At 45.4% G+C, this 144,179-nt stretch overlaps 1 protein-coding gene across 1 annotated transcript; it reads left to right on the top strand.

Moving 5' to 3' along the window:
• Positions 1-52,406: 52,406 nt before the first annotated feature.
• On the top strand, positions 52,407-52,874 carry LOC138259580 (mucin-20-like). The gene has a single exon (XM_069207414.1). The coding sequence runs from the start codon at positions 52,407-52,409 to the stop codon at positions 52,872-52,874; it is 468 nt and encodes a 155-aa protein (XP_069063515.1).
• Positions 52,875-144,179: the final 91,305 nt, after the last annotated feature.

The following is a 144,179-nucleotide window of genomic DNA, read 5'->3' as shown; positions in this document are numbered from 1 at the left end:
GTTTTTTTGGTCATTTGTCTTGTCAACATTTGTCTTTGTTGTGTTGGGAGTCTGTTGTGGGTAGTGGTAGTTTGGGTATAGTTGGGCTGTGTTCTTAGTTATTTTGCATTTTCCTGTCCTACTTTCCCTCTATTCTCCTTTGTACCCCTTTGACCCCTCTTTTTTTGGGTGCAATAATGTTGGGTAGGCCTCGTCTTGACAGGATGGGAGAGGAGGAGCTGGGTGGGTTTATTTGGCTGGTGTGCCACTTCCTACCATTAATGATAGAGGCAGGTGGTCGTGTGATCCAAGGCTATCATACAGAGGCAAGGAGGCTCCGGTGGGCAAAGGTGTTGTACCATCTGCAGAGAATATACAACACACCGCAAAATGACCACCAGCTGAAGCACCGCTGGGCTGACCTTGTTGCCAGGGAGCAAGACCTGCTGGACCACCTGCGGATTGTGATTGGTGGCCCTGTTGGTGAGTACAAATCAGTGTAATGTGCACGTTTAAATGTTCTGAAGTGATAGCAGCTAATTTGTTCATATGCTGCCGGCAATGTTTTTGAACATGTTGAATGCTAGTGAAACATACAGGGCCATATTTCTACTTTGTTAGCACCGCAATTGCGACCTGTTTTGAAGCAAGAGCGGCGCAAACTTACAAAATACATTTGTATTTTGTAAGTTTGCGTCAACTTTGTGCCAAACAGCAACACAAATGCGGTGCAAAATATATATAGATATGGGGAACAGTTGCCTGTGAGGTATACAATTTTCCCACACATTACTGTCATTTGTTGACGCAACAGCTAGACTAACTTTCAAAACACAACAGGAGCCTGTAAATTAGTGCTGGCTTCACGTCAATTGATGATGGCAATGTGGCTCAAACATATGTTTCATGTGTGGTCTGTGAATGTATCAGGAAACATATCTTGGAAATCCAGAAATTTTCAATAAATATTGTGTCCCTCAATTGTTTTCGGATACATGTCTGAACTAGATTCTGACACATACGTAACAAGTTATAGCTTACCTCAGGTAACAACTTAGACTGATATTTTGAGTTTGTAGTGCCACATTTCAATTAGGGATGGCTGGCAAAAGGTATGCACACGGTTCATATCTCTATGGTTGGTGCAACTCACCATAGCTGTGGCACATCAAATGAAGAAAATGACACAAATTGAGGGCTAAAAATGGTCCCTGGCCCTCTGTACATTGTATCTGTGTGTCTAAAATTGGTCTTAGTCACAATGTCTGGGTGACTGGTATTGCGGTCCTCACAGAAAGTGGCTTTGCATGTCTCTCATGGATACACATGATGAGAGGAATACACTCCATGAATTTGTCTGCTCACTAATGAAGGAGCAGGTTTGCCACCACATGATAGTTAGGGTCACTGCATGTGTGCAGATGTGTGTGTATCACTCATACACTCCATACATGTTGGGTCTGTACATGTTTGCAGTGGTATGTAGGATGCAGTATCATCATGTCTGAGAGGCTTTACTTTCTGAGTTAATATTACACATAGTATTTGTATTTTGAAGTGTTGTACAGTGCACAGACATTGAGCACATTTCTCCCTTCCATGCCTTACAGGTGGACCTGCACCCTACACTATCGGAGAGGTGGCTCGATTTGCGGACCCAGACATCTCCAGTAAGTGTTGATATTTCTGTTCTGTGTTGTGTTTGCTGATGATGTGAGATTGACTCCTGTGTGTTGGACACATAGCAAGGTGTGATGCGCTGGTCAATGATCAGTTTTGTTCCTTGAGTGGAGTATAATTTTTTTCCCCATCTTTGAGTTGGCCAATCCTTATCGTATTGTCATATTTTGGGATTCTAGGTCAGTCCTCTAGGCACAGCAATGTGAACAGGGATGAGTTATGTGGATAAAACTTGAAATCAGAAAATGTAGCAGTGGACAATACCAGTGATTTAGTCAGCCAGTCAGACCCTGATTCTCCCAGAATAGGGATGCCAAAGTCTTACCCACAGACTTCAGCTTCCCTATTCATTAATGAACATGTTTGACTGTATGTTTAACTTCCTAGCAGCATGTAGCTCCACTTGTTGTGCTACGAGTATGGGGCACTTGAGTACAAAGGCCTAGGTGTGCATGCAGCTCGTGGCCAGAGGTGTTCTTGCATCTATCTGTTTGTTGTAAGTAATGGGTTACTGGTAGGAAATGATGTTGACAATGGTCTACATTTCCAAAGATACATTTTGATGGGATTGTCCAAGGTTTGGGTGTATGCCATTTGGAGTTCCTCCTTACCTGTGGTGTGCTGGCCAAACCCATGTATAGCTTTCCAAAGCTTCCTGGGTGTCCTTGTTGTTAGAAATTATTAGTTGCTTGTCCACCACCCCACTCCTCCGGCACAGGCGTAGGGTTGTGAATAGTGTACCTAGGACTGATGATCCAAGTTCGGTACACAGACATGTAAAAATGTGAATCACTTTTCCAAACCTAGGATACCCACTCATGATTACCACCCGCTTTCTATACTGTTAATTCCATTTACAACTCGCAGATCTTGTGGCCCTAGATTGTGGCCCTAGATTGCCATCAAGAACATAGAAATGTGTTGGCCTGTCAGTGGTGGAGGATTTGCAGCATGACTTTTACCTGACAAGTGGCTGAACAAAGATGCAAAAGTCATTCCAGTTGTTACCCATCTTTTAGGGTTTGGATGTGCTGTTTGATGATAGGACGTGTGTAGGCTGGCTTGCCATGTACTTCGTCAGGAACAATCAGTGATCTGTATGATGACTGAAGGTGGGGTCTGGAGGGTTCCAAGGACATCTTGGAGGGTCTGCTGGCTGATGTTTGTCAGCTCATCATCCATGTCATCAGGGTAGTCCTGGACAGGCATATCCGCAGGAGAGCCATCGTCCTCTGCAATGAGATATGGTACAATTAGTGTGTCTGTGTTGTGGGCTTTGTAATGTGACATGCCTGCCTTCCGATTATTTTCACATTGTAATCTTGGTTCCTGTTCATTGTTCATGTCTATAATATTAGCATTCTCCCAGGCCTATGCCCCACTTGCATGTCACATGTATTGTGGTCAGTTTGTGGACCTGTCAGCATCACATCCTCTAGGTGTTGGTCAGGCCAAATTGTGAATTGCCACCTTCTTGTCCTACTGAACCCTCCGTCTACTTCCATTCTAATGTTGAGGCCTTTCACTGTCTGTGGGTGCTCTGATGGCACTAGCACCACACTTAACAATCTGGACCTGCCCCAGTCTCTGATCTTTCACATCCACCTATATGTAGTTGGCACAGTTTTGCATCAAAAAGTATAAATATGGGCCTTAATTTAAATCTTGCCCAAAGACCAAGAATAATCCACTCAGGAAGATTAAGGAGTCAGAATTCAAAATACAAACCATGAAGGATTACTCAAAAATTAAGGAGTTAATTTAGAAGGCAAAAGGTACTATCAGTCAATAATATCAAATGCTCCTAATGCTAAAAATAGAATATATCACTGGCAGATTAATCTAAGCCCTAAACTAATCAGTAGCCATTACAAATTATGATATAACGCAAAGCAAATGGAAATCAAAGAATATAAGTCATAAGGACTGCTCAGTTAGGCTGGAGAGAAGGAAAATGAAAATATTCTAAATTCAGATTATTAAACAGATCAATCTGTGGTCCACTCTCTGTGAATCAGGAAGAAAATCCTGTCTTGCTCCCATAATAGTGAGCTTTTATACATTTTCAGACTAAGAAACTGTATGACAAAGAAAGTTAGATATAACGATCAAATGGTAAATAGAAGACAAATTGCATGGTAGTATCAACCTTTGCCTCACATCCAATGAATCTGCTGTCCTTTGCCTTACACAAAAAGCAATACTGCATTGAAAATACAAACCGCATCTCATTTTCGGGCAAAAAAGTTGCCTTCATGCATACATAAATGAAAGTTCACTCTTCCCAGGAACATCAGGAACAGAAAATATTACATTTAATAAATGTTACAATACAAACGAGACAATAGATTTAACTGAATTCCCTACATTTAAACTAACAATAAAGTTCATGTATGAGTCCTGTGTTGCACAGGGAGGGAGGAAATGAGCTTGTGGGAAGCTCTGAAACCACAAGTGTTGATCAAGCATTTGCAGTGCAGTGAGTATTGCATTTTCTCGAGTTAAAGCTATTAGCGTTGTAAATTCCTAACTGGACTTTTCTTGCCACAGAAACTGAAAATCGGAAGTAAAACAGTTGACATAAGCGAGACGATTCAAAGTGCCATGGCTGCCATGAGCATGAGCGCGAAGGAGAAACACTAAAGGAAAAAGAAGGTGGTAACAAAACTGCCTCACGGAGGGACAAACCTAAAGCATTTACCAATGATAACAAAGGATTTTTGAAAGATAAGCCTATGAACGAGTGATAGTGATGAGTGTGCAGTGGGTGTGGTTAAAAGCAGATAGATTACAACAGGCCAGAGCGCTTGCGCGCTTGACGTAAAAAGTGCAATTCTGACAACACTAGTATGCCTAAAACTTCACTCAAGTCAAGCTAACAGGACTTCAATATTTTAAATCCAACATAAATATTACACTCGTTATTCTTTACTATCAGTTAAATCACAGAATTATTAACTCTGAAATCTTCGCCCACAGTTTATTCCAGCTCTGTGTGTCTGAAGCCAAAGTTGTGGACTTCTGGATTCAGGTCCGTGGGCAGGCAGAAAAGCTAATTGTGTTTGCTTTTCTTTAAAGCCATTTTCCAGCAGCCTGTTGATGCGTATAATTGCCTTGACTGAGGTGCTGCGCTATAATGGTAAGTTGTAGGAAGTCACTGATATTAGCATAGAGAGTCCTGCCTTTCTTGCCTTTCTTTAAATACATAAATATTGCCCTCTTGATGAGTTGTGTAGATCAGATTTACCACGTTTGTTGATTAAATCTGCTCCATCCCATAACAAGATAGCAGTAAAATGGAACCTAATTTTACCGAGTACCCGAGGTACAAGATGCTGATATAAAATGGTTAAAAGTAGCAGATATATATTAAGCTGAGGTAGGGAATTAGCACCAAAAATACTAGTAGCTCAGAGCAAGTAGTAAAAGTTAAAAATAAAACTAATACTGTAGCATTTAATCATTTTGAAAATACCACCAATGATAGTTTTAAACCTTATTTCGTAAAAGTTTCTATGTGATTATTTTTAATGTAACTGCAAAAGCATTCACCCTGCAGGCAAACAGACCGTGCTTAGTTTAATCAATACTCTGGAGAGAAATGTACTAATTTCATCCAGATTTAAGTGCAGCCCACACCTTCTCTATTTCACTCCGTAGAACTGGACCTTGGGTGGAGCACTGGATCTATGGCACTTCCACCCCAGAAGGTAAATGTCACGGTTCTACAGATGCAACTGGAGATACAAGAGCATCAACTAAACCAACAAGTAGGAACACAAGCACCCTGAAGGCAGAGAAGAACAAAAATGATCAGAAGGTGTCTCAATCCTTCCAAAGGCCCAGGAAATATATTCTTACAAAATATTGCCTTGACATGGACACCATCCTCAGCATATTGGACTCCATTCCAACAGTATTAGAAATGATTGTATTGCCGCATTCTTTGCTACAGGGGATTTCAAGCTCTTGCGGGAAGCCTTCCAGCCAGGGCACAGCCAGCATTTTCAAGAGCACTTAAACAGGCAGTGGGCGCTCTCCTCCAACTTGCACCATAGTACAACATTTTTCCATCTGCCATTCAAACGGTGAACGGTGCCAGGGCTAGGCTTTATGCCATAGGTAGATTTCCCAATGGATGCATACGACACTTATACCACCTTGAGCAGTTGAGCATATACACTGCAATAGGACGATGCAGCGTACCATTAATGTGCAAGTGGTGTATGATACACATCTCTTCATTACTCATTGCTGTGCCCATTTCCCTGCAACTACACATGATTTTATGATTTCAAGAAATAACTGAATTCCACAGACCATGATAAAATGTCACCTACAAAGGGCATGGTTGCTAGGTGAGTAGAAACACAACACTATTTTCTGACTTTTCAATTGAAAAACTGCTTCTACATGTAAGTAGGAGTAACGTACCTTACTAACTTTACTCCCATGTAGTTGACTTTGGTTGTCCATTGCATGATTGGTTGATGACACCCATTCATGATCCATTGACTCCAGCACAACTAAGATACAATAGGGCACACTCTAGGACAAGAAATGGGATGGCCCTGCATTTGAACTAATCAAGCCTTTTGATGTCTCCACTGTACAGGTGGGGCATTAGCATGTGCTCCAGATGAGGAGTGTGACATGACAGTCTTGTGTTGTATCTTGTACAATATGGCTAGAAGTCATTTTGTGCTCATGCTCGAAGAGACAAGCTAACCAGATGATGGCTCAATTGACAAAGATGATAATGCAGAGGGTGTAAAGGCCTCATGAGAGCAGGACCAAATTGCAGCAGCCATAAAATATCAACTCATCCAAAATTACTGTTGATGTTTAGAAAGTAAACTTTTACTTAAATGCAAATAGTTCATTAATATAACAAATTTCATGATCCTTCACAAGTGGTTATCTTTTCAGAATTGGAAAGGCACAAATTCCTCAAATATCATACATATAATTATTAAACGGAAATTGACAAAAACGTCTTAATACTTTTTTAGATGGTAAGTTTGCTGCAGGAGCAGATCTTGGCCTTCTTCCTACTGGAGAATCCTGCTGTGAGCTGTGGAAAGGGGAGCATGTGGCTGGTGGTGGTGAATGAGCAGTGGAACTGCTGTTCCTTGGAGTGACACCAATAAGTGCTGCAGGCATCCTGTACCATTCTGGCTGACCTAAGATTCCGTTCATTCCCAGGATTAGGGCAGGGTGCCCCGCACAAAGCCGATTAGCAAAGTTTTGCTTGGTGTTTGCAAATATTCTAAACACCATTGTGTTTGCTCTCTCTGTTCCAGGGACCATGCAATTGGCACGCTGAGCCGAATGCCACTTTTGTGCTGATGCATGCAATGCAACATAGAAAGTGCCTCCTACTGCTGCAATACCACCTGCTCCCTGAGTAAACCAGGTGTTACACATTTTAGTGAAGAAAGGCTCCCAGCCTCTGTCTAAAGCTTTGTGTGATTGTAATAAACTGTTGAAAAGGTGGTGCTTTGCTGACACATTGACTCAGACCTAAGTGGTCTGAGAGGTGCAGATGGTGTTTACAAAGGCTCTATTTCCCACCCTCTGTGCCTGTTCTTCATGCACTGAAGAACAATAAAATAGTGACCCATGCTCCACCTCAGATGCCGCTTGGGTTGGTGCCATGGAGGCCCCCAATTGCGATTGTGAGGCTGTATCTAAGGCTAATACTACTGCAGCAGAGGAAGGAACAGTTGTGAGAGATGCAGAGGTTTCTTTAACACTAATGCTTGTGGTGAGAGAGGTAGCAGAGGTGGTTGTAGCAATGATTGGCACACTGGTGGTGATGGTGACAACCTGTGATGCCTTCTTTTGCCTCGAAGGATGGTTGCCAAGAGCCGCACGGTAGAGGAACCAGTGGAAAGTTCATCCCTGTCCTCCTCCTCTTCCATCTCCTGTGAAATGTTAAAATACATGCATTTTGCTTACTACTTACACTAAAAACACACTTTATTTATTTATTTTTTATAAACTTTAGGTATTCATAGTAAACAATCAACTACCAGAAAGTATTTACTTTTGGATTATTGGATATAAAATCATCACAAAAGTGTACCCAGATAAACCCTTACCCATGTAGGCCCTTAATCTAAGGAACAGTGATTTTGACCTATATGAAACGCTAACCATGCCTAGGATTCCTGATAAAAATATTCACACAAATAATTAATTCCTGGATGTTATATGTCATTTTCAGCATAGTATATGGCACATCTCCAATTGAAATATAGTTTTCTATTTATAACTGTTAGACTTGGCATCCTTGGAGTGCTCTCCCCTTTTCCCCTATGCTTCCCAGGTTGTTTCTGTGTGCTGGCCTCTGTTTTTGGCTGTTTTGTTTGCTCTAAACACTTTACCACTGCTGACCAGTGCTAAAGTGTAAGTGTTCCATATATAAATTATATCTGTGAGTTGGCTTATCCATGATTGCATATTTGATTTATTAGTAAGTCCCTAGTAAAGTGCACTGGAGGTGCTGAGGACCTGTACATCAAATGCTACTAGGCCTGCCGCATTGGTTGTGACACCCACACTAGTAGCCTTGTAAACATGGCTCAGACCTGCCACTGCAGTGTGTGTAGTTTTTAAACTGTCAATTCAACTTGGCAAGTGTACCCACTTGCCAGGCCTAAACCTTCCCTTTTTATACATGTAAAGCACCCCTAAGGTAGGCCTTAGGTAGCCCCATGGACAGGGTCTGGTGCATGTTAAAGGTGGGACATGTACTGATGTGTTTTACATGTCCTAACAGTGAAATACTGCCAAATTCGTTTTTCACTGTTACAAGGCCTATCTCTCTCTCATAGGTTAATATGGGGGCTGCCTTTATTACTAAAGTGCAGATTCACCTAGGGAGCAGATGGAAATATAGAGTTCAGGGTCTCTGAACTCACAATGTAAAAATACATCTTTTGGTAAAGGTTGTTTTTAGATTGTGTGTTTCAAAATGCCCCTTTTAGAAAGTAGGCATTTTCTTGATTAAACCATTCTGTGACTCTGCCTGTTTGTGGATTCCCTATCTGAGCCAGTTTGACAATTGGGCTGTTTGCACCTCTCCTCTAGACAGTGACACAAAGGGAGATGGGGTGTAGCCTGCATATCCTGATTAGCCATCTGGGCTGGAGGGGTGGGGAGGAGTGATCACTTACACCTGAAAGAGCTGTGCCTGCCCTCACACAATGCAGTCTCCAAACCCCTGATATGTGTCTGGGGCCTGGCCTGGGCAAGGCAGGATCTTGTGAACATCAGAGAATTTCCTTTGAAGTAGGCCTACCTCAAAGGCAGAAAAGGGTATCAGTAGTGGACCCAAAACCACTGAAAATCATATTACTTCTGGAACCAAGCGGAACCTCTGCCTGGGAGAAGAGCTGGGAGCTGTAGGAGGAGTTTTGCCTGTGACTGTGCTTTGCTGGGTTGGTCTGCAATAGCTGCTTCTGCCTGAGAGAAGACAAAGACTGACTTTTGTGTGACTTCCCACTGATGAAGAATCTCCAAGGGCTTGAACTGAGCTTGCCTCCTATTGTTGAAGGCTCAGAGACATCAAAGACTTCTCTCCGCCAGCACCTGGACTCTCTGCTGAGAGTCTGCCCTGCCAAGTGGTAACCTGTATCTGGGCCCTTGAAAGGTGAAGCTGGTGGAGAAGGACAAAAATCCACGCAAAGACCGCCATGCGGGGAAACTTTTGACGCACCACTCGCAACATGGCTGATAAATGATGCGCAGCTGGGATATCGACGCATCGTGGCTGGGGAAGCGACATGCAACATCTGCAGCGGCTGCTGTTAATGACACAAGCCCCATGCAGCACAGTTTCTTGGCACTGTGCAACCGGATTTCAACGCAACATCGCTGGGCGTGAAAAATCAACACAAAGCCTGCCCAGACCCAAGGTGCCCGTCCGGGAATCAATGTATCGCTCTCTTGTGGGAGAGAAGAAATGATGCTCGCTGACCTAACCGGAGAAGGAACGATGCACGGTGTCACTTACCAGTGAGAAATCAATGCATCGTTGGCCTTTTTTGACGCACGCTCACCCGTGGAGCTTTATTTTTGATGCTATCCAGGTACTTTGTGTAACAACAGCTTTCGCACTGTTTTCTGAGGATTAAGGGCCAGATGTAGCAATATCTGAATCGCAAATGCGGATGCAGAACGGTGTCTCAGACACTGTCTGCGATTCGCTATGGGGTCGCTAAGACCCACCTCATTCCTATTAATGAGGTGGGTCGCATTTTGTGACCCCCATAGCGAGTCCCTGCACTCACAGGGATGGTGGCCTGCTGAAGACAGCAGACCTCCATGTCTGTGACTGCTTTTTAAATAAAGCAGTTTTAAAATTTATTTTGCAGCCCGTTTTCCTTAAAGGAAAACGAGTTGCAAAATAAAAAAAATAAGGAAACCATCTGGTTTCGGTTTTTCAGAGTAGACGTGGTCCATTGGACCACTGCCTGCTCTGAAACACCCTTTTTGGCAACATTCACAAAGGGGAAGGGGTCCCATGGGGACCCCTTCCCTTTTGCGACTGGGTTACCACCAGTGTGACACTGGTGGTAACTGCGAATTGCTTTGCGACCGCATTCGCGGTCACAAAGCAATTTAGCACAGCGATGCGAGTCTCAAATAGGAAGGGGACACCCCTTCCTATTTGCAAGTCGCATTCACAATTTGCGAGTCGGTATTTGCGGTAGCGACTCGCAAATTGTGAATGAGCATCGTGATCGGCATTTTGCATGGGGCAAACTGTGATTTTCGCAGTTTGCACCATGCAAAATGCTTCCTACATCTGGCCCTAAGACTCCTATTCTTTTTAAAACTCATATCTTGACTTGTGTATGTTGGATTTTTGTCATTTTGTCTTGTTTAATTCAGATAAATATGTTCTATTTTTTCTAAACTGGTGTGGTGTCCATTTTGTAGTTTCACTGTATTACTGTGTATGTTGATAAAAATATTTTAAAAGGGATTTTGGGAAACTCCAATATTAAATGATCAGTCAGCAACATGAACTTCCTGCACCCCAATGGGCCCAAGAGGTTGGACGTTGGCGGCAATGAGAAATTAATCAGGAACTCTAAATCAACAAATTATCAACATTTTAAATATTCACTTTTGATAGGAGTCAATGATGAGATCATGATATAGACTTTGTTAGAAACTGAGGCCCTGATTTAAGAGAGCCTAGTGCCACTTTTTTGTCACTAAGGTGGCCATTTCCCCATGACATATTTACAAAGTGGTGCAATGCAAATGGGGCATTCCCCAGTTAGGGGGGCCGTGAAAAAAGGTAGATTTCTTTGTATCATTTGTTTACGTACTTTTAACACCGCCTCAGAGCAGGCGTTAAAAGGGGCACCCATTGTTTACAATGGGCCCCTATGTTCTGTTAAGGGTTAACGCCAACATTTTGGAGCTAATCATGAACAGTACATCAATAGCGTTAGAAATTCTGATGCTATTGCCCCTGCTTTTAAATACAGAGCACACATGGTAGCGTGGGGGGGGAGGCAAGGGGCTGCATCTAATGTAGCGCCACTTTTCATAAATCTGGCCCTGAGTCTCTAGCTGGCAGATGGATGCATCCTGTCCAAGTAGGGACCAGAATCCCAGTCAGGGTAAGTTGGATATACATCCTCAGCTAACCTGTGCTCATCCTCTGGTAGCTTGGAACAGTGCAATCAGGCTTAATTTAAGAGGCAATTTATTTGTGCAACACTTAAATTACTGTAACACAGTGAAAACACACAAAAAGGACTCCACACCAATTTAGAAAAAACAAGACAAAAACATTAAGTGTAAAAATCAGTGCTTAGAAGTCACTAGTGGTGAAGGGTTACTGGAGGTCGTGAGGGACAGGTGCAAATCCAAAGCTCACGCTGACCACAATGGAGGCTAGGCTGGCTACATAACACATGCAGGGTCTGCTGAAGAAATACCTTAGATGGAGCTTTTGTCAACGTCGAGAGTCCACTGAGTCATTGTCGAACCATGCAAAGGGGGTCCTGTGTCGCTGTCGAGCTCCGTTGAAGTTAATGCAATGCGTCACTGTCGAGCCCTGCCGCGTGTTGCCGTTGAGCCATGCAGGCTGTGGATCCGATATCGTTGAGCAGACTCTGCATCAGCGTTGAAGGTTAATTGTTAGAAATGGGTTCTCTAGTTGGCAGAGGTATACACCCTTGTCCAAGTAGGAACCACAATCCTAGTCAGGGTATGTCACAACACAACACAAATTATCCTGTGCTCATCCTCTGGTAGCTTGGTACAGAGCAGGAAAGCTTAACTTAGAAGGCGATGTGTAAAGTATTTGTGCAATAACTCATATAGTAACAAAGTGAAAACACCACAAACATATACCACACAGGTTTAGAAAAATAGATAATATTTATCTGAATAACATAAGGTTAAATTACAAAATCCAATGTACACAAGCAAAGTTATGAATTTTTAAAGATGAAATCCCACTAAAGCACTTAGAAACACAATAGCTCCAACTGGGGCTATCATGGCATCGTTGACAGAGTCGTTCCCAATAGTCCAGCACCAGAGATACCAGTCACGGAGTCGCACAGACCCCCAGACACAGTACCATTGAAAACGAAGAAATAAAGATGTTGCATGGAGTCATGAAGGTGATGCATCACTGGAGCCAGTGCGGGGTCAGTCCCTTATGGCATTCGGAGAGGTAAGGCATCGGTTCCGCACTGCGAGGCAGGGGAGGCGAGGCATCGGTTCTGTCCGGTTGCAGGGGGAGCTGGAGCGGTGTCGGTGGCGAGGCGTTGGTTCCTTGTGACCCGGCGGGGTCGATGAATTTAGTGGGTTAAAACATGATGTGTTTATTTCAGTGTCACGATCACATTGCAGGACATCAGCGGCATCACAGTGATGTCAGACTTGCATTGCGGGCCTTGTTCGATGCATGCAGCGAGGACCACGGAGCCGGACCAGGCAGCGGTGTGGCGTTGGGCAGCGGTGCTAGAATTGCTGAAGTCGGTGCAGGAGTCACTGAAGTTGGTGAACTAGCCAGAAGCTAGTAGATGAAGTCTTTGTTGGCCCTGAAACTTCAGAACAGGAGGCAAGCTCAATCCAAGCCTTTGGAGAAGGCAGAGTTCTTCCAGCTAAGTCAGAGGCCAGCAGGCAGCAATGCTACAAGCAGGGCAGCATTCCTTCTCAGCAAAGCAGTCCAGACGAGTCGTTTGGGCAGCCAGGCAAGTTCCTCTGACAGAGTCCCGGTGTAGATCCAGAAGTGTTTAATTTGGTGGTGTCAGAGACCCATTTGAATTGGGGGGAATCTTCAAAGAGTAGTTCAGCCCAGCCCTTTCTGCCAGGTTCCCTGTGGGGGGTTATCAGTCCTTTGTTGAGGGCAGGCCACTGACCTTTGAAGTGTAAGCAAGAGCCCCTCCACCCCTCCTGCCCAGGGAGACCAATTCAGTATGCAGATGAATGCAGATGCGACTGAGTGTCCTGTGTTTATGGCTGTCTGGGTGGAATGCACACAGGGAGTTGTCAACTGGCACAGACCATACATGGATTGGAGACAGGATGTAAGGCACAGATGATAGTAAGTGCAGAGAAATACCCACTTCCTAAAAGTGACATTTCTAAGAAAGTAATATTAAATTAAACTTCACCAGTTAGCAGGATATTCTATTACGATTCTGGCCATACTAAACATGACAGAGCCACTCCTTCCAGGTCAGAATCTATTGCTTAAAAGTATATGAGGGCAGTTTTAAACTAGTCTATGTGAGGAGCAAGCCTTACAGTAGTGTAAAATGGATTTGTGAGTTTTTCACTACCAGGGCATGTAAAACACATAAATACATGTCCTGCCTTTTACTTAAATAGCACCCTGCCCTATGGGTTACCTAAGGCCTACCTTAGGGGTGACTTACATGGAGATAAAGGGGAGTTTAAGGCTTGGCAAGTAGTTTTCAATGTCAAATCGAAGTGGCAGTGAAACTTCACACACAGGCCTTGCAATTACAAGCCTGAGACATGGTTAAGGGGCTATTTATGTGGGTGGCACAATCAGTGCTGCAGGTCAACTAGTAGCATTTAATTTACAGGCCCTGGGACCTGTTAGTACCTTGTCACTTTACTAGGGACTAACAGGTAAATTAAATATGCCAATTGGGTAGGAACCAATGTTACCATGTTTGGGGGAGACAGCACCTGTACTTTAGCACTGCTCAACAGTGGTGAAGTGTGCACACTCCTAAAACCATCAAACATGAGGTCAGAAAAAGAGGAGGAGAAATGCAAAATTTTTGGGTGACCCTTCAGAATGGGCCAACAGTGATTCAGCGAGATTTCTCACACACTCAGGGCGATGTGTCAGTTGGTGGAGGAATCAGCTGTAGAACCCACTTCTGAGGCCCAGGACTAAAGGGGGACACCTCAGGCAAGGGTAGGACATACAAATGTCAGAGTCCTGCAGCATCAGGAGAGTTACAGTCAGTCTTTGATGTTCCTGAGACTGCAAAAGCAGGGGGCAAGCCAACAAGTCCTTGGCGAATCTTGAGTTCAAGGATGTAGAGAACAGGTCTAATTCTTCTCACTCCAGGCAAGATGCAGCAGGCCAACACAGCAGAGCAAGTAGCAAAGTGACAGTCCCTTCCATAGCACCGCACAAAGCAAGCAGTAGGCCAAAAGAGCAATGCAGTTGCAGAGTGGCAGTTCCTCCTGGCAGCACAGCAGTCCTTCTTCCTGGCAGAAATGTCCTTTGTTCCAGTAGAGTTCTGATTTAATGGGGTTTCAGGTCCAGTACTTATACCCAAATGCACCTTTGAAGTGGGGAAGACTTCAAAGAGACCTTTGAAGGTCACAAGGTCCCTGCCCTTCCTACCCTGGCTCCAGACACTCTGCGAGGGGGGATATGCAGTATGCAGCCCTATGTGTGAGGAGAGGCACAACCCTATTCAGGTGTAAGTGTCAGCTCTTCCCTCCTACGTAGCCCAGGAAGACCCATCAGTCTGTTAATGGGCTATCAGGATGCAAATGTCACACCCCAGCTCCCTTTGTGTGTGACTGTCTAGAGCAGTGATTTTCAAACTTTTAAATGCCGTGCCCCCCCTCCAGTGGAATGAAAATAATCATCAGGCCCCCCCTCAGAATTTTTCAAAATTATTCCATTAAGTTGGCAATGTTTAGATATGTCTAGACTTATTAAACATTGCAGTTACACTCTGTTACCTTTTTAAAAATGCAATAAATGTTTATCTACAAAATGCTTCTTTTGGCCAGAGCTTGGGATCACTTGAAGCCCCCCAGTTTGAAGACCCCTGGTCTAGAGGGAATGGACAAAGACCAACTTTCATCCACCCCAGAGATGTATTCAGAGACAGGCAGATGCACACAATGGTTAAAGGAAGAAAATGTCAACTTTCTAAAAGTGGCATTTTCAGACTTACAATTTAAAGTCTGACTTCACCATAAGTTGTGTTTTTAAATTGTGAGCCCAGAGACACCAAACTCCATAGTTCTATCTTTTCCCAATTGGAAATTACACTTAAAAGATGTTTTAAGGCAACCCCAATGTTACCCCATGAGAGAGATAGGCCTTGCAGTAGTGAAAACAAATTTAAGAGTTTTTCCCTACCTGGACATGTGAAACTTAATAGTACATGTCCAATTTCTTAAACACTTCACCTCACTCTTGGGGCTAACCAAGGCCTACTTTAGGGGTGATCTATATGTAATAAAGAGGAAGGTTTGGGCCTGCAGCGGGTGCACCTTCCAGGTCGAAGCAGCAGTTTTAAACTGCCCACACAGGCTCTGCAGTGGCAGGCTACTGTAGTGAGTGGCACAATCAGTGCTGCGGTTCACTAGTAGCATTTCATTTACAGGCCCTGGGCACCTATAGCGGGTGCCTATAGTGCACTTTACTAGGGACTTACAAGTAAATGAAATATGCCAATTATGGATAAGCCAATATTACCATCGACAACTGCAACAACATCAACATCAACACCGCTTCTCTGCTTGAGAACCTCTTCACAATAGGACTAAAGCAACTGATCACCTTGCCAACACACATCGCTGGACACACTCTCGACGCCATTTTTTCCACGAGCAACAATATCACCATCAACAACACCTCCACACTTCACTGGACTGACCACCACTGCATTCATTTCACCATCACCACACTGACCATCCACCTCTGCACGCTCTGAGCCCCAAGCAGAAAATGGAACCAGATCACAAAGGAACAGCTCACCGTCACCCTCAGAAAGTCTCCCCTGCCCCTCACCACAGACACTAACATGTTAGCACGGAACTTCCACCAATGGAGCTCGAATGCGCCAACACCCCACCATCGCTCTGAAAGACTTCAGCTAAACACCACCTCAAGAAGGTCAGCTGGTTCTCTTATGCACTCCAGGACTGCAGATGGCTAGAGAAAAGATGGAGGAACAGCAAGTCCCTGGAAGATTTCAAGTCCTTCAAAGCTGCCATCAAATACCACTACCATCTCATCACAGCCACCAGAAACACCGCCCGCAGGACCGTATCAGCGCCACCGCACACAACACCAAAGAGCTCTTTGACGTGATCAAAGAGTTCCCCAAACCCCAATCGGAAATGGCAAACATCCCTCCCTCTTAAGACCTATGCAACAGACTAGCCAACTTCTTCAACCGAAAAATGAAAGACATATATGACAGCTTCAGACCCCAAGACCCTCTGAGCCCTCCAACAACCCACCAGCCCAACCCTCCGAAACACCACATATCTTGCACTGCTGGACCACCCTCACCATGGATGACACCCGCTCCATCATGAGCAGTATCCACTTCGGAGCAGCTATGGACCCCTGCCTTCCCACATTTTCAACAAAGCCAACACATTCATTACACCCGAGCTCCGCCACACCCCCAACTGTTCCATAGATACAGCTACCTTCCCTGAGGACTGGAAGCATGTAGAGATCTGCCCACTGAAGAAACCCACGGCGACCCCCTGGACCTCAAGAACTACCACCCCATCTCTCTGCTGCCTTTCCCAGCTAAGGTCATTGAAAAGGCCAACAACACACAGCTCCATAAGGACATCAAGGACAACAACATCCTGGACATCTCCCAATAAGGTTTCAGGAGCAACCACAGCACAGAGACCATCCTCCTTGCTGCCACAGATGACATCTGCTCGCACCTCTAATGTGGCCATACAGCAGCCCTCATCCTACTGGACCTATCGGCCGCCTTCAACACGGTTTTGCACCACACCCTCTGCTCCAGACTCCACGCAGCTGGCATCCACTGAAAGGCCCTAAAATGCACACGCTTCTTCCTGTCTGGCAGAACACAGAGAATCAGACTCTTGCCTTGCCTGTCAGATCCTATGGAGATCACCTGCAGAGTTCTACAGGTCTTCTCCCTGAGCCCCACACTCTTCAACATCCACATGGCCCCACTCGCATCCATCATCAGGAACCATGGGCTGAATATCGTCTCCTATGCCGACGAAAACCCAGCTGATCATCTCACTGATCGAAAACCCCACAAATGCCAAGAAGAATTTCCACAACAAGATCGTGAACACATCACCAATCACCTAAGAGACCTCCACTGGCTTCCTGTCAAGAAAAGGATCAACTTCTAACTCCTCGTCCATGCATACAAAGCCCTCCATGACCTAGAACCCAAGTACCTCAACCATCAAATCACCTTCTACTCCCCCACCAGAGCTCTCCGTTCTGCTCAACAGGCACTAGCCACCGTACCCCGCATACAGAAGACCTCGGCTGGAGGAAGATCATTCATCTACCTCATGGCAAAGAGCTGGAACACCTTGCCCCTGCACCTCAGGCAGTCACCATTGTTACCTCAATTCAGCAAAGACCTTAAAACCTGGCTCTTCAACAGAAGCACAGAGGACAATCCCCCTCAGTGCCTTGAGACCTTTACGGGTGAGTAATTGCGCTCTATAAATCCTGATTTCATTTAATTTGACCAAGTTTAGAATACAGAGTACATGCACTTTAGCACTGGTTAGAGGTGGTAAAGGGCCCAGAAACCTACCAACAAAGAAAAGAGTCAGAAAAAGAAGAGGAGAAGGCAAAAAGTTTGGGGATGACCCTACAGAAAGGGCCAGGTCCAAGAGTTTTACAGCTTTACTAAAGTCTTTTAACAATCATTTTTTAAAAATTTTAAGTAATCAATCAATGAAAATATCAGCACAATACAGAACAAAGCATAACACGTGTTCTGTAAAGTTTAGCCCTATTCTAAGCTAAGGAGAGGAGAGAAAGGCATCAACAGAACCTGTAAAGAGTTCTAGATTTGGGATGTGAAAGCATATAGGGGCATATTTACAAGCCCCTAGCACCTCCTTGCGCCACATTAGCATACTTTTTTACGCTAATGTGACGTTAGGAAGGCATTTTTGTTGTACTTATGTACAAAGTGGTGCAATGCATGCATTGTGCCACTTTGCACCCCCTTGTGCCACATTATGCCTGCGCCAGGCATAATGTATGCAAATGAGACGTTCTGGCACAGGGAGGCCTGAAAAAATGGCACAGTGAAATCTACAGGATTTCACTACACCACTTTTTCCCTAATTTTTAATGTCTGCTAAGAACAGGAGTTAAAATGACTCACCCATTGGAATCAATAGGACTCCCTGCACTTTGCTGCACTAGCATCACAAATTTTGATGCTAGTGCACAATAGCATAAAAAATGTTGATGCTATTGTCCTAACGACTGCCATGGTGTCGTTAGGTGGGGCTGGGGTGGCGCAAGAAAAGTTGTGCATCAGTGCTGATGCGCCAGTTTCTTGTAAATCTGCCCCATAGTGTTTAACATATATCTCAACCTATAACAAAACTTGCCATGAAGAGAGGTTCAAGAAACTCAATAGAGTTTTAAAGCAGCATCAGCAAAAAGTATTTGTCTGAGAGCCTGCGATCTTGGGCCTGAGAGAGCTAGACTTAAAGAGCATGGTTCTAAGAGAGCCTGGGCCTGTCTAGACTGGGAGCATGCTATTTGTATATGAGTATATATCAGCAAAGTGCAACATTTTGTGTTGGGTTTCGGTGATAATCTGGCATCTGGACCAATATGAAGACAATGGACCTCATTACGAGACTTGGCGGACTTCAGACCGACAGCCCCACTGTGGCGGTCAGGACCGCTGCGGCTGTGGTGGTCCATCCTCCACATAAAGACCCTGGCAGTCAGTCTGCCAGGGTTCCACCAACACTGCCGGGATCAGTGATTCCGATGGCCTGGCAGTGGCGAAGTCATAATCCACCAAGGCAGCACTGCCCTGTGGATTACAACCTCGTTCTCCGCCAGCCTTTTCATGGCAGTTTCACTGCCATGAAAAGGATGGCAGGGAACAGATGCAGGAGGCCACAGGCGGCACTGCACTGCCCATGCTCTGCCTACGGGCAGTGAAGGGGTCCCCCTGCCCAGCACCCTCGTAATGTGCACCCTGCAGGCTACAGCATTGCCGCCAGCTCGATTATGAGTCGGAGGCAATGCTGTAGTCTGTTTCCCGCTGGGCCGGTGGGCGGAACCTGAGGTTTCCGCCCATCAGCCTAGCAGGAAACTCCTAATAGCTCCAGTGAGTTGGTCGGCACTACGGCAGCGGCCACCTTGTCGGGAGTTTGGCAGACGGACTTTCCTGTCTGCCAAAACTCATAATGAGCCCCTATGTCTTTAAGAGAACAGGAAGCTTCTGTCGATTTAACCAACTTAACAAAGATCATCCTAAGTATGTGATATATGATATAATATACTACAACTCGTAACACAACTATCAATTCCACATTTTCTCTCAGCGCTTTTTCTCTATAAGACAAAACAAGTCAAGTGAGTACAATACATAACTTAGTGATATCACTCCCTTTCCCATACACTTCTATTGACAAACTTATTCATAAGAAGATTAGACTAACATTTCATTACATTCTTATTTTCTTCTGAAAGTTGAATGTATGAGAAAGCTAAAACCTTACACATCTATTCATTCTGTTGTTTCAAAATACATTTGCATCATTAGATTCTATTCTTTAAACTGACACAGGTCAACACAAAAAAGAGGGGAAGAGGAAGAGAAAAAAATTCTTCTGGCCTTGTGCTTCCCTTCCTGCTTTTTCCGGTTTCTTAGCAACCACCCTTTTCTTCAGTTGGTGTATATCTCCTTCCTGATCTCCACTTTATCCTACTTTTTATTTCTCTTTGTTTGATGGTCCCAATTTTGAGATAAATGTAGTCTCTGCCATGTGCTATTATACAGCAGTTGAACCTTCGTGCCGCTGTTAGACTGCACACAATTCATGAGTACCTCACATCCAGATATGAAGCTTGAGAGACTGCCTCCCACAGCACCCACTCTGCTTTCTTTCTGCACAAGCAAGAATGGTACAGACAGTCTCGAGTCAGGGGTTGTCACAACAAAACAATTCTGTCTCTTTCTGGCTCTATGCTTTTTCAGAGACCGATGTGTTCTCTGCACTGCCTTGACTGCGGCAAGTGGCACAGACCTCGATACTCCTCTATGAACAGCTCCAAGGGTGTATTTGTGATTGGCACCAGATCTTGCAGATGGCGGTGGCTGCACTGCTGTCAATGGCAATAAGATTCGCTTTAGACTTGTTTTTGTTGCCAGCAAAATGTCAGAGTGGAAAGTATTGCATTGCAATCATGCTGGTGACTTATCTAGCACCCCCCCCTCCCCCCCGCTAACGTCTCCATCAACCAAATACAAGGGACAAGTCAGTATTACACAACTTAATGGTGCTGAATTTATCGACCTAGAAATAATTAAAGGTTGAGTCAACCCTGCTGAGATGTGCTCCTTTGACTTGCATAGTGGGCTATCTCTCTGAAAAAAACTGGCCAATGCTCTGAGTAGAATGGTGAGTATTATGTTATATTTTGTATGAGTGCTAAATGCCTTTAGCCAAGCAACCACCCACCCACCCCAGCCTGTAATGCTCACTGCTACCCAACATATCCCAAAGTCCCGTTATACCTGAAGAACAGCACTGTCTACTGTAGGGTATCATGGAGAAAAATATCCAAACTTTGCTTGCTGCTCTGATATCACAACCATAGTCAGAATCTTGCAATCTGTAAATGATGATACCAGTTGCAAAGCCTTACTCAGGCTCTCATTACCACTTTGTACAACATAATACGGCTCTGCGGTGTCCTGCTGGTGTGGTGGTGGCGGTGAGGGAAGACCACCAGAAACCATCCCCTCCAAGACGTCCTTCTCGACTCAGAAGGTAAGTGGGCGTCCGAAAGGAGAGGTGGTCTGTGTGTTTGGGTGCATGTGTGCATGACTGTGGAGGGGGTGTGGTGAATGCGTGCGTGTATGCGAATGAATGTGAATGAGTGTGTGCGTGTATGTGTGCATGTATGGGGGTGTCTGAGTGGATGCATGCGAGTGAGTGGGGGTGTCTGAGTGGATGTATGCATGTGCTTCATGTGTGTGCATGTGCATGCATGCATGCATGAAGGGGGTGTTAGTGAGTGTGTGGATGGGTGGAGGGATGTGTGCTTTTGTGGGGACATGTGTGTATGTGTGTGTGCTGGCGACTGGAATGGAGATTCCTGTCGCCGGGTACGTGACCGCCAGGGTTTTCGTGGTGGGGTGACTGCCACGGAAAGCTTGGCAGTTTGCAAACTCGTAGTCCAGGTGGCGGCGGCCTGAGGCCTGCTGCCAGATTGGAGGAAGTCACTGCCGGCGGGCCAAGCGGAGTTATGGAGGTTTGGCTTAGCGGTGTGGAGGTCAGCGCCACATTTTCCATCATTTTTCATGCCTGCCCAAGGCAGGTGTTAAAATGATGCACCCATAGTAATGTATGGGTCTCCCTGTGATTTGCTGCACTAGCATCAACATTTTTTACACTAGTGCAGCAAAGTGCCACAATAGTGTAAACAATTCTGAAGCTATTGTGCTAATGACCAACATGGTGCGCCATATTATAAATACAGCGCAACCATGGCGTCGTTAGGGGCGGTAGGTGGCCAGAAGAAAAGTGGCGCATTGGGGCCTATGCTCCACTTTCTTGTAAATGTGCCCATATGATTTGTGTGGTGGTGCATTATGCCGTTACTGGCAGTGCACTACGCAGTCGGTAATGGTGCGCTGTGCAGTGAATGGTGATGCCCTGCTTGGCACATCCCTCAGATGGTTGTCAAGAAGTTCATGTGTAGGGTTTTTGAAATTATTGTATGTGCTCCTTTTCCATCTCATTTCATGTTTTTAGGTTTTACATCTAGAGAGGGTGAAGTGAACCAAATGCTGTTGTTCCTCTTTTCTTAACCAGCGGAAGATGTCACTTACATCAATCTTTTCAAACCTTTTTGCCACGGTTTTTAAAAATGTTAGGCACATAATCAAAATGTTTGCTGTTGCTTTCTCACCAAGAAATATCCTGTAGATTTCGGTGGGGATGATGCCCTTGAGACAGTGCTCAAGGGCAATAATGTGCCTCATGAATGTAATATGACTAGGGCAATCACATAGAACGCACAGTGAATCAATAGTGCAATATAAAAAACAGTAAATTAATGCTCTGTGAAGCAGTGGGATGTGACTTTCTCCTCTGATGTGTCTGTAAATTTGATCATTTTCTCTGAATTACTGTCCTGAATTTTGACCCTTCTTCCCAAGTTTTTACAGTTACAACCAAGAAATTGCCAATATGCCAGGTGTTCACCCTAGAGAAAGCAGTGATGGAAAAGAACCAACAAGGCTAAGATAAAGAGGCAGGATGTTTCGGGTGTGAAAGAAAGAGGCATGAGAATTAAGACTAAGGGGATCATTATGAACATGGCGGTGAACACTGTTCCCCGCCGTGGCGACGCTGAACAGAATCACGCCATTGGCGGTGAACAGAAACCTGCCATATAATGATGCAAAAATTAGAATCCGTAAAAAATATCCCTGCCACCAGTCACCGCCAGGACCTCTGCGCCGAAAATGCGGGACATCCCACCCCGCCACAGCTGAGCACACAAACTCCCCGCCCTCCAAATAATGATGCACAAATCACTGCGGCGGTCAGTGGAAGTCGAACGACCATTAGCGGTACAGACCGCCCCACGGCCAGCAATGGGACCCAACAGTAAGAATTGCATTGGCAAGTTTGAAACCCACACACCTGACACACATCCACAACACTATGGTGGTCATTACAACATTGGCGGTAAAAGGGGCTTGCCGCCGTGCAGAAGACCGCCAATACACCACCGCGACCGCGGAATCCCGCCACAGCTATTATGACCCACATCTCGGAATCTGCCGAAATTCAGACACCCACACAAGACCGCCACACCAAAGGTCAGTGTTAAACTGGCGAAAACAAAACCTCCACCTCCACGCCAACAGAAACACGCCCATGCTATTACGACCCACGAATCCACGCGGTGGTCTTTCAGCCACGGTATTCCATTGGCGGTACACACCGCCGCGCTCAAAATACACACACATCTCCAAAACACCGCCACATTGGACAATTCCAAATACACACACCTGATACACATACAAACAACACTCCCACACACCCAACACAATGTAAAACACACATCCACATCACCCACAAACCCCTACGACCAAAAATTAGAGACGAAGGCCAAAGAGAGAGCACATAATAGACAACCCCACCACACAGAGGCACACAACACCATCACCCACACAACATCCACGCACAAAACACCACACACCACTACACATCACCACACTCATCAACACATACACCACCCCACACATCACCTACACCACCCCATGTCACGCCAAAGACACCCCCGGTTTTCCGAGGAGGAGCTCAGGGTCATGGTGGAGGAAATCCTATGGGTAGAGCCACAGCTATTTGGCTCACAGGTGCAGCACACATCCATAGCCAGGAAGATGGAGCTATGGCGCAGAATCGTGGACAGGGTCAACACTGTGGGACAGGATCCAAGAAATCGGGAGGACATCAGGAAGAGGTGGAACGACCTACGGGGGAAGGTGCGTTCTGCGGTATCCAGGCACAACATCGCGGTTCAGCGGACTGGAGGCGGACCCCCACCAACTCCCCCACAACTAACAACATGGGAGGAGCAAGTCTTGACCATCATGCATCCAGAGGGCCTCGGAGGAGTCGGTGGAGGAATGGACACTGGTAAGTCAAATCTTAACTATCATATCCCCCACCCTACCTGCATGCTATCACACACCCCCACCCTCACACCCTCCCCTCGCCTATCACTCCAACTCCTCACTAATGTACTAATAACACAAACCACACATCCCAACACCAAGCCCTGCATGACATAACAAAGCATGGACACCCATCACCAAAGCATGCTCTCTGCATATACCCAGAACACCCCCCAGGACAGAACACCACACAGGAATGCTTGCACTGGTGTACACGGTGAGCCACCCATTGCACACCATGACACACACACATGCAATAATCATGCACTTATGCCCCTGCAGGATCACGAAGGACCTTCACCACACCGGAGGGTCCAGACAACCCCACTCCACCCACAGAAGAGGCCCACAGTGACGATAGCAGCTCTGCTCTACTGGATCCTGATGACCAGCCCGGACCATCGTGGACCTCTGGACAGTCGGTTCCCCTTGCACAGGCACAGCCCAACACTGACCTTCCACCCTCTGGTAACACCAGCACAGCACCCACCCAGCGGGCCCATACCTCCCTACCCAGGACACGTCAATCAGCGGTGTGTCCACCACTACAGGGAACCCAGGATAACCCACCACCCCAACAACAACAGGGACCTGGGGGCAGTGGTAGTGGGCACACGGTCCAGGGGACGGAGGCACAGGAACACAGGGGAACTGGGAGGGCTGCTGTGCGACAGGGGGCGGACAGGCCAAGGGAACCCACTCTCCACGAGGCCCTATCCTCCATCATGGGAGCATACCACCACTCCCAGGAGACAATGGCGACGGTCCTGGCCAAGTTTCAGGACATCCAGCGCCTGCAGGAGGAACAGTATTTGGGGTCAGGGAGGAGCTCAGGACCATCAGCTCCGCCCTGGGCATCATTGTAGGGGTGCTGAAGGACATACAGCAGACCTTGAGGGACACCGTGGCACTCCAAGGGGCCCCTGACACTGGCATGGACGATGAACTGCCCACCACCTCCGCCGGCGCTAGTGGACAGGACGCCCCGCCACAGGACTACCACACCAGCACCCCACCCCCTGCAGATCGACAACCACCACGCAAGCGGTCCCTGAGATCCAGGAACAGGACAGAGCAAGATGGCAAGACCCCCGCCAGGAAATGAGACCACCCTGATTGTCCTCCCACTGTCCCACTTTGTTACCCTGTCCATACTTTAACTGCCCCAGCTCCACTTCCTTTGCCCAAATGGCCAGTGCACCTGTGTGACCAATGGACTGGACTCTGCCATGGACATTCCTCCACCGTCCCCCATCACCATAGTACAACCCCCTCCATTTTTGAGCACTTCAATAAACACCCTTGAACCACAAAAAAATCTGGAGTCAGTCTGTGAGTTGGTAAAATGTATTATCAATGACAGTGTCAAAATGCGTTTTTAGTTGTAAAGCCAACATACCTATGTCACACATCACAAGTCCTTGAAGGATGCAAGCAGATAACACACGTTGGTAACCACACCTGTGAAACCGTAATGGAAAGGTACAACTCAGTTACCAAATAATGCTATGAAATTACACACAGGATAGAGGAAGACGTGTGACAGTGAATGTAATGGTAAAAATGAAAATGTTCTCACCTGTGTGTCACTGGAAATATTGCTGTATGACTGACTCCCTGTTGTCATTGTCTTCTTCCTCAGCTTCCTCCTCATCACTGTCCACAGGCTCCACAGGCTCCACAGCTGCCACAACACCGTCATCTGGACCATCCTCCTGCAGAAAAGGCACCTGGCGTTGCAAAGCAAGATTGTGAAGCATTGAGCAGGCGATGATGATCTGGCACACCTTCTTCAGTGAGTAGAATAGGGAACCACCTGTCATATGGAGGCACCTGGACCTGGCCTTCAGGAGGCCGAAGGTGCGTTCGATCACCCTCCTAGTCCGCCCATGGGCCTCATTGTAGCGTTCCTCTGCCCTGGGATTCCTCACTGGGGTCAGTAGCCAGGACAGGTTGGGGTAACCAGAGTCCCCTAATAGCCACACACGGGCCTCTGGAGTTGACCCATCATATAAGGGATGCTGCTATGCCGCAGGATGTAGGCGTCATGCACTGAGCCAGGGAACATAGCATTTACCTGGGAGATGTACTGGTCTGCCAAACATACCCTCTGTACATTCATGGAATGATAACTCTTCCGTTTCCTGTACACCTGTTCACTCCTGTGGGGGGGGACCAGAGCTACATGGGTCCCATCAATTGCACCTAAGATGTTGGGGATATGTCCAAGGGCATAGAAGTCACCTTTCACTGTAGCCAAATCTTCCACCTCAGGGAAAATTATGTATCTCCTTACGTGTTTCAGCAGGGCAGCCAACACTCTGGACAACACGTTGGAAAACATAGGCTGGGACATCCCTGATGCAATGGCCACTGTTGTCTGAAAAGACCCACTTGCAAGGAAATGGAGCACTGACAGCACCTGAACGTCAGGGGGGATTCCAGTGGGATGGCGGATTGGTGACATCAGGTCTGGCTCCAACTGGGTACATAGGGCCAGATGCAGGAAACGATTAGCGAGTCGCAAACGGCAAAAATTGCCGTTTGCGACTCGCTAATCGCATTTTCCTATGCAGAAATGCATATTGCGAGTCGGGACCGACTCGCAATATGCATTTCAGAATCGCAAATAGGAAGGGGTGTTCCCTTCCTATTTGCGATTCGGAGTGGCATGCAATACCATTTGCGACCACATGTGCGGTCGCAAATGGTATCGCAGTTACCATCCACTTCAAGTGGATGGTAACCCAATCGCAAATTGGAAGGGGTCCCCATGGGACCCCTTCCCCTTTGCGAATTGACCCAAAACAATTTTTTCAGGGCAGGTAGTGGTCCAAGGGACCACTACTTGCCCTGAAAAAATACCGAAACTAAAGGTTTCTTTTTTTTTTTTAAGTGCAGCTCGTTTTCCTTTAAGGAAAACGGGCTACACTTAAAAAAAAAAAAATGCTTTATTGATAAAGCAGTCACGAACATGGAGGTCTGCTGACGACAGCAGGCCTCCATGTTTGCGAGTGCCTAGACTCGCTATGGGGCCGCAATTTGCGACCCACCTCATTAATATTCATGAGGTGGGTCATTGCGACTCACAGACGGTGTCTGAGACACTGTTCTGCATACCAATTTGCGAGTTGCAAATTGCGAGTCGCAGGGACTCGCAATTTGCAAGTTGCAAATTGGCATTTTCCTACATCTGGCCCATAGTTCCTGGATAGTGGCACGGTCAAACCTGTAGGTGATGATTAAATGTCGCTCCTCCATTGTCAACAGGTCCACCAGCGGTCGGTAGACCGGAGGATTCCGCCATCTTCTCAATTGTCCCAGCTGACGGTGCCTAGGAAGGACAACAGCGACCACAGAGTCAACAAATTTCCAGGTATGTACCCACAGATACACAGAACACGACACCAAACAGAAAACCATTCCTGTATGTGTGTTGAGTGTAGGCCTAGCTATGTGTGACGCAGAAGTAAATGAAGCCATGTGGGCCCCTGAAATGGCGGCTGCCTGACCTCTAACCTGGGACAATGGTATTGTGAGGTAACTGCGCTGGCATTGCACACCGTCGCGGTAGGCGGTGGTAGACCGCGGCGCAATGCAGCATTGGTTATCATTGGACCCTATGGGTCCCAGGAGCCAATGAACAAGTGCGCTGGCGTTGATGATACGCACCGTCGCGGACGTCACCGCCATTTTCTATCTATTCAATCACTCGATACCTGACCTTCGACAGGAGAGGACCTACACTGCAAGTGCTGCTGTGACCTCGGTCTGGAAGCGACGATGGCTGCTGCGTCTGGGGAAAGGGCCCCTGCCTTCACTACTCAGGAGTTGGAGAAACTAGTAGACGGGGTCCTCCCCCAGTACACGCTACTCTACGGTCCTCCAGACCAACAGGTAAGTACACAGGGAGCACGTTGTATGGGCTAGGGCTGGGTGGAGAGGGCTGGTTGTAAGAGGGAAGGGGGCAGAGTTCAGGGAACATGAATGAATGTGAATGCATGTGCCACATGGCAAGGGTAGGGAGGGGGGACACTTACATCGACAGTGCAGTTGGTAATGACTTCTCTTCTTCCCTTGTGCATGTCATGTAGGTCAGCGCCCACCAGAAAAAGGACATTTGGCGTGCCATCGCCAAGGAAGTCCGGACCCTGGGGGCCCACCAGAGACGGGGCACCCACTGCCAGAAAAGATGGGAGGACATTCGCCGCTGTAGCAAGAAGACGGCGGAGGCTCAGCTGGGGTTGGCCTCCCAACGTGGGAGGGGTGCCTGTCGCACCATGACCCCCCTGATGTTCCGGATCCTGGCCGTGGCCTACCTGGAGTTCGATGGGCGCTTGAGGGCATCACAGCAGACACAAGGGGGTGAGTACACTATCATTCTGGGGACTTTGCACGCAGTTGAGGGGTCTAGGTGTGGGAGGAGGGCTGTGAGTTTCCCTAGGCCATGGTGACTTCCATAGGCTAGGCCCCTCCGTAATGCAGGCCATATGGCACTCCACCCCACAGCAGTAGAGTGCCAAGTACAGGTATACATGCCCCTGTGGCATCCATGTGTGCAGATGTCCACCATAGCCATGTAGGCCACATCCCAGGAATTGCATCTGTAGAGGCCAGGAGCACGGCGTAGTGCAGGGGGCTGCTGTGTCTGTATTGTCCGCCAACGGTAGCGGTATGGCATGCACTCAACCTGTCTTTCTTCTGTCGTCCCCCCCCTTTTTGTGCTCTCCCTGTTCTTTTGTGCATCAGCATCATCAGGCGGAGGTACAGTGGCACCGGAGCACGAGGGAGCTGCATCCCACATGGCCATGGAGGGCCACACCACGGACTCAGAATGCACCAGTGGGATGGAGGGCGAGGGGAGCTTCACGTCGGCCACCGGATCACCAACCAGCGACACGGACTCGTCCGCCGATGGGAGCTCCCTTGTGGTAGTGGCACCATCTGTGCCCTCCACTTCTACAGGTACAGCCACCACCTCCCCTACCAGCACCGCCCTCCCAGCAGCCCCTCAGCGTTCGCCCCGTGCCCGCTCACCCAGGAGGGTGGGCATCACCTTCGCCCCAGGCACCTCACGCCCTGCCCCAGTCACCCCTGCTGCCCTCAGTGAGGAGGCGATTGACCTCCTCAGGTCACTCACCGTTGGGCAGTCTACCATTGTGAATGCCATCCAGGGTGTAGAAAGGGAGTTACAACACGGTAATGCATTCCTGGAGGGCATTCATTCTGGTCAGGCTGCCCTTCAGCGAACCCTGCAATCTCTGGCCTCAGCACTGATGGCAGCCATTGTCCCTGTGTCTAGCCTCCCCCCTCCAACTTCCTCCACCCAGACCCAATCCCCCGTACCCCAGCCCATCCCAAGCACACCATCAGACCAGCATGCACACACCTCAAGACACAAAAGTAGCTCAGGCAAACATAGGCACCACACATCCCACAGGCACTCACACAAGCATCACACACATACAGACACAGCAACATCCACTGCCTCCACTGTGTCCCCCTCCTCATCGTCTCCCTCCTCCCTCCCAGTGTCGTCTACACTCTCACCTGCATGCACTACATCTACAGGCACTAGGACTCGCTCCAGAACACCCAGCACCACACCCCGCTCACCTGCACTCACCACCCCCACTCCCATTTACACGTCCCCTGTGTCCTCTCCCAGTGTGTCTGTGACGCCCCCTCCCAAAGTACACAAACGCGGACACCCACACACCCAACATCCATCCACCTCACGACAGCCTCCAGTACCTGCACCTGCACCCAAAACACCTAAAGTGACACCTCCTACAACCACCTCCTCTTCCTCCACTCCAAGACCCCCTCCAGCTACCCATCCCATAGTTTGTTAGAAACTGTCCCTCTGCAAAGTTGACCTTTTTGCCCCCACCCCTCCAATTCATCAGTCCCGTTGTAGCGCCTCAGCCAAAAAGCCTCCAGTACCAGTGGTGCGTGTTCAAGGTGTGTGGAGTGCACCGGCCACCAGGGCAGGCACTGTGACACAGAGCCAAGGCACTGCCAGTCCACCTCCTGTAAAGGCTCTGAAGTTGGAAAGTGGCAGACGAGACCGGCTGAAGACTCCTGGAGGCAAAACAACTCACAGGGGTCCCAGGGGGATTGCAGAGTCAGCTGTGACTCCTCCAACGGTGGGGAAGGGCCAGAAGAAGTCTGCACAGCCTGATGTGAGCACCATGGCGGAGACGGGCGGCATCCTTCCCGGCGGCCTGGACGCCACTGCCAGCGCCGTCGTCACTCGTCAGGAGCCCACCGCCAGAGTCATTGCCCAGGAGGGCCCAAGTATCGTCACTGGTCAGGAGACCACCGCCAGAGTCATTGCCCAGGAGGGCCCAAGTATCGTCACTAGTCAGGAGACCACCGCCATAGGCATTGCCCAGGAGGGCCCAAGTATCGTCACTGGTCAGGAGACCACCGCCAGAGTCATTGCCCAGGAGGGCCCAAGTATCGTCACTGGTCAGGAGACCATCGCCATAGGCATTGCCCAGGAGGGCCCAAGTATCGTCACTGGTCAGGAGACCACCGCCAGAGTCATTGCCCAGGAGGCCCAAGTATTGTCACTGGTCAGGAGACCACCGCCAGAGTCATTGCCCAGGAGGGCCCAAGTATCGTCACTGGTCAGGAGACCACGCCATAGGCATTGCCCAGGAGGGCACAAGTATTGTCACTGGTCATGAGACCACCGCCAGAGTCATTGCCCAGGAGGGCCCCGGCAGCCACAGCCCCGCTGGGCAATGAGGAACCGTCATGCCACACACCAATGCCCAGTCCAGAGCCCGCCATGCAAAAGCACCGCTGAACAGGGCATGCACCGCTGAACAGTCCAGAGACCGCCATGGGGAATCACCGCTGAACAGGGCATGCACCGCTGAACAGGGCAAGCACCGCTGAACAGTCCAGAGACCGCCATGGCAAAGCACCGCTGAACAGTCCAGAGAGCGCCATGGCGAATCACCGCTGAAGAGGACATGCACTGCTGAACAGGGCAAGCACCGCTGAACAGTCCAGAGACCGCCATGGCAAAGCACCGCTGAACAGGGCATGCACAGCTGAACAGGGCATGCACCGCTGAACAGTCCAGAGACCGCCATGGCAAAGCACTGCTGAACAGTCCAGAGACCGCCATGGCGAATCACCGCTGAACAGGGCATGCACCGCTGAACAGGGCAAGCAGCGCTGAACAGTCCAGAGACCGCCATGGCAAAGCACCGCTTAACAGGGCATGCACCGCTGAACCAGGCATGCACAGCTGAACAGTCCAGAGACCGCCATGGCAAAGCACCGCTGAACAGTCTAGAGACCGCCATGGCGAATCACCGCTGAACAGGGCATGCACCGCTGAACAGGGCAAGCACCGCTGAACAGTCCAGAGACCGCCATGGCAAAGCACCGCTGAACAGGGCATGCACCGCTGAACAGGGCATGCACCGCAGAAGAAGGAAAAGACCACCACATCAAGCATCGTTATCCCATGTGCAGCTGGGACTGTGACGGGACAGGAACTGTCACGGGGAGACTAATCAAGTCTGGGCACCATTCCCCCTCCAGAACCAGTGGAGAGATCCATCCACTACCTCTGTCCTTCACAGGATGAAACACTCTGGGCACCAGTCCACCTCCAGAACCAGTGGAGAGATCCATCCACTCCGTCTGTCCTTCACAGGATGAAACACTCTGGGCACCAGTCCCCCTCCAGAACCAGTGGAGACATGCATCCACTACCTCAGTACTTCACAGGATGAAGCACTCTGGGCACCAGTCCCCCTCCAGAACCAGTGGGGAGATCCATCCACTCCGTCTGTCCTTCACAGGATGAAACACTCTGGGCACCAGTCCCCCTCCAGAACCAGTGGAGGCTGTTATGTACTTGTGAAACTGTGGCAAACCACCCACTGTAGAGACTTGTGAGACTGTGGCTTTGCACTCCCCAGGATGGAACAGTGGGCAAACCACCCACTGTAGAGACTTGTGAGACTGTGGCTTTGCACTCCCCACTCCCCAGGATACATCAATGGGCATGGACCCCCATCGTGGATGTGGCGTGGTGCTGTAATCCGGCTGAGGTGCCCCCCCCCCTTCCTTTTCCCCTGAGGTGCCTGTTGTATTTCTCTCTGATGCCCCGGCAGTGTTCTCTCCGTTTGTGGACAGGTATCTTGTGTGGGCCTCGCCCATGCATTTTTGGCCTAGTGGTGCACGGACATTGAGATGTGCATATCTGCACTACTTCTCGTACTGTATATACCTTTGTATGAGTTTATATATATCTGTATATAATTGACACATGTATTTTGATACATTACAATGTTTGAACTGATTTCATTTTGTCGTTGCATTCTTCCGGGGGGGTTGGGGGTTGTTACTGTGATGTTTGTAAATGCATTGGTGTGTATGTTGTAATATGCAAGGGTGGGGGTGGGGGTGGGGGTGTTCCGTGTGTGTCCCCCTGACTTTTGCCTCCCCCTCCCCTATGTCGTAGGTGCAGTACTCACCGTTGTCTTAGCCGCCACTGGCGCTGGTCTTCGTAGATGAGTAGGAAGAGAAGGGCAGGTAGGATTTGTAATGCCGGCTCCATGGTGTCCTCCTTCCTCGTGGGATGTGTTAAGGTGAGCGTTTTCCCATTTCAGAAACTGTTTCCGCCGTGTTTTTATTCACGGTGAATCTTCCCCGGAAAAGGTGGCGGATTGGCGGGTTGTGATACTATGGGCGGTACATTGTCTTCCGCCTGTCTGTTGGCAGTGACCGCTGCGCTGCTTGTCTGTCCTGCCGTGGTGGTCTGAGTGTTAAAGTGGCTGTCTTTGTTGGCGGTTTCCGCCACGGTCATAATTCCCTTTTTTTGTCCGCCGGCTTGTTGGCGGTATTACCGTACCTTTAACACCGTCCGCCAGGGTTGTAAGGACCCCCTATAAAACACTATAAAACACTCACAGACACATCCCACAATCCTTTGCATCGCCAGTAGGACAACTGAGAATGAGAACTCCACAAGCAGACACTGAACGCCTCAACACACGAATCACACACCCAACCACACAACAGCACCTTCACCTAAATCCACACAACACACCACTCACAACACATACCATGGCACCCACAAAGCACCCACGCTTCACAGAAAGAGAGCTAAGGACCCTGGTGGCCGAGATACTGAAGGTCGAGCCACAATTATTGGGGGCACAGGTCCAGCAAACACCCATCGCCGGAAGATGGAGTTATGGCAGACCATTATCAACAAGGTCAACGCAGTGGGACACCATCCACGCACAAGGGACAACATCCGCAAGAGATGGAACGACCTGCGCGGGAAGGTGAGGTCCATGGCATCCTGGCACAACACTGCGGTCCAGAAGACTGGGGGTGGACCTCCACCAACACTGCCCGACTACACTGACTGGGAGGAAAAGGTACTGGCCATCCTGCACCCTGAGGGCCTCACTGGATTCACTGGAGGAATGGACTCAGGTAAGTCATCTACAATTACCCCATATCCATCACAACTGTAATGCATGCACTACCCCACCCCTCCAACAGCCACCAGGACCACTACCCCACCCAGGCCACAATCACAACATCCAGTCACCCTGCATGCCCACAATTCCACCAACAGGCCCACATATCTCCCCCTGTGCACAGCCACCTACCCCTGCGAGTAATCATAAAGGCACTACACCACCCACAATGCACCTCCACATCCTAAGCAAAATGCAATGGCAACCTCACAAAGGCACCCTGCATGGCCCAAAAGTGAAAACCTGCACCAAACAGCCCAGCCGCTGCACCCCATCTGATTATGCAATTGTAACAGACATGTCCATTCCCCCCAACAGGCCACCCTGATGGACAGGACAAGGAGTAGCAGTGCCCCACATGGAGACAGAGGCACCACCCAGGACACTGGAGAGGTAACCCTGAACAGTGAGGAATTCCCTGGCCCCTCACACAGTCCTGGACTGTCATCATCCAGCAGCCCCACCCATAGCACCACTGACACCCCTACCACCCTCCCACCAACATCAGGCCAGGGCAACCTGCCCCACACCTGTGTATCCAGGCCACTGACTGGTAGAACACAAGGACAGAGGCCACAGTCACCACCTACCAACAGGCAGGAAGATGATGGCCCTAGTACAAGTGGTACCGCCAGACCTGTGCAGGGGACACAGGCACAGGGGGCTAGGCCCAGTGGGAGGGCATCAGTGGTCCAGGGGGGAGGCCACAGGATGGATGTTACAGCCCAGAACGTGATCTCTGAGGTCCTGGGAGCATACCACCATACCCAGGACAGGATGGGCCAGATTGTGGCCACCCTGGAGCAGAGTCAAAGGCTGCAGATAGCCCAACACCAAGAGACCATGGCACAGTGGAAACTGCACAATACCACCATGGCCACCATAGCAGGTGCACTGCTGCACCTTGTCCCAACCAGCCTGAGACCCCCACAGACCAGGAAGCCCCTAATACAGGCCCAGATACAGACCAGCCAACAACAGCAGCTGCAGCAACTGGACTTGTGCCACCATCTGATGACACACAGGATACCAGCACCTCAACCCGTACAGGCCAACACCAGGCTCCCAAACGGTCCCTCAGGCCCAGATATGGCACTGGAACACCTGCCAAGATCAAGGCCCCCCTCTAAGAAGTGCCTCTGTCAAGAACTGTCCCCCAAGTGTGCCAAGGAACCACCATCCACACCGTGCAAAAACAACCCCAAAACTTATTAATAACAGATGGACATATTACCACTGCCAAAATCGCTGAGACCATGTAGCCAATATGGACATCCACCAGTAGCCCACTCCCATCACTGTAAAGAGCACCATGGCATCCCTGACACCAAATAAAACACCTGTTCACCAATGTAAATGTCCCCTGTCATTAAGTTGAATCAAATGGAAGTGTGCATGCAATTGTCATTGAAATCATTTATTCATAACTTAATTGCAGGAATGGCACCCCACGCATAACACGTGGTGGTGCCAACAGAAATGTCTAACAAGTTGTCCATAATGTCACATGTCCCATGCAAACCTGGTCACAGGGACAATGTCTATGGACCCAACACCCCCATAGAGGATAAGGCATACCGACAGTATGCAGCACAGACAACCACAGCATTAAATAGTACCACTTAGTTACTGGAAGTACAGTTGGATCAGTTGTACATCTGCCCCCTCCTCATCATCACCATCACTCTCATCCCCCCTCTGAGGAAGCTGGTCTGGATATACAGCCCCCTCCTCCCCCAAGAGGGGAATAGATTTCCTCACAGCCACGTTGTGCAGCATGCAGCAGGCCACCACTATTCTACACACCTTCTCAGGCTCATAGCCCAGGGATCCCCCAGAGATATGGAGGCAATGAAATCTAGCCTTCAGGAGACCTATTCTGCGCTCTATCACCCTCCTAGTACGTCCATGGGCCTCATTGTAATTCCTCTTTCCATCTGTCCTAGGATTCCTCACTGGTGTCAGGAGCCAATGCATGTTGGGGCAGCCAGAATCACCTGCAAAAGGGGGCAAAACAGGATTGTCACTGACAACCCTCAGTTGCAGACAGTCTGGCTGTCTACTATGTGCCAAAAAGTGTCAGACACTTACCTATGATCCATCCTCTGTCCCCTTATAGTTGTTCTATCATGTGTGGCACACTGCTTTTCCTCAGCACAAATGAATAATGGACTGATCCAGGGAACATGGCATTCACATGTGAGATGCACTGATCTGCAGTACACACCAATTGAATGTTCATGGAGTGAAAGTTCTTCCTTATTCTGTGCACCTGTTCACTTACTCTTGGTAGGATGAGAGCTATGTGGGTTCCATTGATGGCACCTATCACATGGGGAATGTTGGCAAAGGCATAGAAGTCTGACTTGATGGCAGGGAGGTCAGCACTTTGGGGAAACCTCACATAGGACTGCAGGTGTTGTACAAATGCATTCAGGAATCTGGACAGTCTAATGCTAAACATTGGCTGTGAAAACCTGCACCCATGCCCACAGTCACCTGAAATGAGCCCGTGGCCAGGAAATGGAGTGCAGAGAACACTTGCACTTCAGTAAGGATGGCATGCTGATTCCGATTAGCCGGGCTCAGTGCTGGATCCAGTAATGCACACAGTTCATGAATAGTAGCACGGTTGACTCTGTAATTGTTAATGATGTGGCACTCCACCATGGTGCCCAAATCAACAAGTGGTCTGTACACCGATGGGACCCTCCCTAGCCACATGGGTCTGTACCTAGGAGGAGTTGAGAACACATGTGAGGAACACACATACATCTGCCCAACATGTTAAATATTCAGCACTGCTGGCATACAACTCGATGACACATATGCATAGTAGAATGTTAAACTGGAGTGACATGTCCTCAATGATACATCAGGACAGTTGGGGTGAGTAAATGTATATTTGTTCATGCCTATGGGGGTTGGGGCAAATGAGAAAATAATAACTGCATAGTAATGGACATAATGTCTGCCCCCTGTAATCTAGAAGGGCCAGATGTATCATGAAGGCCTTTTGCGAATCGGTATTAGCGATTGTTAAAAAATCGCTATTTCCGACTCGCAAAATGCCATGTATCACATTTGCGAATCGGTAATGGCGATTTCTTAATAATCGCAAATGCTATTACCAAATCGCAAATTGTGATACCGGCCCCATTCGCACCTATGGGCCTGTTGGCCCATATCTGCGAATTGTTTGCATTTCCAAAATTGTGATTTCCTAACTAGAAATCGCAATTTTGGAAATGCAAAACCCCAGGGTGCTGGGGGCCTAAGGCCCCCTCTACTGCATCCCCCAAAAAATGTTGGGGACATGTAAGGTGCACACATGCCAAAAGGGCATGTGTGCTTTACATGTACATTTTAAAAATGCATTTTAAATGCATTTTTTAATTTTGCACATGGTTACCACCAAGTTCCTAAAGAACAAAATGGGTATGTAATTGGCTTTCCATGATTGGCATATTTGATTTACTAGTAAATCCATAGTACCGTGCACTCGAGGTGCCCAGGGCCTGTAAATCAAATGTTACTAGTAGGCCTGCAGCACTGGTTGTGCCACCCACCTTAGTAGTCCTGTAAAAATGTCTCAGACTTGCTACTGCAGTGTCTGTGTGTGCAGATTTTAACTGCCAATCCGACTTGGCAAGTGTACCCACTTGCCAGGCCTAAACCTTCCCTTTTCTTACATGTAAGACACCCCTAAGGTAGGCCCTAGGTAGCCCCATGGACAAGATGCAGTGTATGTTTAAGGTAGGACATATACTGATGTGTTTTATATGTTCCTGACAGTGAAATACTACCAAATTCGGTTTTCAATGTTGCAGGGCCTATCTCTCTCATAGGTTAACATGGGGCTGCCATTAAAAATGGAGCTGGGGTGTAGCCTGCATATCCTGATGAGCCATCTGTGCTAGGAGGGAGGGGAGGAGTGGTCACTCACACCTGAAAGGACTGCGCCTCCCCTCACACAATGCAGTCTTCAACCCCGTGGTGTGTGTCTGGGGCCTGGCAGGGGCAAGGCACGATTTCACAAACAAGAGAGACTTTCCTTTCAAGTAAGCCTACTTCAAAGGCCAAAATGGGCATGAGAAGGGCACCTAAAACCACAGACTTTATATCACTTCTGGACATCTATAGGAACCTCTGCCTGGAGAAGAGCTGAAGAGCTCAGGAGAAGTGCTGCCCTGCCTGTGACTGTGCTTTGAGGAGCTATCCTGCAGTTGCTGCCTCTTCCTGTGCAAGAGAACAAAGACTGGTCTTTGTTGTGCATTCCTGCTTGTGAATAAATCTCCAAGGGCTTGTTCTGAGCTTGCCTCCTGTTGTTGAAGTCTCAGGGCCATCAAAGACTTCTCCTGTCAGCACCTGGTCCCTCTGCTGAGACTCCTGCCCTGCCAAGTGGTGCCCTATCTAGGTCCTGGGGCCTTGGAAGGTGAAGCTGGCAGACCAAGACTGAAAATCCACACACAGACCGCCTTGCGGGGAAAATATCGATGCACCTTCTGAGACACGGCTGAAAAACGATGCGCCGCCGGCTTCGCAGCAGAAATCGACGCTCCACCGGCATCACGGCTGGAAGATCGACGCACACAGCAGGAGAAACGACGCACAACACCTGCTGACGGAGGCTGATAATGTTGCAACCCACACAGTGTGGTTTTGCTGATACCGTGCGGCAGGATTTTCAAAGCAAACCTTGATGGGCGTGGAAAAACAATGCAACGCCTGCCCAGACATGAGTGCTTGCCTGGATCGACGCATTGCTCTCCTGTGGAGAGGAAAAACGACACATGCCAATCTGACCAGAGGAGAAGAAACTATGCACGGTCTCGCTTGCCGGTGAGAAATCAACACATCGCTAGCCTTTTCCGACGCACACTTGCCCGTGCGTGTTATTTAGACGCTACCCAGGTACTTTTCTACTCTAACAGTGTTTTTATTGTTCACAAAAGGATTTCAGACTCTTTTGAAATTAATAACTTGACTTGTGTATGCTGGATTTTTTTCATTTTGGTCTTGTTTTGTTTAGATAAATATTTCCTATTTTTCTAAACCTGTGTGGCGTCATTTTGTAGTGTTTTTCACTGAGTTACTGTGTGTGTTGGTACAAATACTTTACACATATACTCTGATGTTAAGCCTGCCTGCTTGTGCCAAGCTACCAATGGAGTGAGCGGGGGTTAACTGAGGGTGATTCTCCATTACCCTGACTAGACTGAGGGTCCTTGCTTGGATGGGGGTAACCTGACTGCCAACCAAAGACCCCATTTCTAACATTCGATATCTCAGGGAGTGTTGTGGTGAAACGGAGATAACCCCTTTCTCACATGAACAACACGTCTTAGTCAAATGCACAGGTAATAAAGGAGGTGCAGTAAAGTTTTTCAATACGTTTTATTAACAAGACTGTAATCTATGATAAATTGCATGGGCTGCAATGAGTAAGATAATGAACAGTGCAAGAAACAAAATTGTAAAGACGAGAGTCATTTATCCAAAGACCCCCACCATCTTGCAACCGCATGAAATGACACGAGATGGGAAAAGATGTCCTAATACCCTAACATGATGAGCCTACCCTCTAACCTAAAGAGAGCCAGGTGTGATAAACCTAATCTGCCAATGCCATGTCCCAACCCTTGTTACCTTGGAATCAGTTCTCTGGATCAGACTCTGTGGGGATACAAAGACTGGGTCAGTGTCGAGGCGACATGTAGCATTGATAGCGTTGATGGCATCTGGTCGGAATCCCTCTATCTGTCTATGTGAGATGTATTTATACAGATCCCATCGGACCTCTGACGTAGATATGTTCCCAAACAATAGATAAGAAGACAATCTTGGGGCGGCAATTACATAAAGAATTCCCTGGGAAGCACAAAGTGGAAAAGTACCTAATGTGAATACCTACATCTTATTTATCTTTGACACGGATAGTGATGCCTTTGCGGAGTGGCACTGATAACGTGAAACTATAACATCTTCCTAACTAGAAACAATGCAGCTATCTTGGGAAGATATAATTGAATAATTGAGCAAAAACAGAGCAAACTAAGTAGGGAAAAAGTCACTGGGTGACTGGGCACAAGTCTGCAAGCTGAAAGACTAAGCTAACTCCTGCTTCCCATTAAAACAAGACCGGATTCACTACACGCTCCCCATTGCTGGAACAAGCATGACGCCATAGGATGACGCCACAGAAGGCAAACTATTCCAAGCTAAAAAATGCTCTGGATTAAAAACAAGCTAAAATCATAAAAGATAGCTAATAAATATGTTAAAAATAGATGAAACATAGGAAGAGACACAGAGGGTCATTCTGACCCTGGCGGCCGGTGGCCGCCAGGGCCACCGACCACGGGAGCACCGCCAACAGGCTGGCGGTGCTCCAACGAGCATTCTGACCGCGGCGGTACAGCCGCGGTCAGAAGCGGAAAGTCAGCGGCCTCCCGCCGACTTTCCGCTGCTCGTGTGAATCCTCCATGGCTGCGGAGCGCGCTCCGCAGTCATGAGGATTCCGACCCCCCCTACCGCCATCCTGTTCATGGCGGGAAAGCCGCCATGAACAGGATGGCGGTAGGGGGGGTCGCGGGGCCCCTGGGGGCCCCTGCCGTGCCCATGCCAATGGCATGGGCACGGCAGGGGCCCCCGTAAGAGGGCCCCGCAAAGTATTTCAGTGTCTGCCTTGCAGACACTGAAATACGCGACGGGTGCCACTGCACCCGTCGCACCTTCCCACTCCGCCGGCTCGATTACGAGCCGGCATCCTCGTGGGAAGGTCGTTTTCCCCTGGGCTGGCGGGCGGTTTTTCAGCAACCGCCCGCCAGCCCAGGGGAAAACTTGTAATACCCGCCGCGGTCTTTTGACCGCGGCGCGGTATTTCGGAGGGGGGAATTCTGGCGGGCGGCCTCCGCCGCCCGCCAACATTGGAATGACCCCCACAATGTCGACCATGACAAGCACAGCAGGCAATGTATAAAATTTCAAATTTGGTGTAATAGGTCAATCATCAAATTTATTTAACAGTATTCCTGATCTTGAAGAGCATCTTCGAAGCCATTAAATGGAAAGGCCCTCAGGAAAGAGGCCACATCGTCAGATGTTAGATCGATGACAGGATAGGCAGACGGACCCACAGAGCAGTAGTGTGTGTCAGTCTCATGTGCAGGACCTCCTGCAGGGACAGCATTCTCCACAGCACTGAAAAGAGCACCAAAGGTGGCTCATGAGTGGCCTTGCGAATAAGCCTTAGCCTCAAGGGGCACAACCGTGAATGAGCCCTCATCAGGAACATCAGCTGTTGTTGGTCCACAGGAGGCACTGGCGGAACAGCAAGGCACACTGTAGGAAAACGTTCGAAGAGGCACCACATGCAGTGAAAGACTGGCTGCATGCACCATAGGACTGGTCTGAATGACAATGACCAGTCACGGTCCATCACTTCCAGCAACGGTGCCTTAACGAACTGAACCATTCATTCACGACACAGCCGGGCTGGTGGTAGTAGCTCCATCACTCCACTTTGCGGGAAAGGCACAACCACTGCAAATCAGAAGCAATAGCAGCAGTATTCCGCCTCTTAATGCCAAACTCAAAGGAAAGCCGCCAAACACACCAGAAAAGGGTGAATGGATGGCCGAAGGAATGAGTCCGAAGACATTCTGGAAGATAGACACAAATCCAGACCCAACAGCCTTAAAGAAATGGGCAATCCCCGTAGTGCTCAAGGCATTGAAACTTCTGGATACCAGCTCTCTTGGTATTTAATAGGGATTGCACCTCTGGTGATGATCTTGCTATCTGGAGAGCATACGGCTTTCTAGCCAATGTCAACGCAAATTGTTTCTGGAACAGTAGCGCCTTTAGTCTGCTCAGCTAGTCATAATTTACATTAGTAGTATCAATGTGAGGCCACATTTCTGCTACACGTTATCTCCTGTGTGGGGGGAATAAAATATGTCCGCAACATGTAACGACCTTAGGGACCAAAATCGCATATGCAATTCCAGGTTGCATACCGCAACAGCTTTGGTCGCTCAGCACCACATAACTTCCATTTAAAAGTACATGAAATGCTGATCGAATCAAAGGGACGGGAGTACCCTCCAGAAAACAGGCCAAGTTTGCGACCCCCACATTGCAAAGGCCAGGGAGGGACACCAGTTTACAGATCATTGAATGACTAACAGTAGTCTCACATTTTCTTCCGCTAAGAAAGACCTCTGTTTCCACGTTCAGACACTTGTAGTCAAAGGGCAACTCCCACTCTTTTTTAACGTAGCTATCACTTATCTGCTTGTATCTGCCCAGGGCAAGATGTTTCAAGCATTTTAAAAAATGAAAAGTGGAAATAGGCAGATTTATAATTCCATGTAAGAGCCATACTGTTGATGGACTCTCTGCAACTGTGGAAGGCAACTTTTCTAACTTTTCTATCCAAAGCATGACAATACTTGCATGCCCTTTTAGCCATTGTCTGTTGTTCCCTGGACAAATTAAAAGCAGCAAACAAGTCACTACCGTTAATGTACTTCCAACCCTCCCAGCTCATAAGCAGTACCTCACCAAAATCTGTAATGTCCAACCTAACTGCATGATGGAACGCCACTGACTTTGTCCTTCATATAAAAGGGACATGCCTGTTTGAATTATGCCAATCGCAGACAACACTATGGCCCTCATTCTGACCTTGGCGGGCGGCCTCAAGTCCCGCCGTCAGGTTACCGTTCCGCGGTCGAAAGACCGCAGCGGTAATTCTGACTTTCCCGCTGGGCTGGCGGGCGGTCGCCTTCAGACCGCCAGCCAGCCCAGCGGGAAAGAGGCTTCCACGATGAAGCCGGCTCGGAATCGAGCCGGCGGAGTGGAAGCTGTGCGACGGGTGCAGTTGCACCCGTCGCGTATTTCACTGTCTGCGCAGCAGACAGTGAAATACATGTAGGGGCCCTCTTACGGGGGCCCCTGCAATGCCCATGCCAGTGGCATGGGCACTGCAGGGGCCCCCAGGGGCCCCGCGACCCCCCCTACCGCCATCCGGATCCCGGCGGTCCGACCGCCGGGATCTGGATGGCGGTAGGGGGGGTCGGAATCCCCGCGGCGGTGCAGCAAGCTGCGCCGCCGCGGAGGATTCAATGGGGCGGCGGTACACTGGCGGGACCCCGCCAGTGGTGCCGGTCCGACCGCGGCTTTACCGCCGCGGTCGGAATCCCCATTGGAGCACCGCCGTCCTGTCGGCGGTGCTCCCGCGGTCCTCCGCCCTGGCGGTCAAAGACCGCCAGGGTCAGAATGACCGCCTATGTTGTTAAGGGAATAAATCCCGTTGGACAGAGTGTTCATGCCGTTCTCGACAACAGCTAAAGCCTTTTCCAAATTCTTCTTATCTATCTGCCTTAAACGCGCAGCAGCTTCTATTTGAGAAAGCTTCCAAATCTCATTATATATGGCATAGATTAATCTTTTAGAGCGTGGCTTTTTTGGACCTAACAAGAAGTCCTGCGAGTCTATATCTTCATGCAGATTATCTTTGACATCTGGAGTGTTAAGCAATGGCCAGCACTGAGGAAGAAGCAACCATGTGCTGTGCGAAAACCAGAAGAATGTGTGCACATCTTTTACCAAAAATGAGCTACCTTCTTCCATCATGATAATCATTATCTAACGTTTATGTAGCGCTACAAACCCATAGGCCAACGAGATGATAAAAATAATAGTGAATATGAATGAAGCACAAACACAGCAAACGAATAACATGTGCACTATTAACCACATCACTGGTACTCAATCTGTATTTCTGAAAGCAGGCAAGGATGAGTCAGCCCAAAGGAGATTTCAACACTAATCTCGTTTGAAATGGAGAAGTATGCACTGCACTAAGGGCCATATTTACAAACACTTTTTCCCATAGACACAGAATGGGTAAAAACCTTTGCTGCATCTGGCCCTAAGTGCATTAGCCCACTGCACTATCCGGATAAATCAAACTCAACTTTGGGAAACATTTTTGCTCACATTCTGTATTTGTGAGTGTCCAGGTTTGTGTTGGATTGTTGAAACAAGCCATTCTGCCTCACATTTATGAAACCGCCCCTGCAGGGTCGCACCAAATCTTCTCACTGCAGACACTGTCGCTCTTTCCAGGCATACAGTATTACAGCATCCCTGCCAACTAGAGATGCTTCATTTGTGCTTCATTGTGGGCTCAGTAACTTCTGTAGAGACTTCCGGACACACTGCCCCTGATGCAAACACTCCAGATACTTTATGGAAGTAGACCTACACACCTGATGCAGTTTATGGATCTCACACAGTACAGTCAGTGCTTAGAATCCCATACAAATGATGGCGGATTTTTAAACTCTAGGCTCCTGGCATGCCTGTTATGGGCCTCAAGCTGAAGCCATTACCTAAAGTGTTTAACAGAGGATGGTTCTAACACAATGTAGTAAATGCCTAGAATCTTAGAGATGATGTATCCCACAGATTGCAGTCAGTCCACTGAATTATATGCATTTTATAGGTCTGACACTCTACAACTGCTGCCTAGAATCTCAGAGAAAATGTTGGATCTTCCACACTGTATTCCTTGCTTTCAATCAACCACGGAATGCGGTCTTCCACACCGCAGTCAGTGCATACAATCACAATCTCACATGGATGATGAATTTCACACACTGAGGTCAGTGTTTAAAACCTTGCTCCGATGACAGATCTAGCACACAGCAGTCAGTGCCTACAAGTTTGTGCAGAGGGTGGGTCTCCCACACTGCAGATCGGTGGGAAGTATCTTGCATCACTTGGGTCTCAGTTCTGCCTGGGAGTAAATCCAGCAACACACATGGTTACTCACAGACACTGCAACATCTACACAAAATAATTGAGACAGGGACACCTGAAAGGTAATAATGTTTAATTAAGTAAATTATTTCGAATTTTAAATCACACATTCACAAACATACAGACACATACAAACACTTATAAAGTGTTAAAGGTTATATTTAATATAATTATTATTAAAATTGAAAACATTATTATTGTTTTGTTTAAAAATAATGAAATAAAATGTTTACACTTTTACTAACAAATAATCAATTAGACTTAATTTAAAATAAGTTTTAATAACATTTACTAAATAATAATTAAATAGAAGGTGATAAGGTGGGGTTTGAATCACATATATTGTATTTATTTAATTCTTTAGAGACATTTTTGTTGAGTTAATTTTCTGTATCATTTTCTGTTTTAGTTCTAGGGTACTAATATTTATTTTTGTTAATTCACATTTTTATTTTAACTAATATTTATAATTATTATTATTATGAAACTTTATTATTTTCCCACTAAACTTTACCACAGGGATATCTCCAGCCCTGGGGCAGAGACCTCTGCCTACATCTAAAAAGGTGGCACATTGATCCTTGCACTGATATTCTGTGTGTGTGTCGAGTGGTGTAACATTTTGTAAGTGTAGCACATATATTACAAGTGAAACTCTTCACAATGTGAGTGTGTTTGCGGGTACCATTGAGATTCATTATGGGTAGTCCTAGTTTTAGCATCACACAAGATGGAAAATTTGATATAGCTTCCCCCAGACAGAGGAAGTGTTTTGCTTCCAATCCTGTAACTAGAGTTGGTGATGCAGACACTGAAGCAAAAGAAAATGGAAACTAGAATACCCTTAGAAATTCTACGAGGGCCTCTTAGCAAGAGATTGCTGATAGGATTTTCCTGAGCAATGTCATTTGGTGGATGGTAAGGGAGCGAGAGTTAGTCATGAGATACTACTCTTCATAGTGTTCAGGAGTGCTGATGACCGCCAGCTGCAGAGTCTTCACACATCACTGTGCTAATAATGTGAATACTCCTGCTTGGAGACAGTATCATCACTGCTTTCTGTGAGAGCCATTGACCTTGAACAAAGGCTGTGTCTGCAAGGCTGCCAGAAAATTATGTTTGAAAGGGATCTACCAAATCAGTTCTTGGACCTTAGACAGTGGATCAACATCCCCTATCTAGAAAACCCCTCTTTGTTCCAGTTCCAACTTCATCTTGACTAACGAATGGCGTGCTCCACAGAGTACTTAAAAAGCTGATGTGAGATCAGGGTAGTCTGCCAGATGTGAGGGGACATCACCTGAAGCCCTGAAATCTGCTGGAGAAGCTGTGGGTCTGCTTATTACTTGGAAGTCTGACTTCCTGCTGAGAGAAGGAAGGTGGGAACCTGGCCCTACAGGATGAGAAACTGTTCAGGGGTAGAAGCACAGCCATGTTCCCCGTGTGTGGAACAGGCAGAGGAAGGTGACTGCCAAGTGGAAGTACAACCAGGACTGATCTGTGTCCTGAGAGGTTGTGCAGTCTCCCAGAGTGTGGCTCTTAAGGTAGACTACATAAACAAACTTTGAGCTACAAAACAACATGCTATTTGGCAACCTTTCAGTCTAAAGGACAATTGCTGTTGACACTACCTTGGGGAAGAGATTGCCACCAATGCAGATCCGCCACATAATAGAGGCTACAACTGCCAATGAAGTGCATCTTCCTGTCTGCTCAGGAGAGAGCTTCTGCCAAAGCCGACTACCCTCCAGACCGACATGGTGGCTGCCATTGCCACAGCCTGCTGCACTGATACCTTCAGCTGTCTTTGACAGAAAAGCAGGACAACTCCTGCTGAATACACAGATGGTATAAATTTGACACATGCACTCTCCACTGCTAGCCAATACATGTCTCCGCTAAGCAGGAAAGCATGAGACCCAGCTTCCAGGGCCTGAAAGACTCTAACTTGATAATATGTAATAGAAAGCTGTCCCTTTTGATGAGAGACTCTTGGCAAAAAACTGCTGTAACTGACCTACAAGATCACACTGTGCAACAGCTTAGTGAGACTTTCCCCTATGCCTAATATGGCTTTACTAAATCTACAGGAAGGTCACTGCAGATACTGGGGGACACCAAAGCGTAGGAAGCAGGGTAAAGCATAGGATGTAGCACTTCATTAGACCACCCTGGTTGAGATTGTTTAACCATCCAAGTGTGCACTATTTAGTACTGTTATTCTATTAATAGTACTTTATTTTACTAAAAAGACAACCACTGGGCTTGCTGATGATGTATTGCGTCTGTTGGTTGTCTGTTCAGCCTCTACCCCAACACCACTTCCCTGAGAATCCTGTGACTGTTCGCCCTTGCTACCCTGAGTCGTGAGGAAAGTGCGTAGTTGGCACTTTTTGCAAGGCCATCATATGATGGACCCAGGACACCAGTGGAAAATTACCTCAACCGCCGAAGTTTTGGCCAAGTGGCATCTGTCTGCCTTGAGGGTCCCCAAACAGGGTCTAATATCTAGTAAAGTATAGCCATTTTAGACAATCTCATTGATTTAAGACTATGGGCCACATGTACGAAGATCCAGTTTTGCGTCTCGCAAAACCGGATGTAAAACAGTGTCAATCACACTGTCTACGATTCGCAATGGGGTCGTAAATGACCTACCTCATGAATATTCATGAGGTAGGTCGCAATTTGCAAACCCATTGGGAATGGTGGCACTCACAAGGATGGTTGCCTGCTGGTGTCAGCAGACCACCATATCTGTGACTGCTTTTAAATAAAGCAGTATTTTTTTTTTAAATGCAGCCCGTTTTCCTTAAAGGAAAACGGAATCCATTTCGAAAACAAAAATGAAAATTTTTCTTTTCATGTTTTCAGAGCAGGCAGTGGTCCGTGGGGCCACTGCCTACTCTGAAAAAATGTTTTCACATGCATTCACAAAGGGGGAGGGGTCCCATTGGGACCCCTTCCCTTTTGCGAATGGGTTAGCACCAATTTTAAATTGGTGCTAACTGCAATTGTTTTGCGATCGCATTCGTGGTCACAAAACAATCATACATACCATTTAGATTTGGTAGTAGGAAGGGACGCCCTTGACACACCCCTTCCTAATACCGCATTGCAAAAGCCAAACTGCAATTCGGTAACAAGTTACCGAATCACAGTTTGGGCTTTGTTCATCCCAAAAAGCATTTTTCTAGTCACAAACGGGCCGAATCTGCCCTTTGAGAGCAAGAATGGGAGGTTGAGCCACACCCACTCTCCACAATACTGACCTGCAGTGACTAATGGTGTCATTCAAGAGGATTAATGCAAGTCTAATGTTCTGGAGGACTCTTCTGTCTTTGAGGATGTACAAAAGTTGAGTTGTGTCAGGAGTAGGAAATGGTGCTATGAAGGTCCATCGAAAGCATTGGGATTGGTTCTAGATGAACATCCAGAGAGTAATGGCTTTTTATTCAGAGGTAATAGACTGGTAGTGCCTTCCTACTTGCGCAGAAGAGTCTTTGAGTTGTCAATGTAGGGGTTGCGAAAACTAAGGAGAGAACTTGTGCTGACTTTTAGTGGGCTGTTCTTTATTTGGAGGTGGAAAGATCATTAGGGAGGGTCTGGAATATTGTGCAAGTGTCAAAGATTGTGCCCAATAAGTGTGCTCTCTACCTCCCTGAGACTAACAGTGTAGTGGAGACGTTCAACAGGCCAATAAAGGAGGATGCGAATTCCACTAGGGTGTCTGTTTTTCGACTGGAAGTAAGAACTGCAGAACAGAATATTGTTTTGTTGTCTATTGCCTCACAAAGCCACTGGCAAGACTCCATTTGAGTTTGAAAAAAGGTTGGTTTGATATTGGATATATCAGGTGGAGGCACAAGGAGCAAAAGACACAGGTTGCCAGAAAGAGTGAGTGGGATAAGAGTGTGAGGGATGTAGGCATGAAGGTGGAAGATTTAGTGAAGATCAAGACATTTTCAGGAAGCATGGAGTGGTCTAAATTCACTAGGCTACTAAAGGTTATGAAGTTATTTCGCGATGTGGACAACACTTCAGTCATAAGAATGTATAACTTCACCAGGGCAGGTGTATGGCAGAAGAATGTGACTGAGGAGAATGCTGTGCATGAAGAAGTTGTAAACAGAAGGAATCTGTCAGCTGAAGACCTTTGTGGCAAGAAAAATGTCTTCAGCCTCCCATCCAGGACACAGTTAGTTCGGGTGTCCAAAAAGCCTCAATGTTTTTAAATGACTATGGCCCTCATGTACAAAACAATTTTGCAGTTGCAAACTCTCCAATTCCCCAAATCACTAAGTTTGTGATTAGGGGAGGTGTACTATTTGAGAGGGACACGGGGATCACAGACCAAGGGTGGCACTCACTGGAGCCTAAGGAGTCTGGGACACAAACATTGTGTCATGGACCCTAGGACAGGTGTACTATATAAAGGAGGTAGATGGGCGAGGGACGAAGGGTACCAGTCACTGGTGCCTAGTGTGTCTAGGACACAAATATTGGGACATGGATACAAGGACACATTTGCTAGATGAGGGGGACCTGGCATCATCGACAAAGTGTGCCAGTCACTGGATAAGAGGGATTCTGGGATGAATACATTAGGCAGAGTCACCGTCAGGAGTACAATATGCTTGGGATATAGGGACCAGGCTTCAAGGGTTCCAGTCTTGGGACATATGGATTCTGACACACACACTGGGGTATGAACACAATGACAGGTGTACAATATGATGCCAGTGATACTGGTCACTGGGAATAGTTGTTCTGAGGCACAAACTGTGGAGCTTGGACACTAGAAAAGGAATACTATATAAGTAGAACACAGGGTATGCAGTGACGTTTTCAAAATAAATCTGGCATTTTACAAACCACTGCATGTTAAGTTGAATCTTTGGTTTTCCACGTGTTGAGGAGTTGATGTAACTTATTAGGTCAGTATCATTAAATGCAGTCCAGCCACCTCCTAAGTACACATGAGCCAATGTGTTTGAAAAGTTTGTGATACACAGGATCCAGATGTCTTTCAATTCCAGTATTTGTTATGCAGCTGTTCAAACGCTGTGGGCATATGGATAAAGGGACACCAGTATTGCCCAATGGAGATTTGAGAACTTGACACTATGACCTGGACACACTGACAAAAGAGTCAGAGATGGTGAAATAACTTCTGGGACAGAGGGTAGACTCGGATACAGATGCAGGGGACATAGGGAGCACGGGAAAAACGAATGGCTTTTACCTCCTAACGATAACCAACACAGAGGATGAGGCACCTAAGGTTGTCACGTTGACATAAGGACACACGCTTTAGGACATTCGGCCACAGGCCCAGGGATAAAGTCACTGTAGGACAGAAACACGGGTATGATGCAGAGAGACACAGGGGCATTGACTGGGAGACTTGGAGCAGAGAACAAGCAACTCGAATGTAGGGTGACCTCTAAGCAGGCAAAATTCTCAAACATGAGACACATAGCCACGAACTCCATGGGTGAGGCAGGAGGACAGAGAATCAGGCACAGAAACATAGTGACACAGTTGTTAGGATACGGAGATATTGTGACCCGGAACGTTTAAGATAAGGTCAACATAAAATAGAGATTCTAGGACATGGACATTGAGATCCTGGGACACAGTGGCATGCAAATTTGGAGAGGAGTACAAAATGAGGACCAGAGATGAAGGGTCACTAGGGTCACTGGGACAAGAACACTAGTAGAGTGGTACAATATGAGGGGATACAGGGACTCAGGAGCCATGGTGTGTGTCGCTGAGGCCTAGGTATTCGAGGACACCAGCACTGTGGCATGGATACTAGGGCAGGTGTACTACAAAAGGGGGACTGGGACCGCAGACTAAGGGTGCCAATCACTGGAGCCTGGAGATTCTGGACACAAGCATAGGGCCATGGGAACTAGCCGAGTGTACAATATGAGTGGGCACAGGAACTAGGGACCAAGGATGCTGGTCACTGGGTAGGGGGATTCCGGGCTCTTTCCAACTGATAAGGCATTCCCTTGAGAGCATGGTAAATGGAATACCTTCTTGTAAATTTGTGTGATGAAATTACAAATATCAAATTATGTGCATGTGGTTTTGACACAAGCTCTTTTAATGCAAACCGTAATAACACCACTGACAATATGCAAGGCAAAACCACAGGTGCAAAACTGCAGGTGCTAAATCCATCGAGTTCGCAGAGTTTTCCACGCTATGCAGGGAGTTCCAAAAAACTGTGCGAAGTGACGTGGAGCAAAGTTTTTTATCTCGCTCGCGCTCGCCAACGTTAAGTTGGTGAGCGTAAGCATGAGAAATTGCTAAGTTGGTGCGAGCGAGATTTCTGAACATGAGCAATCGAGGTAGGCCATGACTGCTTGCGATGAGAAAGCTATCGCTCATGTTGAGGAAGTTGCAGCTCGAGTAGAAAATCTACTTGAGCAGAAAAAAGAAGTAAGAGCCCTCTGTCGCTCTGCATGATGCCGTTTGCACTGATTTTACAGTGTGGGAGAAACTCCTGTGCTGAAATTCAGTGCGAACAGCACGCCTTACCCAAACTCTGCTGCTCACGGAACTCCACATAGCGCGTTGAGTTTTTCCAGCACTTCGCGGAGTTCCATGTAGCAGAACTCCACAAACTCTGCCCAGGCCTAGACTGAACGTCAGAAATTAACCCTGAGATTCTCAGTCACCCAAAAGCAGATGGCAAATGCAAAATAAGTGCATAATATTCACAATAACAACATTGAAAGACATGAAATCTTCGTAATCAAGTAATACATAACTGAAAATAAATATGAACAATTGAATCTCAAAATCACAATTAAAAAAATAAAAAAATATGACGAACAAATTACATTGCTAATATGACATCAAACAAAATCACCTTAACACCATAGTGCACAGATCCTGCACACAGGTGGTAGCAATAATATCCCGGTGCCTATAGAAGCAGTACCCACAAACACGCACAACTTTCAACACATAGAAAGGTACACTACATCTCCATGTGTACAACATGCCTGCACAGCACCTAAGGGCAACACCAGTGCCTAGATGTAGGACATTGTTGAAAACTGGTTGGACAGAACATAATTAATTCATTCAGTTCACTGTACGTGTCAGAATCTCGGAGACTGACAGAGCACCATCTCTGTATGAAAACCACAAAGTGTATCTGCCACTGGTGGCATGCTGAGCCACACACTGTGGTCCAGACTGCCTTACATCCACTTCTGAATTACTTGCAGTACTGTATTTCTGTGAAGCAGGCTCATCCCAGACCACGGCCATGGATTAGTACATCTCTCTTTTAAAAAATACTGACCCAAGCCATGGATGCACAGCACATCATGTCTACAATGGAATTACAGGCAGTTAATATGGTGCAGGCAAAAGTGCATGCAATTACAGGTTTCCTGTATGTAATATGTGAATAGATCGCACACACTTCACTCTGGTCTCTTCAAAGGCCAGGGACAAAAAAAAAAACCCTAATTCAACACACCCTCAAAGCCCATATGGTGTGAAACGCTGACCTCTTCTCCAACAATTGTTAACAAGACCCTCCAGGTTCAAGTCATTAAGCCACGGTTCTGCAAGATGCAAAACAAATACTATGATGACAAGTAACTCACTCAGACCGCGTGTCCTTGATGTGAGTGACAACACGCCTCACTTCTGGTAGCACTAAGTGGAAATAGTTAATGCAACTGTTCGGTGTCATATCATGCAGTTAAATAACCTAAAGATGTCACGTGTCCCAGCTGCACACTTGTGAGCATTGAGTCAGTTACACTACTGCACCCATCAGCAGTGCACGCAAGAGGAATAACAGACTGAGGTAAGGGGTAGCCCGTTTCTCACCAGCATCTCTGCAGTCTGTCATCTGTTCACGGTAACGGTCCTGAGTGAAGTATTTTTGTGGTTGAAAACACAAGTCAGTCAATGTGCAGCCATGTACATGAGCAACTCATGCATGGCGACAGTTTTGTTCTCCACTTCGAATTAGTTGTGATTGAAATGACATGCTGTCTCGTCGGGGAAATAGTACTGCTGTGTTTCACGTGTTGAGCACCATCCTTGCAAAAACTAGCAAACAGATGAGCACGATAAAGTGCAGAGAAAGTGCTAGTAACTTATTATACTTATCTATGTATAAGACACCAGATTTATTCTGATACCATGGTTCATGCGCTCTCTGAGAACAGACGGCACTGCACAAACCACTGACAAAGTAAGACACACATTCAAACCAGGAGCACTGCAGACCAGTTTCAGCAGTGATGCTCCTACCACTGACACAGTCAAACCAGGAGCACTGCAGACCAGTGCCAGCAGTGATGCTCCCACCACTGACACAGTCAAACCAGGAGCACTGCAGACCAGTGCCAGCAGTGATGCTCCCAACACTGACACAGTCAAACCAGGAGCACTGCAGACCAGTGCCAGCAGTGATGCTCCAACCACTGACACAGTCAAACCAGGAGCACTGCAGACCAGTGCCAGCAGTGATGCTCCCACCACTGACACAGTCAAACCAGGAGCACTGCAGACCAGTGCCAGCAGTGATGCTCCCACCACTGACACAGTCAAACCAGGAGCACTGCAGACCAGTGCCAGCAGTGATGCTCCTAACACTGACACAGGTGCTTTGTGACAGAGCCACCTCAGACTGACCAACTGGTGTCATGGTTCAGGTTCCTGTGCTGGGTTTGGGTACCCTGATGCATACACCAGACAAGGAGTCATGTATGTGACCATTCACCTGAATTCCAGGTGTCTGCAAATAGAAAATTAGCGACCAATGCCCCCGGAGATGGGGAAAGAAAGACACAAGAGATATGCCTCCGATTCACGTCTTCTCTCTGTGTTCTTGCCTGAGTACCAATACGTCTTAGAATCTTCTCAGTTGCAGACTGAATGGAGTTATTGTGCTCTGTGCTGACCCTTAGAAAGAACAAGCATAAGTTAAATATCAGTAGTAAAAAGGTGCCTTTCCTGTCTAGGCCAATGTGTATAACTAGTACATTGCAGTTTTTACATTGGTAAGATTTCTTGTTTAGTTTGTCTGTTGACCCTCTTTAGTTGAAATTGACTTTGTTTCACAACATAAAAGACGCAGAAATCAGTGCACAATTTCTGTCAGAAAAGCAATATTTTTCTTTGTGATCAAAACTAGAAAGGGTGGCAGGTCTACCCTTCCCCAGTACTTGAATTCAAACTTCAATATTCCAGTTTTATTTTCAGCTGTGGCTGGAAGAATAAATTATGCCTCTGTTCCTTGAGGACGCTTTGAAGACTTTCTTTTTTTAAGGGAATCTAGTCCGTTGTGCTCAATATCAATATCAGTTCAACAAAACAACTTGCGTTTGCTTTTGAAACTTTTTCTCTGTTACTGCACTAAGCTTGTTCACAAAAATGTCTCCCTTCAACTGGTTCGCACTTCTTGCAGAACATATGCTGGAGTATTTTTTTACTAACCCGTCTTTCTTTCCTCTTTTCTTAATCCAAGTGCGGGTCGATGTGGGGCGGGCAACAGGATCGGAGACTTACTTGAAGGAAGGGAAGACAGCAGTGCTTAATTTGTACATAAAAACGTGCCGGTGCTCAAAGCCCTCCTCTTAAACATGCAGCTGCTGCAATTAAATGTGGGAACGTGGAATACTGAGGCAGGGTAATCCTTAAACCATCTCGTTCCTCTTCAATCCTTTTAAAGCCACTCCCTACCCCTTCAGCTCACTTTTGCAACTTTCTGCTTTCTCCTTTTGTGACGCTTTTTCGTTTTTCTCTTCCTCCGTCTTTCCAATATGTGTCTTTTGCTCGCAGCAAATGCTTGAGTCAGAAGAATAAGCTCCGGCCCTCAAAAATAACTGCCGGTTCTCAGCACCAGAAACAACAAGCACAAATTAAGCACTGGAAACCAGATGAAGAACTCGGGCATGTTCACAGGCTGGGGGTTTGCAGATAAGTTCCACATGACCCTCTCTCCTGAGTATCTACAAAGGTAAGCGAAGTTTGGCAGTCAGTTTCCAGATTTTAACCCCTTCGCTGCCAGGCCTTTTCCCCTCAGATGACAGGCCTTTCTTTGGCTATTTGGGGCAGTTGCGCTTAGGCCCTCATAACCTTTTGTCCTTATATGCAACCCACACCAAATTTGCGTCCTTTTTTTCCAACATCCTAGGGATTCTAGAGGTACCCAGACTTTGTGGGTTCCCCTGAAGGAGACCAAGAAATTATACAGTGAAAAATTCGTTTTTTTAGAAGAAAATGGGAAAAAAGGGCTTCAGAAGAAGGCTCGTGGCTTTCTCCCTCAAAATGGCATTAACAGAGGGTTTGCAGTGCTAAAATCACCGGCTTCCCAGCTTTCAGGAACAGGCAGACTTGAATCAGAAAACCCAATTTTTCATCACAATTTTGGCATTTTACTGGGACATACCCTATTTTTACATTTTTTGCGTGTTTTCATCCTCCTTCCAGTTAGGGACAGAAATGGGTGTGAAACCAATGCTGGATCCCAGAAAGCTAAACATTTCTCAAAAGTAGACAATATTCTGAATTCAGCAAGGGGTAATTTGTGTAGATCCTACGAGGTTTTCCTACAGAAATCAACAGCTGAAATAAAAAAATATTGAAATTGAGGTGAAAATAACAGCCATTGTTCTCAACGTTTTACTCTGTAACATTTTCCTGCAATGTCAGATTTTTGAAAGCAATATACCATCACGTCTGCTGGACTCTTCTGGTTGCTGGGATATATAGGGCTTGTAGGTTCATCAAGAACCCTAGGTACCCAGAGCCAATAGATGAGCTGCACCTTGCAATGGGTTTTCATTCTATACCGGGTATACAGCAATTCATTTGCTGAAATATAAAGAGTGAAGAATGGGTATCAAGAAAACCTTTGTATTTCCAAAATGGGCACAAGATAAGATGTCGAGAAGCAGTGGTTATTTGCACATCTCTGAATTTCGGGGTGCCCATACTAGCAAGTGAATTACAGGGCATTTTTCAAGTAGACTTCATTTTTACACAATGTCTTACATTTAGAAGGAAAAAATGTAGAGAAAGACAAGGGGCAATAACACTTGTTTTGCTATTCTGTGTTCCCCCAAGTCTCCCGATAAAAATGGTACCTCACTTGCGTGGGTAGGCCTAATGCTTGTGACGGGAAACTCTACATGGACACATCACATTTTTAAATTGAAATCTGGCGTGTTTTATTGCAAAGTGCCTAGCTGTAGATTTTGGCCTCTAGCTCACCCGGCACCTAGGGAAACCTACCAAACCTGTGCATTTTTGAAAACTAGATACCTAGGGGAATCCAAGATGGGGTGACTTGTGGGGCTCGCACCAGGTTCTGTTACCCAGAATCCTTTGTAAACCTCAAAATTTGGCCACAAATACACTTTTTCCTAACATTTTGGTGATAGAAAGTTCTGGAATCTGAGAGGAGCCACAAATTTCCTTCTACCCAGTGTTCCCCCAAGTCTCCCGATAAAAATTGTACCTCACTTGTGTGGGTAGGCATAGCACCAGCGACAGGAAATGCCCCAAAACACAACATAGACACATCACATTTTCCCAAAGAAAACAGAGCTGTTTTTTGGAAAGTGCGTAGCTGTGGATTTTGGCCTCTAGCTCAGTCGGCACCTAAGGAAACCTACCAAACCTGCGCATTTTTGAAAACTAGACACCTAGGGGAATCCAAGATGGGGTGACTTGTGAGGCTTTCACCAGGTTCTGTTAGCCAGAATCCTTTGCAAACCCCAAAATGTGGCTAAAAAAACACTTTTTCCTCATATTTTGGTGACATAAAGTTCTGGAATCTAAGAGAAGCCACTAATTTCCTTCCACCCAGTGTTCCCCCAAGTCTCCCAATAAAAATGGTACCTCACTTGTGTGGGTAGGCCTAGCGCCCGCGAAAGGAAATGCCCCATAACACAACGTGGACACATCACATTCTCCCAAAGAAAACAGACCTGCTTTTTGCAAAGTGCCTAGCTGTGGATTTTGGACTCTAGCTCAGGCGGCACCTAGGGAAACCTACCAAACCTGTACATATTTGAAAACTAGAGACCTAGGGGAATCCAAGATGGGGTGACTTGTGGGGCTCTCACCAGGTTCTGTTACCCAGAATCCTTTGTAAACCTCAAAATCTGGCCCAAAAAACTCTTTTTCCTCACATTTCGGTGACAGAAAGTTCTGGAATTTGAGAGGAGCCACAAATTTCCTTCCACCCAGTGTTCCCCCAAGTCTCCCTATAAAAATGGTACCTCCCTTGTGTGGGTAGACCTAGCGCCCACGACAGTAAATTCCCCAAAACACAACGTGGACACATCACATTCTCTAAAATAAAACAGACATGTTTTTTGCAAAGTGCCTAGCTGTGGATTTTGGCCTCTAGCTCAGCCGGCACCTAGGGAAACCTACCAAACCTGCACATTTTGGATAACTAGACACCTAAGGGAATCCACGATGGGGTGACTTTTGGGGCTCTGACCATGTTCTGTTACACAGAATCCGTTGCAAACCTCAAAATTTGGCTAAAAAAACACTTTTTCCCCACATTTCTGTGACACAAAGTTCTGGAATCTGAGAGGAGCCACAAATTTCCCTCCGCCCAGCGTTCCCCGAAGTCTTCTAATAAAAATGGTACCTCACTTGTGCGGGTAGGCCTAGTGCCCGCGAAAGGAAATGCCCCAAAACACTATCTGGACATATCAAAATTATCAAATACAAAACTACCAGTTTTTTTGCCAGTGGGGGTAGGGGCACCTGCGTTTTTGGTCCTTGGCTCAGCAGCCATCTAGGGAAACCTACCAAACCCAGACATTTCTGAAAACTAGACACCCAAGGGAGTCCAGGGAGGTGTGACTTGTGTGGATCCCCCAATGTTTTCTTACCCAGAATCCCCAGCAAACCTCAAATTTAGCTAAAAAAATCTCAATCACCACACCGGGACAAATTTCCTACCACCTAAGGTTCCCCTCAGTCTCCCGGTAAAAATGATACCTCACTTGTGTAGGTGGGCCAAGTGCCGTGACAGGGAAGAGCTAAAAACATGTCGAAATTGAGGAGGAACCAAAGCGGGTCCAAAAGGGCAGTTTGAAAAAAAACATTTTTAGGCTGACAAGTGCAGCAGACTTTTTATCGGTATAGATGAGACAATGCCGGGTGGTAGGAATTTTGTGGATTCCTGCAGATTCCTGAAGGTTCCATCACAGAAATGTAGGAAAAATGTGTGATTTCTAGCAAAGTTGGAGGTTTGCAGGGCATTGTGGGTAAGAAAATGGTGCGGGTGCATGCAAAGCACACCACCCTGGAACCACCCAGATGTTTAGTTTTCAGATGTGTCTAGGTCTTGTGGATTTTTCTACATGGCAGCGTCCCAAAGTCCAAAAGGTGCAATCCTCACCATTCCAAGTGGGACGATTTTGAGAGTTAGCCAAGCTCTCATGGCCCAAATGTAAAACCAAAACCCACAGTAATCAAATATCCTCTTGCTTGCCATGGGATATGATCTTTTAGTGTGCAAGGGAGAGCTGAAAGACTGTTACCCCCTTCAGGAGGGATGAGGGCATAACCAGGCCCATACTGGTTGGTAGCCACCACCTGACTATTTTATATATATTTTTAAATTCCCTGGCATCTAGTATGCCTTCTGCCCCCCCTGTGGAGTGGATCTGGGGTAATTGCCCTATCTGCCCACCAGTGGGCAGAACGACTTTGGCCCCATTTATTTGGGGTGGGGGTATGGCCATAACCCCACCCTCTTATTTTGGAAAACAAATATTCCCTGGTCTCTGGTGGGCATTCTGTCCCCCTGGGGGACAGATGGGCCTTCCAAAAATAGGCCGATCTGCCCCCAGAGGGGGCAGATATAGCCAACAGTAATTTGTTCCCCATGGGGAGTGACCCTTGCCCAAGGGGCTGCCCCCCAAACAAAACACACATACACACACCAATCTGTGGTGCCTAAGTGGTTCCCTGGCCTCTGGTGGGGTTTCTGTCCCCCTGGGGGACAGATGGGCCTTCCAAAAATAGGCCGATCTGCCCTCAAGGGAGGCAGTAATGGCCTAAAGACAATTTGCTCCCCACATATAAAAAAATAAAATAAAGAACAACAAAAAATCCCTGGTGTCCAGGGTTTTCCAGAACTGGCCTAAATACAATTTGCCCCCAGGGGAGCGACCATTGTCTAAGGGGTCGCTCCCCATATATTAAAAAAAAAGTAAACATAAAAAAAATATATCCCTGGTGTCCAGGGGTTTCTGCTGCCCCTGGCGGCAGATCGGCCTAATTATAATAGGCCGATCTGCCCCTGGGGGGTGGGGGCAGAAAAGGCCTAAAAATATTTTGCCCCTCTAGGGAGTGAACCTTGCCCAAGGGGCTGCTTCCCTTATGTATAAACATAAATAAAAAACAAAACTCTGTTGTCTAGTGGTTTCTGCCCCCCTTAGGGGGATAGAAATGGCCTAAAAGTAAAGTTGCCCCCAAGGGAGCGACCCCTGCCCAAGGGGTTGCTCCCCACATACATAAAAACAAAAAAAATGATCCCTGTTGTCTAGCGGTTTATCAGCCTAATTTTAATAGGCTGATCTGCCCCGGGGGGGCAGAAATGGCCTAAAAATAAATTGCCCCCCTGGGGAGCGGCCCTTGTCCATGGGGCCGCTCACCTTATGACATAAACAAAAACAAAAACAAAAACATTCCCTGGTGTTTAGTGACATTTCTGCTGCCTGGTCGCATTGGGATCGAGCAGCAGAAATGCTGTGAGAGACATGAAAGGAGAGGATAGGCCTTTCCCCTCCTTTCATGCCTCTCTCGCCCCCTTCATGTGATCAGAGGAGAAATGCTTTTGCATTTCTCCTCCAATCCGTGGGGGCAGCCTCTGACGTCATCAGACGCCACGCTAGCACTTCCCCCGTGGGCTCCTAGCTGGATGTAAGGGTGCTGCCCAGGACGTAACTGTCTTCTAAAGCCCAAAGATGTTGAATGACCAGCCCAAAGTAAGCCCAAAATGACCCAGTCCCAGCCCAAAAAGTAGCCCAAAATAATTTTAACACTGAAATAATGCAATGGTAGGCAGAAGTGAACATTTTAAAGCATAAATCAAATTTCTATTGTAAACAAATATGTGAAACTCACAGTGCCTAGATTTTTAATTGCATTGCATTACACTCAATAAATGGAAGCAACATTGAAAAATGGTCACTCACTTCTTATGGTGAGTAGCAAATTGGAACAAGTAGTAAATCTGGACTTGGTGAGGCACGTAAATCTTTGATTTTGTGCACAGCACTCCTTCTTTGACACACCTTTTCACATTGAAGCCTGTAGCAGCTACTTTATTTTCTTTTGTATGGAGACAGAAAAATATACGTCGCTTTGATAAAGTTCACAGCACTCCTTTTAACACTCATTTTGGCATTGGAGCCCTTTGTAGCAGGCAGATTATTTTCCTTTGTTTGCAGACAGAAAGCAAGGGCAGTAACCACTTCCTAGGCCGCAATACGCTTGTTTCAGCAGGCGAGGCATGCACCAGTAAGTAAATAAGGCTGGTAAATTGAAACTGCAAATGGTTCATTTAGTCACATGGTTTGATCTTTTCTAGGATTCACAACTTTTGGCTGAACATCACTTTGATCAAGTTCACAGCAGTCCTTTGACACCAGTTTGGCATTGAAGCCCTTTGTAGCAGGCAGATTATTTTCCTTTCTTTGCAGACAGAAAGCAAAGGCAGTAGCCACTTCCGAGGCCGCAAAATGCTCGTTTCAGAGGGCGAGGCATGCACAGGTAAGTAAACATGGCTGGTAAAGTGAAACTGCAAATGGTTCATTCAGTCACATACAGTTTGATCCTTTCTAGGATTCACAGCTTTTGGCTGAACATCACTTTGATCAAGTTCACAGCAGTCCTTTGATACCAGTTTAGGCATTGAAGCCCTTTGTAGCAGGCATATTATTTTCCTTTGTTTGCAGACAGAAAGCAAGGGCAATAGCCACTTCCTAGGCTGCATTAGGCTTGTTTCAGAGTGCGAGGCATGCACCGGTAAGTAAAAATGGCTGGTAAAGTGAAAATTGTTCATTAAATCACTTACTGTGTTTGCTGCAGGTTGCTTCAAATCATTGGAATGGGCATGCAATTTGTTATGGCAGTGCTTAAATGCAGCCTTGCTATTATCTCAATTTACAGGGCATTCAGTCCTTTTAATTCAGAAACCACTACTACTCTTTTTATTATATTGTAATATTGAGCCCACTTGCCCATGTTGCAGTAATTAAACAGCAACTCCTTGGCAGCTGAAATAACCTGCTCAATGAATAACTGTCTTGTTGAGACGACCGGGGACTACCTGAAACTGCAAGAGACAAAGTGACCATCTCTACATCTGTAATGCATAACTGTGGTAGTCCTAGAGCAAATTCATGGCAATGGCACTATTTTAATCGAAGTAAAGAAAGATAGGTTTTGCTGCTCCTGATCAGTTTCATAGAGCATTCTTGATGCATACCAGTGGTACACATAGGACAACGTACAAAAGTGTAACTTTTAGGACACCATATTGCTTGAAAAACATGCATGGCTGGTAGTAAAGGGAAATTACAGATGGTTCATTGAATCAGGTTCTGCTGCAGTTCTGATTTCTCTCCTTTTCTAACCATTTGATATTGTTCGAAGTGGCAGCAAAAAGGATCAAGACACTAGGTCTATAGAATGTGAATGCTGGCATGTTTGGCAATTGCAAATCTCAATCATGAATGTTGCAAGGAGATGTGATTGTAAAAGTGTCCATGCGAATAGTCATTCCCTTTCACCTTTAAACAGGAAGCAAGTCCAACATCCATATTAAGACATGTACTTTTTATGTAGACAAAGCTGGTAACAGGAAACTGTGAATGTCTCTTGGCGTCAGTCAAGAGTTGCAAGAACATTAAGTACCATATTTTCTCCATTTTCTGTACAGGGCGGCTTTAATCCCACATCTCTTACTGGCATAACTGTGGTGATCCTAGAGGTAATACATGACAGTGGCAGAGGATCCATTAAAGTAAGCTCATGGAAACAATGGGTGCCTGCAGCATCAATGTAGTTATACACTTCCATTCATAAAGTTACCAGCTCTGATGTCTTAGCAAATTAGCATAAATTGTTTGGGGACTTCAACCGTAGATCATCTCTACATCTGTACTGGCATAACTGTGGTAGTCCTAGAGCTAATACATGGCAATGGTACTGTCTTCATCGAAGTAAGGAAAAATAGGTTTGTCTGCTCATTATAAATTTTGTTGCGCATTCTTGATGCATACGAGTGCTACACATAGGACACTATACAAAAGTGCAATTTTAAGAAATCATAACACATTTCTGGAGCATCTTTCCTGCATAGGATATTGTGCTAAAGTGTAATTTTAAGGCATCATTGTTCTATTAAACGCTCTACACAATCTGCCATCACTAGTCCTGTGTTTCCAATGTGAGATTCAAATCCCTGTAGTCGGCCAGGGGTTTTGGTGAGTGGGAAAACCAGTTGTAAGTTTCTCTGATCATCAATTCTATATTACTTGGAATTCCCCTTATTGCTTTCTTAGCAATGATGTTAAAGAACTGGTAAATGCAGCACACAAGTTGCAAGGAAGGTTGCTTATCTTTCAACAAGGTGAACGGTGAGTGATGCTTTCCACACATGACACTTGCCCCATCTATGTCAATTAAGTTTGCAATCTCAAGGGTAGAAGTTTCAAACAAGTTCTTTACTTCAATGTTGGTAGCTTAAAGTAGCATGCAGTGCTCTGGGATTGACAGTGGCAAGAGCAGGTCTGAGAAAGTTTTCTTCTGGTCCTGTCGCTAGAGGGCTGGCAGGCATGGCTTCTTCTGCAGCTAACATTGTTCAAGGGCAGGTCCGAGCTGCATGCATTCCTTCGGGGAGGGCTGAATTTTGCAACTTTAATCATATATACTCCTGTTAAATTTTGCAAGCAATTGCGGGGGTACACAAATCAATAGGACTGAATTCCAATGCGTTTCTGTCCAAACTTTATGTAGAGAATATTTGATAGTAGTTTTAAGCCCATTCTATTTCGTCTATCATTTTTCAGCAGCGTCATTTGGGAAAATACCCTTTCAACATAAGCATGGAATATCGGGAGTGTCAACATTTTTATTGCACCCATTGCAAGGTCGTGAAAGCGAAAGTTGCCAGCAGCATCAGTGGATTCACTTCCATCCAGAAGAATTACATGTTAGATGTCTCATGAAATGAACATGAGGATATAATTCTCCACTGTCACTCCAGTACTTGCAATGGGTATGTGAAAAATGTATGTGGTAAGTCAGTTGCAGGAGGTTTGCAATCTGCAAGCACTTTTTGGGGACTTAAAACTTCTAACTTTTTAAGCCGGCTTAGTGACTCTGGAATGCGAAATTGATATTCACATGCCAATACTTTCAAGAACTCCAGGCACCTATTCACAATGCCATCCTTTGAAACGGAGGTAAGTTTACTTTCTTCCGGCTTCTTACGGGAAGCAAGTCCAAGATCCACATCCTCTTGAGAAAGATAAATGGCAAAACTTTGTAAATCGAGGCTCTGCAACTGTTCTTGATGATTACTGGTGAAAACACTTGGTTTAAGTATCCTGTTCAGTGTGGACATGTACAGAGTATATAGGTCGCGAAAGATGTGGAGTGCATCTCCAGATTCTAGCTGAAAGATTTTGTTAACAACCTTTATGTGTAGAAGAATAGGCTTTAAGGAAGTAAGGTAAAGTAGATTGGTCTCATCATGATACATTTCTTGGAGCATCCTTGCTGCATAGCAGTGTTCCACATAGGATGCTTTGCTAAAGTGTAGGCTTAAGGCATCACATTGTTCTAATAAACTCTCTACACAATCAGCCATCACTAGCCACCGTGTTTCGCAAGGTGAAATTAATTTGAGGGGCATGCCCCCATCTAATTTCAGATACAATTCTCTATAGTCGGCCTGGTGTTTTGGTGAGTGGGAAAACCAGTTGTATGTTTCTCTGATCATGAATTCTACATTGCTTGGAATGCTCCTTTGATGCTTTCTTTGAAATGATGTCCAGTGACTGACACATGCAGCACACAGGTTGCAAGGAAGGTTGCTTATCTCGCAACAAGGTGAATGCTGAGTGATGCTTTCCGCACATGCACTATTGCTCCATCTGTCCCTATGCCTATTAAATTTTCAATCTCAAGGTTACAACTTTCAAGCAAGCTTAGGACTGCATTTGCTATATCTTCGGCACAGGCCTGATCTAATTCTAGCATTCCAAGGAAGGTGCTTACTATTTTTTTATGCTTTAAGCTGAAATACTTCACACAAATGCAAAGAAGTTTTTTTACTTCAATGTCTGTTGATTCATCAATTAATAAGGAGTTAGGTGATGTTCCGATATCTTTCAGCATTTTGTATTTTAAGTACGGGCCCAAAACAGAAGTAATTAGTGCTGTACATTTGGTACGGTGCATTCTGAAGGCAGGGAATTCATCCTTCAAAATGTCACCATATCCATCTACATTACTTATGGATGTGCACCAAGCAGTTTGAATGGAAAACCTAATTCCTCTTCTTTTCTTGTCATTAGATATTGAAGGAATAGGTTGTACAAAGGATGCCATAGAAGGACTTGCTGAATTACAGTGTGAGCGGTGTTTTTTGGGTGCTGCATGTTGCTTCAAATCATTATAAGGGGCATGCGGGTCTATATGGCCGTACTTGCAGGCCGCTTTGGAATTATCCTATTTGACAGGGGCAATCCATCTTTTTAACTCAGGATCCAACTCCCACTCTTTTCTGTGTGTTTTTTATATTGTGCCCACTTGCCCATGGTGCAACAACTAAACTGCCAGGTCAGCTGGATGAACTATGTCAAGATGACAGCCCAGGATACTACCTGAAACTACAAAAGAAACTGCAATCATTGTCCCTAGTTCACTGATAATCATGTGTAAAGCAATAACAAAATACTATCTAGAATTGCCAATGGTTATTGTGGCATACCTCTACTTTAAGTGTCAAAGGATGTCATGTAATTATTTTGGGGTACAACATTAGTGAATTCAATGGAGATACAAAGTGGTGTTGACTCTACGCTGGGGCAAGTCATTTGTTTCAGGGCAGACAATTGAATCTTTGGATTTGTCATGTTTTGAAATGGAGAATGAGCCAAAGGATGGCAACTCCCTCGTATTCAAGGTTAAATAAGAGGTATGCTCTAGCTTTTAAACTGGTTTTATAATAAAGCAAGAACAGCTCACCGATAACAGGAAAAATGAATACATCTTAATGGACTACCCCTCATACTTACTCAACTTTTCATGCCGAAATCAAGTTTGTGGAAAGCAGACCCAATCCTGTTTTACCTTTGCATTTTACAGTTTAGGTTTAGTTAATCCCAATATAATGTCAGCCCCAACATGCAAAGATAACATTTGCAACATTAGCTGCATCATTAACCTATGATAATCAACAGCCCCACCAAATGGATTCAAAGCACAACCTGTGTTCTTTTCACTGTCTTTCAGACGCACACGGCAGATAAAGGTGAAATGCAAGTAGCCACTAGCATTCCCAGGGTGTATCTGTAGTCTGTTCTACTACTGTTCTACTTTCTGAACTTTTCTTTTCATTAAGTGGGCTGCATACCAGCATTTCATTCATTTCCTGCCTCCTTCAGAAGTACTCAGGCACTACCCATACACTTGTATTAGCGGACTACCTCTACCCTAGACTTTGGAGGTCAACAGGGCCAAGCAGAAAAATACATCCTTGTGTGAGGTGGAAAAGGCTGTTTGTGTGAAGGGGAAAAAGGCTGTTTGTGTGAGGCGAGAGACACCCTTCTGCAAATTCCTACCAGAGGCCAGAATACAGTGACCCAAACTCTATGAACGTAAACTTAAATTATTGGTAAAGGCTAGTGTTTTGTGTCAAATGCAAGTAATGGCTACGCTGAGCAGAGCATGACAACAAATTATGTAAATAATTTAGGCACTAAGATCATGAACAGAACCACACAGTGAGGCTGAGCACTGACCATATACCCTCATTTTGCTTAGCTCAGGCAATGAGACCACATTTGTGCTTGCACTGCCTGCAAATGGAGTGAAATAAATGAATAAATCAGCTGAGCACACAGCTCAAAGTGCATTAAAAAAAAGTATGGGAACAGTGATGCTGCATGCAATGAGGCAGGGTTAAAGGTGTGGCTGAGAAAACAAAAATATTCTATTTAAGGTAGTTACATTCATAATAACTCATGCCTTAAATGAAAAAATAGAAAAGTTAAGTTAATCACTGTATATTATGAAACCTATATTAGTTAATTCACTGAAAGGTCTGTGTGTAACAAAAAAGCCACAGACTGAAATCTTTGTTGGTGCAATGGAGAATTGTGTGTTGTGCTAATGTAAGTCATTAGGTTAGACTTGCACTACAGACAGTATAAGATAGACTGCTACCAAACATGCAAAAAGGTTTCAGATAAAATGGTTTAAGTAGTACCCAAACTGAATGATTTATTTTTATTCCACTGCCCTGCAAAGCACGCACTGCAAAACTCAGCTGGTAACCCTGTTGCATTACGAGTCAAAAACAATAACTCTTTGTCATCACCAACCTTCATTTGATTCCATCCAGTGCTTCATTTGTGCTTGTTGTTTCCGGTACGGAGCACCGGCACTTATTTTTGAGGACCAGCACTTTTTTTCTGCCTCAAGCATTTACTGTGAGCAAAAAAAAACATGTGAAAGACGGAGGAAGACAACAACGAAAAAGCGTGAGAAAGGGAGAGAGCAGAAAGCTGCAGGAGTGAGGTGAAATGGCAGGTAATGGCTTCAAATGGAATAAAGAGGCCCGAGATGGCTTCAGGATTACGCTGCCTTAGTATTCCGTGTTCACACATTTAATTTCAGCAGCTGCATGTTTAAGTGGAGAGCTTTGGACACCGGCTCGTTTTTATTTACAAATTAAGTACTGTCTATGCCACCCTAGATGCCACTCACTCTGGTGCCTACCTGAAGCTCAACGTGCCCGTGTGCATCAGGCTAGATGACACAAGATGTCCTGTTGTCTTCCACTCCAGCCTGGTTACCTCTGTAGCTGGGAGAAAGGCTGCCAGAGGCTTTTGCCAAAGAGAATTCTGTGAGTTGTAGTCTTTTTCTGTAGGCTGGCTGATTGCCTTCAGATGTGCCAAGTCTCTAGCTAGTAATGACAGGAAGCCTTCAGCCCAAGTATTTCAGTTTTTCGGATCTCCAAGGTGGCTGTAGCAAAGTATAGGAGTCCTGAGCCAGGAACACAATGCCCCCCTCAACACTCTCCTCACTCCACCACCCACATATGCTGCAAGGGACCGGTTCATCATGCTATTTTAGGTCAGTGCCCTCAGCATTCTGGTGCCCCCTCTCAACGCCACCATAGCCTACACACACCCCAGCACTGTAGCAGGGCCTTGGGACATTCGATTGAAACAGACATGTGGGATTCTGCAGTTGCACTGCCCTGCGCCTGCGGAACCGTATCCCTGCAAGTCTCCGGGACACCAGGTCTTGGGGGGGGGCCCTGACAGGCAGGCCCCCAGAACAGAATTCCACAAACTGCATCACAAGCTGCAAACGTTTCGAAGCCCACATAGCCTTTAATACTCCTATTTGATTATCAATGGCACTAGTCTAAGGTGCTTAGAAATGCAGTAATTGTCACTGATTTTCTAAAAATAACCCTTGTTTGCGAACACCCAAACCACCCAAATAGCCATTAAATCCTGTAAGGGTTTGGACGATAAATATAATAAAGTATTATAGGCATATGCTGCATCTTCAAGGGGTCCCTCTGCAGTGCAAGCTGCATTGTTTTATTCAAGCTGCATAATTGTTTTATTCAAACCTATCATGCTTTACATCCACTGCGCTCTCAATCTACAATTAGCCCCTGAATATTAAAAATAAGGAATGCTTCTGCTCATAAAAGGCACAAATTGCAGCACACCTACCTTGTCTTCCGCAGCTGTGCATCAACCTGGCCACATGTCAGTGTGTGGGGGGGATATAGCTTACACAACAGAAAGGGGCCGGGGGAGGGGTCTCACTTCTCTCCCGGGCCACAATCTCTCACTCTGGGGCTGGCAGGGGGCACAGGCAGGCACACACAAGTCGGCAACGACGTTGATTCAGGGAGTGCCACAGCCACGCACAACAGAAGAGACTGGACCAGGGGGGCCCACCACCACTCATGTGCTAACTCGCGAGTGACTGCTGGTTGCGGGGGACGCACACAGAAGAGAAGAGAGTGAGGAGGGCCCACACCAGACACCACTATGTACTCAGTGCCCACTTGCACCCATTGCAGCATTTTAAATTGCTCCGCGGGGGCAGGCCAATAATTTTTGCCAGGGGCGTCAATTGGTAGCGCCTTCACACGCTACTAGATTGATGGCCCTCTGCCCCAATCCAATCATTTTCCACCACAAATGACGTGACCTGGCTGGCTGTCACCACCTGGCTGAGGCTGAGTCTGATGGCTCAGCACACTGACAACACACACACCTCGTCTGCACGCTGCCATTGCCAAATCACATGCATCGCCATCGCACAGTCGCATGGTCACGGCGTCATTGTGGTGGTGTGCACGATCATTTGCTGTCACTTAGCAGGGGCAGACAGGCGCAACCCTTTGACTGTCCTGCTGCCCATGGCCACCAGCCGTGCAGCACGCTGCCTCCGCGCACTAGTCAATCAATCATCACATCAAAGGCAAGCCTCCCTCTCAGCCTCTCACCATGTGATGTGTGTACAAAGGCCTCAGCATAACTAAGGCTGCCATGATGAGACAGGCAGCTGAAGTAAAATAAACGTCAGAGGTGAGGCGCCACCCCAGGTTAAAATATTTACACAAAAGGCCCAAAAAATAGGTACTCGCCAATTGAGTTTGGGAAAAAAAAATCCCATTTGTGCCGGAAATAGTCTAATCTGGCAACACTGTTGGCAGTTTGGGCTTGGTATTTATAAGACCGCACACAAGATGGCCACCACTCTTGAAATCTCGCGAGATTGTGGATGAAGCTCTGTCATTTACCAAGAGCCCGGGGTCACTGAGTAAGGCCTTTTGCCCACGGGGTCATTAAAGATAAGGTTTTAAAGGGGCCTGGGTCATTCAAGGATCCCTACTACAAGTATGTGAGACACAATTTTATGAAGTGCAGTGTACAAACACTGCAGGCAGCCATCAGAGTGATAGTGCATAGTCCTGATATGTGGCATGTTTTATAACATTGCCTGCAGTGCTGGGTACTAACGCCAAAAGACGAAGACTCTGATCAAACAAGTGATGAGGATGGTGTTAACCAACCACCACTGGGACATTATGCACATCAGAAGGATGGCAATGCCGTTCTCATCAAGCACAATATTGTAAAATCAGTATTGAAATGAACTAAATAAGGCACAATTGGTGCCAGTAAAATAAGGTACAATTATTGTGAAATGCATTTTTTTAAATAATGTGTGTGATGTCCTCGCTCCCTATCCCAAAATATTCATTTTCCAGCAGTTGCGTGCTACTCCTAAAGGCACCTTGTTCCCTGGCTTCCGTATCCTACCACTGCTGTAAAACAATGATCATTGTGCCTCAGTTGCTCTGATTGAGCATCTAGCCAAACAACTTTTGAGTGCACACATGCCATCTACAAGTTTTTCTTAAGTGAGTCAACAATCTAAGGCAACCTTTGTCATAAGGTTCCCTTAGCTAGTATACTAGCATATTATTTTAGCCTTTTTGTAGCGAGTTGAACAGTGTGTGCGAATCACCTCCTTGGACAGTGAGTTGGCAGTAACTGAAAATATGGTAATGTTTTCCCTTACAAATAACCCTACAGTATGTGATTGCAGCATAGCCAGGGAGTAAAATCAGTAGCGGCTGCTGTGAAAAAAAAAGTGGTGGGGAAAAGCAGGGGGGAAAGAGGGTTAGCGTGGGGGGGGGACACTTACCTTCCGGACGCTGCCTCAGTGCTCTTCTGCACCTCTTCTCTCGACTCCCGGTACTCCATGCAAGGCTCCCAGTCCCCAATGCCAATCCAGATGCTGCCCTGATGCTGGTATTACTATTTACCCGCATGAAAGCAGCGCTGTGATTGGCCTGAGTGGTCTGGTTTGATGCTCAGTCAGGTCCTGGGAGACTGTGCTTGGGCTCCACCCAGCTGTGTACCAAAGCTCGGGTGGAGAGATCTAAGTGTGCATGTTGGTTTGGCCATCCTTAGACAGCAGTGCCCACCACTCTTCCCCCTGCTGCAGCAGCTGTCCATCAGGATGCCCCGACCCTTAAATTCGGCTCAGCAATATAACATTAAATGATAACCTGTGTAATTATCATTTGATTTTTCATATTTTCATTGCTGAGAGAGCAATGGGGTGACGCTCCTCTGCCTTAACGGAGGATCCGCCACTGAGTAAAATGCTAATCCTTGATTGTATGGGTCTTCTGCAGTCTGACATCTGCTATAAGTTTGGATGCAGTGAGCCGGTTGTTTGCACTACAGAATGTCCTTCTGCTGTGATGACATTCTTCTCAACATTTTGGGTAAGTTTTGTTTCCCCTGACGGTTTTTTGTATCTCTGGCTATATTTCTGAACAGACTGAACATGACACAGCGCTTCCATAAATTTTCAAGGAAAGCTTGCGGACCAGCAGTTAGAGTGGTCAACATCTGATTTATCTGTTGCATAGCGAAGCTTTTTGAGGTGGATTTGAGCCAATCAAAAGCACAGATGCATTGGAACTGGGGCTATTGTTTGGGGTTCTTCATCTTTTGTAGTTTGTTGGACATGTGTGTCATTCATAACCTCCGCACCATATCCTCAATTATTAATAATAAGATATCTCTGGATTGCCTCTTGGTCAGGGACATTAATTACTAGTGCCACTGTTGGGGTACACAGTGCCAATATTGGGTATGGCAGGGCCACTTGCTAGTGATGGCATTGAAGTTACTTGGGGCAGAAGAAGATCTCTCATTTTCATCTCTGTCTATCGATTCTGGTTTCTACTTGTCACCTCTATTTGAATTTTCTAATTGCAATTGTATTTATATAGTGCTTACTACCCTGACGAGGTGTCAAAGTGCTTTTCAGTGAGTGGCATGCTACTCCAGAACCCAAAAAGGATTAGTGGGGGATTGGTACAGGGAAATATGAATTAATGTGAGTGGTGGACTTGCAAGTATGTTAGTTAGATTGACTTGGATATTGTGCTTAATGTGCCTACGTCCTGCGGCCTCAGTAGTTCTTCCTTCCTTACCTCCTCTAGATACACAGATGAAATTACCCGAGGTATGCTCTTCTAAATTCATGTTTCACAATAACATCTTCCTGTGATGCTTTCTATCATTCCACCCTTTTTGGTGCCTTGATGACCCCAGGGTAGGTGGGGCATGGCTTTCACCATTGATGTTGTGTTCTGTTTGATTCTTGCTCTGAGTCTCATGGTAAGGCGACCACAGAGGTATGTCTCCTCATACAACTCCTCTGCCTGCACAGTCAGTTCTTGGTTAAGGAACATATACTTTCCATATCTGCTGCTGCCTTTCCCTACTGTGGGCCTCATTATGAGGCTGGCGGTCTGACCACCCCATTATGACTGCGGCGGAGTTGCCACGGTCAAACCGCTGCCACGCTGCAGCCAGCCTGCAGCCTGGTGGTCCCGGTGGTTGTGATCCACCAGGGCAGCTCTGCAAGCAATGCTGTCCTGGTGATTACAAGTCCCCATCTGCCAGCCTTTCCATGGCAGTAAACATCGCCATGGAAAGGCTGGCAGAATGGGGGTTTTGGAGGGCCCCTGGGGGACCCTGCACTGCCCATGCACTTGGCATGGGCAGTGCAGGGGCCCCCATGCACAGCCCCATCGCGCATTTCACTGCCTGAATTACGGGCAGTGAAATGCGCGACAGGTGCTGCTGCACCTGACACACCACAACATTTCCACCGGCTTGAGAGAGCCTACTGCGCATGTATGTTTGGCTAGCTCGAGACAGCCGGCCAAACATACATGCACAGTGAGGGGGTGTGCTGAGCACTCCCCTTCATTGCTTGTCACCCCTGTGGCCCACCCCTTTTCCACAAAAACCATAATAAACAAACCCTGGTCGAGGATTTGCTGCCAGCCTGTCATTTTTTATGGTGTGGCCAGCTGAGGCTCCTCCATCAGAAACATGGTGGAAACATGGTGGAAACACTGGGAGAGTGAACCATAGGTTTGGGGAGTTGGGAGAACTGCTAATTTAGAACAGTCCCACCTTCTGAAAAATCCACAATGGTGCTAAGAATTCGCAGGGCGATGCGCTCAGCTGCAGTCGGTGGGCTCGTAAGATAACTTTTGACCCAGTGCACTACTTTTTTTTTTACAAGGTAAGCATTGGGCACAGTGGAGATAAGAAACTTTTAAGTATCAAAATAGTTCTTGTTTTTATAAGTATGTCTGTCTTACAAGTCAGACGTGAAAATATGGTTGGAATTTTCCATCATTTAAACTTTTCTGACTGATCAACATGGAATATCTACAGGTTAGAGTAGTCTATTGATATGAGTGCAAAGCAATTTTAATTTCCTGCTCTTGTAATTTCTTTCCTACGTGGAGTATGAACAATGAGCTTTTTGAAATTTTCTTCCACACCTCATCAATTTCAGTGCCAATTTCAGTGCCCTTGCGGGATAGTCCCCTTATGTAGAGGTTATTTTCTGCAGAAATTAAAGATATAGGCCCTCATTCCAACCCTGGCGGTCATAGACCGCCAGGGTGGCTGTCCACGGAAGCACCGCCAACAGGCTGGCGGTGCTTCATGTGGTATTCCGACCGTGGCTGTAAAGCCGCGGTCGCCCAGCAGGGTCCGGCGGTTTCCCACCGGATTAGCCCCGGCTGGGAGATTCCTCCATGGCGGCGCTGCAAGCAGCGCCGCCATGGGGATTCCGACCCCATTCCCGCCAGCCTGTTTATGGCGGGAACGGGTGTCCTGGGGCCCCCTAACAGGGCCCCAGCATGATTTTCACTGTCTGCATAGCAGACAGTGAAAATCGCGACGGGTGCAACTCCACCCGTCGCACCCCTGCAACACCGCCGGCTCCATTCGGAGCTGGCTTCTGTGTTGCAGGGCCTTTCCCGCTGGGCCGGCGGGCGCTCTCTTGGCGGGCACCCGCCGGCCCAGCGGGAAAGTCTGAATGGCCCCGCGGTCTTCTGACCGCGGAGCTGTCATTTGGCGGCGTAAGTTTGGCGGGCGGCGACCGGCGCCCGCCAAACTTAGAATGACCCCCAAAGTAATATATTCACTCTCCCTGTTTTAACCTATTCATCATAAGTGCCTATTGTTGGTTTTATACTTCTTGTTTTTATCATGTCTGATGCACAAAATGAGTGTAGTCAAAGTGTGCTAAATAAATAAACTTTGTGATACATATATCTTGGTTTTCCAAGGCAGTACAAAGATTTTCAAGTAATATGTCTGCAAATTTTAGAGTATGGACTTTGTTAAAAGTCTAAAGGAATGTCAGGGCAGGTTGCCTGGAAAGAGTAATTACAGGGACCACTGGCCTCTGTAAATGAGAATAAGCTGAGGGTCATTAGCAAGCTGTACTTAAGGTACTCAGTCCACAACAAAAGGTAGGCTCATTTAAGAATGCTTGTCTTTCTCTGTGTAGAAGTGAGTGGAGTAAGTGAGCAACTGTCGGCTTAGAAGGGGGGGTGTGGAGGTAAGTGTAGGAACAATCTAAGCAGTAATCCAAGCCACAATAAAGCAGAAATATCCAAGCAAGGCTTGCAAGTGCTTTACACCTTTATTAATAATTCATTTCTGAAATCTATCTATCTATCTATCTATCTATCTATCTATCTATCTATCTATCTATCTATCTATCTATCTATTTATAAGGGATTAAATCAAATGAAGACTACAACAGACGGCTAGAATTTATTAGACCAAATTTCGAATAAAAAAATAATGACTATTTAGTGTTATGAATAATTTGCTTTTGAAACAAACTCGTTGCACTCAACAGAACTAAGCATTTCTTAAGTTGGCTCGATCAGGCCCTCACAACCCTTTTGCAATTATATATTTTACCATGTATTCATGCTTCCTGTCTCTCAGCACACAACTAAAGGTTCACTGAAGTATTATTGACTGCAATATGTATTGTGAATCTGTTCGAACTTCAGCGGAAACTTTCCTGTTCAATGATGTTATTCAAGGTTCTTTCTGTCTTCCTGCCTGACGTCCAGTGGGCCAGTTAATTTCATGAGTCTGTCATTGCTTTACGTGTAGATTTGGACTGTCACATTCGATGACATTATGGCAAACAGGGACTCATTATTATTCATTTAGGGGATGGTATTAAGTGTTGTTGTGTCTTATTCTTTATTATGATTTGCTGAGAGCTTAGCCCTCATTACGAGGCTGGCGGTCTTCAGACCGCCAGCCTCGGCATGGTGGTCAGGACCACTGCTGCCATGGTGGTCTGACCGCCACATTAAGATGGTTAGACCACCAGCGCCTCCGGGATCCATGATCCCGACGGACTGGTGGTGGTGGAGATCGCAATCAGCCAGGGTAGCTCTGCATGCAGCGCTGTTCTGATGATGACAACCTTGTTCTCCGCCAGCCTTTTAATGGTGGTTTTACTGACATGAAAAGGCTGGCGGAGAACAGGTGCATGGTGCCACAGGGGGGCCCCTGCACTGCCCATGCTCATCTCAGTGTTCACTGTCTGCTATGCAGGCATTGTACATTGTGAAGGTGCTGGTGCACCCTGAGACGGCAGCATTGCCGCCGGCTTGATTACAAGCCGGAGACAATGCTGCTTCCTGTTTCCCGCTAGGCTGGTGGGTAAAAACCTTGGTTTCCGCCTGTCAGCCCAGCGGGAAACTCTTAATGGGTCCCCCGGGGAGGTAGCCAGTGTGGCGGTAACCTACCCATCTGAAGTTCCGGGACGGACTCCTAATGAGTCCCTATGTGTCTGTTTGCTCACCTCATGCTGACTGTGTGATTTTTCTGTGTATTTTGCTATAAAAGGTGGCTCACTTTGGAGGTGAGACCAAGAGTTACTGGAGATTCTTAGAGAGCAGACCTGTGCCAGTCTTTTTTGACTGATTGGACATATTTATGTCTTCTGTAATGATTTGATCCTTTAAATAACCCTTTATGGTTTCAAACCTATTTCTGGCTCAATAAGACATATTTAATTGATTATTTTACTTGATTTATTGTCAGTCCTAATCTACTCCGGAGCACATTTTCTCATACATAAATTCTTAAGGACCCCCCCCATATACTGCATAGGCTGATTATCATAAAATATCAGATGAGAAAGTGTCAACAAATGCGTGCTCCACTGCCTGATTATTTAGTGGGAAAGCAGCCAAACATTAGCCAAACCCCTAAAAGTCTCATTTACAGTTCATTATTAACAAAAATCTTCAGGTTTTTAAAGAAACTCTATATATCGAATAGCATCCACTCACTGAATTTCCTCCATCAAATTTTCTACAATGTACTTAGGTTCTCCTTCAAAAAGTGGATGATTTTCAGTTACCACGAACCCCAGCCCCAGCCTTAAATTTCCTCCTGAGGTCTTACTATGACATACTGATCCAAAGTGACTGATCTGCATGTGTCTGCGGGATGATTGCATCAGTGGGTATGCCACGGTGAAGAATATTATCTTTTCCCTTACTATGCATAAAAACATCAAGCATGACCAACATGGTGGTTCTATCGAAACAGGGATCCTGCAGGTTAGATATGAGCTGATATGAGCTGAAGAAGCCCACAGAGGGGCTGAAAAAGCACTGAAAAAAAAATAGAATAGAAAAATTAAAAATAGAATAGAAAAAGCCCCAAACCTTATCAAGTTGAAAGCAGGCCAACCCCCAAATGCATGAGGTCAGTCTACATTTTGTGGTAAAAACAATTATAAAACCGAACTGTGAAACGTGTAAGGAGCTCACTCAAGCTCACCACAACGAAGTAAAAGGTGATATGCTGTGAGGGTTTTGCAGGACACATCAGTGAACACCTTTTGTGAACTTTTTCAATACAAACAAGGTAAGGACTGCACAACAAGAGTGTACCTTTATTGGATGAATAGTTCCAGTTATCTTTTTTCCTCTAGATCCCAGAAATAGGCAAGACGTGGGAGGCAAGTGAATGAGCCAGGCCTTTGTTTACCATTTCAGTGATATTGGGACAACCTCACTGATTGCATTTTATCCATATTGTCCAAGTCTTGGACCTTATCTGCATATTATTTTAGGGACAAACTCTATTGATTTCTGGTGGATTACTTGCCTGACGTCTGCCAGGGTGCATATAATTGTGATCCTCATTGAAGTCGTGTGCTCCAGTTTCATAATTCTTTGGAAGTATGATCATAAACTACTACTCTTGCTGGATTCCGTATTTCAACTTTTCAAAAATTTTAGTAGCATACACTACACCACAAAATATTTTACATAAGCACTTTTGATCTTAGTATTCAGAGAAGAGAGGTAAACAATGACATACATATTCATACTGATGTGACAAAAGTGTGCCAGTTGACATGGTGCTGCCCCTGATGTCCTTAGGAAGTGGTCACCACACCAGAAATTGTATTATTGACAGCACTTTACTGTAGTATTCTGTTGGTGCTCACAACCTGTAAATGAACCGATAATCACACAGTGAGATTTAATCTGTGCTTTTGAAACCCATCCAACCTCTTGAGACAACTACCACTTATAGTGATTATGACTGGCAAGGGTAAACTGCTCTCTGAACAGAACCCCAACACCATGATGCCTAAAGATACACTTGACTCATTGAGAAAAAAAGCTGACATCTATCAGGTCTGTCACTGGCACTACAGCAACATATACAGCTATCACAGCAGCTGAAGTAAAATTATTTAGGTCAAATGTTACTCTTCTTTCTTACTGTACTTAATTCTATTGAAAAACAGCTGAGCACTGAAGAACCAAACTTTACACTTGGTCAAGAACTCTAGAGGCTGCACAGAAAAACATGTTGATTTGCAGCCCAGGGACCAGACAGTTATCAGAAAAAATTGAAGAGGGTGATATAATAACTTTCCTATCCTCCCTCCTGCTTTTAGGACAGTAGCAGAATTCAGGACAAGGCTAGGTAACAGGGTAGGAAGAAGGGACTTAATCTATGCAAAACACACCCTATGGCTTGACAGAAGCTGGGAGCTGGAGCAGGTTAGAAGTGGATGTCATCAGGGAACTGGAAAGATGGCACAAATACACAAAAAGGTTAGATTCAGGAAACAATAGACAGGCTGCCTTAAAATATAGTTCAGATGGTCCTAGGAAGGTGGTCTCTTTCTGAGGTGAAAAGATATGACACAAAGGCAAGGAACAGATTATCATAGAGTTCAGGAGACACTCAATATGTCATATGGAGAAAGAAGTCTGGGTGGGTCTCTGTGCCCGAGACACAGTCCTCAGAACCTGTCACCCCTGGTAGTAATGATAATCTAGATTATAACACAAACAGAAGAAAGTACAACAGGGAGAAGAACAGGGACTCCAGAACGAGACTGGAGTCAGGGAAAAACAGGACTGGAATCAATATAATGAACAGGACTGGAATCAAGATCTAGAACAGACTAGAATACATAGAACTATAAAGACTGGAAATCTACACACTAACTATACCAGGACAGAAATATGCAGCCAGAACAGAAACACAGATCACAATGCAAGGAATCTGCATTTATAAGACAGGTCACGAGGTGTACAGTCAGAACTAGGAACAAGGCAATCACAGGAACAAAGAGGCTCCATAAACAAGAGGCAATAAATAGGTACAAATAACTAATCAGAACAGGAAGATGGAATCAAGTAACAATAAACATGGAAAACAAAGAGAAGGCTGCATATTCAGAGAAGCAGCATCACAAAAGAGCACAAGGAGAATCAGGAGCCCGGTCAGATGTAAGCTGCTGCACACTGAGCTCACAGGGCAGAAGCAGATTGACGTCAGGAGAGGAGCAAGGGTGCAGGGAGAGAGCCAGGTGCAAGGATTAAGCCAGGTACAAGGAATCAGGGAACCATCAATGAAAGAATGTCTATACTGAGACGTGGGAAGGAAAGGACCAGGAAACTAGAAGGCACAAAACAAAAAATGGGTAGCCCAGGTACAGAGTGTGGATCAGAGACAAGAGAGAGAAAAGCCAATAAGGCAGGAATAAAAGGGTCAGAATGTCTGTAGAATCCAGGAGCCAATAAGTAGAACACAGAACCACCACAAGAATGTGAACTAGGCAGAGTATGGTGACAGACAGAGCTACATGAAACATGAATGATGCATCAAGATAGTGGAGTGGAAACCTGGACTGGAGATTGATGTGGAGTTAGGAGGGCAAGGTTCACAAAAGTGTACAGTTATATACTGAAGTAAAAGCAGGACCCCTCTGGGCCCTCGTGAACTCCACTTAATTGGCAGATGCAGAATTCTAACACCTGGCAAAGAAGTTGAAAATGCATTTCCGGCCTCCAAAAGAATGTGAAAGGGCATACAATGTATGCTCACTGCAAAAAATGAAGGACATTCTGCAGCCATCATTGGCAAGAGTTTGTACGAACACTTGTACAGATTACCTCTTGTGAAGAGTGAACATGCGAAATGGGGGTGATGGCTTTGCATGAAAAGTTGATCTACAGAAGTAATGATTAAATGATGATTTTTAGGCCTTTCCCCTCAAAGCAGTGGGACAGAGAATATGAATAGGACTGGTTGTATTTTTGTTCCACTGATTATTGTTTTTAACTTACAATAGGTATAACTGCTACATGTTCCACATCTGCATAGTGCGAACTTCCAACTGACACACATCTGGACCCTTTGTAGCCCACTGCAAACAAATAGACACCCCAAAAACTGTCACCCAATAGGTACATGTTTGATTTATTGAATAAAAAAGTGGAACAGGTGGGTTTTAAGTATTAAAGTATTAAAAACTCCCCAAAAGTCATCAGTACATGAAAATGACAAGACGGGGTAGACAGCCATCCTTGTGGGGACCTATACCTTGATCTGATTGGAACTGGGATAGAACTGCAAAATAATACCTGATACATACAGTGTTGTACATATGACACGCACTGACATGGACAACTGGGTGATCCACACTCCTCTTCCTTCCCTTTTTATGTCTCCCACTCCCAAGTTCAGTGGAACCTTCCCTCAGCATGAGTACTCAGGCAAATTATTCTAATAGGATGGAATGGAAAAACATTATGAAATTATTGCTTTGCTCCAGAAAACGTTCATCATTGGGAAAAATCTGGAACATACAAATAACCAACATAAACCAGGTTTTGTTCCTTTTGTGCTCACTGTTTTTGCTATATATTATTTCATAACAAGAATGCTTTGGCATTCAAATGCATGTCATATCAGGGAACCTGTTAGGAGTGTGATCAATATTAGTAAATGTTGGAATCAATTACCTATGTAGGGAGAGTATTTGCTTGATCTTGGTTTCTTGAAGTTTCATGTAAATTGACACGGTTTCATGCACATTGACAAGGTTTCAGTTCCAAAAAAAGATGACTGCACACTTTCCTTTTTATTTTGTTATTTCCATACAACTTACCTTTGGGTACAATTTTCTTCAAGACATCTGATATGAATGTAGTAACAGAATCTTTACTTGCGCAAGATTTCCCTGCAGCTTGCGCGGCTTCTGGCAATACAGTGCAGCTTGCAAATGCCCCTCAAATGGATTTTCTACTCAAGAAACAGCTAAAGCTACTCAAAAAGAGGTTTTCAAATAGTATTTTCTTCTCTAAAAGACCATTCAAATTGCTTTTAGTGTGAGAAGTCATTTTTTTATTTACTTTTGTTTGCAGCAGGATGGAAGTGCCCCCAAGAGACTCCAGCTTCCTGTTCCCGTCCAACAGGCTTCTCCCAGTGCTTTGGACATCTCCTGGTCAATTTTTACTTGAATTTCGAGGTAGAAGGATCACTCTCTTTGTCTGCTGGATATATAGCTTTGGATTTCAGGACTTTGTTTTTGTGATATCACACAAGCAAGTTCAAGAACTATTGTATAAGGGTGTTGTTTGTTTGCTATCGCGTGCACTAGTATTTCTTTCTACTTTTATTAGATTTTTACATTTCATTGCGATGGGTGGGCTGGAGTTTACTTTGGGGCATAGTTATTTTTTTGAATTTCATCTTTTGTAAAGGAAAAATGTTGTACAGTTCAGTACCCTTTCTCCATGTTTTTTACATTTGCAATATTCATTTATTTTACTATGTGGCCTAGACTTCAAACGGGCCAACTAGCCAGTGGGCCCAGTGCAGGTAGTCATCATTGCATGAAAGAAATATTTCTGTGGTATACATTTTTAAAACTTCATGTAGGGCAGGGGTGGCATTGGATAAAATTAAAAATGTTGGCTATTGTTTGAATTTCATTTGTTTCTGCAAAAAGTGTAATTGTGGGGTAATACTAGATTCCATAGGATGATGTGTGTTGTTGTAAAGTTATTATTGGTCAGTTCATTTTCATTTTATATTTAGCACTGAATTAATGGTAGTATTTTCTTCAGTGTTACCACCATTCCTCCTTTTTCTGGCTAATGTGTGTGTGTTTGTCATCGACCACCATTTGTCTTTGTTCTCCATGCTATGTAGTCAGGGGCCATTTTGTATAGTCTGTGTCAGTCGTCCTGAATGTGTTCTTTGTTCCCCATGACTCCTTGATCGCTCTTGGTGTTTGACCATGTGGCTGGTGGCCATTTTGTGCATCCAGCCAGTGTGCTGTTGCCATAAGCTTGCATGTGTTCTAGTTCCCCATGCCTCCTTGCTCGCTTTTGTTGCTTGGACGCGTGGCTGGCAGCCATTTTGTGCATAGAGCCAGTGTGTGTTTGCCATAGGCTTGCACATGTTCTTTGTTCTCCATGCTCCTTGCACGCTGTTGTTGTTTGACTGTGTGACTGGCAGACGTTTTGTGCATCCAGTCAGTGTGCCTTTGACATAGGCTAGCATGTTTTCTTTGTTCCCCATGCCTCCTTACTTGCTGTTGTTGTTTGACCATGTGGCTAATGGCCAATTTGTGCATCCAGCTAGTGTGCCTTTGCCATAGGCTTGCATGTGATTTTTGTTCTGCATGCCTGCTTGCTCACTGATGTTTTTTGACCATGTGGCTCACAGCCTTTTTGTGCATCCAGCCAGTGTGCTTTTGCCATAGGCTTGCAGAGGTGTATTTGATATCAGTTTAATAATATGCTTGAGGATCATTTCAGTATATGTATATTAAGAATATGATTTGATGAACAGTGCTTATATTATTACATGGTTTTTTTTTTAAATTTATTTGGCACCTCCTTGCCTCACAATAGGCTTCGTTCTTCTTATCCTCCCATACAAACACCAACATTTTCTGATCTTTTTTTGATTTAAGTTTTTATTTTGATTGTTTCATTTAATTGTTTTTTTATTTTTTTTTATTTTAGTATATTTTTTTATTTCTTAAACTAATTTATGTAATTTGCTTTTTGCATTTTGCCTTCATCCATCCATCCATCCACCATGGGCGCAGAGCTGTGCTACAGCATTCAATTTCTTTAGGCATTACTCCATTTCCTCCTGGACACCCTGGCTGCGGTGCACTGCAGACACATCAGCATCATTCATTTTTGAATGATTATTACATTTCCCCCTTGACCACTGTGCCTGCCATAGGTTTTTAAGGATTATTCCATTTACCCATGTACTTCTCTGACTACCATAGTCCATTAGAATAGGTGGACATAAAGCAAAGAGCTATATCTGTATTTTGTGTTGCCTGATTTGAAAATAAGTTTTATGGCATGGTGACTTTACAATATTTGCATAGACTGTTATTTATATTAAGTTAGTTACCAATCACACTAATATTGCATTTGTCTGTATTATTTCAACCTGCAACAATGCCACATTTCACTAACTACATGTTTTTCTTGCGTGGTTGCTTTGAGGTGCATAAAAGAAGAAGATACATCACCCACAGTACTGCCAAACAGAAGCGGTTCGCTGCACCCCCTGCACTGGCATCACCTCATCCCCCACGTTTTGCCATGGTGCTGAGTGGAACATACAAAAAAGATGGAGGGGAGAAGAATAGAGAGGGAGAAATTAAGTTAGGGAAAGTTATGGGAAAACTAATCAAGGGATAAAAAAGTCACAGAAAAAAAAAAAAAGAGGCAAAAAGGTAAAATACACCAACACAAATACACACACTAAGAAAATAAATATAAAACAGAGGAGGATAAGTTGGATAAAGTAAGGATAGATAAAGCAGGGATTGAAAAGAAGGCCTAGCACCATGCACAGAATAGGAAAAACAAGATGGCTGCATGTGCGGGTGACCACATGGTGGCATTCACACTCGCGTTGCAATGCGGAGTGCGTGACTTGCTCCAATCAGCTCGAAGGGGTGGGTGAGCACAACTCCGCCTGCTCGCGTGAAGTTAGGCGGAGTTAGCTGAGTTTTTTCTTCACTCTGTGGAAGTCTGCGCAGCGGAACTACGTGAACTTTGCCCACTCCTATTCAAGACATGGAATTCTGTGTCTTCAACCTGCAGGATGCAGCCCATAAAAGAAAGCCAGGATTCCAATTCGGCAGATTTATCCATGTGGTAAGCCTCTCCAGCCATGACAGCAAGGTGAATTCTAGTGGAGACTTAAAAGGAAGTAAAGACAAATGCCCCGGTGTTTTCAACATGGTCCTGTGTTTTGGCAATTGTGCACCGACACCTGTATTGGTAGAGTAGCACAAATCTTTTCTCTGCTTGTTTCAAAACTTGTACAAATGTGAGTTGGTTGGGCAATGCATTTTGAAAGTGTCAAGACTGGGTCCTATTAAAATACTACTAACTCACACCACATCTGTCTCTAAGGTGTCCCATAGTGCCGCTTACCACAATGTACGGTTATCTAACAGCTATGAGAATTAATGTCAGGTCAGGAAACTCCATCTGCATACTTATTTCCTCTTCTAAGATGGCAGCTGTTGCCCACTGAATACAGGGTCTTTCTTTTTTGGCCATTTTTGTGGCCTCTGCAATTTCACCGTCTTTTTGCCACCTCACATCTGAACAACAAATATAAATCACCATGGCCTCCATGCTAGAGAGTCCAGCAAGTCTTTAGAGACAAAGAGAAAGGTAATATCAAGAGTCTCATGCTTTATTGCCAAATCGTACCAGATGATGAAAGGCTGGCTGTACCCTCCACCGTCACTCCCCCCTCTCTTGAGCAGTCTATTGTAAAAGAGGCCATGTGCTTCCTCGAGAAAAGCATATATAGTCAATAATTATATTTTCAATCCAAAGATATGTCATGCCCTTTTCTGCATCCAGAAACTGAATAAAGTATAAAAAAGTCTTGCCCCATAAAAGCCAATTGAGATATTTTATTTCTGATTCTAAAATGTTGGAGTCTCATTCCCAAATCCACATTGTTTCCAAAAATGAAGCTGCTGCAATTTCATAAGTTACAATTTAGATGGCAGATTTCTCTGGGTGTACCTTGTCAGTGTGTCAGTAACCCCCAGTGGCACAAGCAAGATGGAGACAATGATAGGCAACAGGGCAACGTTTTAAATATCCCCTACAACCTTACAGCACAAAACACATCTGAGCAGACAGTGGTGACCCTATTACATTTCATGTCAGTGTCATGATTATCAGCCAATCATGGCTCACGATGAGAGCAAGGAACCTGTCTCTAGCAGCACTGGAGTTTGGTGGAAGTCGATTTTAAGATTAGCACATGCAGACTGAAGCCTGTTCAGCAGGGATCAGCCCCTAACAGAGAACAAAACTCAGAGGTTCAACAAGGAAAACCAACTGGTGGTACCTTATGGGAAGGTGGGATTTATTACTCAGTGGCTCTCAAATCAATCAGAGAGACTTATTTGAAAGCAAGGAGAATTCAGTTTGAATAAGCAGGCAAGATAGCTCAGTGGATGAATGTCCATTAAAAGGTCATCTGAGCATGGTCACTGGAAGGTTGAGATCCTGGCATATGAACGTGGCCGTTCATCCTTGCAAAGTCGAATATCAAACAGCTGGGAGGTATTACTACCTTAGCACCTGAACCAAGGTTATGACCCTGTATGGTGCGTAATATCAGAGCATGGTGTTATAATAATTAGTTCTGTGTAACTGTAGTCAAAGAATGCAAGAAATTGAGCGGTGAAATATGCAGGAAAGTTTACAGAATATATTGTATGTATACTCTAAGATTTGAAAGTCGTGGGATAAAGCCAAAGAGGCAGTGTGGTGGGCAGGGGCGCTGGAAATCATCTCTTTGAACTAGAACCTTCTACCAACCTAGCAGAGAGACCCGAGGAGAATGCACATATTTCAGTAATATCAAATAGACAGAAACCCTACAAACCGAGGGCTCAACCCTGCATGATTTATTTGTTGTCTCTCTGACAATTGTATTGAACCCAGGAATGACCCCAGTGAAGCATCACATCCTACTAAATCCAAGGTACCCGGGAAAATGAGGGCCATACTGATAAGAGCCTAAACTTGCCTGTTGGTGCATAAAATAACCTGGTTTAACCATAGTCAGGTGCTCGCTAAAAAGACAAACCTTGCTAAGATCTGCAGCAGGTGCGCTGAGTTTCAAAAGAGAGCAGCGTCTAATGTTTCACACAGAGAATAATAGATCAAACTGCACCGCGGGACCGGGGCGAACTCTCTCCCACCTGTTTGATCAGGTAGTCTGCTTGTTATGCATCGACCGGTCCCCTCCCCTGATGCCCTAGTCACCTTCTGTGGGTCCGCAATGATTCACCTGATATCACAATTCATTTTTTAGCTATTAAAGGGGAATTGCAGGTCTCTTACAAGGCACCTTGGGATATGGTATTTTTGTTTAGAAACATTTTGTATTTGTTTTAGAACTACAAAAATGTATGGATGGCTTACCCCCAGGGATTAGTTTGAAAAAAAAGAAGAAAGGTGCCAGATTAAGGTGGGCAAATTAATTTTCTTCAATCCACCGTAAGCAGATGCCAACGTTATGCCAATCTAACCTGTTTGCCCTGGTCTCCCATCGGCCTGTCCTGGATTAATAAAACAATGCGGAATAACGCAGAATGTCCTGCCCTGCAGCATAAGACTGTTTAATTCTCTGCAGTGAAGAATGTAAGAGGTCGAGGAATACTTGCTTTTACCCAGCACTGGCACGTTCCAAGCAATATTATTACCATCCCCAGAGCAGATTCCTCAGTAGGGGAGCCTGTGCATGGTGCCTGTCTGCTGCAGTGCCCAGTGGGCACCACCGGTAGGTGATGCCCTCAGGATTCCTTGTTGGGCCACTAGCCTTCAAAAACCCTGCCTGGGGTGGAGGCAATATTCTTCACAAAGCTTCTAAAAGGAAATCTGTTAGATTTTGGGCTTTTTTCACCCGCAGAGTAATCCTATTTCCACTGCGCCTAAAGGGAGAATTTCGCCTGTTTTGGAATTTTAACTATTGTTTTGCACATCTGTAGTATCTGATTCTAACGTCTAAGAGACTTTGTTCCACTGCCACTGAACCCACTGCCCACTTCTGACATTGGTGGGACTCCTGTGAGCACCAGAGGCGTCTATTGGCTTGAGGTCCATGTCGCTTGAGCAAACGCTGCCTGCCCATTGTGCTGATGTGGGAGCAGGAAGGTGAAATAAATCTTTGGGGCATATTTAAGAGCCCCCAGTGCCATTCCAGCAACACATTAGCTCATTTTTTGTATGCTAATGTGGCGTTGGAAGCCCAAAAACGTTGCACCATATTTCCAACCTGCGCAATGCGTGCCAGGCATAATGTATGCAAAGGGAGCGTTCCCCCGTTAGGGGGGGGGGGGCAAACAAATGGTGCAAGGAAATCTAAGAGATTTCCTTGTGCAATTTTTTTCAGCACTTTTAACACCTGCTCAGAGCAGCTGTTGAAAGGAGGCTTCCATTGGTTACAATGGGCCTCTGGGTGCTCTGCAGGATTAGCGTCAGAATTTTTTATGCTAATCCTGCAAAGCACCAGACTAGCGTAAAAAATGTGGACGCTGGTCCCATAACTACCGCCATGGTGCACCGTACTTTTAATATGGTGCACACATGGTGGCGTTAGGAGGGCGCTAGGGGCTCAAGAAAAGTGGCGCCATTTTTCTTAAACATGCCCCTTTGTGCTTCAATACTTAGCGTGGACTCTCAAATGGTGTGCCTCTGGTTCACAACAGAATAACCTGTGGTGGCTGGTGATCTTTGAAAGCAATGGGGTGCAATGCCATCCCTGAGTTAAGCAAGAGTGTGAAGAGAGCAAATCTGTCTTCTTCCAGGGGACCTCTGAGAAGTTCGCCTAAAGAGAAAGGTGTGGGAAAATGGTTAAATAGAACCTTTTTACCACACATTTGCCACATAAATATGCTAAAAAGCCCTTAACCCAAAGGCACACATACAATACTTTCATTGTGTGCCCAGCAAGCCTGCCCCTGCTCAGGATTCTTGTAGGTTCACCCATTCTAAGATAATTTGGAGCATCTGATAGCAAATTGTGCAATTTTCCTTTAAAAATGTTTAAAAACTACATGTGATAGACACTGTTCGGAAAATGCAATTTCACAAAGCCTACAGTTTACCATAGCCTCAATCTACTCTACAACATAGCACTTCCTTTCAGATTTCTACCGTCTCCCTTCTGAGACAGATTTTCTGAGTGCACTTTTAATGATATGTAATGACTGACTGGGGATCTCATTGGATATTGGCAGGTTAAAAACAGCATAAATGTTGGCAGAGTAGAGCTACATACAAGTTCATTCAACAAGGCTGCCACTCGTGCCCATTTGTAGCCATTGCATGCCTTGATCTTCACATTCTGCTCTGAAAGACACTGTTAATACATTACTTGCATCATGCCAAGGGTTGGCATCATTATGGCATATATGTTCAGCATAAGCCAAAATCACCATTACCAAGGGCCAGCATGTAACATTGGCACACATCATCATCTCATGGAAGTCTACAATAGGCCAGGAATTAGCAACATCATGCCAAGGTCGGCATTAAGCCTCTCGAGGCAAAAGAATTACCACCATTGTGCCAAAGTCCACACTATACCACTTAGGGATCATCATGCCATAGATGTCCAGAATAGAACAACCATTATCACAAGCAACAATTGGTAAGATTATGCAAGGCCAGCAATGTATCACAGAGTGGCACTATCATGCTATGGATGCCCATAATATGCCAGAAAGTATCACCATTATTCCATAGCCAACATTTTATCTGATATGGTTGTCTGGAAGCTGTGGATGCCCATAGTATGACAAAAATGAGTGCCATAACATCTGGGTCAGGAAAATCATTATATCATGGCTGATTTCCATCATGCCATACATGCCCACGCTGTGCCAGGAATTACTATCATTATACAAGGGCCAAAAGTAACTCAGGGATGGGCATCACCCTTTCACAGATGCCCTCACTAATTTTGATCTTTACATTTCACCATGTTAAACTCAGTTGGTTTGGGAATTTAAAATTATTCTTTTTCTTGAATATGATGTTACTTTGGTTTTGCTATTCATACTTCACCTGCAATTTTCTCTGAGGAAGGTCCTTCTCTTTACTCCGAGCTACCAAATATAGGCTCTGGATTCCATACAGCATCTTATTTACTTCTAGGCAATAGACTGTTTTGCCATTGTGGGTGCTCAGCCACAGCTGATACCACGAATAAGGCCTCTCCCCACCACAATTTACCAGTTTATTTGAGCAAATAATGTTTAAGATAATTACCAGGCACCATACACAGGTCAAGACGGAAGTCACAAATACACAAGTGTATGGTTTGAAATCATCTACTGTGTGTGTTCGGAGAGTTCTACTATGTGAGGGGTTTCCAACAAGTAGCTTGTGAGCTACTATTAGCTCTCAAGCTACTCATAAGTAGCTCTCCTGTGTGCAGCCCAGCCTACAAAAACTGACGGGTTTATATTTTAAACAAACATGTAAACTTGTCTGATGTGGTCAGTATTAAAATGCCTGTAATATTCAAAGCTCTGGATAATTCTTATCAACATAAGTAGGTTTTACTACAAAAAAGGTTGGAGACCCCCAGGTAGACTCTAGCTGTTTTCTTCTCAGTTTGTTAGAGAGAAGCAAGGAGAGAGAAAATGGCTGGGGAATTAGAATCACATACGGTGTGGCAGGATAAACCATGCTTTAACATCAGTAGCGGCTCCTCTGCTATGACGGGGGAGCATCAACCCCCTACCCCCGCCAGCAGCAGAAGCGGCATAGTTTTCACACTGAAGGTATAATAAACCATATTTATTATTCCTTTGTTGTGAAAGGGGTAAGGCCATGGGGGGTCGAGCACAGAGGGGAGTGCACTCCCCTCAGAGCGCATATGCGCACCCAGCTAGGGCGCTTCCAGCTAATCCGGACGCTGTACTGAGCAGCGTCAGGATTGGCCGCAGGGCAGGCTGGGAGCTTGTGCCTCCAAAAAAGTTTATTAAAATAACCCTTCCCCCACCACCCCACGTGTGCCGCCCTCCCCCGTAACCCTGGCCAGCCACGACTGTTTGACATGTCATTTGATAATATGTTACTTTAAGTATATATTTGGGGAAGATTTGCAAGGTTTTGTACATGAAGTTTGCATTAAAATCAAGACTTCTATGCCCCCTTTAAGTTGTTTCCAGAAACACAGCTTACAGTTTGATAATCATATGAAAAATAGTTTTAAAGGTAATTCATCAGAAAATGGCACATCCTGCTCATCACCCTTTTTGTCTCTTTCCTTATAATATGTGGAACATCATATCCTCATATTGTAAGTACTGGGATGAGGAGGAGAGAATCAGAGTAATGTAAATTATCAGTAAGTAATTCAAGCATTTATTTTCAGCCCCAACTAACCCTGGTGATGAAATATTTATAGTTTTCACAAGATCTCAGCACAAGGGTGCAGACGCAGGAAAAGCAAACGCTGCAGATTCTAAGTGAAAGTTCACCCACTTGATAAAAACTTTGTACACTCCTAGGTGCAATGATGACAGAGGATCACACATCGCCACAGTACTTGTTTTTCACTTTGTAAAGGCTGGATACGCTGCTTTCTTCACCTTGGCTCTCTACACCATTAAAATACAGCTCCAAGCTAAAAATGAACATACTTTATCCTCAATAACCCCTGGACGTTCACATACCATATATTCAAAATTAGCCATAAAAGAGCTAATCAAAAGTGCCTTCATTTGTGGGAAATGCCAGTGCCTGCTGGGCTGACACCAACCCAGTTCTTGGGCTTGTTATGATTTTTCTGAAAGGAATTGATTGCTGAACTCGGAACTTCCTGTGCTTCCAGAGAATCTATTTTCGTTCAAGGCCAAAATGGAATTTATGTTTCATGTTGCAGCAGTAAAAACACAAGATCGAGCTTTGTACTAAACAATCAAAGCACAAAATATCCTTTAAAAATAAAATCAATTACTCTACAATGAAATCTCTTCAAAATATATCTGGTGAAAACACTTGATTTAAAAAAAGAGCAGTAGCCATAGATAGTGGGAGGACTGCAGACACTCTCTGAGCGACCCAACTTGCATTGGGGCAAAATGGATACCCTTGATGAAAGTACAGGTCTATGACATATGTGACATATGCATTAAATTCAGGTATTGTAACACAAAAATATGGAAGCTCACATATAGGCCCATATTTATCCATTTTTAGTGCTGCATTTGCGTCATTTTTTGACGCAAAAGCGTCGCAAACACACAAAATACAATTGTATTTTGTAGGTTTGTGCCATTTTTGCGTCAAAAAGTGGCACAAATGCAGCACTAAAAAAGTATAAATATGGGTCATAAAGTCTCAAATTAGCTTAAGAAGCAGAAGAGCTCTTTTGAGAAATATCTCACATGTTATCTGCTCTGTCTGCTTATGGTGGGCTTCTGAGTGTTGGCTCCAATTTGCAGCTGTATGTTCATGATTCCATGGGACTTGCTCATTAAAGTGCTGGCACATTCGATTCAGGAGGCCTGAGGAGCCACACGCATGTCTGGCAATGCTTTGTGTCCATTTAAATAAATTACAACCTTGGAGTGAGTTAGTCATCGCAATAATAAGTCCTTTCGGTGGTCGAAGTCTTCAATAGTAGTGAGAGTTCAGAACTTGGTAGAGGACAGGAGGGAAGTGATGGACCAGTGGTTATCAGGTGTGAGACTGTTTGAGAGGGTGTCCTTTTCAGGGACTTCTTTGATGTCTGACAGTTCATCAGGTGCTGAAAGCTTCCAGGGATCTACTCTGAGCATGATGAAAAAGGAGGAATTATGGGTAAGGGTGTGCATAGACTTCCATGCTGTGGTCATAGATTCCTTCAAGAAGTTATTCAGTAGTGTTATTGGTCAAATGAAAGATATTTCTAGCAAGACCCTCTTAAGGCACCCGAACTCTGGCCCCTTTGCAGAATCTCGAAGGCTTAGCCTCTCTCCTCCAGTCCACATCTTCCTTCATAGTCTTCTTCTTGTGAATGTCTTGCAGCCTCACATCATCATATTCAGGTAGAGATCCTTAGGTGAAGTGAGGAATATTTTTCTTAAACTTCTTACTGAAGAGACGTTTAACCACTGACTTGCTAGTTGTGCTGTGAAGAATGTTAAGATAATTTGTGAATGTCTGACACAGTACGTCTTATGTCAAGGCCACTAACTTGTGGTATCCGGGAATTGTAGGAGCGACATGGCACCAACCAGTCTCCCTACTCAGTGCTAGCACCAATTGAGAGAAACAAGTGGTTTCCAACACCAAGCGCGGCAAAGTGGGGGCTTGGGATGGTACTTGATCATGTTGTTTTTTGTTCCTGTGTTCTGCTTCAGAATTCTAAGTCACGACTGATGGGTATGGGATGTGTTTTCTCTCTCTCTCTATTCAGAACAATCCTCCAACACCTTTGAGAACCACAAAGGACTTACTACTAGTCTTTACCCAAGACCAGTTTGCAACACTACAACATTGAGTGCAACATTAATAGAAGCATTTAGTACATGCTAGACTGGTCTAGGCCAGGGATCTGAGGTTGAACTGAGAGTTCACGAAAAGGGGCCAAACAGTGTTTTTAGTGACAAGGCCCTTGTAACTTGGTAGAAGGAACATTCTGGGTACTTGCGAGGGTACACAAATGGGCGAGGTCAGATGGGAGGTTACGGATAAAGTTCAGAGGGATACTGGGACATGTTAAACAAGTTGCAACATCTTAGATAAGTTTTAATTGATTTTGTGATTTGCATGATCTTCTTAAGTTGGCCTTATAGCATCCCGTTGTTTCATTTGCCTGGAGCCGTAATAGTGTGATCTTGTGATGATGGAGACTTAAATGCCTTGCAAACACTTTCCATTGAATGGGGAACCATTATCTGACTTTAGGGTAGGTGGTTTGCTGAACTGGAGAACATTCTGTTAAAACAGGAATTACCACTTTGACTGAAGTGTTGGCAACAGTCATGACTTCATGGAACAGAGAGCACGTGAAAATCACTGCAAGGTAATGAATGACCTGTTGCATTGAACCATAAAAAATCTACAGAAAGTAACTTACATATATCCTGTGGCATTTTCAACATCTTTAACAGCTCAGAAGGGATGTCTTTTCTTAGGCTTTGGCAGACACAGCACCTGTTCACCATCTTCTCTATACTGCATTGCGGAAAATGGAAACAATGCCACTTTTTTTCTGAGCACATAAGGAATAGCAAGAAGTTTTAGGATTCTACAATCTGGCCCGTAGGTGAAACTGATGAATGCTACTTGGGGTCTTACTTCTGCAGATCCACCTTATACTCCTGTCCATTTTTCTGTACCACCTTCTTGATGCATCATGGGCCTAGTAGTCTTTCCCATCTCCAACCCCTCCCTGTATCACTCCCTGATGATGTGCTTTGATGTGTTTTGGCTCCTGGATCATACAGTTATTCTGACCCTTTTGTTTCTGTACTTCTCTCTCGCTTGTCTCTTGTCTATGATCAGCACTCCGTTCCAGGCTTTCCTGTTTCCCCACTTGTATCTCCTATTTTTCCTGTTTTGTCTTTTACAGGTCTCCGTACAGCCATCCCTTTATTGATGGTTCCCAGATTCCTTTCACCTGGTTTACTGCTTGCACTTGGCTTTCTCCCTACAATGTGTTCTTCTCCTGAACTGAACTTTTTCAACCCTGGTTGCTCCATGTTCAACGGCTTGCATCTGACTTTGCTGTTGTGTTTTCTTCTGCTCTGTTGAAATCCTGCTTCTACTTCCCAAGGCTTGCTCTTTGATGTCTGATTCCATTGTTACTTGATTCCATTTCCCTATTCTGACTAGTTATTAGTATCTATTTTCTGTCTCGTTTATCCTTCTGTTTGTTCCTGTGGATTGCCTTGTTGCTAGTACTGACTCCACACTGCCCAACCTGCCTTGTACATGCAGATTCCTTGCCTTTTATGCTGTGTTCCTTTTCTGGGTGCATGTTTCTGTCCTGGCATAGTTAGTCAACTTCTGGTTAGGTGCACATCTAAATGTCCAGTCACCACTGGTCCTGTTAGCTATGTTCCGAGCAGATACAATTCTATATTCCAGAGGATGTTCCACACTTTCCCAGCTTCAGTGAAGGAAATTTCAAACAACAAATAGACAGCTTGATTGTCTGGTCAGGTTCTACACCTAGTTGTATATCAGAGTATGGAAAAAAATGTTATCTGACAAATATTGTAAACTAAGTATAGTACATTTTCTATTTTCAACTCCAGTGAAGTAATATTTTTGTGAAAGATATTTAGGACTCAATAATAATGTCAGACAATATTTCGACTGCAATATTCTAGTGCAGTAACTTTGTTCTGTGAGAGAGTAAAACCCTTATCCCTCAGAGCAGTTTCTGGTTCCATGGATTTGGGAAAGCAGGAAAAACCTCCTCTCTTCAGCCCTTTATCAAGCAGATGTGAATTTTTTCAGCATACTACAGGCAGTCTTCAAAATTCTCCTGCTCCTGCATTTTCCTCTGGAAAGTGGTTGAGGAGTGTTTACTAAACAGGATTATCAGTTGCGATTGGTGAGGGCCTGTAAGCAAATCAGAATAAAGTTCCATGCCATAACTTTTTTGACCTTCTGCAGCTAGTCGTTTTACAGCAAAATGTATCACAGATTTCTGTGCAATACTGAAATTCAAAATGTATCCAAGATCTAAGAGTCAGTTAGATCCCTCACCTTTGCTGTCCAAACTCCTCCCAAATACTTCCCACTCTGACCCCCGAAGATAAAAGCAAAATTCCACCCCTCCTGAACAAATCTGCTCTATCCATATATATTCAAAGGCTCCTCTTTCTCTTTGGAACTCCTTCCTTCAAAGCAGGCAAGTTTCATGAGTCACCATTGGCAGGTGGGTGTGACTAAAAAGATTTTGTTCAGGCAAGGTTTTTATAAGTGTCATTCCGTGTCCAGGAGGAAGAGGTGTACTAGATATAACTACATGTGAAACCCAGAAAGAGGTTCCCAGAAATAGATCTAAGCATAGAACACCAGCACAGATAATCCAGTTTAAAGACAGACATTTTACAACTTTACACCAGCCATTTCAGTAGAATACATCATACAAATCCATTGTGACTTTGTAATATAATTGTTGTGATAATGCTAACCAGAGTTAATAAAAATAGCAAACTACATAATTTAAAATCTGACAAGCAGTAGCAGGGGCGGCTCCTCTGCTATGCCCCCCGAGCAATAGCAGCTGCAAACCCTTTACACAAAACGATAATAAACTATATTTATTATCGTTTTGTATTAAAAGGGGCGGGCCACGGACTGTGACGAGGATGAGGGGAGTGCACTGTGCACTCCCCTCAGAGCGCATGTGTGTTTGGCCAGCCGTTTCAGGCCAGCCAAACACACATGCGCACTGTCCTCTCTCCAGCCCAGCACTGTGCTGCTGGGTTGGAGAGCGCCAGCACAGGCTCTCTGTTTGCCTGGGAGCGCCCTGGTTGGACGCTCCCAGCCGTAGCGTCAGGGTTAGCGACAGAGCAGGCTGGGAGCCTGTGCCTGCACTTGAGGACGGAGGAGCGGAGCAGCACGGCATTAGTGTAAGTATTTTTTAAATATATTATTTTATTATTTTATTTCTCCACCTACCCCGCCCCATTTTTGTCCCACTATCTGCCACTGAGCAGTAGGAGCCACTGGTTTGCCCCCTTTAACCACTGCCTTCTTATGAGCCTCCTTGAGTCACTCTTTCAGCCTTTTTTCCAGGGGTGTAGCTTGGTCAGTAAGATTGTAGGTGGGAGGGGATTGAACTTCAGATTGCCCTACATTCAGGTAGGCATATAGGGGGTCATTACGACCCTGGCGGCCGGCGGTAAGCTGGCGGTAACACCGCCAACAGGCTGGCGGTGTTCCACCAGCTATTATGACCGTGGCGCAATAGCCACGGCCATACCGCCGGCCCCTCCAACATACCGCCAGGCTTCCGCCTGGCGGTCATAATCCCCAGGGCAGCGTTGCTAACACCGCCATGGAAAGGCTGGTGGTAAGGGGACTTGGGGTGCCCCTGGGGGCCCCTGCACTGCCCATGCACTTGGCATGGGCAGTGCAGGGGCCCCCAGGCATAGCCCCGTTGCGCATTTCACTGGCCGAATTTCGGGCAGTGAAATGCGCGACGGGTGCTACTGCACCCGCTGCACATCAGCATTGCCGCCGGCTCTGTTACGAGCCGGCAGCAATGTTGATGTGACTTTTCCGCTGGCCCAGCGGAAATGTCATAATAGGGAGCCAGGAATACCGCCGGCAATGGCGGTTTTCTGGCTCCCGCAGCCTCAGCGGTCTTTTTGTAAGACCGCCGAGGTTGTAACGAGGCCCATAATGTTAAAATACATTATACGACAAGCAGGGTGCATAAGAGGGGGCTAAGAAGCAGTGGAAAGGGACAGGAATGTGAATTAGTGGAGTATTAAGAGTGAAAACAGTATTCTGAAAAATAACCAACATTTTTGAGGACTTTCAAAACAGAGAAGGTGCGATGGGCGTGCATTTTTGTCTGTATGTAGGTAAAATATTGAATTGAATGAGGTTATTTTTCATTTTCTTGCCGCATGCCTGGTCAGCCCTGCCGCATAATTTGATTCTTTCATGCTGCATAATTCTGGTGGTCCTGTCTTTGATCCCTGTGCTTCAGCATCAGTGGGGGTTCTCTTTCCTATAGTTCACATTCTGTTTGTTTAAAACAGCCTATCTCTGCTTTATTGAAGGGAACACAGTCTGGGCAAAGCATACACCCCATTAATACCAGCTTAACATTAGCATACAGCAATAGGAATTTAAAGGTCACCAGTCGACTTTTGCGAAGGGCCTTCCAATGTGCACCATCACGAGTTACCATGTTTCTTAGTAATGTTGTGCTCTATTTTGAGCTAGAAACATATTTATTTGGTGGGAAAATCTGCAAATTGAGCAGCAAATGATGGGTTAAAAAATAGGTGCATAAGGGCTCTATTTACGTGAAATCACTTCACTTAATTTACACAGGGAGTAGAATGTTTTACTCATGGGTAGACATACTGTATACAGGGGTGGCCCCTCCGCTATGGTGGAGGAGCGTGGCCAGGGAGGAGGAGTGGTATGTGCACTTCTAACTGCACAGGTCAGTTTGGCCAGCCAACCGAGACAGGCCAAACTGACAAGAGAACTTGGAACTCTCCACCCGGCTGTGTTGCACAGCCGGGTGGAGACCAATGGCAGGCTCCCACTCCCTCCCTGAGTGGCATTTCTGCCCACTCAGGCCAATCCCGGCATGAGAGAAGCTTCGGGATTGGGTGGGAAAGGGAGGAAGAAGACAAGAAAAATCAAGGTGGCAGGAGCGGCAGAAAACCGAGGTGGCAGGTGAGTTTTAAAAAAATTATTATTATTGGTCTCCCCCAACCCCGCGTGCTGCCCCATTCCCTCCCACCCCCCTTCCTGGCAGCAGCCGCTACTGACTGTATATAAATGCTCTCGCCTGCCAGGGGCTCGGAAAGGAGCTTGAGGAGGTCTACCCCATTTACTGCAGGGTTCAGAGAACACTTTACGGTCTCCGGTAACTTAGAGTAGACCAAGAATGACCCCAAGGAGCGCAGAATCAGCGGTTTAGGGGTTTCCTTGGATTAAGGACTTCTCTAAAATAGCCAAAAAGGGAAATAATTTAAGAGCAAATCTGGGAAAAATGGAAACATGTTGGGGATAGAAGAGCTGCACAACCAGGCGTGGACTTTGGTCATCTAGTGGTACCCAGGAGTAGACATCCACTAACAATGACTGCCACCATGTCCCTGAAGAGTCCAGCTGCAGGCTGCCCCTTCGAGGCGCCTCCACAAAATGAAGCATCCTGCACTAAAGCGTCAGAAAGGGATGACGCTGGGTGGGAGCCAGAGAGCGAGCTTGACTGTAATACATAATCTGTAATTAAGCTAATTCCGCTCTATTTGTGTCTCCAGCTCGTCGCTCTGCTGTTGTATGTATAACTCCTGATTAGAGCCTTCTCGCCTCCTTTATCTGTCCCTAAATCCAATCCTTGCTGATGCAGAGCATGAATGTGCAGCTGATGGATGTTTTCCAGCATCCCTTTGTTCCATCAATTAACGAATAATGAACACAAATTGTTTTTGTTTGTAAAACAGCCTCACCACTTCCTCCTTTCCGATTGGGCCACACAATGTCTGATAATTGAACACAAAGCCTTGTCAGATCCGTTGCTGCTGCTTGGAATAGAGGCAAGGCGGAGAGATAGATGGGGGGGGAGAGAGAGGGAGTGTGTGTGAAAGAGGGAGTGTGTGTGTGAGAGAGAGAGAGAGAGAATATAGGCAGTGAGATAGAAAGAGAGATAGATGGCGAGAGAGCATAAGAGAGATATCATTAAGACAGATACTTCATCCAGGTGCTCTGCCAACAGCCGGTGACAGATAGTGGAACACTCTTCGCACCCACCTGCGCCAGACCAAAGACCTCCTTACCGTCAGGAAACTTCTCAAGACCTGGCTGTTCGAGCAGTAGCAGCACCTCCTCTCCCTTCTCCCCCCCTTCTCAGCGCATTGAGACCCTCAAGGGTGAGTATTGCGCTTTACAAATTCCTGATTGATTGATTAAGGAGTCTGATGAATAATGCTTTGAAAAAATATAAAAATATGTATTCTAACATGATACCTACTGTTTCCCGATCTTGATTATAGTCGCTTGGTCCCCACTGGTTTGATTATAGACATGGACGTAAAGACTGTAGGATGTAATAATGTTTTCTCACAAATCACTTTACAGTGGTAGTGCATTTTCAAGATATGGGTGAAATTTGACCCTTCGACAAAATTGGGCGAAGTCTCCTGACTTCACCTGGTTTAGCCATGGCGCCATTTACCTGCCCTGTACACACAACTGAGCTGATTACTAACACAGGTTGTCTCCTACGAAGGAGGGGGGGGACACTGTGACTGGAAATACTCAGGTGGGACACGCCGTGAGATGGGGGTGGACCTCAGCCACAGGTGGCCCAGATCTGGGGATGGATTGTCGGATGTTCCTTGAAAAGGATGGTGGTGGGGAGCGGTGCAGTGCAAGGACGTGGCTTTGCCAACAGCAGCAGGTGGGCTGGGATCTATTGGGGGCAATACACATGCTAGCTCTTCCTGCAAGAAGATTGGCTTGCTGTTACCAGAGAGCTCAACTTTGCACTTTGCAAAGTTTGCAAACTTTATAAAGGCACAATGGGAAGTTGGATGTCACCTGACCTTCTACTTTGAGACCTGTAGTCATTATATATGGATACATCAGATTATACTGATATGTTTATGAAAGCACTGCATAGATTTAAATATCAAAGCTAAGTATAGACATTCACTCAATTCACATGCAAATGTTGCAGGGGATAAACAAAACCCAGTGTATAAAATAGTTAAATATAATGGAAGTACTGCAATCTTATATTAATAACACTAATCTTTGATGTCAACAACTTCTGCAGATAAGGAACCTTAAAGTATGAACAAAGAACATAAAATGCCTATAGGCTCACTACTGAAGAGTTGAGTGCTACCTAGCCAAAATATGTTAGAGAACTGGGGCCAACAGAGTTCACCCAAAAGTACTAAATAACTACGGGGTGGATGTGCCTTAAGGTTCTACTTAAAATGTTGGTGATTTTCAAAAGAAGTTGAATTCCCATTGAAGAAGTTCGTAATCAGGTCCATAACATGTAGCTTAAAATTATTCTACAGAAAGTAGATCATGTTGGGTTTTCTTTCCACAAAGCTACATAAAAGTTTCAGGACTTCACTTTATAATTTATTTAAAACATCAGATACATGTAGTAAGTACGAATTTAATAAAAACTTGGCAAAGTTAGCAAAAGCTAGCATTGTAAATTATTCTGAAATTTGGCATGACTATGCAAATCCAAACTATACAAATTTGGTATTCTCCTAGTTGTGGCATAAAGTAGTAGAAAAGAAGTGTACATCATACTGTGGACTATCTGTGGATCATCCAGATTGTGACATAGGGGCCGGATGTACAACCTTTTGTTTTGCGACTCACAATTTGCGATCTGTGTGCAAATCACAAACTGCGAGTTGCAAAACAAAATACAAAACAGTGCTAACCACACTGTTTGCGATTCCCAAATGGGGTTGCAAAGGACCTGTCTCATTTGGGAATGGATGCACTCACAGGGATGGTGGCCTAGCCGGGCTGTGTCTTTATCTGCTTTTTAATTAAAGCATTTTTTTTTAAATGCAGCCCATTTTCCCTAAAGGAAAACAGGATACATTTCAAAAATGAAAATGAAAAGCTTCCTGTGTGGGACCGCTGACTGCTCTGAAAAAAACATTTTCACTACCATTCACAAAAGGGAAGGGGTCCCCTTCCTGTTTGGCAATGGGTTAATTTGAAATTAGTATTAACTGCACTTGCTTTGAGACCCCATTCACAGTCACAAAACAATCATACATCCCCCTGAGAGTCGCAATCCCTATTTGGCAAGTCGGAAACTGGATACTGACTCGCAGAATATGGATGGTACATTGTAGAAGGCCATTTTGCAGTCCCAAATGGTAATTTTTTACATTTGCAACCGTAAAATTGCATTGTACATCTGGCCCATGGTCTCTTCCTACGACTGTACATTTGAGACAACTCAGATTCTCATCAGTCGAAAAGAGTACCATAAAAGGTAAGATACCATGTGCACTACTAACACTCGCATTAGAAGTGAGTGAGTTTCACCTGGAATTCTACCACCCACATTTATGATTAACCCAGTGCTTCTGGGCCTGAAATTATCAGGTCCGTAAACTCAGGACCCAATAATTCCAGGCACAGACATACTGTAACGTCTGTTTAATGAGCATCCATGCCCCACTTTACTCTTGCTGCAGGCAACTATCGCCCTAACCCTTCCCCCTATCAAAGGATCAAGCTTAGGAAGAGAATGTGGCATAGCAGCTGTAGCTGCCAGCTTTGGAGCAGGGGAAGCAGGTTCGAGTCTCAGCGTCTGGCTCAAGATCCTGGGATTCTGGGCAAATCACTTAGGGTCTGACTTAGAGTTTGGCGGAGAGAGTTATTGGTGGAGGAGGTTTATCTGTCACAAATGTGACAGATATCCTGTCCGCTGTATCTCAATTCCATTATAGCCTATGGTCAGGGGAGTAACAAAGGACCGTGCAGCCCCAGAGGTGCTGGGGGGGGGTAGTTCCAGGGGTCCCCCTTAGCACAGTATCTGGCCTGTGTGAGTCCAGAGGGGGGTTCCTCCATGTTCAGTGCACGAGTGCCCCTTCTAGTTTCGTTACGCCACTGCCTATGGAAATTGTAATATCGCAGACAGGATATCCATCACATTTGTGACAGAATACCTCCTCCGCCAAACCCTAAATCAGGCCCTTAATCTCTCCATGCCCACAAAATGAACGTGTCATTGTATAATGCAACTGGTGCTCATGTAAAGCGCCTGTGAGTGGAGTTTGAGCTATATAGAAAAGGAAAAAAAGCCTACACTGCCACCCCTCGCCCCTGTTATCCCTGCACCAAGTTCCACACTGGTAATGAGGGCTTTTGTATTCAGGCCTCCTCTGCTCCCTCGCCTCCCATCTTACAGTGGTGTTGTTGTTGGAATGACGAACGACCAACTCCCTCCCAGCGTCCTTGTCATATGGAGACATTAAGTGCCTCTGTAAAGATATGGGCAGTGTTTACTAAAGGATTGCATAATTAAAATGCCCAGAAAATATGAAACTGTTGTTTAATCTCCGGAGGACTCGATGTCTTAATGAGAGCATAAATACTGCCTAATAAAACAGAACTCAACTTGCTATTTATTTTATTTTTTTTAAGAGCAAGCTGTAGTGTCAACCTCACTTAGGCATATAATGGGATTTTCTAAACGAGCTTAAGTGATTCTTAAGCCTATTTATATCTTCTTTGGAAAACAAGAATCACAGTTTTCTTTTTCCATTTGTTTCCTGTGTTTAATCATCACGAAACTGTTGCTTTTCAGATTCAAGCACTGGCAAAGACAATAGGTCGGAATGTTGATTAAGAGTGGCAAACCTGTAGAGTGAAAAGGGGTAGAATGAGGCATTTTTGTTTTTGTTCATGGTTTATTTTACTATCAGCAGAGAAAATAAAAGAGGACGAGGGAAAAGTCTATTAGCATTGAATTATGACATTCATATAGCGCTCCATTAGTACATTTTGTGAACAATTTCCTTTCGTGTATTTATTATTCTTTCAAACCATGGTGTGCTAGATACACTTGGGCTTCCTTTTCCAGAAATTCAATCATTTATCAGTGCAGTCGTTGTTTGTTTTAAATTCATTACTTGTGCTGCATTTTGTAATGTGTCTTAGTCCTGTGTTAAACCCAGAACCCCATGAGAAGTACCTCTCCACAATATCTAATCATGCATGAAGATGCTTTCATTCATGGATAACTTGTTGTAAATATGACAGCTCAGTCAATCACACATGCCTTTGATAGAACTCCATTAGATTCACAATATTCATCTTACCTATGAGTGGAAACACACAGACTATTGTTTGGCTGAATGTGGAGGTGATATTAGAAATAAATAATCAGACACAACCCTTACATACTGTACGAAAGACGCAGTTTGAGCATCTGGCATAGCCCTGATGAAGGTTTGTGACACATGGGAGGCGTTCTAGGGTGCTGAAACATGTCCATGATGAATGAAATGTAGGTCAGAACCCTTTAACATTTAGTTTTGTGTGAGATAGGCATGAATAAAAGAGGATAGCTGACCGTGCCTCAACGTCACGCTGCCTCAATGTGCATCGATACATGATATGGCAAATCTCACCCTTGAGAAGGTTTAATTAAGGGTAGTGTAGTAGTAAACCAGACTTCTGCCAGTAAGATAACATATGTCTAAGAAAATTCACTTCCTAAAACTATATATGTTGGGTTACCCTATAAAGATTTGTAGATACACTTAGAATAAACTTACAATGAAACCACAAAGGGGTAACCTTTTGTTTTCTGTCACCCAAGCAAAAAACACACGCAGTTGAGGGTTTTTTATGGTCTTAAAAAACTCTGATTCACAAAAATAGGGCCATTTTACTGGAAGATTTTCTCTTGTGAGTTGGGTGCTATTTTCTGTTATAGTCACAGCACTTTCCCAGTTTATGCATAGAAAGCAGCACCAAAAAGCAAAGCTTCCCAGGCCTAACCCATGAAAAGGTTTGTGATTTTATTCTGTCTCCCTGGTGGAGGCATTTCAACAATTGCTTAATTGTATGACTGTACAATTGTGTGTTGTTAAATAAAAATGACCTTATGGAATGACACAAAAAATGCTTTTTATTTTTTTCACTTATTGTCGAAAAGCTTTTTCCCATGTGGAAACCCTTTTCCTTAACCTCCACAAATTTAGGGAATTTACTCCTGCGCTTGACAAGTCTAAGGTGCAGATTTAAGTGACCCTAGCGCCACCTTGCGCGACCTTAGCATAATTTGTTTTATGCGAATATGGCCCAACGAGGGCAAAATCGCTGCACCAAATTTCCAAAGTGGTGAAAAGCATGCATTGCCCCACTTTGTAACACTTTATGCTACATTATACCTGCACCAGGCAATATAATGTATGAAAAGGGTGCGTTCCCCCGTTAGGGGGGCCTAAAAAATGGCGCAAAGAAATCTAAGAGATTTCTTTGAGTCATTTTTTTCTGAACTTTTAATGCCGGCTCAGATCAGGCATTAAAAGGAGGCACACCATTGTTTTCAATGGGCTTCAATGGGTTTTGCAGGATTAGCGTCAAAACACTAATCCTGCAAAAGCTTTGTACTAAAGTCAAAAATGTTGACACTAAGGGGGTCATTACAACATTGGCGGTAAAAGGCTCTTACCGCCGTGCAGAAGACCGCCAAAACACCGCCGCAGCCGCGGAATTCCGCCACAGCTATTATGACCCACATCTCTGAATCCGCCGAAATTCAGAGACCCACACAAGACAGCCACACCAAAGGTCAGTGATAAACTGGCGAAAACAAAACCTCCACCGTCACGCAAACAGAAACACGCCCATGCTATCACGACCCACGAATCCACGCGGCGGTCTTTCAACCGCGGTATTCCATTGGCGGTACACACCGCCGCGCTCAAAATACACACACATCTCCAAAACACCGCCACATTGGACAATTAAAAATACACACACCTGATACACATACACACACCACTCCCACACACCCATTACAATATAAAACACACACCCACATCACCCACAAACCCTTACGACCAAAAATTAGAGACGAAGGCGACAGAGAGAGCACAGCAATAGACAACCCCACCACACAGAGGCACACCACACCATCACCCACATAACATTACACGCACAATACACCACACACCACTACACATCACCACACATATCAACACTTACATCACCCCACACATCACCCACACCACCTCATGTCACGCCAAAGACACCCCAGGTTTTCCGAGGAGGAGCTCTGGGTCATGGTGGAGGAAATTCTACGGGTAGAGCCACCGCTATTTGGCTCACAGGTGCAGCATACATCCATAGCCAGGAAGATGGAGCTATGGCAAAGAATCGTGGACAGGGTCAATGCTGTGGGACAGTATCCAAGAAATCGGGAGGACATCAGGAAGAGGTGGAACGACCTACGGGGGAAGGTGCGTTCAGTGGTCTCCAGGCACAACATCGCGGTACAGCGGACTGGCGGCTGACCCCCACCTCCTCCCCCACAACTAACAACATGGGAGGAGCAAGTCTTGACCATTATGCATCCTGAGGGCCTCGGAGGAGTCGGTGGAGGAATGGACAGTGGTAAGTTAAATCTCAACTATTATACCCCCACCCTACCTGCATGCCATCACACACCCCCGCCCTCACCCCCTCCCCTATCACTCCAACTCCTCACTAATGTACTCATAACACAAACCACACATCCCAACACCAAGCCCTGCATGACACAACTAAGCATGGTAACCCATCACTAAAGCATGCTCACTGCACATACCCATAACAACCCCCTAACCATCATAACACAAGCCCCCACACATGAAGGCTTGCACTGGGGTACACGGTCACCCACCTATTGCACACCATGACACACACACATGCAATAATCATGCTTTTACACCACTGCAGGACCACTATGGAACGTTACCACACCGGAGGGTCCAGACAAATCCACTCCACCCACAGAAGAGGCCCACAGTGACGACAGCAGCTCTGCCCTACTGGATCCTGATGACCAGCCCGGACAATCGGGGGCCTCGGGACAGTCGGTTCCCCTCACACAGGCACAGCCCAACACTGACCTTCCATCCTCTGGTAACACCAGCACAGCACCCACCCAGCGGGCCCATACCTCCGTCCCCAGGACACGTCAATCAGCTGTGTGTCCACCACTACAGGGAACCCAGGATAACCCACCACCCTAACAACGACAGGGACCTGGGGGCAGTGGTAGTGGGCACACGGTCCAGGGGACGGAGGCGCAGGAACACAGGGGAACTGGGAGGGCTGCTGTGCGACAGGGGGCAGACAGGCCAAGGGAACCCACTCTCCACGAGGCCCTCTCCTCCATCATGGGAGCATACCACCACTCCCAGGAGACGATGGCGACGGTCCTGGCCAAGTTTCAGGAGACCCAGCGCCTGCAGGACGAACTGTATATGGGGTTCAGGGAGGAGCTCAGAACCATCAGCTCCGCCCTGGGCACCATCGTAGGGGTGCTGAAGGACATACAAAAGACCATGAGGGACACCGTGGCACTCCAAGGGGCCCCTGACACTAGCATGGACGATAAACTGCCCACCACCTCCGCCGGCGCTAGTGGACAGGACGCCCCGCCACAGGACCACCACACCAGCACCCCACCCCCTGCAGACGGACAACCACCCGCAAGCGGTCCCTGAGATCCAGGAACAGGACAGAGAAAGATGGCAAGACCCCGCCAGGAAATGAGACCACCCTGATTGTCCTCCCCCTGTCCCACTTTGTTACCCTGTCCCGATTGGAACTGCCCCAGCTCCACTTCCTATGCCCATATGGGCAATGCACCTATGAGATTAATAGACTGGACTATGCCATGGACATTCCTCCACCGTCCCCCATCACCATATCACTACCCCCCTCCATTTTTGAGCACTGCAATAAACACCCTTGAACCACAAAACAATCTGGAGTCAGTCTGTGATTTGGTAAATATGTATAATCAATGACAGTGTCAACATGCTTTCCATTTTTATAGCCAACATACCTATGTCACACATCACAAGTCCTTGAAGGATGCAAGAAGATGACACACGTTGCTAACCACACCTGTGAAACCGTAATGGAAAGGTACAACTCAGTGACCAAATACTGCTATGAAATGACAGACAGGATAGAGGTAGAACTGTGAAAGTGAATGTAATGGTAAAAAGATAACTGTTCTGACCTGTGTGTCACTGGAAATATTGCTGTATGACTGACTCCCTGTTGTCTATGTCTTCTTCCTCAGCGTCCTCCTCATCACTGTCCACAGGCTCCACAGGCTCCACAGCTGCCACAACACCGCCATCTGGACCATCCTCCTGCAGAAAAGGCACCTGTCGTCGCAAAGCAAGATTGTGAAGCATCGAGCAGGCGATGATGATCTGGCACACCTTCCTTGGTGAGTAGAATAGGGAACCACCTGTCATATGGAGGCACCTGAACCTGGCCTTCAGGAGGCCGAAGGTGCGTTCGATCACCCTCCTAGTCTGCCCATGGGCCTCATTGTAGCGTTCCTCTGCCCTGGTCCTGGGATTCCTCACTGGGGTCAATAGCCAGGACAGGTTGGGGTAACCAGAGTCCCATAACAGCCACACACATGCCTCTGGAGTTGACCCATCATATAAGGGATGCTGCTATTGCGCAGGATGTAGGCGTCATGCACTGAGCCAGGGAACATAGCATTTACCTGCGAGATGTACTGGTCTGCCAAACATACCATCTGTACATTCATCGAATGATAACTCTTCCGGTTCCTGTACACCTGTTCACTCCTGTGGGGGGGGACCAGAGCTACATTGGTTCCATCAATAGCACCTATGATGTTGGGGATATGTCCAAGGGCATAGAAGTCACCTTTCACTGTTGGCAAATCCTGCACCTGAGGGAAAACAATGTAGCTCCTTACGTGTTTCAGCAGGGCAGACAACACTCTGGACAACACGTTGGAAAACATCGGCTGGGACATCCCTGATGCCATGGCCACTGTTGTCTGAAAAGATCCACTTGCAAGGAAATGGAGCACTGACAGCACCTGCACTTGAGGGGGGATTCCTGTGGGATGGCGGATTGGTGACATCAGGTCTGGCTCCAACTGGGTACACAGTTCCTGGATTGTGGCACGGTCAAACCTGTAGGTGATGAGTAAATGTCGCTCCTCCATTGTCAACAGGTCCACCAGCGGTCGGTACACCGGAGTATTCCGCCATCTTCTCAAATGTCCAAGCTGACGGTGCCTAGGAAGGACAACAGCGACAACAGAGTCAACAAAATCCCAGGTATGTACCCACAGATACACAGAACACGACACCAAAGACAAAAATCTTCCTGTATGTGTGTCGCCTGTAGGCCTAGGTATGTGTGACGCAGTTGCAAATTAAGCCATGTGGGCCCCTGAAATGGCGGCTGCCTGACCTCTAAACTGGGACAGTGGGATGTGAGGTAACTGCGCTTGCGTTGTACACCGTCGCGGTAGGCGGGCGAAGACCGCGGCGCAAAGCTGCATTGGTTAACATTGGACCCTATGGGTCCCAGGAGCCAATGATGAAGTGCGCCGGCGGTGATGAGACGCACTGCTGCGGACGTCACCGCCACGGACGTGACCGCCATTTTCTATCTGTTCAATCACTTGATACCTGATCTTCGACAGGAGAGGACCTACACTGCAAGTGCTGCTGTGACCTCAGTCTGGAAGAGACAATGGCTGCTGCGTCTGGGGAAAGGGCCACTGCCTTCACTGCTCAGGAGTTGGAGAAGCTCGTGGACGGGGTCCTCCCCCAGTACACGCTACTCTACGGTCCTCCAGACCAACAGGTAAGTACACAGGGAGCACGTTGTATGGGCTATGCCTGGGTGGAGAGTGCTGGTTGTAAGAGGGAAGGGGGCAGAGTGCAGCAAACATAAAGGACTGTGAATGTATGTGCCACATGGCAAGGGCAGGGATGGGGGCCACTCACTTCGAAGGTGCTCTTGCTACTGACTTCTCTTCTTCCCCTGTGCATGTCATGTAGGTCAGCGCCCACCAGAAGAAGGACATGTGGCGTGCCATCGCCAAGGACGTACGGACCCTGGGGGTCCACCAGAGACGGGGCACCCACTGCCGGAAAAGATGGGAGGACATTCTCTGCTGGAGCAAGAAGACGGCGGAGGCTCAGCTGGGGATGGCCTCCCAACGTGGGAGGGGTGCCCGTCGCACCATGCCCCCCCTGATGTTCCGGATCCTGGCGGTGGCCTACCCTGAGTTAGATGGGCGCTTGAGGGCATCACAGCAGACACAAGGGGGTGAGTACACAATCATTCTGGGGACTTTGCGAGCAGTTGAGGGGTCTAGGTGTGGGAGGAGGGCTGTGGGATTCTCTAGGCCAGGGCGACTTCCATTGGCTAGGCCCCTCCGTAATGCAGGCCATGTGGCACACCACCCCACCGCAGTAGAGTGCCAAGTACAGGTATACATGCCCCTGTGGCATCCATGTGTGCAGATGTCCACCATAGCCATGTAGGCCAGATTCCAGGAATTGCATCTGTAGAGGCCAGGAGCACGGCGTAGTGCAGGGGGCTGCTGTGTCTGTATTGTCCGCCAACGGTAGCGGTATGCCATGCACCCAACCTGTCTTTCTTCTGTCGCCCCCCCCCTTTTTCTGCTCCCATGTTCTTTTGTGCATCAGCATCATCAGGCGGAGGTACAGTGGCACCGGAGCACGAGGGAGCTGCATCCCACATGGCCATGGAGGGCCACACCGCGGACTCAGAATGCACCAGTGGGACGGAGGGCTAGGGGAGCTTCACGTCGGGCACCGGATCCCCAAACAGCAACACAGACTCGTCCGCCAATGGGAGCTCCCTTGTGGTGGCGGCACCATCTGTGCCCCACACTTCTACAGGTACAGCTGCCACCTCCCCTACCAGCACCGCCCTCCCAGCAGCCCCTCAGCGTTCGCCCTGTGCCCTCTCACCCAGGAGGGTGGGCATCACCTTCGCCACAGGCACCTCAGGCCCTGCCCCTGTCACCCCTGCTGCCCTCAGTGAGGAGGCCATTGACCTCCTCGGGTCACTCACTGTTGGGCAGTCTACCATTGTGAATGCCATTCAGGGTGTAGAAAGGGAGTTGCAACACGGTAATGCATTCCTGGAGGGCATTTATTCTGGTCAGGCTGCCCTTCTTCGAACCCTGCAATCTCTGGCCTCAGCACTGATGGCAGCCATTGTCCCTGTGTCTAGCCTCCCCCCTCCAACTTCCTCCACCCAGACCCAATCCCCTGTACCCCAGCCTATCCCAAGCACACCAACAGACAAGCATGCACACACCTCAACACACAAAAGTAGCTCAAGCAAACATAGGCACCACACATCGCACAGGCACTCACACAAGCATCACCCACATACAGACACAGCAACATCCACTGCCTCCACTGTGTCCCCCTCCTCATTGTCTCCCTCCTCCCTCCCAGTGTCGTCTACACTCTCACCTGTATGCACTACATCTACAGGCACTAGGACCCGCACCAGAACACCCAGCACCACACCCCACGCACCTGCACTCACCACCCCAACTCCCTTTTACACATCCCCTGTGTCCTCTCCCAGTGTGTCATTGACGCCCCCTCACAAAGTACACAAACGCGGGCACCCACACACCCAACATCCATCCACCTCACGACAGCCTCCAGTACCTGCACCTGCACCCAAAACACCTAAAGTGACACCTCCTACAACCACCTCCTCTTCCTCCACTCCCAGACCCCCTCCAGCTACCCATCCCAGTGTTCGTCAGAAACTCTCCCTCAGCAACGTTGACCTCTTTGCCCCCATCCCCACCCCTCCAATTCATAAGTCCCGTAGTAGCATCTCAGCCAAAAAGACTCCTGTACCAGTGGTGCGTGTTCAAGGTGTGTGGAGTGCACCGGCCACCAGGGCAGGCAGTGTGACACGGAGCCAAAGCACTGCCAGTCCACCCCTTGTAAAGCAACCAAAGTTGGTAAGTGGCCGACGGGACAGGTTGAAGACTCCTGGCGGCAAAACTGGTCACAAGGGTCCCAGGGGGATTGCAGAGTCAGCTGTGACTCCTCCAAAGGTGGTGAAGGGCCGGAGTAAGTCTGCACAGTCTGGTGAGAGCAGCACGGCGGAGAAGGGCGCCATCCTCCCCGGCGGCCGGGACGCCACCGCCAGCACCGTCGTCACTGGTCAGGAGACCACCGCCAGAGTCATTGCCCAGGAGGGCACTAGTATCGTCACTGGTCAGGAGACCACCGCCAGAGTCAGTGCCCAGGAGGGCACGAGTATCATCACTGGTCAGGAGACCACCGCCAGAGTCAGTGCCCAGGAGGGCACGAGTATCGTCACTGGTCAGGAGACCACCGCCAGAGTTACCGCCAGAGTCAGTGCCCAGGAGGGCCCCGGCTGCCACAGCCCCGCTGGAAAATGAAGGACCGTCATGCCACACACCAATGCACAGATCAGAGACCGCCATGGCAAAGCCCCACTGAATAAGGGAATCACCGCCATGGTGAAGACCGCTGAACAGGGCACAGCACCGCTGAACAGGGCAGAGAACCGCTGAACAGATCAGAGACCGCCATGGCATAGCACCGCTGAACAAGGAAACACCGCCACATCAAGCATCGTTATCCCATGTACAGCTGGGACTGTGACGGTACAGGAACCGTCACGGGGAGCTAAACGCAGTGTGGGCACCATTCCCCCTCCAGAACCGTTGGAGACTGTTATCCACTTGAGAGACTGTGGCTTTGTACTCCCCAGGATGGTACAGTGGGCAAGCCACCCACTGTAGAGACTTGAGAGACTGTGGCTTTGCACTCCCCAGGATGGTACAGTGGGCAAACCACCCACTGTAGAGACTTGAGAGACTGTGGCTTTGCACTCCCCAGGATGGAACAGTGGGCAAACCACCCACTGTAGAGACTTGAGAGACTGTGGCTTTGCACTCCCAAGGATGGTACAGTGGGCAAACCAACCACTGTAGAGACTTGAGAGACTGTGGCTTTGCACTCCCCAGGATGGTACGGTGGGCAAACCAACCACTGTATAGACTTGAGAGACTGTGGCTTTGCACTCCCCAGGATGGAACAGTGGGCAAACCACCCACTGTAGAGACTTGAGAGACTGTGGCTTTGCACTCCCCAGGATACATCAATGGGCATGGAGCCCCATCGTAGATCTGGCGTGGTGCTGTAATCCGGCTGAGGTGCCCCCCCTTTCCCTTCCCCATGAGGTGCCTGTTGTATTTCTATCTGATGCCCCAGCAGTGTTCTCTCCGTTTGTGGACAGGTATCGTGTGTGGGCCTCGCCCATGCATTTTTGGCCCAGTGGTGCACGGACATTGATATGTGCATGCCTGCACTGCTTCTCGTAATGTATATACTTTTGAATGTGTATATATTTATCTGTATATATTTGGTACCTGTATTTTGATACATTACAATTTTTCGACTGATTTCCTTTGATCTTTGCATTCTTCCGTGGGGTTTGTGGGTTGTTACTGTGATGTTTTGACATGCATAGCTGTGTGTGTTATAATGTGCGAGGGTGGGGGTGGGTGTTTTGCGTGTGTGTGTCCCTGACTTTTGCCTCCCCCCTCCCCTATGTCGAAGGTGCAGTACTCACTGTTGTCTTCGGCGCCGCCGTTGCTGGTGTTCATAAATGAGCAGGAAGACAAGGGCAGGTAGGATTTGTAATTCTGGCTCCATGGTGTCCTCCTTCCTCGTGGGATGTGTAGAAGGTGAGCATTTTCCCATTGCAAAAGCTGTTTCCGCCGTGTTTTTATCCACAGTGAATCCGCCCCGGAAAAGGTGGCGGATTGGCGGGTTGTGATACTGTGGGCGGTACATTGTCTTCCGCCTGTCTGTTGGCGGTGACCGCCGCGCTGCTTGTCTGTACCGCCGTGGCGGTCGGAGTGTTAAAGTGGCTGTCTATGTTGGCGGTTTCCGCCACGGTCATAATTCCCTTTTTTTGTCCGCCGGCCTGTTTGCGGTATTACGGCACCTTTAACACCGCCCGCCATGGTTGTAATGACCCCCTAAGTCCTTAACTACTGCCATGGTGTGCTGTATCTTAGATACCTAGCACACATGGTGGTATTAGTGGGGGGGGGGTCATTAAGTGGCACAAGAAAAGTGGCACTGCACTGGCTGCAGCACTACTTTTCTTAAATCTGGCCCTAAATCTCTAACCATTTCCAGTTGGGAAGAAGTCAGATATTGGTGGCTGATCATATACCTGGAGGGGAAAATATGCCTTGGAGATATCACAGTGTCATAGTGTAGCATATTTTGGCAAATGGGTTTTTGATGGCAAGGGCAACTTTTGTGCATCCAGTGTATACAGAAATCCAAACCTTTCGGTTTATAAGTTTAATTTGCATGCTTTGTGAATAGAGCCCATAGTGTCTAAAATACCACTTCATTAAACACTGCCAAAACATTCCTAAACAATACCTGAATTGAATATCACTAGTGAATAGGATTCATTAGTTTGGGTGCTTATACAGAATAATGATCCAGCATTATATCCTTACTCCCCTTCGATGATAAACCAAGGTCCTGTTACATTTTGTGTGTTGCTGGGAGAATGTAACCAGACTAGATGTCTTCTCTCATTCCCCCTTCGAATTGGTGATAAATTCTTCATCCAACTGCAAAGGAATCATTCTGTGTGGCTTTTTTCAAATGTTGCATCTTTATCCATGGAGATAGCTGAGTTCCCACCCATCAAAACTGGTATCTGTAAGAAAGGTTAATTGGAATGATGTGCAGATGGATAGTGATTACCTAGAATTAGCAAATGTTATCTATGAGTTTCTCAGTGTGTGTGTGTGTCATCTTTCACCAAATTCCACCCCAGCTATCTGCAATAACATCTCTTACACCAGGCTTGTAATTCCTGAGGTGGCTGATAGCCCTCATTACTAGCAGTATCAGAAATTACAAGTATTCCAGTAATATCATGGTTCAGGGCTCATAGGTTTTTAATCTGGTCACAAAATAATGCAACCTATCTGTGTGAAAAGCAACTTGTAAATAGGAACTAGCATACAAGAATGGGTGCCTAAAGACTGATTACTGCATGTCATTCACCTTTGCTCAGGGAAATCATGTAATGGACTTTTATTTCGGCAATCTAGATGTATTGTTTCTGTGATATCTGTACTTCTGGGTGTGTGAATATTATGTTTATTCTTGCATTACGTGCAGCAGTGATCTTTGGACAGATGACACTATTTTTCTTCTAAGCTTTCTCCTGGGAAGCGTTCTTACCCCTACTCATCATTGGCATTGTCTCCTTCACTCAAGGCATCTTACCAGAAGCTTTTAAGACAGGCTGAATCCCCCAGCTCTTAAGGAAACATTCACAGGACCCTGCTGATCTCCCAACTACTTGCCCATCACTCTCCTAACCTTGTTTGGCAAGATTATCAAAAGCTCAGTCTTCATTGAACCCAGTGATCACATCAGTGCTAGCCATCTCATACATGTCTAACCTCTGACTTCAGATCATACGGCAGCATGGAGATCGCTATCCTACCCATCATAGATGACACTCTCCTGACCACAGATAAATATGACCTCTCCCTCCTGATATTCCAGGACCTCTCACCTGCCTGTGTCACAGTCACCCATCCAGCACTCATCCACATACCAATGTCTCAAATTGAATTCACTAGTAATGTTATTCAAATGTTCTCATACCTTTCCAACTGCAAACAATGTATTCACATGGGCACCTCCAGGGACCAAAATATCTCTTTCACCCATGGAGTACTCCAGGGCTCCGTGCTATCACTCACCATCTTCAAGCTCTACAGCCTTTTGGAGCTTTACTCATGGATAACAACATAAAATGCCAACAACATACCACCAATATACAATTTTATTTGAAAGTCTCCTGAGTGCCAGATATCTAATGTCTCAAACACTGCCTGTACCTCACCCAGATCTGGATATCCCTCATCACCCAAACATTCAACCTGACCAAAACAGAATTCCTGTCCTTTACAAATAACAACAAGAAAGAAATATGACAATCCTGGGTCAATGACATAAACTTTGACAGCTCCAAACCCATACTTTCACCTAATGCCAAGTCAATTTGAATCATCCTGGACACAAACCATACCCTTAAGGAAGAGTTTGCCAACAATAAAGATAGCCTGGTACCAGCTGTCTATTCTAAAGAAAGTGAAACCATTTATTCCAGAAAGTGGCTTCAGAACCGCTATATAAGACATTGTACTCTTTCATATAGATGATGGTAGGGCAATGCTCCGTGGCCTCCCAGACTCCCTGGTGGCCCTCTCTTAAGTGCATCCTACATGTCACAGCACGTTTCATCCAGGACCCAAAGAAATATGATCACATCACCGCTCATCCTGGTAGAAATCCATTGTCTCCCCTTACCAGCCCGCACCACTATCTTCAAAACCATCTGTATTTTTTACTAAGACGTCATCATCGGCACCCCACCTTATCTGGCTGACAAGCTCATCACCTAGAGTGGCTTTCACCACACTCTCAGTCAGAAAACCAGCAGACGGGATGCAAAAACATGTAACAAAAAAATATGCAACAGGCCTTTTCCATCTATACATTCAGGATGTAGCAAAAAGTCTCCCTATCCAGTCCAAAGCTGCTCCAATTCAACAAAGAGTTAAAAGTGTCCCTTTTTAAAGAACACTACATCATGACCTAGTAAAGGTTTACAAACCATATACCCATGCAATCACTTGTTGACTATATCCTTACTTTGCCATTGCTGCCTTTTGACAAGGTTTGCGCTCTACAAATGCCACCAACAAGCGTGTAGATACTCACAGCTGTCAGTAAGCTCTGGCTGCAATTCGAATACTTCTGTTTTGCTATAGCTTTCATGAATAGGTTACTAATTAAAAGCATATGTAACAGTAACAATGTATATTTAATTAACAGCAAGCTTATTTTTTGTAGATAAGAACCATAATATCTTTCAAAATGAATGAAAAACATTCCAAATGGAGTATTTAGATGTAAAATAACAAAACTATTGTGAGGCTACCTGAAACAAAAGACAACTTATCATTGAAGAACCACTGCACCAGAACTGTAAAATTTGGAACTGCCTTTTTCACATAAAAGGTGTGCAAAAACAACATTTGTAGAGACCAAAGGTCAGAAATGAGGTATTTTTGGCTATTTAGATGGCGCAAATTTTGTTTTTGTACTTCTCAGTCCACGTGCATCTTTGCACTTGTAAGTTTACACCAGTGTTTTAAATGGAAATATAGAAGTGCAGGGACTCACAGTTTACAGGAACTGTTTGCTCCTGAGAAGTGCCAGTACTCTCCATTTAAATGTATTGCAGAAGTGGTGAGAAGTGCAGGCACTCAGGTTTCAAATTAAACAAGTGAAGATACTCAGTACTGGACAGTATCTGCCCATTTTAAGCATGTTTTTTACAGATATGAGTGCGAACCTGCATTGCACCAGTACAAAGTTTATGCAACCCATCCTCCTTGCCGCCAGGCCTTCCTGCTTCGTTAATTCAATCGTGTATTTGGGAACTGCTAATTAAGAGCACATTCACCGAGAGAGCACACTTTCAGCAGCCTTTAAACATGTAATTTCTGATGGCCACTCCATAATTAATGCTGACGAGTTACTTATTCCGGATCCAAGGAGCCAGCCTTGTATTTCTTGTGTAGTCTTTTGTAATTGAATCCTACGCCGTTTTATCAGCCTGGCCCCGGGTGGTTATGTAATGTCTGAGCTTAAAAAAACACAGAAGAAAGGTAAGATAAAGGAATTACAGTATTGTAAGAACAAGGCCTGTCTTCTCTGCCTCAAGGTGGTAAATGTAATCTCTGATAAGTTATTACCTTATTAATGGGCTGAGAAGGGATGAGCTGTTTCTCCTGGCCAGACCAGCCCAGCCCCATCAGCGGCTACAATTCATTTGCCTTGTATGGGAGTTTTTTCCCACTTCATCTGAACACTTTAATCCGTGAATGTGAGGGTTCACTAGAGGTTTAGCACAGAATGTTAAGAGGAAGATAGATTGGCTGCCATTTCTGAATGTGGGACCCAACAATCAAGGAAACTCAGCTGGGTTAAAAGAAATATAAATCCCTTCAGCTTGATACCACACACATTGCTGTTAAATGTTCAGTTAGGAAAAAAGCCTGAACAGATAGGGTTAAATAAAATTTATAAAATTAGAGAAAATCTCGGGTACAAATTTCATGTGCCTGTTCCTGCAGATAAGGGTTCCCACAGGCTGGCCACAGAAGCACTGAAGATGGGACAAGTCCTTCAGCGCTAGTTACATGAAAATACGGTTCCCATTGCAGCCCACCCTTTACAACATACATAGATATTACAAAAGGAAATGAGCTACCAACACCCCAGGTAGAGGAAATATTTTACCCTAATTAACAAGCTAAACTTTCTGAACAATCCAAACAAATGGATACCGTTCTCTCCCACAAAGTCCAACTTTTGCAAACTTTCAAGGCCTCGCTTATTTACAATAGGTACACCATCACCACTGGAACAATTAATAGAGTTTATGTTGCAGCCTGCGGCATAGCAGGAGATGCACCCATTGTCTCATCTGCCCTGAGAAAGAAAAATGCTGGCATGTACTTTTAATTTTTTTATTAAATTGAAAACTAATCATAGCATTATAAAAATATCATACATATTATTAGCATTTTTGAAAAAAAGTTCATACAATAATCAATGTTGTATTTTTTCCCTTAAACACAAACAATGGATTATAATTACTGTAGTCTATTTACATCTACTATCTTAATAAATGGAAATAAATTAAAATGTATTATGTTGTAAATATCTAAAACTGAAACAAATATCAATCTGAAAACGTTTTAAAATGCAAACAATATTTTGGAAAAATATTTCAAATGTGTGCATATTTAAAAAAAAAATACTTCAGAAATCTTTCAAAATTCATTATGAAACAGTAAACTTATAAAAAGTCATTTTTCCCCAAACAAAGCCACCTTCCAAGACTCAGTCAAACAGACTACAGACATAGATGATCATAATGTTACTGACCCCATGACATTAGCAACTACACCTTTCACCAGAGAAGATGACAATCATGATGAAATGGAAACAATGTTTTTTGCTAATGATGAATTTATTTCAGCTTTAATTGTAATATCTACTGTTCCTTGAGCATCCACAACACAAAGTGCTCAAATTAAGGGGGTCATTATGACCCTGGTGATAAGTGGTAAGGTGGCAGTAGTACCGCCAACAGGCTGGCGGTACATACTGCCACATTATGACATTGGCGGGTTGGCTGCAGACAACCCGCCAATTTACCATTCAACCCGCCATGGCGGTAGCAGCCGCCGGGCCGGAGATAACAATCTCCAGCCCGGAGGCTGCTATAGTACCGCCTGCGGCATTTTGAGCCAGCCTACCACCAAGGTAGGCCCTACCAGTGACAGGGAACGCCTTCCCTGTCACTGGTAGGAAGCTCACCCACCCCCACTAAACACTCCCCAGACACCCCCAACAAGCCCCTACATCCACGCTCCCCCCCTTCCGATCCTCCACCCCCCATACATGCACACACCCACACACATGCACCATGCATATACTCACTCACTCACACTGGCATACACGCATTCATTCACGGATACATCCATTCATGCTCGCACACATCCGTACACACATTCACACTGACATGCAGACACGTATTCACATTTCCATTATAACACGCATTAACACACATGCATTCACACACGCAAACAACACTATACACACAGACGCCTTTACGCACACACTCACACCTTCATGCACACAACCTCACACACACACAACACCCCCTACAGCCCTCCGCTGTCGGAAGCCCAACTTACCTGCATCCAGGTGGTCTTCCATCAGGAAACGAGCAGAACAGCAGAACACCCCCAGGCTGTATCATGTGTCATGATACGGCCTGGCGGCAGTCTAATGGCATGGCAGTGCTAGTGGTAGCAGTGCCACCTTACCACCATCCGCCAGTATGGCCACGGTCGGATTTCCGTCCTGCTAGTGGCGGAAGTCCGGCTGTGGTCATAATCTGGCGAACAGATGGTAGCCGCGGTGACGGTCTTTTGGTAGCTGTCACCGGAGCGGTAGGCGGTTTATACCGCCAATGTCATAATGTGTGCCTAATTCTCCAGACATGACAGGCTTTAGACAAACAGATACTGCATTTTTAAGCACCATACCAGCCAGCACTCCAACAACACCCGAATTGTATTCCTTAGAAGAAAACAGTGCTAACAATACAACACAAACAACAATGGGCCCCTTTTGAGCTGAGTCGAATGTTTGAGGAGCTTCATAAAACAACGTCTTAGACCAGTAACATATTAAGGACTACTATGTCTGATATTGCTTAGACAGTGAAGGACTATTTCAGTAATAGCTACAGAGTCACAGACAAACAGGTGTAGACAAAGGCACACTGAAATGCATTAACAGGTTTTAGGCAGATTTGTTGAAAGACTTGCATCTGCAACTACTACAATGTGCAGAAACACATTTAATATAGAGGCTGAATGGTGCATCAAAGTGATGTAGTCAGAACACTAGCACAAATGAAACACACTGTTGTGGAAATTCAAACAGCTAATGTGATTAGTAGACCTAATGTGGCACATCAAGAATGTGAAGTAAAGTTTAGAGTTACTAGAATGTGTATCACACCTCATCCTTGCCTTGCTAGAAACAAGAAGTCAAAGTGTGCAGAGAAAGCCAACCCTAGCACCATGTGAAATCGAAAAGTCAGTTACTAGAAGTTCAAGATGTAAATAATGTTAAAATTTTTGTTTAAAAAGTTACTTATTCATGTACAGTGAAAATATTTGTGTTCATATTTTGTTTTTGTAGCCAACACAACAGCATAGTTTGTGTTACGACACTGCAAGCAAAAGTACTTTTTTCTTTTTAAACAAATGACTATAGTTAAACTTTGTATTCAAAATTACACATTTGTTTTATTTATCTCAAAAGTAACTGTGTGCCACTTCATTCCTTCATGCACATTCTTCAGCAGTTCTGGAAGCCTTCTATCCTGGGGGTGGAGGTCTATGCTCATCTTCATTGACTGAATCATTAGATACTATTTCAAATGGTATGTCCTTCCCTAAGGCGCTGGTGTGCAACATAGCACAGCATATGTGGCAATAATTGTGCAACATGTTGTATGATCGTACTCTAGTACACTCCCACTCCTATGCAGCCATTTAAGCCTCCCTTTTAACAAAGTAAATCTCCTTTTTATAACAAAGTTTATTTGTATGCATGATTGTACATCCTCTCTCTTTCTGGTTGTATAGTATAATGCCAGAATACTGTTAGAATCTAATAGTGTAAAGAATATGCAATGTCAGCTGTAGAAATATAGGGGGTCATTCTGACCCTGGCGGTCTTGGACCGCCAGGGCGCAGAATGACGGAAGCACCGCCAACAGGCTGGCGGTGCTTTAAAGCCCATTCTGACTGCAGCGGTAAAGCCGCGGTCGGAAAACCAGGGCTGCGGTTTCCCGCAGTTTTTGCCCCGGCTGGGCGAATCAGCCAGGGCAGCGCTGCCCTGGGGATTCTGACCCCCTTACTGCCAGCCTGTTTCTGGCGGTTTTCACCGCCAGGAAGAGGCTGGCGGTAAGGGGTGTCCTGGGGCCCCTGGGGGCCCCTGCACTGCCCATGCCACTGGCATGGGCAGTGCAGGGGTCCCCTAACAGGCCCCCGGCCTGCTTTTCACTGTCTGCCTAGCAGACAGTGAAAAGCGCGATGGGTGCAACTGCACCCGTCGCGCGGGCGCAACACCGCCGGCTCCATTCGGAGCCCGCTTCTGTATTGCGGCCTCATTCCCGCAGGGCCGACGGGCGCTAACTTGGTTAGCGCCCGCCGGCCCAGCGGGAATGTTGGAATGCCGGCAGCGGTCTTTTGGCCACATGGTGGCCGATTGGCGGTTCCCGCCTGGCGGGCGGCGGTGACCGCCATAGATAGTTTTACTATCTATAATAACATTCTTTTGAAAACTATACACTATATTAAAGCATGTATCCTTACCAAGAAACTAGCCACCTCCAAAATGTCCTGTATCTAATAGGTTATTTAATGCACAATGTCAAATAATTTAGGAGCCATCTACACTTTCAATATTAACTTAAAAGCACGGAGCAATAATGACACTGTTGCTTACTTTTCTGCTACATAACATCCAGGAGCTGTGGCTCTGCCTGATTTTCTGAAAAGCAATTACAGCCGTCTGCCCTTCTTACAGAACAGAACAGAGTGACAGAATTGTTATGGGTCATAAACTCATTGTGTTTGTTCCCCAGGCAGTGGAACTTTTTTTGACTCTCACCAGAACTCAACATTTGACAAACAGCCACTTCACAAGATATGAGCAGACAATATTTGTGGCAGAAAATATTTCAATGAAGAGGTTCAATACCGTAACTCCTGCAATGCTGCTACTGATTCCAGAAAAGGATGAAGATGATGAAATGATAAAGATAATGATGAGGACCCTGACCATGACTGTATTAGTGTGTCAGAATTTTGTACCAATCCAAAACGAGATATCAAAGATGTTCTCCATGAAGCAGCGAATCTGACTATATTTGTGAATGTTCCTTGTCTGAGAGACCACCAAGGAGCTGTAAAAGCTGATTATGCAGTCTGTCACATATCTGAAATCATTGAAACATAATACTTGTCTGAAGAAACTTCAGCAAAAGTGGCAGAGTTTATTGCTCTGCCAAAGGCTTGCTGCCTAGCAGATGAATTGAGTGGGGGCAATCTATACTGACAGCCAGTATGAGTTTGGAGTTGGACATGATATTGGGCATCTATGGGCCAAAAGGGGTTTTATGACAACTGCTGTTACCTTCATCAAAAATAGTTTCGCACATTCGTTATCTTTTAGAAGCAATACAGCAAGCTAGAGTAATAGCAATAACCAATGTACAGCAAAGCTGGTGATGAAATAGTCACAATGGAGAATAAGTATGCAGATCATGTAGCTAAATATTATGCACTTGAAAATTCAACTGTGAGATTAAATGAGTCTACTGCAAGAATAAGAAAAATATGAAACTAATGTAAGAACCACTGATATCACAATTAATGTTTTTTATTGAATCCAATAAAATAGAAAACATTGGGAGTTGTGAGTCACATAGGCAAACCAGAATGCCCATTTACAAAACTTCAACAAACTTAATTGAAATGCCTATTTGTAATGTGCTTCAATACGTTCTTATGATTGTCTGCTTGTTCTCTAAATGAGTCAAAATCTAACTGACCAGGAGAAGTGGCAATATGGCAGTGGTCAAAATCCTATTGGAAAAGTTAATACCGGGATTCGGGTGGCCAACTTCTATTGAGACAGATTGTGGCACTCATTTTAAGAATTAGGTCCTAAAGGTATTATGGGTAGCACTTCTCATTGAACAAAAAGGTTCCAACGTAGTTATCGCCCACAACCATTAGGATTGGTTGAAAAGATCAATGGCAATATCAAAAGTAAACTAGCTAAGGTGTGTGTCTCCACTAACCTTAAGTGGCCCGATGTTCTTCCTCTTGTTCTCATAAGCTTTAAAGCACTCCAAATAAAAAGACTGGTCTCTCGCTTCATGATGTTTTGATGTCAAAGGCATGATAGTTGCATATATCCTTTCAACATCACTTGTATCTATAACTGACAATATTGTATGAGGTTATTGTAAAGGTCTGGCTGATGTAGGGAAATGTGTCTCTTATCAGGTGAATTTGGTAACAGCACTTTCAAGAGAAATTCATTGTCATCCACTGCAACCAGGTAACAGTATTCTGATCAAGAACATGTTTGCAAAGCTGCCTGGAAGCAAGATGGAAGGTTCCACATTAAGCTGTCCTTATGACTAATAGTACTGTGAAGTGTGCTGGAATCTCATGGTGGACCAATGTCACTCACACAAGAAGGGTGAAGATAGTGGATGAAAAGGTGGTGACAACAACCACTGATTCACCGAGTCAAGCTCAAGTTACATTTTGGATCCAGAATGGGGGAGAAGTGATTCCTGAAACTGATGAAGTTGATGACGCTGTTGAGAGTTAAGATCCTGGTGAAAGTGTAAATAGCAGCTTCAATTTAAGAATGAGAGTGAAGGGGTGTTGCAAAGTCACAAGCAGCAGTTAGAAAAAGACTCTTATCCAGTTCATGAAAACCTGCAGCTGAAAACGTGGGTCACAAGAACCCCCAGGAGGGAGAAGTAATTCACAGTGAGTGAAGTTATTGATGCAGACCAAAGTACAAGTTCATCTGTAAGTGAAGAAGATGCAACACTTGTCTCCAGTGAAGAAACAGAAGTTGAGAGAGTGCATTGAGCAGATAAGTGGCCTAAGGCGGAATTAGGAACCTGCAAAAGAAAACAGTGGGAGAATGAAAGATCATAGTCAATCAAGGTAGAACTAGACATACTTGAAATTGATTCTGGAAATAGTGATAGTAAAGCTCCTGTTGCCAAGAGTTCTGAAATTTGAGGAGTTTTGAAACTGAGATCTTGAACTTTGCAATAAAATCATTATTTTGTTGTTTTACTAAAATGTCTAGTGACTTGAATCTGTGAACTGTAATGTACAAATGCAAAAGGAACACAGAAGTCTGACTTTTGATTTTTTATTATTATTTCAAAAAGGAGAGTAAAACAATATTATTGTCTGATTTTGGTTCTTGAACTCTTTTAATTTTCCTTTTTGATCTCAATAGAAGTGACACACAGCAGACACTGTACATTGTTAGCATTATTTCATCAATAGTAACTTTAACTACTTTAATTGATCCACTGTTGTGCCCAATTTCTCTATTTGGATATGTTTCACCACAAGTTGAATTAATTACAATTCAAAATGAAATGGGAAATAGCACAGTGACGCATAGGGAAAGATTAGTGAGTAGTTTTGAGAATAACATCTACACACATTTATTGAAAAATATGTAGAGATCATAGAACTTGGAAACTGATTTTTATGTACTTTTATAATTTATTCTGCAGGTGAAGGATCAACATATTATTAACTGACAATGTCCTATAGTTTGTCATGTAATGTTTTTGTTAGCATATTTAATAAGCAAGAGTTTTTGTTGTCATGCCTGATGGATTTCAACGCTTCACTGGAAAATCTTCCAGGAAGACCTTCCTAAAGATTCTGTGTGTCCAATGACCTGTATTAAATATTTAAATCCAGCTGCACAAACTAATCAGAACACTATAATAACTGAAGGAGAGTACATGTTCAGTTTGGGTAGAGGGGAGCGTGAATTTGTAAAAACATTTATTGAAAAGGGAGTTAGAATTTTGAATGCTGGAAGGAAGAAGAGAAAATTAGAGAACAGATTAAGGCTCAAGAGGAATTTAGGACTTCAAATTTACTTCCAAGATTGAGAGTGCAGCATGAGAAAAGAGTGAATCATGTATGGTGCATCATGAACCTAAAGGAGTTATGTCAACGGAGTTTGTGGGAAAGAATGAGTGAGAAAGACGTTTTGTTGTTAGTGGTGAAGATTTGGGTGGTGAAGAGCCAATATATAGGCGAACTTATTATGTCTCTGGTAAGACTATCTTAACCTACTTTGTAACTTGGTGGGTTCCTACCACCTGGCCGTGGTATTTCCTGGGGTTTACCAAGTGAATGAGATGAGTGATGCTGTTAGATAGAAGAGAGTAAAATGAGGTTTTGGACAAATTGTGCTAAATGTATTAGAAGCTACAATTCCACCTATTGGAGTGGCTATGATTGATGTGAAAATTAGAAAATTATCTATGCTTGTGGACTGACCTGCTTCTAGCCCTGCTGGTGCATTAAGGCAGATAAATAGCAAACTGATTTCTATGCGTATGATGATTGTGAAAAACCGTCTATTAAATACCTTTCTCACAAAGGTAGGCAGAGTTTGCAGGGTTTTGAAGGTGAGAGAATGATGTACTTTCATCCCAGGCAAAAGTAAGCTTATTGGAGCATCTGTAACTAGCATTACTAATATTTCTTGTGAGGTCAATGCTTTTGAATAGTCTGGCTTATGGGACTCAGTGAGTTTCTAAGATGCTGAGATTAGAAATGGTTTTAGTAAGGTTGGTGAGTGGTTTGCTAGCATGGTTAGGGCATGCTAATGGCTATACTAGCACATAAAAATATTGTCTTAATTTGTGCAGTTGTTCTTCTTCTCTTGTTCAAACTTTCAGAATAAAAAAAAAATACACAATTTGGGTGTAAGCAGAAAAGATGTTGTCCAAAAGGAAACAATGTTAAATGGAGATGGAAGATGGCAGAGATCAAGTATATATCAACTCAAGATGTTGTACAAATCGAAACACAAGAGACAGAAAGTGATGCAGACTGTATTATAAACAGTTTAGGGGTTTTAGTGATGATAGAATCATCAGCGGGGGAATTGAGGACATTTTACATATTACATATTAGTCAACAATGTGCATTATTAACAGGGTGGCAAGCAAGTAATCTACACTCAAATTCACGTGTGTACACTGACATGAAGCTATTGCTTTTGAAACAATTTTGATATGAGCTGTTAAAGTACACTTTCTAGGCTTAGTCTAACTAGGCCTAAATTAGGCATCAATGCCATCTTGTCCAAACTGGATGTCACATTCACTGTTTACCATTTCTGCTGCATGTAGTCAAGCAAGACATGTTTTGTTTATTTCTGAATAATATTGTTCTTGAAGAAGCCTCTCTAGCATGGGCCTACTACTCTAACATTTTTCCAAGGATCATCCTCTTTCATGCAGTATTACATTCGTTCACAATGGTTCACTGTTGTTTATGTAACTAATTTGTTCTGATACCTCCAGATGATATTATTTCTGCCTCTCTGGATCAATATTCATGTAGTCGGTTAGTGCTTAGCTGGTAGGGCTGTATGGCAATTTTAAAATCCTTATTCGGATTTCTTGAAAATGTATTTCTTTGCTCGCACCACAATGATTTTGCACTGTTCATGTTTTTTTCTATGGGGACATTTCCTTTATAAACCCTCTATTTTAGGGATGAGCCACAGAACTTGTATATGTTGTTAGGGACGTGGTCCAATTTCTTAATGATTTTGTTGCATATTTTGGACTTATTCAATTTTTGTTTTTGCCTAACATTCTGTATTATCCTACAAATGAGAGACCTCATAGCAATGGCTTTATACATCTAAATGAGATTTGCTGAATCTGCACTTTATTATTTCTGTATAATGCTGTTAAAGCTTTTGTAATGAATGTTCATAAAATTCCAATCTCAAACTCACTTATTGAGTCAGCCTTTCTTATTTGATTGTAGCTTTTTGATATACTGATTTGTACCTTATCTTGGGACATATTGCCTCATGAAAATGAGGTTAACCCCATCCTCGATTCACCGAACCACTGGTGTACAATTGTAGGGGTACGGTGTGCCCACAGATACAGGAAATACCCTCAAGCCAAGAAGAAAGAGATAATGAAGACACTCTCAAAGGAACTAGGAAGAAATTACAGATATGTGACATCACAGGCCTGTAAGGAAAATGACACAAAATTACATAAAATGAAATGTGTCAGTACAGTGAGTGAAAATTTCATGCTAAGGAATACCTTTGGAAAAATGTCACATACCGGCAGGAACAGGTTTGAGCAGAGAATGTTTCATGAGGGAGATATCTTCTCTGTGAACCACTCTTCTTCTGCTGAAAATGACACAAGTGCTCTAACGCGAAGTTCAAAGGAAAGTTAGCTAATTTAAAGAAACACAATTTTTTGCAAACTTTTCTGCCCAGGTCTAGTAGCAACTAAGAAATTGTCTGTCTTGCCTGTGTACAAATAATGAGGTTTTACCAGTTCAGTAAATGCTTCAGGAATAAATAGTGCCTTGACCATCAAAACCTGACCATTGGCCACAGCTGTATCCCAGGTTTTACACATTGCTAACCAGAACCCAGTACAAAGACCCTCATTTAGAAGTTGATTGTCAACGGACCTCTGCCGCAAGTGAGCAGATGTTGTGTTCCTCACACCTCTCGTTTCCATTGGGTCTGTTAGAATCGAGGGAACTGCTGGCTTTTGATGATAAAGCCTGGACTAGCTCCATTGTTGAAAGGCCTAGCCAGAAGTGCAAACACTCTTGATGACGCCAGCATTTCACAGACACACAAGGCCTTTCTATCTTAGAGCTGGTCTCTTGACAACGATTTTTAGGGTTGAATACGCAAGTGCTCTGGCCCCTGTTGTAATCTCTCTGTGGGCTTTTAACTATGCCCATATCACGCCTGTCAGTTTTGTTGGTTTGTGGGCTTGTCTTTTTAAATTTGCTTGATTTCATTAGTGACAGGTATGCATACCTCATGCCTTTTCCAACGTTTAGCCCTCCTCTACCACACCAGTAAACTACTGAAAACATACGAGGCTCTGTGTTTTCTGAATGGCTTCTGGACTACTTTTTCTTTTATTTCCTAGGCAGCGCGATCTTGCTGGGCAGTAGTTGAGCGCTTTGAATGACATCGAACCTGTTACATGGATAATTCTACTTTTGCCGGTTACATGGATAACTGCACTTTTGGCAATACATATCACTGCGAGCGACCTTCTGTTTCCTTTTCTGTGTCTCCGTCACACTACTGGCAACCGTCGGCTTGCATATGTGAAACTGTTTTACTTTTCATTATGAGTTTATGTGGCAAGAAAAGTCCGGTTAGGAGTTTACACCGCTGATAGCTCTAACTCGAGCAAATGCGAGACCCATTGCATTGCAAATGCTTGTTTCTTGTTTACAATTGTCATGCCGTGCCTTGTACTACAAAAAAGTGTAAATGTCTCTCGCAAGCTCCCTGCACATAAGGGGACATTTGTTTCTTGTTTTTTCTTTACTTTTGTGGGTTTCGTTCTTAAAATCAAAAATAAATGTAGATGTTGTTAGCATAACATGGCAGCCCACCGACACTACACTTTAGCTAGAAATGCTCCTGCCACTGTGTCACCAAAAGCAGTTTGACTGAAATACTCAGTCAATATGGCAGGAAACTTTAAATACGACTGGTAGCCCTGCATAAGCCTAGAGGAGGCAGACCCTCTGCTGGCCCAGCAGCTTGGCAGCAGGCTCACAAGGGTGTAAGAGACTTCTGAAATGTTTTGTGTACCTAAATGAAAGTTATGTGAGCAAAATGTATCACATTCACCAAATCTGTATACTTGTGTGAGTGCCTGTGTAACTTACCGTTGTGAAAAATCAACTAGTCGGACATATTGTAAGTGGGAAAACAAGCACATTTAAAGGGGATGGCCATAAAGGCAAATATTGTGAATGTTGGGAGTACTCACAAGATTGGAAATTTGTGACTATTCACAAACATTTCCAATGACATTCCTAAACTATCTGCACACCTGACCTTCATGCACAAAATAGGTCTGAAAAAGGGTGACAGTTCAGTCTGCAAATTCTCCAGAGAACGCCATGTTTTCAGGACTGAATATTTTCAATCTAGTGGATATAAAAATAACGCTGGGAAACATATGCGCATGTACCCACGTCCCAAAGATCTAAGGCCTTCAGAGTGCAGGTAGTTACTTTAACAATGCAATAAATAAGCCCAAACGTGTTTCCCCCTGGTAAATAGTCCATAACAGGACCGTTAGGTTCCCTGAAATGTATTCTGTTTGTATCATTCAAGAGCACTGATCTGGGGTTTGTGAATCATAACACAAAGAAAACTCCCTGAAAATGATAATCTATGATTTTCTTTAGTTTTCTGAGCGGATCAGAAGATGCTTAGGTTGATCATCTGGTCTCAAGCAAAACTGCTCCCCTTTCCTGGCAAACGAACCAGCATAAATCACAAGAGTAGGTCCATTTACATGCAGTTTAGCCATTTCATTGCAAGTTTATGGGATTCCTGTAGCAAAATGATTACACAGCAAGCATGTCTGCTCTTGATTTATTTGGCTTTCATTGGAAGCCAACAGATAACTTCCTTCCTGCTTCCAGTCCCTGGTGGCTTGTGCTGATGTCTGGTATTGCACACGATGACTTTGCCCTACTCAATGAACACGACATTATTATTCACTAAATCTGTGCACCTTGTTAAATTTGTTTCACACGCACCAGATCCACCGCTCACTTCTGCTGTTTATTTATTCAATCTTTTCTTTTTGTTATGGTTTGGCTGCTTCTCTCCTTCAAGTTTCATGTACTTCTATCACTGTTTTACAGGAGAGTCTGGGCCTATATTATGCTTAAAACTGTTCTTTGCTACTAAGAGTAGCAGCAGTATTTGCAGATTAAAAACAAGAATTGACAAACCCAAATCCCTCTGGTTCTATTCAGGCGATGCTTGAAGGCATCATACTCACTAAGGCACTTTGAAGACTAAGCATATGTCATGCTTAAAAGCACCTACCACTTGAAAGAGAGCTTCTCTCTGAGGTGAGGCCATGATGGAACAACCACTGAAGCCTGGAATGGCCAAGATACCTTCAGGAAACCTCCAAATTTACACAGTCACTTAAAAACATGGGGAATTATGTGTGGCCCGAAACAGATGAGGGACTCCCACTAACATCAGTGCACTAGTAGAAAGGTTCAGAGCCCACTTCACTCCTTCAAGCAAAACAGTAGATAGTTATTTATAACTCGATCTAGAAGATTGGCAAAAACTGTACTGACTGTAGTGACTAACTGGCGCACGAACACTGTGGTGTGGTTTATATTTGCATTTAAAACTAATAAAATGTGTTATAAAAAAAATAAGAAGATTGGTAAATGCACAAGTCAAACAGGCAAGCACTGGCAATGTGAGAATCACCATGACGCAACAGATCACTACTGGGACAAAGGGTGAAGAAACCTATTTATTTATTTATTTTTGTTTTATTTAAGGTATTTGTTTAGCGAGTGATTATCAAAACGGTTGTCCAGTCGCTGCGCCGAACGCATTACACAGAGCACGGCAGCGGTTCTTAAACTGTGGTCCGACGACCTCGATGCTTATTTTGGGGATCTGTAAATGTTTAGAATACTAAGTGTTATTAGCACATTAATAAAGTAATTATAGACATAAAAAAGCAAAAAGTAAACTCGAATATTTTAAAACTCTCCGTAAATGTGAAAGAATTTGAAATTGAGGCTAAAAATGACCTGCGGCAAAGATCATCTAGAACGTACACCTGGAGGCCCCAATTGATGCGCCCTTATGCACCAACAAAACCAGGGCATTCTTTGGAAGCAACACACATCAAGCACTAGAATATTGGTCCAACTTTTACAAACAAAAACACATTTTGAAAATACACAGCATACATTGAAAAAATGTTTTTACTTACCTCAGCTGCCATGGAAGAGCATATTCCAGCTAACTCTAGTCCATTTTTATCAGACTAATAGTGAAAAATACAATATTATTAACTATTAGTGAAATATAAGATTGACAGAAAGCAAAGAATAGCGCCCAACTGACTTCCATAAGGACGAGCTGTCACTGTGTTCCTGGCACACAATTTGACACCTCTGAAACAGCGGTCGCAAATGCAGTGCCAGGGGTCGCAAAGGGCAAGCCAGGGGTCGCAGCTGTGACCCCTGGCGACACTTAAATGACTTCCATGCACAGTAACTGCCGCAGTGTCGGAGGCAGACCATGAGGCACTTCATCTCCCAACACCTCTAGCGAAAGTGGAGTTGCCATCACTTGCCCTGCCCTGTCTTTCGCCACAGCACCGAAAATTGCTCCAGCCCTCTCACAGCGCAGGAAGAGAAACCAAGGACACAGCAATAGCAGCAGTTGCGGGCTATTTTTCTTTGGCTAGGGAAGAATGGTTCAGTCCACCAAGGGGTCCAAAAGTCCCAGCACACTACGGCACAAAGTCTGCATCAGCTTCAGGTGTTACATGTGTGATATGGAACCACATAGCAAACAAGCATTTTCAATGCAACGGGTCTCGCATTTGTTCGAGTTAGAGCTATTAACGTTGTAAAGGAAAAACAAACGCAGCGTGATCGCGCTATGTAAAATGCAGCGCGATCGTGTTGCGTGTAAAATAAACAGATAAAGTAGTCTGGACTCCAGGCTGAAAACATCGAGCCTCGTATGTTTTTGGTACTTTACTGGTGCTGTGTAGGTGGGCTAAACACCGGAAAAGGCATGACATATGCATGCCTTTCACAAATGAAAGAAAGCAGATTTTAAAAGGCACGCCTCCGAACCAATGTAAGTGATTGATGTGACATGGGTGTGGTTTAAAGCTCAAAGAGAGATTACAGAATGGGCGGAGCACTTTGTGCTCGCCCATAAAAAGCCTCCCCCTATTCCTTGTGGGTCAGTCTGCCTCTTAATTGTGGCAGCCAATGAGGGATTGAGAGGAAAGACAGGAAGAGAGGAGAGTGAGGTGAGAAAAATGTAGAAAGGACCAGTGAAAATTTATAATAAGATCAGGGCTACCGGAATTATGCAATTTTGCAGCCACTGCCTTTTTCGCATAATTATGGATTTGCCAGATTTTTTTTATTGCTGGCAGTAGAGTGGATGGGAGTTATGTACGCCCTCTGTCTTGTGCACTCTCCCCCTGGCCAGCAATAAAAATTAACAAGCATTTGCAGTGCAATAGGTCTCGCATTGGTGAAAGTTAGAGCTATTGGCATTGTAAATGACAAAGGGGGTTATTACAACTTTGGAGGAGGTGTTAATCTGTCCCAAAAGCGACGGATATACCAACAGCCGTATTACGAGTTCCATAGGATATAATGGACTCGTAATACGGCTGGTGGTATATCCGTCACTTTACCGTCACTTTTGGGATGGATTAACACCTCCTCCAAAGTTGTAATAACCCCCAAAGTCTTTTACCTATGTGTTTTGGTTTAGAGTGTAGTGGATGTTTGAACAGAGATGCAGCACTGTCTAGAGGACTAAGAATGGGGAATAACAACTGGGAATAGAGACACAGCTGCAGCTCTGCCTAGAGGACACTTGAATGGAGGAGTTGCCGACAGGACCAGAGACACAGCTGCAGCACTTCTTAGAGGACTTAGCATGGTGGACTTGCTGACTGGACCAGAGAAGCACCTAGCAGTACTGTCTAGATGGCTAAGAATGTTGAATTGCCACTGGGAAGAAAGAGACAGCTGCAGCGCAGTCTAGAGGATTTAAAATGGAGGAGCTACTGACTGGACCAGAGAAGCTGCTAGCCTAGAGGAATAAGAATGAGGAATTATAATTGTGACCTGAGACACAGCTGCAGAACTACCTAGAGGGTTTAGAATGGGGGAGTTACTGACGGGACCAGAGAAGCAGCTGCAGCACTGTTTGGAGGACTTAGAATGAGGAATTACCACTGGGACTAGAGAAGCAGCTAGCAGCACTGCCAAGAGGACTTAGAATGAGGAATTACTGATGGGATCAGAGAAGCAGGTAGGCGCACTATCTAAAGGACTTAGAATGAGGAATTATTGGCATGACCAGATTAGAGTGCAGATTAGAGTGGCATAGAGGTGTGTGTTGCAGAGTAGAGGGTCAGAGTGCACTGGTGTAGAGTGGTGTAGAGAGCAGTGGCATAGAGAACAGTGATGCAGAGTAGATTGCAGTGAAATAGAATGCAGTTGCATAGAGTGCATTGTCATAGAGTGCAGTGGTTAAGAGTAGAGTGCCATAGAATGGAGTGGCATAGAGTGGAGTGGCGCAGAGTGTAGTAGAGTGGCATAGAGTGCATTGGCGTAGGGTAGATTGTTTCAGAGTACAGTGAAGTTGTGTGTAGTGGAGTGGTGCAGAGTAGAGTGTAGTTGCGTAGAGTGGCATTGAGTGTAATGGCGTAAAGTGGTGTAAAGTGCAGTGCCATAGAGTGCAATGATGCAGAGTAGATTAGAGTGCCATACAGTGGATTGGCGTAGAATGCAGGGGCATAGAGTTGAGTGTTACAGAGTAAAGTGCATTGGCATAGAGTGTATTGGCATAGAGTGCAGTGGTGTAGAGTGCAGTGTTGTAGAGTGGTGTAAAGTACAATGGCATAGAGTGGAGTTGTGCAGAATAGATTGGTATGGCATAGACTGGAGTGCTATAGAGTGCAGTGGCGAAGAGTGCAGTAATGTAGAGTAGAGTGGCAAAGAATACATTGGTATAGAACAGAGTGGTTCAGGGTAGAGTAGAGAGGCGTTGTGTGAAGTGGCATTGAGTACAGTGGCTGAGAGTGGAGTTTTGCAGAGTACAGTGGCATGGAGTGCTGTAAAGTGGAGTGGTGCTGAATAGAGTGCAGTGATGTGAAGCGGTGCAGAGTAAAGTGGAGTGGCGTTGAGTAGAGTATTCATGGTGTGGAAGCACATTGGCATTACAGACAACACATTTTCAACTGAAATGACCATTACATTTGCACAAACAGTTTTACTAATAAAACTATACAGTGCACATATGAAATTGTGTGAAAATTGCATCCCCTAGTTTAATGATTCATTTTGGTCCTATTAAGGTACTTGTTTCCAAAACACTTCAGAAATAACAAAAAAGGTGCTTCATTTGTGCATTCATAATTCTGATATATTCTGAAATACTTATACAGTTCATTTAAAAGTTGTTGTGTGCTAGAAAAAACTCTTTCCTACCCCCAGTATCCACCAAGATAGAGAAAGAAAAGTAAACAATTACACTTGGAAGATAACATCTGACAATTGACCTCAATCTTTGAATGCACAGCAAATGTGACAAGATAAGAACAAGATTTAAAAGCCTGTTAATAATAAGCAAGTATGTGGAAAAATACAGAAAACATGATTTAGGCAACAAGTGGGGCAAACTGTACCTGGAGAGCCTAAAGCAAATGAAGCCAGCAATGGAAAGCTAGAAAGTGTGAGTTACAAACCACAAAGCCAATGGTAATTAACGAGTGGAATGAATTCTAAGGTCAACTTTCCTAAAGTCCCCAAGATGTATTCAGCTGTGACCTAAAACTGGCATAATTCAATGCCTCTGAGCAGATGGGCCACAACACCAAACTTTTTAGGGTTCAGCTCCACACATGTGAAAGTAATAGTCCACACCTCTGAGGGTATGGCTCAATTCCTCTGAAGTGACAGTTCTACTCCTGTGAGGGTACAGCTCCATGCCTCTGTGGGTACAGCTCCAATCTTCTTAAGTGATAGCGCCACATTTCTACACCCTAGCTTCTGGACACCTATGAGTACTGCTCCACTGCCACCATCTGGGGCTGGCCACTTGACGAAGGACTGAAACACTGCTGCCCCACCCCATCCCTAACACCACAGAAGAGTCAGAATCCATGGTTCCATAGAGTCCACAGGGGACTGCTTCAAGCCCCTGAGCTCATTTCGATATAGAAATGTTGTGACCTATAATACTGAGCCCTTCGTTGTGGCTCTACACTAGCTGTTAGTAACTGGTTCCCTGGGAGAACCATGCTACCAATGTCCCAGCGTTTCTTTTTTTCTATGTTTTTAAATTTTAATTCGCTTTTATTTTCATTTATTTATGCATTTTTTTATTTAAACATTTTCTCAAAATGTCTGTACTGCTTAACTTGATGCCTGAGTGAAAAATAGAGGAGCCACTTCTGGGCAATGTCTCCAAATACACACTTGACTAATGTGTTATACTTCCCACATTTCATGATACCCATAGTGACTGGACGCAGCAGTCATTCTGACCCGAGTTATGGATGGGTCTTAACTATCCATAGTTCACTGGCCCGGGGATGGCAGAGATGCGAGGGTCCTACACCACCATAAGTGCAGATGTTTTTCTTCCAAATCAAGGGTTTGGATCCAATAACACGAACACAGAGGGCCAGGGAACAGTGAACTGACGAACTAGAAAAGAAAAGACCAAGAGCATCGTCACCGACCTACAATTTGTGGAGGGGCCTTGCAGGAGCCCAAAGGGAGATGAGTCGTCGTTGCATTTGATTTTAACTATAGCAAAGTATGCCTCTTGAGGCAGAGACAGAATGAGAGAGTGTTTCCATTTGAAGCAAGGAGGCTGGTGTGTACCCGCTGATGCTGAAGGCGCTTCGATTCATTATCTTCCAATCTGAATGCACTGGGCAAATAAAGCCTCTTTGGAAGACAACTGAAAAGGGTGGACGTCCACTGGATGTTTTTAGAGCTCGAAGGCGGGGCTGCCCCTTCCCGCCAGACGCAATTGGAAGCTCACAATGCTCTTCATGCATACCTGCCAGTCCCCAAAGGGAGGGTACAATTAGGCAAGATTTTTGACACTTCCCAGGTTTCATTTTGCTTTTTCTTTCCCAGTGTGAGGACACGGGCAGATAATTCTAGTCCTGTGCAGCGTGCAGCTAAGAGATTCATTGGAGTGTCTAGAATGGAGGAAGCTGGCATGTAAATGTATTTTGTTTTTCTTTTGTATGTACCTGTTTGGCTTATCCCACTTCTAAGCAACATATAACACTACAGAAATATGTCAATATTCTGAAGCTGCCCCGAAGATTCGCCACCTAGCTCATGTGCCAGTGGCACCATTTCTTCAGTACTGTGTGCTGTTATGTTACAAATCACTGTTTTCAGTTGTGGAAATCGTTTGTTTCAATCGCAGCAAAGCAAACTACAAGTCCCAGAACACATTGGCGGTCACATGAAAGCTAATGTATGCAATCGCTGTGTCCATGTGGCACGACGGGGCGGTGGCAAGCGTAACTCTCAACTCACCCTCATTTGGAGGGCCTTGCTCTGCTTGGACTCGTTACTTTCCAAAAAATAGACATCCCTCCAATTGACTTCAATTGAGGGTCATGAACCCCGGAAACCTTCCTCGCGCTCTGAAAATGTAATTTTCCTTTCTATGACTCTCCCACGTCCTACTTCAGTCCCAGACATTTCAACAGAAACATCCTCGAGGTCTAGCTTTAGGAGGAGAATCTTATTAGAACTTTGAAAGATTGCAACGTTTTACAAGGGATTTTTGCATTCTATTTTAACCGGAAGAGTATTCGGTTAATTGTTGAAGAATCGAGCTCTGAAACCCCGCAGTAAATGGAAATGTTATCACCCTGTGCTAACAGATAGTTCAAGCATATCCACCGCCACCTGGGGACCCTGTATTCACTCCTCAAACTCTGAGCGCTGATCGGCGGGGATGTTTATTCGTGGGCACTTCCTCCCCTATCCTGTGTGCAGGCCGCCATGCCACCCACTCGGCTGCGCATGCCGACTGGGCCTGGGAGAGCATGTGTTGTTACAGCCTCAGCTGCGGACTTTAAAATTGGGGAATCGTCTTCGAGTCTTGGCATGCCTTCAGCATCCTGTGATCCTGGGCAGATCGTTTAAGCAAGCATTTGCAATGCAATAGGTTTCGCACATTTTGAAGTTAATTGTCATCTTTTGTCAACAGCGCCCACAAGCAAAAAAAAAGCTCTAATGAAGTTAGCAGAGCAGCCCGAGAAGGTTTATGGCCCCATATACGAGATGTGCAATGCAATGTGAGGGCATATGGTGTTTATTTACTAAAATAAGATTATTTTAGGAGCCTTTGTCTACTAAAATATGCGTATTTTAGGAGCAGAGTAGAGAACAGCACTGGAATAAAGCCAAAACAAATGTCAGCTTGGGAGGAGGTGGGAGGAACGGAATGCTGCAAAAAAATGCAGGCAGCACAGTCTAAACAGGGAAAGGGGAGCACCAAAGAAATGTCAAAAATAGTCCTTCACAGAAAGAGATAAACAAACCACAGTGGAAGAATATAGTACTAGGTCCCTGCTCTCAAACAGAAGAAGGGAAAACAAAGGCAAAACTGACCACTGGTGAGCAAGAATTTTTAAAGGACAGGGTAATCGACATGAAATTGCTTTAACTCACAGTATCAACATACTAAAAGTATACACCAGGCCGAACGCTAACACGCGACCTAAAAGCGCATTGACACGGCCAGCACTTTAAAAAAAGATTTCAGCCATCCTGCCCACCAGCAGTGCTGCTTTATAGCAAGGCTAAAAACATTGACAAAGCCAATAGTTCTCGTAGGCCAATGCTCCTTTAGCCCTGAGCTGGGTGTGCATTTGCTGTTTAATCATATGAAATGGAGAAAAGGAAAGCACCTGGGTCAACCATGGGGGCTTCCTAGTCACAGTAATCAGTCAAATCTGTCGCCACCAGCAACGCCCTGAAAGGAATTGATGACTTAATCGAAGAATTTGAAATAATTTTAAAACTTGTACCCGCTCCATTATCAGCCACACCAAGCAAAAAAGGCAAAACTTTAGCTAGAATTTTAACAAATTAACGTGGGAAAATCGGGATTCTAGCCATGAAAGCGGACAACCCCCACAAATGGCTTTATTGCTAATGATCTCACTCATATTGAAACCTGGCCACTCCGTGAATCCATTCCATAGACGGTCTCCCACGAACCAGCAATTCCCTGCACTAATCGGTTTTTACTGTTTTGGCCGGGCAGGTGCATGAGGCTCCTTGTCAGACTAATCCTCGTATGGCTCCTTCCATTCCCGCTAATAATACTGGCCAATATCCTTTTTATGGGTTCTGACATTGTTAATTTCCTGAGTGACCCAAAGGCAGATTTCAAGGATCTCAGGTCTAAGATTAAATTCCTAGCAGGCCAACTCACTGCAATTACTCCAATATTCCAGCAGCGGGCTGTGGCCCACCACCCCCCCAACAAGATCATGCCCTCAAACAGTAAACAACAATTGGATCAAATGGCCACCAGGGTGGTGCAGGAGCAGGGTGGCAGGATTCACCTGTTCCAATAACTCTGAAAGGGAGGACGAGGTTCTGCTCTGAGGAAAGAACGAAAGCCAATAGACCTCTTGCCCATTTCTTTCCATCTACTGAACTACCTCTAGAGAGAATAGGAACACATTTCTGTGTTCAAGATCAACCCAATCACCCGTTCTGGGCCGCAACCACTAAAGAGCAGCTTCTAGAGAACTATATTGCGTGGCGAGTGCTATTCACAATGGCTTCTCAACCTAATGCATGGAATCCTAGAACAACCTGGGAAGGGCCTATTTTTATAAACAATGTTCTCAGATTGTAGAAAGGTGTCTGTGAAGGTAATGAATCATTAACATATAAAGTCATCCACTGGCTCCATTATGTCTGCAAATGTCCATCTATTATACACCAAGACATTGCTAGAGTTAAACGTTGCGCAATGCCTAGAGAGGGGTGTGACTACATTGAAATTTATCCCACAACCCAGGCTATGGATGATGACCTAATCTCAATGGAGATTCGCTTTCCCTGTCCAATTCTAACAGGAATTAGTCTTTAGTGCAACACTCTTCTTATGAGAGCTAGTGCCCAGCTGGTTTTCCAAGATCCCTTGTCTGCCCCTTGAGGGTTGCCAGTACTCAGAGACAAACAGGGATTGACCTTCCATTTTTGACCCTCCCACCCCCAGCTAAGCTCTCCCATCTTTAATAACAATTTTTGGAATAATATTTCATGGAACATTGCCTGCCTGAAATCTAAACTTTCTGACCCATCATGGGGAGTCTTTATAGATTCCTTTAATATGTGCCCGATGAAGAAAACCTGGTGTACAGAGCCACAGGTTTCACAAACTTTTGCTGCTTATCTATAACACACAGTAGAGGCTATCCTGCTGGCTGCTGAGCCGTATGGGTGAAGAATGGGCTAAACTGCAGAGTTAGGAGGCTATGTATAAATTCACCGTATCTACTAGGCCTCTCAATTTCTAAGGGCAACCAACATCGTTACATTTTTAATGTGTACAAAAGAATTTAAGGTCAGAAGAAGGAATCTCCTGCACTCATTACATTTGAGCATTTTTAGGTAACTTTCCTCCAGGTGAGCGATTAATTGTTGCTGGTAATTCCAACGTGACATTTGGACCCGTAGATAATTCTGAATTAGACTTAACTCAGGAAGAAGACTCTGCATGGTGTATTCCACAGCTAGATCTTCCGCCCGTAAAAAGAGATTCTGTTCTATCTATTCAACTATTGGGCCTGACATTGTGTTTGGGCAGTAGAGCTTGCAACGGTAGATCTTTGTCAGATGAAAGTGGTGCACATACCTTTAAGAGGTTAAATCAATCTAGCAGAATCAATTACCTTTAGCTATCTATCCATTATGGCCATTCAATGGGGACATGATAGTCATGGAGCAGGAGAACAGTGACCATAATTCTCTTGGAGTGAGTCTAAAAGGGCTCATGACCTCTAACCCCAAGGCTGGTAAGTCTAGGCTCCTGGTTTATGTCACTCTTACAAATAACAAGCAGGTACTAAAGTGGGAGTACTCTTCTGGGCACTCAAACCTAATTAAACAGGTTTACACTAAGGTTGCTGGCACACTGGAGATTATGAACAACTTACTTCCTCAAAGAGAAGAGCCTAATTTCATACTTGCACATCATGAGGAATTGTTCATTGCTCTGCATGGCGTGTTATCAAGAGAGCTTAAAAGCTCAAATAAAAAGGCTGCCTGTAGGAAGTTGGCTCTGTATGTACTATTTCAAAGTAAGAAATAGTGTGCACAGAGTCCAATGGTTCCCCTTAGAGGTAAGATAGTGGCAAAAAGAGGTAATTCTAATGCTCTATTTTGTGGTAGTGTGGTCGAGCAGTAGGCTTATCAGAGGGTAGTGTTAAGCATTTGTTGTACACACACAGGCAATAAATGAGGAACACACACTCAAAGACAATTCCAGACCAATAGGTTTTCATATAGAAAAATATATTTTCTTAGATAATTCTAAGAACCACAGGTTCAAGATTTACAAACAATACTTTAAATGAAAGGTATTTCACTTAGGTACTTTAGGAACTTTGAATTATCACAATAGCATGTACAGTTTTGGCACAAATGGCAAAAAGCTATTTTGAAAGTGGACATAGTGCAAAAATCAACAGTTCCTGGGGGAGGTAAGTAAATGTTAAGTTCACAGGTAAGTAAAACACCTACAGGGTTCAAAGTTGGGTCCAAGGTAGCCCACCCTTGGGGGTTCAAGGCCACCCCAAAGTTACCACACCAGCAGCTCAGAGCCGGTCAGGTGCAGAGGTCAAAGTGGTGCCCAAAACACATAGGCTTCAATGGAAATAGGGGTTCCCCGGGTCCAGCCTGCCAGCAGGTAAGTACCTGCGACTTCGGAGGGCAGACCAGGGGGGTTTTGTAGGGCACCAGGGGGGACACAAGCAGGCACAGAAAGTACACCCTCAGCGGCACAGGGGCGGCCGGGTGCAGAGTGCAAACAGGCGTCGGGTTTTCAATAGGAATCAATGGGGAGACCCGTGGGTCACTTCAACGATGCAGGCAGGCACAGGGGGGGTTCCTCAGGGTAGTCACCACCTGGGCTAGGCAGAGGGTCGCCTGGGGGTCGCTCCTACACTGGAGTTCGGTTCCTTCAGGTCCTGGGGGCTGCGGGTGCAGTGTGGTTTCCAGGCGTTGGGTTCCTTGAAGAAGGCAGTCGTGGTCAGAGGGAGCCCCTGGATTCCCTCTGCAGACGTCGCTGTGGGGATCAGCGGGGGTCAACTCTGGCTACTCATGGGCTCGCAGTCGCCGGGGAGTCCTCCCTGTAGTGTTAGTTTTCCGCAGGTCGAGCCGGGGGCGTCGGGTGCAGAGTGGAAAGTCTCACGCTTCCGGCGGGAAACACGTGGTTTTAAAAGTTGCTTCTTTGTTTCCAAAAGTTGCAGTGGGTCGCCTGGGGGTCGCTCCTGCACTGGAGTTCAGTTCCTTCAGGTCCTGGGGGCTGTGGGTGCAGTGTGGTTTCCAGGCGTCCGGTTCCTTGAAGCAGTCAATCGCGGTCAGGGGGAGCCTCTGGATTCCCTCTGCAGGCGTCACTGTGGGGGCTCAGGGTGGGTCAACTCTGGCTACTCACAGGCTCGCAGTCGCCGGGGAGTCCTCCCTGTAGTGTTAGTTTTCCGCAGGTCGAGCCGAGGGCGTCGGGTGCAGAGTGGAAAGTCTCACGCTTCCGGCGGGAAACGTGTGGTCTTTAAAAGTTGCTTCTTTGTTTCCAAAAGTTGCAGTTTCTTGAACAGGGCCGCTGTTCTTGGGAGCTTCTTGGTCCTTTAGATGCAGGGTAGTCCTCTGAGGCTTCAGAGGTCACTGGACCCTGTTGGATGCATCGCTGTTGCAGTTTTCTTCGAAGTAGGGAGACAGGCCGGTGGGGCTGGGGCCAAATCAGTTGTCGTCTCCGTCTTCACTGCAGGGCTTCAGGTCAGCAGTCCTTCTTCTTCTTTAGGTTGCAGGAATCTGTCTTCCTCGGTTCTGGGAGCCCCTAAATACTCAATTTAGGGGTGTGTTTAGGTCTGGGAGGGCAGTAGCCAATGGCTACTGGCCCTGAGGGTGGCTACACCCTCTTTGTGCCTCCTCCCTGTGGGGAGGAGGGCACATCCCTAATCCTATTGGGGGAATCCTCCATCTGCAAGATGGAGGATTTCTAAAAGTAAGAGTCACCTCAGCTCAGGACACCTGAGGGGCTGTCCTGACTGGGGGGTGACTCCTCCTTGTTTTTCTCATTATCTCCTCCAGGCTTGCCACCAAAAGTGGGGGCAGTGGCCGGAGGGGCGGGCATCTCCAATAGCTGGGATGCCCTGTGGCGCTGTAACAAAGGGGGTGAGCCTTTGAGGCTCACCGCCAGGTGTTACAGTTCCTGCAGGGGGAGGTGAGAAGCACCTCCACCCAGTACAGGCTTTGTTCCTGGCCACAGAGTGACAAAGGCACTCTCTCCATGTGGCCAGCAACATGTCTGGTGTGTGGCAGGCTGGCAAAAACTAGTCAGCCCAAACTGGAAGTCGGGTATGTTTTCAGGGGGCATCTCTAAGATGCCCTCTGGGTGTATTTTTACAATAAAGTGCACACTGGCATCAGTGTGCATGTATTGTGCTGAGATGTTTGATACCAAACTTCACAGTTTTCAGTGTAGCCATTATGGTGCTGTGGAGTTCGTGTTTGACAGACTCCCAGACCATATACTCTTATGGCTACCCTGCACTTACAATGTCTAAGGTTTTGCTTGGACACTGTAGGGGCATAGTGCTCATGCACCTATGCCCTCACCTGTGGTATAGTGCACCCTGCCTTAGGGCTGTAAGGCCTGCTAGAGGGGTGACTTATCTATGCCATAGGCAGTGTGAGGTTGGCATGGCACTCTGAGGGGAGTGCCATGTCGACTTAGTCATTTTCTCCCCACCAGCACACACAAGCTGGCAAGCAGTGAGTATGTGCTGAGTGAGGGGTCAACAGGGTGGCATAAGACATGCTGCAGCCCTTAGAGACCTTCCCTGGCATCAGGGCCCTTGGTACCATGGGTACCACTTACAAGGGACTTACCTGGGTGCCAGGGTTGTGCCAATTGTGGAGACAAAGGTACAGTTTAGGGAAAGAACACTGGTGCTGGGGCCTGGTTAGCAGGGTTCCAGCACACTTTCAAATCATAACTTGGCATCAGCAAAGGCAAAAAGTCAGGGGGTAACCATGCCAAGGAGGCATTTCCTTACACTGCCCAACATCTTTGGTTCAATGACCAGTGCAGGCGCCTTAGTGAGGTCCATAAAAGCCAAAAGTCAAGGAGAAATCCCCCTGGCTCAGAGGAAATATAGAGAGGAGCTGACCCATGCCAAACTAAAGTGGGAGAACTAGGTCTGGAGCAACCTGGTAGATGTAGTCGAACAAGGCGACAACAAGATCTTCTGGGGAATAAACGTGCATGGCAGCCATTGTGCTGTATCAGTAGTAAACTACCATATTCAATTGCAGGTATGGGCTGAGCCTTCTGAGAGACTTTATACTGAAAAGGGAGTTATTTGTAGTGAGGCTTCATAACTGGGGTCCAAACATCTCAATAGTCAATTGGCACCTTATCTATTAAGGAGTCTTTTGAGACTTTAAAGACAATATCCCGTGGGAAGGCCCAGGACTGGACTGCATCCTGGGAGATCCAGGTGCAGCTGAGCCACACCTATGGGGATCTTACCTCAATCTTCTCTGCTGCACAATTCTGGATGGCAATCCCATACAAAAATCTTGACCTATCAGTCTTATTGATGGTCTACAGAAGCTGTTCTACTGGCACATTTTGGTGAAACTCTCTGAACGGGTCACAGAAAACCACATCCTAACAGACCTCCAGGCAGGGGTTTGAAAAAAAAGCCCAGCACAATTGACCAACTTTTCAGTTTTTGTACTATTTACAGGAAAACTGTTGTATTGGGGAAGGGTCACTTGCATGTGGTCTTTGGTGACTTAAAATCAGCATTTGACTTGATTGGCTGCCATATGATACAGGAGGTTCTGGTCCTCAAAGGGGTCCCAGAATATATTCTAGTGGTACTAATTAGGCTTTATTAAGACAACTTTGCATGTGTTGGGTGTAGGAACAAATGACAGTTATCTGATTCTTTTGGAATCAAAAAGGGAGTCTGTCAGGGCTGAGTTCTGGCCCCACTCCTTTTTTATGGGTGAGCACAAAGCGCTCCATCCATTCTGTAATCTCTCTTTGGGCTTCAAACCACGCCCATGCCACATCAGTCACTTTCATTGGTTCGTGGGCTTGCCTTTTAAAACCCCCTTGCTTTCATTTGTGAAAGGCATGCATACGTCATGCCTTTTCCAGTGTTTAGCCCACCTACACAGCACCGGTAAAGTACCAAAAACATACTAGGCTCGATGTTTTCAGCCTGGAATCCAGACTACTTTATCTGTTTATTTTCCACGCTGCATTTTACATAGCGCGATCGGCGCTAATAGCTCTAACTTAAACAAATGCTAGACCAGTTGCATTGAAAATGCTTGTTCTCCATGCACTTTCTAGATTCTCTTTGCAATGATGCTCCAAAAATAGGTGCCACCTAAATTCCCAGGCTCTTGTTTGCGGATGATACTCTTTTAATTTCTAAAACTCCTGCAGGGCTTAAGGACCCATTTTTTAGTATTCTGTGCAGACAAAGGGCTTGAGTTAAATATTAGTAAAACCAAGTTTATGGCACTCCACCTGTACAAAGCAGTAAGAAACAGCATTACAGTGCAAAATGTACCACTTGAGAAAGTGCAAGATTTTGTATTTCTGGGAGTCAGATTGTCACCTAAATTAATTTGAATCCCACATATAAGCAAGAGTACACTCTAGCTACAGCAGGAAACAGGGGCTGTTCTTAAACCGGCAAAGATGTTTACATCTAGAACCCTTTCCCCAGCCAAAGAAATCTACAATGTTAAAGCCAAGAGCTCGGCCCTCTATAGCTTGGAACTGTGGGGCCATATAAAAGGAAATGAGCTAACCATGGTAGGAAATAGGTTCTTTAGGTCCCTATTAAACCTTCTGCAGAGTACTCTCAGCCTTCCACTACTGTTAAACAAAGGAGTGTACCTAGTTTCCTTTACTTTGAAGCTGAGACCCTTGCTCCATTGGCATAGACTTTGGTCTACTGAGGAACTGAATGCCTATAGGCCCCAATTAAAGAATCAATATTAAGCTCCCAGGGTCATTTAAGAAGTCCATGGTTACCTTATATTAAAAATATGCTACACAATCTAGACCCACAGTCCCTCTGGGACTCTGTAGATGAAGCCTGCAGAATATCTAAACAATTGTTTGAGGAAAGGCTAAAGGAGTACTTACAGAGAGAGGAATTAAAGAGCTGTAAGACAGGCAGTTTGACTGATAGATTTTTAGATCATAAAAATGACCATGTGTATTAAACATCTTTTGATATTATATCTATGGGACTTATGAAGGAGAATATAATGCAGTAAAATAGTTGTAGATGCCAGCAGCCACATGGGGAGATAAAAGAGGATGCGAGTACTGTTCCATTAAAGTTAGGACTAGAAATTGACACCCAACCTCAAGTGTCAGCTCAGCCCCCGCCCTTAAACAATCCAATTTCATCTAGCATTGGGGATAACCAGGTAGCACCTGCCAATGTCAGGTGGAAGCACAATCAAGTTCCCAATTTTAGCAATCATGAGGGATTTCCTGCCCCTGCTTCCACTCATTTACATGTTACTAATGATGGGCCAAGGAGAGAGGATATCCCCTTGCCCCCTGGTAGTAAGGATAACTCCCTTATACCCTCTGCCCATTTTTTCAAATCCTATACTGATATTAATACTGATTACGATCAGAGTTTGGGGATGGGACGTAGTGATTGTACAATGTATATGAATGATGTGCCCAAGCTACCGCTTGGTGCTTTTGAGAACCATAAGTCCTTGATTAATAAAGCCATTCATTGGCTACGCACTCGAAGCAATTGTCTCTCAGTTATCCGCTCTGATCTTCTTAAGGTGGAAAGATGTTGCGTTTCAGGGTCTATGTATGATTTTATTTCAGTTTGCTTTTACAAAAATACCTTAGTGGAGCAATTAATGGATTTTGAAGCACGTACTCATCACTTAAGGGTCTCGAGAGGGAGTGCTATTAGCCTTGCCCCCCACCCTCCTTGTACTCGTTCTATGAGGTACTCTATCCCCATTCCAGTTCATCAATCTCATATGGAACCTACAACGCCCCCTGCATCAATAGTCTCTGGATGACTAAATGTTGCTCAGGAAGTGCCTCTGGGGGTATCTCAAGGGGTTATACATTCTGAGGGGCCTGTTACTTCTGTTGTTAATTCTGGGTTGCCTAAGGTTGAGATACTGTTAATGTCATGGAACCTAGCAGGATTAGGCAGGAAATTGGGAGATCCAGAGTGGATTACCTATATTAATCGCCAGGATGTTTGTTTATTTCAGGAAACTTGGGCTGAGGAACAGATATATATACTAGGGTTTGTGTCGTATAGTATCCCCGCCCAACCTCCAGAGAAGGGTTTAGGTCTCGCAAAAGGAGGTTCATTTATGTTATAAAATAAGAAGTTACACTGTGACTGTTCACCATTAAAGATAGATTCCGTGGATATTATGGGAGTTCAACTTACATTCCATCAGGATTTTAGGATCATTTTAATTAATGTTTATGCCCGTTCGGTATCTCGGGATTGGAGTCTCAGGCATTGTGTCAGTTGTTTGAATTTTGGGATTCTTTGCACTGCTCACTTTTGTTAGTAATAGGAGGAGATTTGAACTGCACTTTTGAACCATCGATGATTAATAATGGATTAACTGATGAAGAAGATGAATTGTGGAAAATCCCGCAATTAATGAATATCAGCCAATGTACTCATTCCCGTGTGGCCACTCAGTTGGCTACACTTTGTCTAAAATATGGGCTTAGGGCATGTAATGGACGCACGCCCTCAGATTTACATATGGCACACACATTCAAGAGAGGTATCTCTTCCAGTACTATTGACTACTTCTTAGTGGATGCTAGGTTGTGGCCTCTATTGAAAGATATGAAGGTGGAACCCCGCTGCAAAAGCGACCATAATCCCTTGCTTCTTACCATATGTAGAGATGTATTCAGGAGATCCTCACACACTCAATGTACAATGGTTCCTACTCCACTGCCGAGCAATAATCATAGAAGAGTTTGTTGGCCGAAGGTATTGTCCAACCCCTATTTAATAACTGGGATTTATAAAGCTTTTATTGATGTGATGGCAGATTATGAAGAATATGAAGATAGCAACATTACCATCCTTAGCATTCATAAATCATTGTTGAAGAAACTGCAGAGTTTCTTCTATAAAAACATCTCTTCTAAATATTTAGCTCCTAATATGATGGTTACCAATGTATGGTTTAATGAGGATTGTGTTAAGGCAAAGTAGGCGCTAAAAACTGCAATTATAAAAGGCTCCCTGGGGGACATTTGATTGATTGACTAGATGTACATGCAAAAAGACAAAAATCCACGTCAAAAAGGTATGGGAAGATTCTGTCTGGCAGGATCTGCTTGTTGCAATTAAATTAAACAAGAACACGTTATTTGGGGAGTTACTATCCAAAAAACAAAGAAGGAATAAGTACAGCATTAGGAATCATATACAACCAGAGACTTGGGTAACTCACTTTTCCCAAATTAATGCTGCTCCCCCGAATCCATCTAACAGCAGTTTTTGTGACTCCGCCCCCTCATTACCACTTACTTCCAGTGATAGCCTTGCCTATCTGGCCAGGATACTTACACTCCAGTAGACTGCATTTTCTTCTCTTTTGAGGAAACATTAGATGCGATTAATTCTTTGAAATCAGACAAAATACCTGGA

This window comes from Pleurodeles waltl, chromosome 9 (genome assembly GCF_031143425.1).
Source record: "Pleurodeles waltl isolate 20211129_DDA chromosome 9, aPleWal1.hap1.20221129, whole genome shotgun sequence".
NCBI classification, from domain to species: domain Eukaryota; kingdom Metazoa; phylum Chordata; class Amphibia; order Caudata; family Salamandridae; genus Pleurodeles; species Pleurodeles waltl.
Note: the sequence above shows the minus strand (reverse complement) of the source record. Positions and strands in the feature narration are given on the sequence as shown.

What these genes read in the sequence shown, in the direction of transcription:
- LOC138259580 (XM_069207414.1), top strand. Translation starts at nt 52,407, where the DNA reads ATGCGCTCTCTGAGAACAGACGGCACTGCACAAACCACTGACAAAGTA.